The sequence below is a fragment of the Pan paniscus genome, chromosome 19, assembly GCF_029289425.2.
Source record: "Pan paniscus chromosome 19, NHGRI_mPanPan1-v2.0_pri, whole genome shotgun sequence".
NCBI classification, from domain to species: Eukaryota; Metazoa; Chordata; class Mammalia; order Primates; family Hominidae; genus Pan; species Pan paniscus.
The window spans coordinates 6,385,590-6,529,768 of NC_073268.2; positions in this window are offsets into that span (position 1 = coordinate 6,385,590).

The window sequence follows — 144,179 nt, forward strand, 5'->3', positions numbered from 1 at the left end:
ATATCTACACCATTATCTGTCTAAACATGGAAATATCTACACTGCCATCTGTATAAATATGTAAATATCTACACAGCCATCTCTATAAACATGGAAATATCTAGACCGCTATCTGTATAAACATGGAAATAGCCACACAGATATCTGTATAAACATGGAAATATATACACTGCTATCTCTATAAACATGGAAATATCTCCACCGCTATCTGCATAAACATGGAAATATCTCCAACGCTATCTGTATAAACATGGAAATAGCCACACAGCTATCGGTATAAACATGGAAATAACTACACCGCTATCTCTATAAACATGGAAATATCTCCACCGCTATCTGTATAAACATGGAAATAGCCACACCGCTATCTGTATAAACATGGAAATATCTACACAGTCATCTGTATAAACATGGAATTATCTACACCTCCATCTGTATAAACATGGAAATAGCTCCACTGCCATCTGTATACCCATGGAAATACCTACACAGCCATCTGTATAAACATGGAAATATCTGCACCGCTATCTCTATAAACACGGAAATACCTACACCGCAATCTGTATAATCATGGAAATATCTACACCATTATCTGTCTAAACATGGAAATATCTGCACTGCCATCTGTATAAATATGTAAATATCTACACAGCCATCTCTATAAACATGGAAATATCTTCACCGCTATCTGTATAAACATGGAAATAGCCACACAGCTATCTGTATATACATGGAAATATATACATTGCTATCTCTATAAACATGGAAATATCTCCACCGCTATCTGTATAAACATGGAAATATCTCCACCGCTATCTGTATAAACATGGGAATATCTCCAACGCTATCTGTATGAACATGGAAATCGCCACAAAGCTATCTGTATAAACATGGAAATAGTGACACCACTATCTGTATAAATATGGAAATACCTACACCGCTATCTCTATAAACATGGAAATGTCTACACCGCTATCTGTATACACATGGAAATATCTACATGGCTGTCTCTATAAACACGGAAATATCTTCACCGCCATCTGTATAAACATGGAAATAACCACAAAGTCATCTGTATAAACCTGGAAATATCTACACCAATATCTGTATAAACATGAAAATATCTTCACTGCATCTGTATAAACATGTAAATATCTACACAGCCATCTCTATAAACATGGAAATATCTACACCGCTATCTGTATGAACATGCAAATAGCCACACCGCTCTCTGTATAAACATGGAAATATCTACACCGCCATCTGTAAAAACATGGAAATATCTACACAGTCATCTGTATACACATGGAAATATCTACACCTCCATCTGTATAAACATGGAAATATCTACACTGCCATCTGTATACATGTGGAAATATCTACACAGCCATCTGTATAAACATGGAAATGTCTACACCGCTATCTGTATATACATGGAAATACCTACACCGCAATCTGTGTAAACATGGAAATATCTACACCATTATCTGTCTAAAAATGGAAATATCTACGCTGCCATCTGTATAAATATGTAAATATCTACACAGCCATCTCTATAAACATGGAAATATCCACACCGCTATCTGTATAAACATGGAAATAGCCACACAGATATCTCTATAAACATGGATATATACACACTGCTATCTCTATAAACATGGAAATATATCCACCGCAAACTGTATAAACATCTAAATATCTCCGCCGCCATCTGTATAAACATGGAAATATCTCCAACGCTATCTGTATAAACATGGAAATAGCCACACAGCTATCTGTATAAACATGGAAATATCTACACCGCTATCTCTATAAACATGGAAATATCTCCACCGCTATCTGTATAAACATGGAAATAGCCACACCGCTATCTGTATAAACATGGAAATATTTACACCGCCATCTGTAAAAACATGGAAATATCTACACAGTCATCTGTATAAACATGGAAATATCTACACCTCCATCTGTATAAACCTGGAAATATCTATACTGCCATCTGTATACACATGGAAATACCTACACCGCAATCTGTGTAAACATGGAAATATCTACACCTCCATCTGTATAAACATGGAAATATCTACACTGCCATCTGTATACACATGGAAATATCCACACAGCCATCTGTAGAAACATGGAAATGTCTACACCGCTATCTCTATAAACATGGAAATACCTACAGCGCAATCTGTATAAACATGGAAATATCTACACCATTATCTGTTTAAACATGGAAATAACTACACTGCCATCTGTATAAATATGTAAATATCTACACAGCCATCTCTATAAACATGGAAATATCTACACTGCTATCTGTATAAACATGGAAATAGCCTCACCGCTATCTGTATAAACATGGAAATATCTACACCGCTATCTCTATAAACATGGAAATCTCTCCACCGCTATCTGTATAAACATGGAAATATCTCCACCGCTATCTGTATAAACATGGAAATAGTGACACCGCTATCTGTATAAATATGGAAATATCTACACCGCTATCTCTATAAACATGGAAATGTCTACACCGCTATCTGTGTAAACATGGAAATATCTACATGGCTGTCTCTATAAACATGGAAATATCTTCACCGCCATCTGTATAAACATGGAAATAACTACACAGTCATCTGCATAAACCTGGAAATATCTACACCACTATCTGTATAAACATGGAAATAACTACACTGCCATCTGTATAAACATGTAAATATCTATACAGCCATCTCTATAAACCTGGAAATATCTGCACCGCTATCTGTATAAACATGGAAATAGCCACACCGCTATCTGTATAAACATGGAAATGTCTACACCGCCATCTGTATAAACATGGAAATACCTACACAGTCATCTGTGTAAACATGGAAATATCTACACCTCCATCTTTATAAACATGGAAATATCTATACTGCCATCTGTATACACATGGAAATATCTACACAGCCATCTGTATAAACATGGAAATATCTACACCGCTATCTCTATAAACATGGAAATACCTACACCACTATCTGTATTAACATGAAAATATCTACACTGCCTTCTGTATAAACATGTAAATATCTACACAGCCATCTCTATAAACATGGAAATATCTACACCACTATCTGTTTTAACATGAAAATATCTACACTGCCTTCTGTATAAACATGTAAATATCTACACAGCCATCTCTATAAACATGGAAATATCTACACCGCTATCTGTATAAACATGGAAATAGCCACACCCCTATCTGTATAAACATGGAAATAGCTACACCGCCATCTGTAAAAACATGGAAATACCTACACAGTCATCTGTATAAACATGGAAATATCTACACCTCCATCTGTATAAACATGGAAATATCTACACTGCCATCTGTATACACATGGAAATATCTACACAGCCATCTGTATAAACATGGAAATATCTACACCGCTATGTCTATAAACATGGAAATACCTACACCGCAATCTGTATAAACATGTAAATATCTACACCATTATCTGTCTAAACATGGAAATATCTACACTGCCATCTGTATAAATATGTAAATATCCACACAGCCATCTCTATAAACATGGAAATATCTACATGGATGTCTCTATAAACATGGAAATATGTTCACCGCCATCTGTATAAACATGGAAATAACTGCACAGTCATCTGTATAAACCTGGAAATATCTACACCACTATCTGTATAAACATGAAAATATCTACACTGCCGTCTGTATAAACATGTAAATATCTACACAGCCATCTCTATAAACATTGAAATATCTACACCGCTATCTGTGTAAACATGGAAATAGCCACACCGCTATCTTTATAAACATGGAAATATCTACACCGCCATCTGTAAAAACATGGAAATATCTACACAGTCATCTGTATACACAAGGAAATATCTACACCTCCATCTGTATAAACATGGAAATATCTACACTGCCATCTGTATACACATGGAAAAATCTACACAGCCATCTGTATAAACATGGATATATCTACACCGCTATGTCTATAAACATGGAAATACCTACACCGCAATCTGTATAAACATGGAAATATCTACACCATTATCTGTATAAACATGGAAATATCTACCCTGCCATCCATATAAATATGTAAATATCTGCACAACCATCTCTATAAACATGGAAATAACTACACAGTCATCTGTATAAACATGGAAATAGCCACACCGCTATCTGTATAAACATGGAAATATCTACACCGCTAACTCTATAAACATGGAAATATCTCCACCGCTATCTGTAAACATGGAAATATCTCCACCGCTATCTGTATAAACATGGAAATAGGGACACCGCTATTTGTATAAATATGGAAATATCTACACCGCTATCTCTATAAACATGGAAATGTCTACACCGCTATCTGTTTAAACATGGAAATATCTACATGGCTATCTCTATAAACATGGAAACATCTACACGGCCATCTGTATAAACATGGAAATACCTACACAGTCATCTGTATATACCTGGAAATATCTACACCACTATCTGTATAAACATGGAAATATCTACACTGCCATCTGTATAACCATGTAAATATCTGCACAGCCATCTCTATAAACATGGAAATATCTACACCGCTATCTGTATAAACATGGAAATAGCCACACCGCTATCTGTATAAACATGGAAATGTCTACACCGCCATCTGTATAAACATGGAAATACCTACACAGTCATCTGTATAAACATGGAAATATCTACACCACTGTCTGTACAAACATGGAAATATATATACTGCCATCTGTATAAACATGGAAATATCTTCACATCCATCTCTATAAACATGGAAATATCTACACTGCTAGCTGTATAAACATGGAAATAGCCACGCCGCTATCTGTATAAACATGGAAATATCTACACCAACATGTGTAAAAATATGAAAATATGTACGCAGTCATCTTTGTAAACATGGAAATACCTCCACCGCTATCTGTATAAACATGGAAATATCTACACCGCCATCTGTATAAAAATGGAAATAACTACACAGTCATCTCTATAAATATGGAAATATGTACACCGCTATCTGTATACACATGGAAATATCTGCACCGCCATCTGCATAAACATGGAAATATCTACACCTCCATCTGTATAAACATGGAAATATCTCCAACGCTATCTGTATAAACATGGAAATAGCCACACAGCTATCTGTATAAACATGGAAATACCTACACCGCTATCTCCATAAACATGGAAATACCTACACCGCAATCTGTATAAACATGGAAATATCTACACCATTATCTGTCTAAACATGGAAATATCTACACTGCCATCTGTATAAATATGTAAATATCTACACAGCCATCTCTATAAACATGGAAATATCTACACCGCTAACTGTATAAACATGGAAATAGCCACACAGCTATCTGTATAAACATGGAAATATCTACACCGCTATCTCTATGAACATGAAAATATCTACACAGTCATCTGTATAAACATGGAAATATCTCCACCGCTATCTGTATAAACATGGAAATATCTACACCTCCATCTGTATAAAAATAGAATTAACTACACAGTCATCTGTATAAATATGGAAATATGTTCACCGCTATCTGTATAAACATGGAAATCTCTGCACCGCCATCTGCATAAACATGGAAATATCTACACCGCCATCTGTATAAACATGGAAATATCTCCAACGCTATGTGTATAAACATGGAAATAGCCACACAGCTATCTGTATAAACATGGAAATATCTACACCGCTATCTCTATAAACATGGAAATATCTCCACCTCTATCTGTATAAACATGGAAATATCTCCAATGCTATCTGTATAAACATGGGAATAGTGACACCGCTATTTGTATAAGTATGGAAATATCTACACCGCTATCTCTATAAACATGGAAATGTCTACACCGCTATCTGTATAAACATGGAAATATCTTCATGGCTGTCTCTATGAACATGGAAATATCTTCACCGCCATCTGTATAAACATGGAAATAACTACACAGTCATCTGTATAAACCTGGAAATATCTACACAACTATCAGTATAAACATGAAAATATCTACACTACCATCTGTATAAACATGTAAATATCTACACAGCCATCTCTATAAGCATGGAAATATCTACACCGCTATCTGTATAAACAAGGAAATAGCCACACCACTATCTGTATATACATAGAAATACCTACACCGCCATCTGTAAAAACATGGAAATATCTACACAGTCATTTGTGTAAATATGGAAATATCTACACCTCCATCTTTATAAACATGGAAATATCTATACTGCCATCTGTATACACATGGAAATATCTACACAGCCATCTGTATAAACATGGAAATATCTACACCGCTATCTCTATAAACATGGAAATACCAACACCGCAATCTGTATAAACATGGAAATATCTACACCATTATCTGTCTAAACATGGAAATATCTACACTGCCATCTGTATAAATATGTAAATATCTACACAGCCATCTCTATAAACATGGAAATATCTACACTGCTATCTGTATAAACATGGAAATAGCCACACAGCTATCTGTATAAACATGGTAATATATACACTGCTATCTCTATAAACATGGAAATATCTCCACCGCTATCTGTATAAACATGGAAATATCTCCACCGCTATCTGTATAAACATGGAAATATCTCCAACGCTATCTGTATAAACATGGAAATATGTACACCGCCATCTGTAAAAACATGGAAATATCTACACAGTCATCTGTATAAACATGAAAATATCTACACCTCCATCTGTATAAACATGGAAATATCTATATTGCCATCTGTATACACATGGAAATATCTAAAAAGGCATCTGTATAAACATGGAAATATCTACACCGCTATCTCTATAAACATGGAAATACCTACACTGCAATCTGTATAAACATGTAAATATCTACACCATTATCTGTCTAAACATGGAAATAGCCACACTGCTATCTGTATAAACATGGAAATATATACACTGCTATCTCTATAAACATGGAAATATCTCCACCGCTATCTGTATAAACATGGAAATGTCTCCACCGCTATCTGTATAAACATGGAAATATCTCCAACGCTATCTGTATAAACATGGAAATAGCCACACAGCTATCTATATAAACATGGAAATATCTACACCGCTATCTCCATAAACATGGAAATATCTCCACCGCTATCTGAATAAACATGGAAATATCTCCACCGCTATCTGTATAAACATGGAAATAGTGACACCGCTATCTGTATAAATATGGAAATATCTACACCGCTATCTCTATAAACATGGAAATGTCTACACCGCTATCTGTGTAAACATGGAAATATCTACATGGCTGTCTCTATAAACATGGAAATATCTTCACCGCCATCTGTATAAACATGGAAATAACTACACAGTCATCTGCATAAACCTGGAAATATCTACACCACTATCTGTATAAACATGGAAATAACTACACTGCCATCTGTATAAACATGTAAATATCTATACAGCCATCTCTATAAACCTGGAAATATCTGCACCGCTATCTGTATAAACATGGAAATAGCCACACCGCTATCTGTATAAACATGGAAATGTCTACACCGCCATCTGTATAAACATGGAAATACCTACACAGTCATCTGTGTAAACATGGAAATATCTACACCTCCATCTTTATAAACATGGAAATATCTATACTGCCATCTGTATACACATGGAAATATCTACACAGCCATCTGTATAAACATGGAAATATCTACACCGCTATCTCTATAAACATGGAAATACCTACACCACTATCTGTATTAACATGAAAATATCTACACTGCCTTCTGTATAAACATGTAAATATCTACACAGCCATCTCTATAAACATGGAAATATCTACACCGCTATCTGTATAAACATGGAAATAGCCACACCCCTATCTGTATAAACATGGAAATAGCTACACCGCCATCTGTAAAAACATGGAAATACCTACACAGTCATCTGTATAAACATGGAAATATCTACACCTCCATCTGTATAAACTTGGAAATATCTACACTGCCATCTGTATACACATGGAAATATCTACACAGCCATCTGTATAAACATGGAAATATCTACACCGCTATGTCTATAAACATGGAAATACCTACACCGCAATCTGTATAAACATGTAAATATCTACACCATTATCTGTCTAAACATGGAAATATCTACACTGCCATCTGTATAAATATGTAAATATCCACACAGCCATCTCTATAAACATGGAAATATCTACATGGATGTCTCTATAAACATGGAAATATGTTCACCGCCATCTGTATAAACATGGAAATAACTGCACAGTCATCTGTATAAACCTGGAAATATCTACACCACTATCTGTATAAACATGAAAATATCTACACTGCCGTCTGTATAAACATGTAAATATCTACACAGCCATCTCTATAAACATTGAAATATCTACACCGCTATCTGTGTAAACATGGAAATAGCCACACCGCTATCTTTATAAACATGGAAATATCTACACCGCCATCTGTAAAAACATGGAAATATCTACACAGTCATCTGTATACACAAGGAAATATCTACACCTCCATCTGTATAAACATGGAAATATCTACACTGCCATCTGTATACACATGGAAAAATCTACACAGCCATCTGTATAAACATGGATATATCTACACCGCTATGTCTATAAACATGGAAATATCTACACCGCAATCTGTATAAACATGGAAATATCTACACCATTATCTGTATAAACATGGAAATATCTACCCTGCCATCCATATAAATATGTAAATATCTGCACAACCATCTCTATAAACATGGAAATAACTACACAGTCATCTGTATAAACATGGAAATAGCCACACCGCTATCTGTATAAACATGGAAATATCTACACCGCTAACTCTATAAACATGGAAATATCTCCACCGCTATCTGTAAACATGGAAATATCTCCACCGCTATCTGTATAAACATGGAAATAGGGACACCGCTATTTGTATAAATATGGAAATATCTACACCGCTATCTCTATAAACATGGAAATGTCTACACCGCTATCTGTTTAAACATGGAAATATCTACATGGCTATCTCTATAAACATGGAAACATCTACACGGCCATCTGTATAAACATGGAAATACCTACACAGTCATCTGTATATACCTGGAAATATCTACACCACTATCTGTATAAACATGGAAATATCTACACTGCCATCTGTATAACCATGTAAATATCTGCACAGCCATCTCTATAAACATGGAAATATCTACACCGCTATCTGTATAAACATGGAAATAGCCACACCGCTATCTGTATAAACATGGAAATGTCTACACCGCCATCTGTATAAACATGGAAATACCTACACAGTCATCTGTATAAACATGGAAATATCTACACCACTGTCTGTACAAACATGGAAAAATATATACTGCCATCTGTATAAACATGGAAATATCTTCACATCCATCTCTATAAACATGGAAATATCTACACTGCTAGCTGTATAAACATGGAAATAGCCACGCCGCTATCTGTATAAACATGGAAATATCTACACCAACATGTGTAAAAATATGAAAATATGTACGCAGTCATCTTTGTAAACATGGAAATACCTCCACCGCTATCTGTATAAACATGGAAATATCTACACCGCCATCTGTATAAAAATGGAAATAACTACACAGTCATCTCTATAAATATGGAAATATGTACACCGCTATCTGTATACACATGGAAATATCTGCACCGCCATCTGCATAAACATGGAAATATCTACACCTCCATCTGTATAAACATGGAAATATCTCCAACGCTATCTGTATAAACATGGAAATAGCCACACAGCTATCTGTATAAACATGGAAATACCTACACCGCTATCTCCATAAACATGGAAATACCTACACCGCAATCTGTATAAACATGGAAATATCTACACCATTATCTGTCTAAACATGGAAATATCTACACTGCCATCTGTATAAATATGTAAATATCTACACAGCCATCTCTATAAACATGGAAATATCTACACCGCTAACTGTATAAACATGGAAATAGCCACACAGCTATCTGTATAAACATGGAAATATCTACACCGCTATCTCTATGAACATGAAAATATCTACACAGTCATCTGTATAAACATGGAAATATCTCCACCGCTATCTGTATAAACATGGAAATATCTACACCTCCATCTGTATAAAAATAGAATTAACTACACAGTCATCTGTATAAATATGGAAATATGTTCACCGCTATCTGTATAAACATGGAAATCTCTGCACCGCCATCTGCATAAACATGGAAATATCTACACCGCCATCTGTATAAACATGGAAATATCTCCAACGCTATGTGTATAAACATGGAAATAGCCACACAGCTATCTGTATAAACATGGAAATATCTACACCGCTATCTCTATAAACATGGAAATATCTCCACCTCTATCTGTATAAACATGGAAATATCTCCAATGCTATCTGTATAAACATGGGAATAGTGGCACCGCTATTTGTATAAGTATGGAAATATCTACACCGCTATCTCTATAAACATGGAAATGTCTACACCGCTATCTGTATAAACATGGAAATATCTACATGGCTGTCTCTATGAACATGGAAATATCTTCACCGCCATCTGCATAAACATGGAAATAACTACACAGTCATCTGTATAAACCTGGAAATATCTACACAACTATCAGTATAAACATGAAAATATCTACACTACCATCTGTATAAACATGTAAATATCTACACAGCCATCTCTATAAGCATGGAAATATCTACACCGCTATCTGTATAAACAAGGAAATAGCCACACCACTATCTGTATATACATAGAAATACCTACACCGCCATCTGTAAAAACATGGAAATATCTACACAGTCATTTGTGTAAATATGGAAATATCTACACCTCCATCTTTATAAACATGGAAATATCTATACTGCCATCTGTATACACATGGAAATATCTACACAGCCATCTGTATAAACATGGAAATATCTACACCGCTATCTCTATAAACATGGAAATACCAACACCGCAATCTGTATAAACATGGAAATATCTACACCATTATCTGTCTAAACATGGAAATATCTACACTGCCATCTGTATAAATATGTAAATATCTACACAGCCATCTCTATAAACATGGAAATATCTACACTGCTATCTGTATAAACATGGAAATAGCCACACAGCTATCTGTATAAACATGGTAATATATACACTGCTATCTCTATAAACATGGAAATATCTCCACCGCTATCTGTATAAACATGGAAATATCTCCACCGCTATCTGTATAAACATGGAAATATCTCCAACGCTATCTGTATAAACATGGAAATATGTACACCGCCATCTGTAAAAACATGGAAATATCTACACAGTCATCTGTATAAACATGAAAATATCTACACCTCCATCTGTATAAACATGGAAATATCTATATTGCCATCTGTATACACATGGAAATATCTAAAAAGGCATCTGTATAAACATGGAAATATCTACACCGCTATCTCTATAAACATGGAAATACCTACACTGCAATCTGTATAAACATGTAAATATCTACACCATTATCTGTCTAAACATGGAAATAGCCACACTGCTATCTCTATAAACATGGAAATGTCTCCACCGCTATCTGTATAAACATGGAAATGTCTCCAACGCTATCTGTATAAACATGGAAATAGCCACACAGCTATCTGTATAAACATGGAAATATCTACACCGCTATCTCTATAAACATGGAAATATCTCCACCGCTATCTGAATAAACATGGAAATATCTCCACCGCTATCTGTATAAACATGGAAATAGTGACACCGCTATCTGTATAAATATGGAAATATCTACACCGCTATCTCTATAAACATGGAAATGTCTACACCGCTATCTGTGTAAACATGGAAATATCTACATGGCTGTCTCTATAAACATGGAAATATCTTCACCGCCATCTGTATAAACATGGAAATAACTACACAGTCATCTGCATAAACCTGGAAATATCTACACCACTATCTGTATAAACATGGAAATAACTACACTGCCATCTGTATAAACATGTAAATATCTATACAGCCATCTCTATAAACCTGGAAATATCTGCACCGCTATCTGTATAAACATGGAAATAGCCACACCGCTATCTGTATAAACATGGAAATGTCTACACCGCCATCTGTATAAACATGGAAATACCTACACAGTCATCTGTGTAAACATGGAAATATCTACACCTCCATCTTTATAAACATGGAAATATCTATACTGCCATCTGTATACACATGGAAATATCTACACAGCCATCTGTATAAACATGGAAATATCTACACCGCTATCTCTATAAACATGGAAATACCTACACCACTATCTGTATTAACATGAAAATATCTACACTGCCTTCTGTATAAACATGTAAATATCTACACAGCCATCTCTATAAACATGGAAATATCTACACCGCTATCTGTATAAACATGGAAATAGCCACACCCCTATCTGTATAAACATGGAAATAGCTACACCGCCATCTGTAAAAACATGGAAATACCTACACAGTCATCTGTATAAACATGGAAATATCTACACCTCCATCTGTATAAACATGGAAATATCTACACTGCCATCTGTATACACATGGAAATATCTACACAGCCATCTGTATAAACATGGAAATATCTACACCGCTATGTCTATAAACATGGAAATACATACACCGCAATCTGTATAAACATGTAAATATCTACACCATTATCTGTCTAAACATGGAAATATCTACACTGCCATCTGTATAAATATGTAAATATCCACACAGCCATCTCTATAAACATGGAAATATCTACATGGATGTCTCTATAAACATGGAAATATGTTCACCGCCATCTGTATAAACATGGAAATAACTGCACAGTCATCTGTATAAACCTGGAAATATCTACACCACTATCTGTATAAACATGAAAATATCTACACTGCCGTCTGTATAAACATGTAAATATCTACACAGCCATCTCTATAAACATTGAAATATCTACACCGCTATCTGTGTAAACATGGAAATAGCCACACCGCTATCTTTATAAACATGGAAATATCTACACCGCCATCTGTAAAAACATGGAAATATCTACACAGTCATCTGTATAAACAAGGAAATATCTACACCTCCATCTGTATAAACATGGAAATATCTACACTGCCATCTGTATACACATGGAAAAATCTACACAGCCATCTGTATAAACATGGATATATCTACACCGCTATGTCTATAAACATGGAAATACCTACACCGCAATCTGTATAAACCTGGAAATATCTACACCATTATCTGTATAAACATGGACATATCTACCCTGCCATCCATATAAATATGTAAATATCTGCACAACCATCTCTATAAACATGGAAATAACTACACAGTCATCTGTATAAACATGGAAATAGCCACACCGCTATCTGTATAAACATGGAAATATCTACACCGCTAACTCTATAAACATGGAAATATCTCCACCGCTATCTGTAAACATGGAAATATCTCCACCGCTATCTGTATAAACATGGAAATAGGGACACCGCTATTTGTATAAATATGGAAATATCTACACCGCTATCTCTATAAACATGGAAATGTCTACACCGCTATCTGTTTAAACATGGAAATATCTACATGGCTATCTCTATAAACATGGAAACATCTACACGGCCATCTGTATAAACATGGAAATACCTACACAGTCATCTGTATATACCTGGAAATATCTACACCACTATCTGTATAAACATGGAAATATCTACACTGCCATCTGTATAACCATGTAAATATCTGCACAGCCATCTCTATAAACATGGAAATATCTACACCGCTATCTGTATAAACATGGAAATAGCCACACCGCTATCTGTATAAACATGGAAATGTCTACACCGCCATCTGTATAAACATGGAAATACCTACACAGTCATCTGTATAAACATGGAAATATCTACACCACTGTCTGTACAAACATGGAAATATATATACTGCCATCTGTATAAACATGGAAATATCTTCACATCCATCTCTATAAACATGGAAATATCTACACTGCTAGCTGTATAAACATGGAAATAGCCACGCCGCTATCTGTATAAACATGGAAATATCTACACCAACATGTGTAAAAATATGAAAATATGTACGCAGTCATCTTTGTAAACATGGAAATACCTCCACCGCTATCTGTATAAACATGGAAATATCTACACCGCCATCTGTATAAAAATGGAAATAACTACACAGTCATCTCTATAAATATGGAAATATGTACACCGCTATCTGTATACACATGGAAATATCTGCACCGCCATCTGCATAAACATGGAAATATCTACACCTCCATCTGTATAAACATGGAAATATCTCCAACGCTATCTGTATAAACATGGAAATAGCCACACAGCTATCTGTATAAACATGGAAATACCTACACCGCTATCTCCATAAACATGGAAATACCTACACCGCAATCTGTATAAACATGGAAATATCTACACCATTATCTGTCTAAACATGGAAATATCTACACTGCCATCTGTATAAATATGTAAATATCTACACAGCCATCTCTATAAACATGGAAATATCTACACCGCTAACTGTATAAACATGGAAATAGCCACACAGCTATCTGTATAAACATGGAAATATCTACACCGCTATCTCTATGAACATGAAAATATCTACACAGTCATCTGTATAAACATGGAAATATCTCCACCGCTATCTGTATAAACATGGAAATATCTACACCTCCATCTGTATAAAAATAGAATTAACTACACAGTCATCTGTATAAATATGGAAATATGTTCACCGCTATCTGTATAAACATGGAAATCTCTGCACCGCCATCTGCATAAACATGGATATATCTACACCGCCATCTGTATAAACATGGAAATATCTCCAACGCTATGTGTATAAACATGGAAATAGCCACACAGCTATCTGTATAAACATGGAAATATCTACACCGCTATCTCTATAAACATGGAAATATCTCCACCTCTATCTGTATAAACATGGAAATATCTCCAATGCTATCTGTATAATCATGGGAATAGTGACACCGCTATTTGTATAAGTATGGAAATATCTACACCGCTATCTCTATAAACATGGAAATGTCTACACCGCTATCTGTATAAACATGGAAATATCTACATGGCTGTCTCTATGAACATGGAAATATCTTCACCGCCATCTGTATAAACATGGAAATAACTACAGAGTCATCTGTATAAACCTGGAAATATCTACACAACTATCAGTATAAACATGAAAATATCTACACTACCATCTGTATAAACATGTAAATATCTACACAGCCATCTCTATAAGCATGGAAATATCTACACCGCTATCTGTATAAACAAGGAAATAGCCACACCACTATCTGTATATACATAGAAATACCTACACCGCCATCTGTAAAAACATGGAAATATCTACACAGTCATTTGTGTAAATATGGAAATATCTACACCTCCATCTTTATAAACATGGAAATATCTATACTGCCATCTGTATACACATGGAAATATCTACACAGCCATCTGTATAAACATGGAAATATCTACACCGCTATCTCTATAAACATGGAAATACCAACACCGCAATCTGTATAAACATGGAAATATCTACACCATTATCTGTCTAAACATGGAAATATCTACACTGCCATCTGTATAAATATGTAAATATCTACACAGCCATCTCTATAAACATGGAAATATCTACACTGCTATCTGTATAAACATGGAAATAGCCACACAGCTATTTGTATAAACATGGTAATATATACACTGCTATCTCTATAAACATGGAAATATCTCCACCGCTATCTGAATAAACATGGAAATATCTCCACCGCTATCTGTATAAACATGGAAATATCTCCAACGCTATCTGTATAAACATGGAAATAGCCACACAGCTATCTGTATAAACATGGAAATATCTACACCGCTATCTCTATAAACATGGTAATATCTCCACCGCTATCTGTATAAACATGGAAATAGTGACACCGCTATCTGTATAAATATGGAAATATCTACACCGCTATCTCTATAAACATGGAAATGTCTACAACTCTATCTGTACAAACATGGAAATATCTACATGGCTAAGTCAATAAACATGGAAATATCTACACCGCTATCTGTATAAACATGGAAATACCTACACAGTCATCTGTATAAACCTGGAAATATCTACACCACTATCTGTATAAACATGGAAACATCTGCACCGCCATCTGCATAAACATGGAAATATCTGCACCGCCATCTGTATAAACATGGAAATATGTCCAACGCCATCTGTATAAACATGGAAGTAGCCACAAAGTTATCTGTATAAACATGGAAATATCTACACCGCTATCTCTATAAACATGGAAATACCTACACCGCAATCTGTATAAACATGGAAATATTTCCAACGCTATCTGTATACACATGGAAATAGCCACACAGCTATCAGTATAAACATGGAAATATCTACACCGCTATCTCTATAAACATGGAAATACCTACACCGCAATCTGTATAAACATGAAAATATCTACACCATTATCTGTCTAAACATGGAAATATCTACATTGCCATCTGTATAAATATGTAAATATCTACACAGCCATCTCTAAAAACATGGAAATATCTACACCGCTATCTGTGTAAACATGGAGATAGCGACACAGCTATCTGTATAAACATGGAAATATGTCCACCGCTATCTCTATAAACATGGAAATATCTCCACCGCTATCTCTATAAACATGGAAATATCTCCACTGCTATCTGTATAAACATCGAAATATCTCCACCGCTATCTGCATAAACATGGAAACATCTCCACCGCTATCAGTATAAACATGGAAATAGGGACACCGCTATCTGTATAAATATGGAAATATCTACACCGCTATCTCTATAAACATGGAAATGTCTACACCGCTATCTGTATAAACATGGAAATATCTACATGGCTATCTCAATAAACATGGAAATATCTACACCGCTATCTGTATAAACATGGAAATACCTACAAAGTCATCTGTATAAACCTGGAAATATCTACACCACTATCAGTATAAACATGAAAATATCCACACTGACATCTGTATAAACATGTAAATATCTACACAGCCATATCTATAAACATGGAAATATCTACAACGCAATCTGTATAAACATGGAAATAGCCACACCCGCTATCTGTATAAACATGGAAATATCTACACCGCCATCTGTAAAAACATGGAAATATCTACACAGTCATCTGTATAAACATGGAAATATCTACACTGCCATGTGTATACACATGGAAATATCCACGCAGCCATCTGTATAACCATGGAAATATCTACACCGCTATCTCTATAAACATGGAAATACCTACACCGCAATCTGTATAAACATGGAAATATCTACATCGTTATCTGTCTAAACATGAAAATATCTACACTGCCATCTGTATAATTATGTAAATATCTACACAGCCATCTCTATAAACATGGAAATATCTACACCGCTATCTGAACAAACATGGAAATAGCCACACCGCTATCTGTATAAACATGGAAATATCTACACCGCTCTCTCTATAAACATGGAAATATCTCCACCACTATCTGTATAAACATGGAAATATCTCCACCGCTATCTGTATAAACATGGAAATATCTACACCGCTATCAGTATAAACATGGAAATAGTGACACCGCTATCTGTATAAATATGGAAATATCTACACCGCTATCTCTGTAAACATGGAAATGTCAACACCGCTATCTGTATAAACATGGAAATATCTACATGGCTGTCCCTATGAACATGGAAATATCTTCACCGCCATCTGTATAAACATGGAAATAACTACACAGTCATCTGTATAAACCTGGAAATATCTACACCACTATCTGTATAAACATGAATATATCTACACTGCCATCTGTATAAACATGTAAATAGCCACACAGCTATCTGTATAAACATGGAAATATCTACACCGCTATCTGTATAAACATGGAAATAGTCACACCGCTATCTGTATAAACATGGAAATATCTACACCGCCATCTGTAAAAACATGGAAATATCTACACAGTCATCTGTATAAACATGGAAATATCTACACCTCCATCTGCATAAACATGGAAATATCTATACTGCCATCTGTATACACATGGAAATATCTACACAGCCATCTGTACAAACACGGAAATATCTACACCGCTATCTCTATAAACATGGAAATACCTACACCGCAATCTGTATAAACATGGAAATATCTACACCATTATCTGTCTAAACATGGAAATATCTACACTGCCATCTGTATAAATATGTAAATATCTACACAGCCATCTCAATAAACATGGAAATATCTACACCACTATCTGTATAAACATGAAATTAGCCACACAGATATCTGTATAAACATGTAAATATATACACTGCTATCTCTTTAAACATGGAAATATCTCCACCGCTTTCTGTATAAACATGGAAATATCTCCACCGCTATCTGTATAAAAATGGAAATATCTCCACCGCTATCTGTATAAACATAGAAATATCTCCAGCGCTATCTGTATAAACATGGAAATAGCCACACAGCTATCTCTATAAACATGGAAATTTCTCCACCGCTATCAGTATAAACATGGAAATATCTCCAGTGCTATCTGTATAAACATGGAAATAGTGACACCGCTATCTGTATAAATATGGAAATATCTACAGCGCTATCTCTATAAACATGGAAATGTCTACACCGCTATCTGTATAAACATGGAAATATCTACATGGCTGTCTCTATAAACATGGAAATATCTTCACCGCCGTCTGTATAAACATGGAAATAACTACAGAGTCATCTGTATAAACCTGGAAATATCTACACCACTGTCTGTACAAACATGGAAATATCTACACTGCCATCTGTATAAACATGTAAATATCTACACAGCCATCTCTATAAACATGGAAATATCTACACTGCTATCTGTATAAACATGGAAATAGCCACACCGCTATCTGTATAAACATGGAAATATCTACACCGACATGTGTAAAAATATGAAAATATCTACACAGTCATCTGTATAAGCATGGAAATATCTCCACCGCTATTTGTATAAACATGGAAATATCTTCACCACCATCTGTATAAAAATGGAAATAACTACACAGTCATCTGTATAAATATGGAAATATGTACACCACTATCTGTATAAACATGGAAATATCTGCACCGCCATCTGCATAAACATGGAAATATCTTCACCGCCATCTGTATAAACATGGAAATATCTCCAACGCTATCTGTATAAACATGGATATAGCCACACAGCTATCTGTATAAACATGGAAATATCTACACCGCTATCTCTATAAACATGGAAATATCTCCACCGCTATCTGTATAAACCTGGAAATATCTCCACCGCTATCTGTATAAACATGGAAATAGTGACACCGCTATCTGTATAAATAAGGAAATATTTACACCGCTATCTCTATAAACATGGAAATGTCTACACCGCTATCAGTATAAACATGGTAATATCTACACCTCCATCTGTATAAACATGGAAATATCTACACTGCCGTCTGTATAAACATGGAAATAACTACACAGCCATCTGTATAAACATGGAAATATCTCCACCGCTATCTGTATAAACATGGAAATAGTGACACCGCTATCTGTATAAATATGGAAATATCTACACTGCTATCTCTATAATCATGGAAATGTCTACACCGCTATCTGTATAAACATGGAAATATCTACATGGCTGTCTCTATAAACGTGGAAATATCTTCACCGCCATCTGTATAGACATGGAAATAACTACACAGTCTTCTGTATAAACCTGGAAATATCTTCACCACTATCTGTATAAACATGAAAATATCTACACTGCCATCTGTATAAACATGTAAATATCTACACAACCTTCTCTATAAACATGGAAATGTCTACACCGCTATCTGTATTAACATGGAAATAGCCACACCGCTATCTGTATAAACATGGAAATATCTACACCGCCATCTGTAAAAACATGGAAATATCTACACAGTCATCTGTGTAAACATGGAGATATCTACACATCCATCTGTATACACATGGAAATATCTACACTGCCATCTGTATACACATGGAAATATCCACACAGCCATCTGTAGAAACATGGAAATATCTACACCGCTATCTCTATAAACATGGAAATACCTACAGCGCAATCTGTATAAACATGGAAATATCTACACCATTATCTGTCTAAACATGGAAATATCTACACTGCCATCTGTATAAATATGTAAATATCTACACAGCCATCTCTATAAACATGGAAATAACTACACCGCTATCTGTATAAACATGGAAATAGCCACACCGCTATCTGTATAAACATGGAAATATCTACACTGCTATCTCTATAAACATGGAAATATCTCCACAGGTATCTGTATAAACATGGAAATATCTGCACCGCTATCTGTATAAACATGGAAATAATGACACCGCTATCTGTATAAATATGGAAATATCTACACCGCTATCTCTATAAACATGGAAATGTCTACACCGCTATCTGCATAAACATGGAAATATCTACATGGCTGTCTCTATAAACATGGAAATATCTACACCACTATCTGTATAAACATGAAAATATCTACACTGCCATCTGTATAAACATGTAAATATCTACACAACCATCTCTACAACCATGGAAATATCTACAACGCTATCTGTATGAACATGGAAATATACACACCGCTATCTGTATGAACATGGAAATAGCCACACCGCTATCTGTATAAACATGGAAATAACTACACCGCCATCTGTAAAAACATGGAAATATCTACACAGTCATCTGTATACACATGGAAATATCTACACGTCCGTCTGTATAAAGATGGAAATATCTACACTGCCATCTGTATACACATGGAAATATCCACACAGCCATCTGTATAAACATGGAAATATCTACACCGCTATCTCTATAAACATGGAAATACCTACACCGCAATCTGTATAAACATGGAAATATCTACACCATTATCTGTCTAAACATGGAAATATCTACACTGCCATCTGTATAAATATGTAAATATCTACACAGCCATCTCTATAAACATGGAAATATCTAGACCGCTATCTGTATAAACATGGAAATAGCCACACAGATATCTGTATAAACATGGAAATATATACACTGCTATCTCTATAAACATGGAAATATCTCCACCGCTATCTGCATAAACATGGAAATATCTCCAACGCTATCTGTATAAACATGGAAATAGCCACACAGCTATCGGTATAAACATGGAAATAACTACACCGCTATCTCTATAAACATGGAAATATCTCCACCGCTATCTGTATAAACATGGAAATAGCCACACCGCTATCTGTATAAACATGGAAATATCTACACAGTCATCTGTATAAACATGGAATTATCTACACCTCCATCTGTATAAACATGGAAATAGCTCCACTGCCATCTGTATACCCATGGAAATACCTACACAGCCATCTGTATAAACATGGAAATATCTGCACCGCTATCTCTATAAACACGGAAATACCTACACCGCAATCTGTATAATCATGGAAATATCTACACCATTATCTGTCTAAACATGGAAATATCTGCACTGCCATCTGTATAAATATGTAAATATCTACACAGCCATCTCTATAAACATGGAAATATCTTCACCGCTATCTGTATAAACATGGAAATAGCCACACAGCTATCTGTATATACATGGAAATATATACATTGCTATCTCTATAAACATGGAAATATCTCCACCGCTATCTGTATAAACATGGAAATATCTCCACCGCTATCTGTATAAACATGGGAATATCTCCAACGCTATCTGTATGAACATGGAAATCGCCACAAAGCTATCTGTATAAACATGGAAATAGTGACACCACTATCTGTATAAATATGGAAATACCTACACCGCTATCTCTATAAACATGGAAATGTCTACACCGCTATCTGTATACACATGGAAATATCTACATGGCTGTCTCTATAAACACGGAAATATCTTCACCGCCATCTGTATAAACATGGAAATAACCACAAAGTCATCTGTATAAACCTGGAAATATCTACACCAATATCTGTATAAACATGAAAATATCTTCACTGCATCTGTATAAACATGTAAATATCTACACAGCCATCTCTATAAACATGGAAATATCTACACCGCTATCTGTATGAACATGCAAATAGCCACACCGCTCTCTGTATAAACATGGAAATATCTACACCGCCATCTGTAAAAACATGGAAATATCTACACAGTCATCTGTATACACATGGAAATATCTACACCTCCATCTGTATAAACATGGAAATATCTACACTGCCATCTGTATACATGTGGAAATATCTACACAGCCATCTGTATAAACATGGAAATGTCTACACCGCTATCTGTATATACATGGAAATACCTACACCGCAATCTGTGTAAACATGGAAATATCTACACCATTATCTGTCTAAAAATGGAAATATCTACGCTGCCATCTGTATAAATATGTAAATATCTACACAGCCATCTCTATAAACATGGAAATATCCACACCGCTATCTGTATAAACATGGAAATAGCCACACAGATATCTCTATAAACATGGATATATACACACTGCTATCTCTATAAACATGGAAATATATCCACCGCAAACTGTATAAACATCTAAATATCTCCGCCGCCATCTGTATAAACATGGAAATATCTCCAACGCTATCTGTATAAACATGGAAATAGCCACACAGCTATCTGTATAAACATGGAAATATCTACACCGCTATCTCTATAAACATGGAAATATCTCCACCGCTATCTGTATAAACATGGAAATAGCCACACCGCTATCTGTATAAACATGGAAATATTTACACCGCCATCTGTAAAAACATGGAAATATCTACACAGTCATCTGTATAAACATGGAAATATCTACACCTCCATCTGTATAAACCTGGAAATATCTATACTGCCATCTGTATACACATGGAAATACCTACACCGCAATCTGTGTAAACATGGAAATATCTACACCTCCATCTGTATAAACATGGAAATATCTACACTGCCATCTGTATACACATGGAAATATCCACACAGCCATCTGTAGAAACATGGAAATGTCTACACCGCTATCTCTATAAACATGGAAATACCTACAGCGCAATCTGTATAAACATGGAAATATCTACACCATTATCTGTTTAAACATGGAAATAACTACACTGCCATCTGTATAAATATGTAAATATCTACACAGCCATCTCTATAAACATGGAAATATCTACACTGCTATCTGTATAAACATGGAAATAGCCTCACCGCTATCTGTATAAACATGGAAATATCTACACCGCTATCTCTATAAACATGGAAATCTCTCCACCGCTATCTGTATAAACATGGAAATATCTCCACCGCTATCTGTATAAACATGGAAATAGTGACACCGCTATCTGTATAAATATGGAAATATCTACACCGCTATCTGTATAAACATGGAAACATCTACATGGCTGTCTCTACAAACATGGAAATATCTTCACTGCCATCTGTATAAACATGGAAATAACTACACAGTCATCTGTATAAACCTGGAAATTTCTACACCACTATCTGTATAAATATGAAAATATCTACACTGCCATCTGTATAAACATGTAAATATCTACACAGCCATCTCTATAAACATGGAAATATCTACACCGCTATCTGTATGAACATGGAAATAGCCACACCGCTATCTGTATAAACATGGAAATACCTACACCGCAATCTGTATAAACATGGAAATATCTACACCATTATCTGTCTAAACATGGAAATATCTACACTGCCATCTGTATAAATATGTAAATATATACACAGCAATCTCTATAAACATGGAAATATCTTCACCGCTATCTGTATAAACATGGAAATATCTACACCGCTATCTCTATAAACATGGAAATATCTCCACCGCTATCTGTATAAACGTGGAAATATCTACACAGTCATCTGTATAAAATGGAAATAACTACACAGTCATCTATATAAATATGGAAATTTGTACACCACTATCTGTATAAACATGGAAATATCTGCACCGCCATCTGCATAAACATGGAAATATCTACACCGCCATCTGTATAAACATGGAAATATCTCCAAAGCTATCTGTATACACATGGAAATAGCCACACAGCTATCTGAATAAACATGGAAATATCTACATCGCTATCTCTATAAACATGGAAATATCTCCACCGCTATCTGTATAAACATGGAAATATCTCCACCTCTATCTGTATAAACATGGAAATAGTGACACCGCTATCTGTATAAATATGGAAATATCTACACCGCTATCTCTATAAACATGGAAATTTCTACACCGCTATCTGTATAAACATGGAAATGTCTACATGGCTGTCTCTATAAACATGGAATTATCTTCACCGCCATCTGTATACACATGGAAAAAACTGCACAGTCATCTGTATTAACCTGGAAATATCTACACCACTATCTATGTAAACATGAAAATATCTACACTGCCATCTGTAGAAACATGTAAATATCTACACAGAAATCTCTATAAACATGGAAATATCTCCACAGCTATCTGTATAAACATGGAAATAGCCACACCGCTATCTGTATAAACATGGAAATATCTACACCTCCATCTGTAAAAACATGGAAATATCTACACTGCCATCTGTATACACGTGGAAATATCTACACAGCCATCTTTATAAACATGGAAATAACTACACCGCTATCTGTATAAACAAGGAAATACCTACACCGCAATCTGTATAAACATGGAAATATCTACACCATTATCTGTCTAAACATGGAAATATCTAAACTGCCATCTGTAAAAATATGTAAATATCTACACAGCCATCTCTATAAACATGGAAATATCTACACCGCTATCTGTATAAACATGGAAATAGCCACACAGATATCTGTATAAACATGGAAATATAAACACTACTATCTCTATAAACATGGAAATATCTCCACCGCTATCTGTATAAACATGGAAATATCTCCACCGCTATCTGTATAAACATGGAAATATCTCCAACGCTATCTGTATAAACATGGAAATAGCCACACAGCTATCTGTATAAACATGGAAATATCTACACCGGTATCTCTATAAACATGGAAATATCTCCACCGCTATCTGTATAAACATGGAAATAGCCACACCGCTGTCTGTATAATCATGGAAATACCTACACCGCCATCTCTAAAAACATGGAAATATCTACACAGTCATCTGCATAAACATGGAAATATCTACACCTCCATCTGTATAAACATGGAAATATCTATACTGCCATCTGTATACACATGGAAATACCTACACCGCAATCTGTATAAACATGGAAATATCTACACCATTATCTGTCTAAACATGGAAACATCTACACTGCCATCTGTATAAATATGTAAATATCAACAGAGCCATCTCTATAAACATGGAAATACCTACACCGCTATCTGTATAAACATGGAAATAGCCACACAGCTATCTGTATATACATGGAAATATATACACTGCTATCTCTATAAACATGGAAATATCACCACCGCTATCAGTATAAACATGGAAGTATCTCCACCGCTATCTGTATAAACATGGAAATAGTGACACCGCTATCTGTATAAATATGGAAATATCTACACCGCTATCTCTATAAACATGGAAATGTCTACACCGCTATCTGTATAAGCATGGAAATATCTACATGGCTGTCTCTATAAACATGGAAATATCTTCACCGCCATCTGTATAAACATGGAAATAACTACACAATCATCTGTATAAACCTGGAAATATCTACACCACTATCTGTATAAACATGAAAATCTCTACACTGCCATCTGTATAAACATGTAATTATCTACACAGCCATCTCTATAAACATGGAAATATCTACACAGCTATCTGTATGAACATGGAAATAGCCACACCGCTATCTGTATAAACATGGAAATATCTACAGAGCCATCTGTAAAAACATGGAAATATCTACACAGTCATCTGTATAAACATGGAAATATCTACACCTCCAACAGTATAAACATGGAAATATCTGCACTGCCATCTGTATACACATGGAAATATCCACACAGCCACCTCTATAAACTTGGAAATATCTACACCGCTATCTCCATAAACATGGAAATACCTACACCGCAATCTGTATAAACATGGAAATATCGACACCATAATCTGTCTAAACATGGAAATATCTACACTGCCATCTGTATAAATATGTAAATATCTACACAGCCATCTCTATAAACATGGAAATATCTACACCGCTATCTGAATAAACATGGAAATAGCCACACCGCTATCTGTATAAACTTGGAAATATCTACACCGCTATCTCTATAAACATGGAAATATCTAAACCGCTATCTGTATAAACATGGAAATATCTACACAGTCATCTGTATAAACATGGAAATATCTCCACCGCTATCTGTATAAACATGGAAATATCTACACCGCCATCTGTATAAAAATGGAAATAACTACACAGTCATCTGTATAAATATGGAAATATGTACAACGCTATCTGTATAAACATGGAAATATCTGCACCGCCATCTGCATAAACATGGAAATATCTACACCGCCATCTCTATAAACATAGAAATATCTCCAACGCTATCTGTATAAACATGGAAATAGCCACACAGCTATCTTTATAAACATGGAAATACCTACACCGCTATCTCTTTAAACATGGAAATATCTCCACCGCTATCTGTATAAACATGGAAATATCTCCACCGCTATCTGTATAAACATGGAAATAGTGACAACGCTATCTGTATAAATATGGAAAGATCTACACCGCTATCTCTATAAACATGGAAATGACTACACCGCTATCTGTATAAACATGGAAATATCTACATGGCTGTCTCTATAAACATGGAAATATCTTCAGCGCCATCTGTATAAACATGGAAATAAATACACAGTCATCTGTATAAAACTGGAAATATCTACACCACTATCTGTATAAACATGAAAATATCTACACTGCCATCTGTATAAACATGTAAATATCTACAAAGCCATATCTATAAACATGGAAATAACTCCACCGCTATCTGTATAAACACGGAAATATCTCCAACGCTATCTGTATAAACATGGAAATAGCCACTCAGCTATCTGTATAAACATGGAAATATCTACACCGCTATCTCTATAAACATGGAAATATCTCCACAGCTATCAGTATAAAAATGGAAGTAGCCACATCGCTATCTGTATAAGCATGGAAATATCTACACCGCCATCTGTAAAAACATGGAAATATCTACAAAGTCATCTGTATAAACATGGAAATATCTACACCTCCATCTGTATAAACATGGAAATATCTCCAACGCTATCTGTATTAACATGGAAATAGCCACAGATCTATCTGTATAAACATGGAAATATCTACAACGCTATCTCTATGAACATGGAAATAACTCCATCGCTATCTGTATAAACATGGAAGTAGCCACACCGCTATCTGTATAAGCATGGAAATGTGTACACTGCCATCTGTAAAAACATGGAAATATGTACACAGTCATCTGTATAAACATGGAAATATCTACACATCCATCTGTATAAACATGGAAATATCTACACTGCCATCTGTATACTCATGGAAATATATATACAGCCATCTGTATAAACATGGAAATATCTCCACCGCTATCTCTATAAACATGGAAATACCTACATCGCAATCTGTATAAACATGGAAATATCTACACCATTATCTGTCTAAACATGGAAATATCTACACTGCCATCTGTATAAATATGTAAATATCTACACAGCCATCTCTATAAACATGGAAATATCTACACCGCTATCTGTATAAACATGGAAATAGCCACACAGCTATCTGTATAAACATGTTAATATATACACTTCTATCTCTATAAACATGGAAATATCTCCACCGCTATCTGTATAAACATGGAAATATCTCCACCGCTATCTGTATAAACATGGAAATATCGCCAAAGCTATCTGTATGATCATGGAAATCGCCTCACAGCTATCTGTATAAACATGGAAATGTCTACACCGCTATCTCTATAAACATGGAAATATCTCCACCGCAATCTGTATAAACATGGAAATATCTCCACCGCTATCTGTATAAACATGGAAATAGTGACACCGCTATCTGTATAAACATGGAAATATCTACACCGCTATCTCTATAAACTTCGAAATGTCTACACCGCTATCTGTATAAACATGGAAATATCTACACAGCCATCTCTATAAACATGGAAATATCTTCACCACCATCTGTATAAATAGGGAAATAACTACACAGTCATCTGTATAAACCTGGAAATATCTACACCACTATCTGTATAAACATGAAAATATCTACACTGCCATCTGTATAAACATGTAAATATCTACACAGCCATCTCTATAAACATGGAAATATCTACACCGCTATCTGTATGAACATGGAAATAGCGACACCGCTATCTGTATTAACATGGAAATATCTACACCGCCATCTGTAAAACATGGAAATATCTACACAGTCATCTGTATAAACATGGAAATATCTACACCACCATCTGTATAAACATGGAAATATCAACACTGCCATCTGTATACACATGGAAATATCCACACAGCCATCTGTATAAACATGGAAATATCTACACCGCTATCTTCATAAACATGGAAATACCTACACCGCAATCAATATAAACATGGAAATATATACACCATTATCTGTCTAAACATGGAAATATCTACACTGCCATCTGTATAAGTATGTAAACATCTACACTGCCATCTCTATAAACATGGAAATATCTACACCGCTATCTGTATAAACATGGAAATAGCCACACCGCTATCTGTAGAAACATGGAAATATCTACACCGCCATCTGTAAAAACATGGAAATACCTACACAGTCATCTGTATAAACCTGGAAATATCTACACCTCTATCTGTATAAACATGGAAATATCTACAATGCCATCTGTATAAATATGTAAATAACTACACAGCCATCTCTATAAACATGGAAATATGTACACCTCTATCTGTATAAACATGGAAATAGCCACACAGCTATCTGTATAAACATGGAAATATCTACACCGCTATCTCTATAAACATGGAAATATCTGCACCGCTATCTGTATAAACATGGATATATCTCCACCGCTATCTGTATAAACATGGAAATATCTACACCGCTATCTGTATGAACATGGAAATAGTGACACCGCTATCTGTATAAATATGGAAATATCTACACCGCTATCTCTATAATCATGGAAATGTCTACACCGCTATCTGTATAAACATGGAAATATCTACATGGCTATCTCTATAAACATGGAAATATCTACACCACCATCTGTAAAAACATGGAAATACCTACACAGTCATCGGTATAAACCTGGAAATATCTACACCACTATCTGTATAAACATGGAAATGTCTACACTGCCATCTGTATAAACATGTAAATAACTACACATCCATCTCTATAAACATGGAAATATCTACGCCGCTATCTGTATAAACATGGAAATAGCCACACCGCTATCTGTATAAACATGGAAATATCTAAACCGCCATCTGTATAAACATGGAACTACCTACACAGTCATCTGTATAAACATGGAAATATCTACACCACTGTCTGTACAAACATGGAAATATCTACACTGCCATCTGTATAAACATGGAAATATCTACACAGACATCTCTATAAACATGGAAATATCTACACTGCTATCTGTATAAACATGGAAATAGCCACACCGCTATCTGTATAAACACGGAAATATCTACACCGACATGTGTAAAAATATGAAAATATCTACACAGTCATCTGTATAAACATGGAAATACCTCCACCGCTATCTGTATAAACATGGAAATATCTACACCGCCATCTGTAAAAACATGGAAATATCTACATAGTCATCTGTATAAACTTGGAAATATCTACACCTCCATCTTTATAAACATGGAAATATCTATACTGCCATCTGTATACACATGGAAATATCTACACAGCCATCTGTATAAACATGGAAATATCTTCACCATTATCTGTCTAAACATGGAAATATCTAAACTGTCATCTATATAAATATGTAAATATCTACACAGCCATCTCTATAAACATGGAAATATCTACACCGCTATCTGTTTAAACAGGGAAATAGCCACACAGCTATTTGTATAAACATGGAAATATATACAATGCTATCTCTATAAACATGGAAATAACTCCACCGCTATCTGTATAAACATGGAAATATCTCCACCGCCATCTGTATAAACATGTAAATATCTACACATCCATCTCTATAAACATGGAAATATCTACGCCGCTATCTGTATAAACATGGAAATAGCCACAGCGCTATCTGTATAAACATGGAAATATCTACACCGCCATCTGTATAAACATGGAAATACCTACACAGTCATCTGTATAAACATGGAAATATCTACACCACTGTCTGTACAAACATGGAAATATCTACAATGCCATCTGTATAAACATGGAAATGTCTACACTGCCATCTCTATAAACATGGAAATATCTACACTGCTATCTGTATAAACACGGAAATCTCTACACCGACATGTGTAAAAATATGAAAATATCTACACAGTCATCTGTATAAACATGGAAATATCTCCACCGCTATCTGTATAAGCATGGAAATATCTACACCGCCATCTGTATATAAATGGAAATAACTAGACAGTCATCTGTATAAATATGGAAATATGCACACCGCTATCTGTATAAACATGGAAATATCTGCACCGCCATCTGCATAAACATGGAAATATCTACACCACCATCTGTATAAACATGGAAATATCTCCAACGCTATCTGTGTAAACTTGGAAATAGCCACACAGCTATCTGTATAAACATGGAAATATCTACACCGCTATTTCTATAAACATGGGAATATCTCCACCGATATCTGTATAAACATGGAAATATCTCCACCGCTATCTGTATAAACATGGAAATAGTGACACCGCTATCTGTATACATAAGGAAATATCTACACCGCTATCTCTAGAAACATGGAAATACCTACACCGCAATCTGTATAAACATGGAAATATCTACAACATTATCTGTCTAAACATGGAAATATCTACACCGCTATCTGTATAAACATGGAAATATCTACACAGCCATCTCTATAAACATGGAAATATCCTCACCGCCATCTGTATAAACTGGGAAATAACTACAGAGTCATCTGTATAAACCTGGGAATATCTTCACCACTATCTGTATAAACATGAAAATATCTACACTGCCATCTGTATAAACATGTAAATAAATACACAGACATCTCTATAAACATGGAAATATCTACACCGCTATCTGTATGAACATGGAAGTAGCCACACCGCTATCTGTATTAACATTGAAATATCTACACCGCCATCTGTAAAACATGGAAATATCTACACAGTCATCTGTATAAACATGGAAATATCTACACCTCCATCTGTATAAACATGGAAATATCTACACTGCCATCTGTATACACATGGATATATCCACACAGCCATCTGTATAAACATGGAATATCTACACCGCTATCTCTATAAACATGGAAATACCTACAACGCAATCAATATTAACATGGAAATATTTACACCATTATCTGTCTAAACATGGAAATATCTACACTGCCATCTGTATAAGTTTGTAAATATCTACACAGCCATCTCTATAAACATGGAAATATCTACACCGCTCTCTGTATAAACATGGAAATAGCCACACCGCTATCTGTATAAACATGGAAATATCTACACCGCCATCTGTAAAAACATGGAAATACCTACACAGTCATCTGTATAAACATGGAAATATCTACACCTCCATCTGTATAAACATGGAAATATCTACACTGCCATCTGTATCAATATGTAAATACCTACACAGCCATCTCTATAAACATGGAAATATGTACACCGCTATCTGTATAAACATGGAAATAGCCACACAGCTATCTGTATAAACATGGAAATATCTACACCGCTATCTCTATAAACATGGAAATATCTGCACCGCTATCTGTATAAACATGTATATATCTCCACCGCTATCTGTATAAACATGGAAATATCTGCACCGCTATCTGTATGAACATGGAAATAGTGACACCGCTATCTGTATAAATATGGAAATATCTACACCGCTATCTCTATAATCATGGAAATGTCTACACCGCTATCTGTATAAACATGGAAATATCTACATGGCTATCTCTATAAACATGGAAATATCTACACCACCATCTGTAAAAACATGGAAATACGTACACAGTCATCGGTATAAACCTGGAAATATCTACACCACTATCTGTATAAACATGGAAATGTCTACACTGCCATCTGTATAAACATGTAAATAACTACACATCCATCTCTATAAACATGGAAATATCTACGCCGCTATCTGTATAAACATGGAAATAGCCACACCGCTATCTGTATAAACATGGAAATATCTAAACCGCCATCTGTATAAACATGGAACTACCTACACAGTCATCTGTATAAACATGGAAATATCTACACCACTGTCTGTACAAACATGGAAATATCTACACTGCCATCTGTATAAACATGGAAATATCTACACAGACATCTCTATAAACATGGAAATATCTACACTGCTATCTGTATAAACATGGAAATAGCCACACCGCTATCTGTATAAACACGGAAATATCTACACCGACATGTGTAAAAATATGAAAATATCTACACAGTCATCTGTATAAACATGGAAATACCTCCACCGCTATCTGTATAAACATGGAAATATCTACACCGCCATCTGTAAAAACATGGAAATATCTACATAGTCATCTGTATAAACTTGGAAATATCTACACCTCCATCTTTATAAACATGGAAATATCTATACTGCCATCTGTATACACATGGAAATATCTACACAGCCATCTGTATAAACATGGAAATATCTTCACCATTATCTGTCTAAACATGGAAATATCTAAACTGCCATCTATATAAATATGTAAATATCTACACAGCCATCTCTATAAACATGGAAATATCTACACCGCTCTCTGTTTAAACAGGGAAATAGCCACACAGCTATTTGTATAAACATGGAAATATATACAATGCTATCTCTATAAACATGGAAATAACTCCACCGCTATCTGTATAAACATGGAAATATCTCCACCGCCATCTGTATAAACATGTAAATATCTACACATCCATCTCTATAAACATGGAAATATCTACGCCGCTATCTGTATAAACATGGAAATAGCCACAGCGCTATCTGTATAAACATGGAAATATCTACACCGCCATCTGTATAAACATGGAAATACCTACACAGTCATCTGTATAAACATGGAAATATCTACACCACTGTCTGTACAAACATGGAAATATCTACAATGCCATCTGTATAAACATGGAAATGTCTACACTGCCATCTCTATAAACATGGAAATATCTACACTGCTATCTGTATAAACACGGAAATCTCTACACCGACATGTGTAAAAATATGAAAATATCTACACAGTCATCTGTATAAACATGGAAATATCTCCACCGCTATCTGTATAAGCATGGAAATATCTACACCGCCATCTGTATATAAATGGAAATAACTAGACAGTCATCTGTATAAATATGGAAATATGCACACCGCTATCTGTATAAACATGGAAATATCTGCACCGCCATCTGCATAAACATGGAAATATCTACACCACCATCTGTATAAACATGGAAATATCTCCAACGCTATCTGTGTAAACTTGGAAATAGCCACACAGCTATCTGTATAAACATGGAAATATCTACACCGCTATTTCTATAAACATGGGAATATCTCCACCGATATCTGTATAAACATGGAAATATCTACACCGCTATTTCTTTAAACATGGGAATATCTCCACCGATATCTGTATAAACATGGAAATATCTCCACCGCTATCTGTATAAACATGGAAATAGTGACACCGCTATCTGTATACATAAGGAAATATCTACACCGCTATCTCTAGAAACATGGAAATACCTACACCGCAATCTGTATAAACATGGAAATATCTACAACATTATCTGTCTAAACATGGAAATATCTACACCGCTATCTGTATAAACATGGAAATATCTACACAGCCATCTCTATAAACATGGAAATATCCTCACCGCCATCTGTATAAACTGGGAAATAACTACAGAGTCATCTGTATAAACCTGGGAATATCTTCAACACTATCTGTATAAACATGAAAATATCTACACTGCCATCTGTATAAACATGTAAATAAATACACAGACATCTCTATAAACATGGAAATATCTACACCGCTATCTGTATGAACATGGAAGTAGCCACACCGCTATCTGTATTAACATTGAAATATCTACACCGCCATCTGTAAAACATGGAAATATCTACACAGTCATCTGTATAAACATGGAAATATCTACACCTCCATCTGTATAAACATGGAAATATCTACACTGCCATCTGTATACACATGGATATATCCACACAGCCATCTGTATAAACATGGAATATCTACACCGCTATCTCTATAAACATGGAAATACCTACAACGCAATCAATATTAACATGGAAATATTTACACCATTATCTGTCTAAACATGGAAATATCTACACTGCCATCTGTATAAGTTTGTAAATATCTACACAGCCATCTCTATAAACATGGAAATATCTACACCGCTCTCTGTATAAACATGGAAATAGCCACACCGCTATCTGTATAAACATGGAAATATCTACACCGCCATCTGTAAAAACATGGAAATACCTACACAGTCATCTGTATAAACATGGAAATATCTACACCTCCATCTGTATAAACATGGAAATATCTACACTGCCATCTGTATCAATATGTAAATACCTACACAGCCATCTCTATAAACATGGAAATATGTACACCGCTATCTGTATAAACATGGAAATAGCCACACAGCTATCTGTATAAACATGGAAATATCTACACCGCTATCTCTATAAACATGGAAATATCTGCACCGCTATCTGTATAAACATGTATATATCTCCACCGCTATCTGTATAAACATGGAAATATCTGCACCGCTATCTGTATGAACATGGAAATAGTGACACCGCTATCTGTATAAATATGGAAATATCTACACCGCTATCTCTATAATCATGGAAATGTCTACACCGCTATCTGTATAAACATGGAAATATCTACATGGCTATCTCTATAAACATGGAAATATCTACACCACCATCTGTAAAAACATGGAAATACCTACACAGTCATCGGTATAAACCTGGAAATATCTACACCACTATCTGTATAAACATGGAAATGTCTACACTGCCATCTGTATAAACATGTAAATAACTACACATCCATTTCTATAAACATGGAAATATCTACGCCGCTATCTGTATAAACATGGAAATAGCCACACCGCTATCTGTATAAACATGGAAATATCTAAACCGCCATCTGTATAAACATGGAACTACCTACACAGTCATCTGTATAAACATGGAAATATCTACACCACTGTCTGTACAAACATGGAAATATCTACACTGCCATTTGTATAAACATGGAAATATCTACACAGACATCTCTATAAACATGGAAATATCTACACTGCTATCTGTATAAACATGGAAATAGCCACACCGCTATCTGTATAAACACGGAAATATCTACACCGACATGTGTAAAAATATGAAAATATCTACACAGTCATCTGTATAAACATGGAAATACCTCCACCGCTATCTGTATAAACATGGAAATATCTACACCGCCATCTGTAAAAACATGGAAATATCTACATAGTCATCTGTATAAACTTGGAAATATCTACACCTCCATCTTTATAAACATGGAAATATCTATACTGCCATCTGTATACACATGGAAATATCTACACAGCCATCTGTATAAACATGGAAATATCTTCACCATTATCTGTCTAAACATGGAAATATCTAAACTGCCATCTATATAAATATGTAAATATCTACACAGCCATCTCTATAAACATGGAAATATCTACACCGCTATCTGTTTAAACAGGGAAATAGCCACACAGCTATTTGTATAAACATGGAAATATATACAATGCTATCTCTATAAACATGGAAATAACTCCACCGCTATCTGTATAAACATGGAAATATCTCCACCGCCATCTGTATAAACATGTAAATATCTACACATCCATCTCTATAAACATGGAAATATCTACGCCGCTATCTGTATAAACATGGAAATAGCCACAGCGCTATCTGTATAAACATGGAAATATCTACACCGCCATCTGTATAAACATGGAAATACCTACACAGTCATCTGTATAAACATGGAAATATCTACACCACTGTCTGTACAAACATGGAAATATCTACAATGCCATCTGTATAAACATGGAAATGTCTACACTGCCATCTCTATAAACATGGAAATATCTACACTGCTATCTGTATAAACACGGAAATCTCTACACCGACATGTGTAAAAATATGAAAATATCTACACAGTCATCGGTATAAACATGGAAATATCTCCACCGCTATCTGTATAAGCATGGAAATATCTTCACCGCCATCTGTATATAAATGGAAATAACTAGACAGTCATCTGTATAAATATGGAAATATGCACACCGCTATCTGTATAAACATGGAAATATCTGCACCACCATCTGCAAAAACATGGAAATATCTACACCACCATCTGTATAAACATGGAAATATCTCCAACGCTATCTGTGTAAACTTGGAAATAGCCACACAGCTATCTGTATAAACTTGGAAATATCTACACCGCTATTTCTATAAACATGGGAATATCTCCACCGATATCTGTATAAACATGGAAATATCTACACCGCTATTTCTTTAAACATGGGAATATCTCCACCGATATCTGTATAAACATGGAAATATCTCCACCGCTATCTGTATAAACATGGAAATAGTGACACCGCTATCTGTATACATAAGGAAATATCTACACCGCTATCTCTAGAAACATGGAAATACCTACACCGCAATCTGTATAAACATGGAAATATCTACAACATTATCTGTCTAAACATGGAAATATCTACACCGCTATCTGTATAAACATGGAAATATCTACACAGCCATCTCTATAAACATGGAAATATCCTCACCGCCATCTGTATAAACTGGGAAATAACTACAGAGTCATCTGTATAAACCTGGGAATATCTTCAACACTATCTGTATAAACATGAAAATATCTACACTGCCATCTGTATAAACATGTAAATAAATACACAGACATCTCTATAAACATGGAAATATCTACACCGCTATCTGTATGAACATGGAAGTAGCCACACCGCTATCTGTATTAACATTGAAATATCTACACCGCCATCTGTAAAACATGGAAATATCTACACAGTCATCTGTATAAACATGGAAATATCTACACCTCCATCTGTATAAACATGGAAATATCTACACTGCCATCTGTATACACATGGATATATCCACACAGCCATCTGTATAAACATGGAATATCTACACCGCTATCTCTATAAACATGGAAATACCTACAACGCAATCAATATTAACATGGAAATATTTACACCATTATCTGTCTAAACATGGAAATATCTACACTGCCATCTGTATAAGTTTGTAAATATCTACACAGCCATCTCTATAAACATGGAAATATCTACACCGCTCTCTGTATAAACATGGAAATAGCCACACCGCTATCTGTATAAACATGGAAATATCTACACCGCCATCTGTAAAAACATGGAAATACCTACACAGTCATCTGTATAAACATGGAAATATCTACACCTCCATCTGTATAAACATGGAAATATCTACACTGCCATCTGTATCAATATGTAAATACCTACACAGCCATCTCTATAAACATGGAAATATGTACACCGCTATCTGTATAAACATGGAAATAGCCACACAGCTATCTGTATAAACATGGAAATATCTACACCGCTATCTCTATAAACATGGAAATATCTGCACCGCTATCTGTATAAACATGTATATATCTCCACCGCTATCTGTATAAACATGGAAATATCTGCACCGCTATCTGTATGAACATGGAAATAGTGACACCGCTATCTGTATAAATATGGAAATATCTACACCGCTATCTCTATAATCATGGAAATGTCTACACCGCTATCTGTATAAACATGGAAATATCTACATGGCTATCTCTATAAACATGGAAATATCTACACCACCATCTGTAAAAACATGGAAATACCTACACAGTCATCGGTATAAACCTGGAAATATCTACACCACTATCTGTATAAACATGGAAATGTCTACACTGCCATCTGTATAAACATGTAAATAACTACACATCCATTTCTATAAACATGGAAATATCTACGCCGCTATCTGTATAAACATGGAAATAGCCACACCGCTATCTGTATAAACATGGAAATATCTAAACCGCCATCTGTATAAACATGGAACTACCTACACAGTCATCTGTATAAACATGGAAATATCTACACCACTGTCTGTACAAACATGGAAATATCTACACTGCCATTTGTATAAACATGGAAATATCTACACAGACATCTCTATAAACATGGAAATATCTACACTGCTATCTGTATAAACATGGAAATAGCCACACCGCTATCTGTATAAACACGGAAATATCTACACCGACATGTGTAAAAATATGAAAATATCTACACAGTCATCTGTATAAACATGGAAATACCTCCACCGCTATCTGTATAAACATGGAAATATCTACACCGCCATCTGTAAAAACATGGAAATATCTACATAGTCATCTGTATAAACTTGGAAATATCTACACCTCCATCTTTATAAACATGGAAATATCTATACTGCCATCTGTATACACATGGAAATATCTACACAGCCATCTGTATAAACATGGAAATATCTTCACCATTATCTGTCTAAACATGGAAATATCTAAACTGCCATCTATATAAATATGTAAATATCTACACAGCCATCTCTATAAACATGGAAATATCTACACCGCTATCTGTTTAAACAGGGAAATAGCCACACAGCTATTTGTATAAACATGGAAATATATACAATGCTATCTCTATAAACATGGAAATAACTCCACCGCTATCTGTATAAACATGGAAATATCTCCACCGCCATCTGTATAAACATGTAAATATCTACACATCCATCTCTATAAACATGGAAATATCTACGCCGCTATCTGTATAAACATGGAAATAGCCACAGCGCTATCTGTATAAACATGGAAATATCTACACCGCCATCTGTATAAACATGGAAATACCTACACAGTCATCTGTATAAACATGGAAATATCTACACCACTGTCTGTACAAACATGGAAATATCTACAATGCCATCTGTATAAACATGGAAATGTCTACACTGCCATCTCTATAAACATGGAAATATCTACACTGCTATCTGTATAAACACGGAAATCTCTACACCGACATGTGTAAAAATATGAAAATATCTACACAGTCATCTGTATAAACATGGAAATATCTCCACCGCTATCTGTATAAGCATGGAAATATCTACACCGCCATCTGTATATAAATGGAAATAACTAGACAGTCATCTGTATAAATATGGAAATATGCACACCGCTATCTGTATAAACATGGAAATATCTGCACCGCCATCTGCATAAACATGGAAATATCTACACCACCATCTGTATAAACATGGAAATATCTCCAACGCTATCTGTGTAAACTTGGAAATAGCCACACAGCTATCTGTATAAACATAGAAATATCTACACCGCTATTTCTATAAACATGGGAATATCTCCACCGATATCTGTATAAACATGGAAATATCTCCACCGCTATCTGTATAAACATGGAAATAGTGACACCGCTATCTGTATACATAAGGAAATATCTACACCGCTATCTCTAGAAACATGGAAATACCTACACCGCAATCTGTATAAACATGGAAATATCTACAACATTATCTGTCTAAACATGGAAATATCTACACCGCTATCTGTATAAACATGGAAATATCTACACAGCCATCTCTATAAACATGGAAATATCCTCACCGCCATCTGTATAAACTGGGAAATAACTACAGAGTCATCTGTATAAACCTGGGAATATCTTCACCACTATCTGTATAAACATGAAAATATCTACACTGCCATCTGTATAAACATGTAAATAAATACACAGACATCTCTATAAACATGGAAATATCTACACCGCTATCTGTATGAACATGGAAGTAGCCACACCGCTATCTGTATTAACATTGAAATATCTACACCGCCATCTGTAAAACATGGAAATATCTACACAGTCATCTGTATAAACATGGAAATATCTACACCTCCATCTGTATAAACATGGAAATATCTACACTGCCATCTGTATACACATGGATATATCCACACAGCCATCTGTATAAACATGGAATATCTACACCGCTATCTCTATAAACATGGAAATACCTACAACGCAATCAATATTAACATGGAAATATTTACACCATTATCTGTCTAAACATGGAAATATCTACACTGCCATCTGTATAAGTTTGTAAATATCTACACAGCCATCTCTATAAACATGGAAATATCTACACCGCTCTCTGTATAAACATGGAAATAGCCACACCGCTATCTGTATAAACATGGAAATATCTACACCGCCATCTGTAAAAACATGGAAATACCTACACAGTCATCTGTATAAACATGGAAATATCTACACCTCCATCTGTATAAACATGGAAATATCTACACTGCCATCTGTATCAATATGTAAATACCTACACAGCCATCTCTATAAACATGGAAATATGTACACCGCTATCTGTATAAACATGGAAATAGCCACACAGCTATCTGTATAAACATGGAAATATCTACACCGCTATCTCTATAAACATGGAAATATCTGCACCGCTATCTGTATAAACATGTATATATCTCCACCGCTATCTGTATAAACATGGAAATATCTGCACCGCTATCTGTATAAACATGGAAATAGTGACACCGCTATCTGTATAAATATGGAAATATCTACACCGCTATCTCTATAATCATGGAAATGTCTACACCGCTATCTGTATAAACATGGAAATATCTACATGGCTTTCTCTATAAACATGGAAATATCTACACCACCATCTGTATAAACATGGAAATACCTACACAGTCATCTGTATAAACCTGGAAATATCTACACCACTATCTGTATAAACATGGAAATATCTACACTGCCATCTGTATAAACATGTAAATATCTACACATCCATCTCTATAAACATGGAAATATCTACGCCGCTATCTGTATAACCATGGAAATAGCCACACCGCTATCTGTATAAACATGGAAATTTCTACACAGCCATCTGTATAAACATGGAACTACCTACACAGTCATCTGTATAAACATGGAAATATCTACACCACTGTCTGTACAAACATGGAAATATATACACTGCCATCTGTATAAACATGGAAATATCTACACAGCCATCTCTATAAACATGGAAATATCTTCACTGCTATCTGTATAAACATGGAAATAGCCACACCGCTATCTGTATAAACACGGAAATATCTACACCGACTTGTGTAAAAATATGAAAATATCTACACAGTCATCTGTATAAACATGGAAATATCTCCACCGCTATCTGTATAAACATGGAAATATCTACACCGCCATCTGTAAAAACATGGAAATATCTACACAGTCATCTGTATAAACATGGAAATATCTACACCTCCATCTTTATAAACATGGAAATATCTGTACTGCCATCTGTATACACATGGAAATATCTACACAGCCATCTGTATAAACATGGAAATATCTACACCATTATCTGTCTAAACATGGAAATATCTACACTGCCATCTATATAAATATGTAAATAACTACACAGCCATCTCTATAAACATGGAAATATGTACACCTCTATCTGTATAAACATGGAAATAGCCACACAGCTATCTGTATAAACATGGAAATATCTACACCGCTATCTCTATAAACATGGAAATATCTGCACCGCTATCTGTATAAACATGGATATATCTCCACCGCTATCTGTATAAACATGGAAATATCTACACCGCTATCTGTATGAACATGGAAATAGTGACACCGCTATCTGTATAAATATGGAAATATCTACACCGCTATCTCTATAATCATGGAAATGTCTACACCGCTATCTGTATAAACATGGAAATATCTACATGGCTATCTCTATAAACATGGAAATATCTACACCACCATCTGTAAAAACATGGAAATACCTACACAGTCATCGGTATAAACCTGGAAATATCTACACCACTATCTGTATAAACATGGAAATGTCTACACTGCCATCTGTATAAACATGTAAATAACTACACATCCATCTCTATAAACATGGAAATATCTACGCCGCTATCTGTATAAACATGGAAATAGCCACACCGCTATCTGTATAAACATGGAAATATCTAAACCGCCATCTGTATAAACATGGAACTACCTACACAGTCATCTGTATAAACATGGAAATATCTACACCACTGTCTGTACAAACATGGAAATATCTACACTGCCATCTGTATAAACATGGAAATATCTACACAGACATCTCTATAAACATGGAAATATCTACACTGCTATCTGTATAAACATGGAAATAGCCACACCGCTATCTGTATAAACACGGAAATATCTACACCGACATGTGTAAAAATATGAAAATATCTACACAGTCATCTGTATAAACATGGAAATACCTCCACCGCTATCTGTATAAACATGGAAATATCTACACCGCCATCTGTAAAAACATGGAAATATCTACATAGTCATCTGTATAAACTTGGAAATATCTACACCTCCATCTTTATAAACATGGAAATATCTATACTGCCATCTGTATACACATGGAAATATCTACACAGCCATCTGTATAAACATGGAAATATCTTCACCATTATCTGTCTAAACATGGAAATATCTAAACTGTCATCTATATAAATATGTAAATATCTACACAGCCATCTCTATAAACATGGAAATATCTACACCGCTATCTGTTTAAACAGGGAAATAGCCACACAGCTATTTGTATAAACATGGAAATATATACAATGCTATCTCTATAAACATGGAAATAACTCCACCGCTATCTGTATAAACATGGAAATATCTCCACCGCCATCTGTATAAACATGTAAATATCTACACATCCATCTCTATAAACATGGAAATATCTACGCCGCTATCTGTATAAACATGGAAATAGCCACAGCGCTATCTGTATAAACATGGAAATATCTACACCGCCATCTGTATAAACATGGAAATACCTACACAGTCATCTGTATAAACATGGAAATATCTACACCACTGTCTGTACAAACATGGAAATATCTACAATGCCATCTGTATAAACATGGAAATGTCTACACTGCCATCTCTATAAACATGGAAATATCTACACTGCTATCTGTATAAACACGGAAATCTCTACACCGACATGTGTAAAAATATGAAAATATCTACACAGTCATCTGTATAAACATGGAAATATCTCCACCGCTATCTGTATAAGCATGGAAATATCTACACCGCCATCTGTATATAAATGGAAATAACTAGACAGTCATCTGTATAAATATGGAAATATGCACACCGCTATCTGTATAAACATGGAAATATCTGCACCGCCATCTGCATAAACATGGAAATATCTACACCACCATCTGTATAAACATGGAAATATCTCCAACGCTATCTGTGTAAACTTGGAAATAGCCACACAGCTATCTGTATAAACATGGAAATATCTACACCGCTATTTCTATAAACATGGGAATATCTCCACCGATATCTGTATAAACATGGAAATATCTCCACCGCTATCTGTATAAACATGGAAATAGTGACACCGCTATCTGTATACATAAGGAAATATCTACACCGCTATCTCTAGAAACATGGAAATACCTACACCGCAATCTGTATAAACATGGAAATATCTACAACATTATCTGTCTAAACATGGAAATATCTACACCGCTATCTGTATAAACATGGAAATATCTACACAGCCATCTCTATAAACATGGAAATATCCTCACCGCCATCTGTATAAACTGGGAAATAACTACAGAGTCATCTGTATAAACCTGGGAATATCTTCACCACTATCTGTATAAACATGAAAATATCTACACTGCCATCTGTATAAACATGTAAATAAATACACAGACATCTCTATAAACATGGAAATATCTACACCGCTATCTGTATGAACATGGAAGTAGCCACACCGCTATCTGTATTAACATTGAAATATCTACACCGCCATCTGTAAAACATGGAAATATCTACACAGTCATCTGTATAAACATGGAAATATCTACACCTCCATCTGTATAAACATTTAAATATCTACACTGCCATCTGTATACACATGGATATATCCACACAGCCATCTGTATAAACATGGAATATCTACACCGCTATCTCTATAAACATGGAAATACCTATAACGCAATCAATATTAACATGGAAATATTTACACCATTATCTGTCTAAACATGGAAATATCTACACTGCCATCTGTATAAGTTTGTAAATATCTACACAGCCATCTCTATAAACATGGAAATATCTACACCGCTCTCTGTATAAACATGGAAATAGCCACACCGCTATCTGTATAAACATGGAAATATCTACACCGCCATCTGTAAAAACATGGAAATACCTACACAGTCATCTGTATAAACATGGAAATATCTACACCTCCATCTGTATAAACATGGAAATATCTACACTGCCATCTGTATCAATATGTAAATACCTACACAGCCATCTCTATAAACATGGAAATATGTACACCGCTATCTGTATAAACATGGAAATAGCCACACAGCTATCTGTATAAACATGGAAATATCTACACCGCTATCTCTATAAACATGGAAATATCTGCACCGCTATCTGTATAAACATGTATATATCTCCACCGCTATCTGTATAAACATGGAAATATCTGCACCGCTATCTGTATAAACATGGAAATAGTGACACCGCTATCTGTATAAATATGGAAATATCTACACCGCTATCTCTATAATCATGGAAATGTCTACACCGCTATCTGTATAAACATGGAAATATCTACATGGCTTTCTCTATAAACATGGAAATATCTACACCACCATCTGTATAAACATGGAAATACCTACACAGTCATCTGTATAAACCTGGAAATATCTACACCACTATCTGTATAAACATGGAAATATCTACACTGCCATCTGTATAAACATGTAAATATCTACACATCCATCTCTATAAACATGGAAATATCTACGCCGCTATCTGTATAACCATGGAAATAGCCACACCGCTATCTGTATAAACATGGAAATTTCTACAGAGCCATCTGTATAAACATGGAAATACCTACACAGTCATCTGTATAAACATGGAAATATCTACACCACTGTCTGTACAAACATGGAAATATATACACTGCCATCTGTATAAACATGGAAATATCTACACAGCCATCTCTATAAACATGGAAATATCTTCACTGCTATCTGTATAAACATGGAAATAGCCACACCGCTATCTGTATAAACACGGAAATATCTACACCGACTTGTGTAAAAATATGAAAATATCTACACAGTCATCTGTATAAACATGGAAATATCTCCACCGCTATCTGTATAAACATGGAAATATCTACACCGCCATCTGTAAAAACATGGAAATATCTACACAGTCATCTGTATAAACATGGAAATATCTACACCTCCATCTTTATAAACATGGAAATATCTGTACTGCCATCTGTATACACATGGAAATATCTACACAGCCATCTGTATAAACATGGAAATATCTACACCATTATCTGTCTAAACATGGAAATATCTACACTGCCATCTATATAAATATGTAAATATCTACACAGCCATCTCTATAAACATGGAAATATCTACACCGCTATCTGTTTAAACAGGAAAATAGCCACACAGCTATTTGTATAAGCATGGAAATATATACACTTCTATCTCTATAAACATGGAAATATCTCCACCGCTATCTGTATAAACATGGAAATATCTCCACCGCCTTCTGTATAAACATGTAAATATCTAAACATCCATCTCTATAAACATGGAAATATCTACGCCGCTATCTGTATAAACATGGAAATAGCCACACCGCTATCTGTATAAACCTGGAAATATCTACACCATTATCTGTCTAAACATGGAAATATCTACACTGCCATCTATGTAAATATGTAAATATCTACACAGCCATCTCTATAAACATGGAAATATCTACACCGCTATCTGTATAAACATGGAAATATCTTCACAGTCATCTGTATAAACATGGAAATATCTACACCTCCATCTTTATAAACATGGAAATATCTCCAACGCTATCTGTATAAACATTGAAATAGCCACAGAGCTATCTGTATAAACATGGAAATATCTACAACGCTATCTCTATAAACATGGAAATACCTCCATCGCTATCTGTATAAACATGGAAGTAGCCACACCGCTATCTGTATAAGCATGGAAATGTGTACACTGCCATCTGCAAAAACATGGAAATATGTACACAGTCAACTGTATAAACATGGAAATATCTACACATCCATCTGTATAAACATGGAAATATCTACACTGCCATCTGTATACACATGGAAATATCCATACAGCCATCTGTATAAACATGGAAATATCTACACCGCTATCTCTATAAACATGGAAATACCTACATCGCAATCTGTATAAACATGGAAATATCTACACCATTATCTGTCTAAACATGGAAATATCTACACTGCCATCTGTATAAATATGTAAATATCTACACAGCCATCTCTATAAACATGGAAATATCTACACCGCTATCTGTATAAACATGGAAATAGCCACACAGCTATCTGTATAAACATGTTAATATATACACTGCTATCTCTATAAACATGGAAATATCTCCACCGCTATCTGTATAAACATGGAAATATCTCCAACGCTATCTGTATAAACATGGAAATATCGCCAACGCTATCTGTATGAACATGGAAATCGCCACACAGCTATCTGTATAAACATGGAAATGTCTACACCGCTATCTCTATAAACATGGAAATATCTCCACCGCAATCTGTATAAACATGGAAATATCTCCACTGATATCTGTATAAACATGGAAATAGTGACACCGCTATCTGTATAAACATGGAAATATCTACACCGCTATCTCTATAAACTTGGAAATGTCTACACCGCTATCTGTATAAACATGGAAATATCTACACAGCCATCTCTTTAAACTTGGAAATATCTTCACCGCCATCTGTATAAACAGGGAAATAACTACACAGTCATTTGTATAAACCTGGAAATATCTACACCACTATCTGTATAAACATGAAAATATCTACACTGCCATCTGTATAAACATGTAAATATCTACACAGCCATCTCTATAAACATGGAAATACCTACACCGCTATCTGTATAAGCATGGAAATATCTACACCGCCATCTGTATATAAATGGAAATTACTAGACAGTCATCTGTATAAATATGGAAATATGCACACCGCTATCTGTATAAACATGGAAATATCTGCACCGCCATCTGCATAAACATGGAAATATCTACACCACCATCTGTATAAACATGGAAATATCTCCAACGCTATCTGTGTAAACTTGGAAATAGCCACACAGCTATCTGTATAAACATGGAAATATCTACACCGCTATTTCTATAAACATGGGAATATCTCCACCGCTATCTGCATAAACATGGAAATATCTCCACCGCTATCTGTATAAACATGGAAATAGTGACACCGCTAACTGTATAATTATTGAAATATCTACACCGCTATCTCTATAAACATGGAAATGTCTACACCGCTACCTGTGTAAACATGGAAATATCTACATGGCTCTCTCTATAAACATGGAAATACCTTCACCGCCATCTGTATAAACATGGTAATAACTACACAGTCATCTGTATAAACCTGGAAATATCTACAACACTATCTGTATAAACATGAAAATATCTACACTGCCATCTGTATAAACATGTAAATATCTGCACAGCCATCTCTATAAACATGGAAATATCTACACCGCTATCTGTATGAACATGGAAATAGCGACACCGCTATCTGTATAAACATGGAAATATCTACACCGCCATCTGTAAAAACATGGAAATATCTACACAGTCATCTGTATAAACATGGAAATATCTACACCTCCATCTGTATAAACATGGAAATATCTACACTGCCATCTGTATACACATGGAAATATACACACAGCCATCTGTATAAACATGGAAATATCTACACCTCCATCTGTATAAACATGGAAATATCTACACTGCCAACTGTATACACATGGAAATATCCACACAGCGATCTGTATAAACATGGAAATATCTACACCGCTATCTCTTATATATGGAAATACCTACACCGCAATCTGTATAAACATGGAAATATCTACACCATTATCTGTCTAAACATGGAAATATCTACACTGCCATCTGTATAAATATGTAAATATCTACACAGCCATCTCTATAAACATGGAAATATCTACACCGCTATCTGTATAAACATGGAAATAGCCACACAGCTATCTGTATAAACATGGAAATAACTACGCCGCTATCTCTATAAACATGGAAATATCTCCACCGCTATCTGTATAAACATGGAAATATCTCCACCGCTATCTGTATAAACATGGAAATATCTCCACCGCTATCAGTAGAAACATGGAAATAGTGACACCGCCATCTGTATAAATATGGAAATATCTACACCGCTATCTCTATAAACATGGAAATGTCTACACCGCTATCTGTATAAACATGGAAATATCTACATGGCTATCTCAATAAACATGGAAATATCTACACCGCCATCTGTATAAACATGGAATTACCTACACAGTCATCTGTATAGACCTGGAAATATCTACACCACTATCTGCATAAACATGGAAATATATACACTGCCATCAGTATAAACATGTAAATATCTACACAGCCAGCTCTATAAACATGGAAATATCTACACCGCTATCTGTATAAACATGGAAATATCTACACCGCCATCTGTATAAACATGGAAATACCTACACAGTTGTCTGTATAAACATGGAAATATCTACACCACTGTCTGTACAAACATGGAAATATCTACACTGCCATCTGTATAAACATGGAAATATCTACACAGCCATCTCTATAAACATGGAAATATCTACACTGCTATATGTATACACATGGAAATAGCCACACCGCTATCTGTATAAACATGGTAATATCTACACCGACATGTGTAAAAATATGAAAATATCTACACAGTCATCTGTATAAGCATGGAAATATCTCCACCGCTATCTGTATAAACATGGAAATATCTTCACCACAATCTGTATAAAAATGGAAATAACTACACAGTCATCTGTATAAATATGGAAATATGTACACCACTATCTGTATAAACATGGAAATATCCGCACCGCCATCTGCATAAACATGGAAATATCTTCACCGCCATCTGTATAAACATGGAAATATCTCCAACGCTATCTGTATAAACATGGATATAGCCACACAGCTATCTGTATAAACATGGAAATATCTACACCGCTATCTCTATAAACATGGAAATATCTCCACCGCTATCTGTATAAACCTGGAAATATCTCCACCGCAATCTGTATAAACATGGAAATAGTGACACCGCTATCTGTATAAATAAGGAAATATTTACACCGCTATCTCTATAAACATGGAAATGTCTACACCGCTATCTGTATAAACATGGTAATATCTACACCTCCATCTGTATAAACATGGAAATATCTACACTGCCGTCTGTATACACATGGAAATAACTACACAGCCATCTGTATAAACATGGAAATATCTACACTGCTATCTCTGTAAACATGGAAATACCTACACCGCAATCTGTATAAACATGGAAATATCTACACCATTATCTGTCTAAACATGGAAATATCTAAACTGCCATCTGTATAAATATGTAAATATCTACAGAGCCATCTCTATAAACATGGAAATATCTACACCGCTATCTGTATAAACATGGAAATAGCCACACAGCTATCTGTATAAACATGGAAATATATACACTGCTATCTCTATAAACATGGAAATATCTCCACCGATATCTGTATAAAAATGGAAATAACTCCACCGCTATCTGTATAAACATGGAAATATCTCCAACGCTATCTGTATAAACATGGAAATATCTACACCGCCATTGGTAAAAACATGGAAATATCTACACAGTCATCTGTGTTAACATGGAGTTATCTACACATCCATCTGTATACACATGGAAATATCTACACTGACATCTGTATACACATGGAAATATCCACACAGCCATCTGTAGAAACATGGAAATATCTACACCGCTATCTCTATAAACATGGAAATAACTACACCGCAATCTGTATAAACATGGAAATATCTACACCATTATCTGTCTAAACATGGAAATATCTACACTGCCATCTGTATAAATATGTATATATCTACACAGCCATCTCTATAAACATGGAAATAACTACACCGCTATCTGTATAAACATGGAAATAGCCACACCGCTATCTGTATAAACATGGAAATATCTACACTGCTATCTCTATAAACATGGAAATATCTCCACCGGTATCTGTATAAACATGGAAATATCTCCACCGCTATCTGTATAAACATGGAAATAGTGACACCGCTATCTGTATAAATATGGAAATCTCTACTCCGCTATCTCTATAAACATGGAAATGTCTACACCGCTATCTGCATAAACATGGAAATATCTACATGGCTGTCTCTATAAACATGGAAATATCTTCACCGCCATCTGCATAAACATGGAAATATCTACACAGTCATCTGTAAAAACCTGGAAATATCTACACCACTATCTGTATAAACATGAAAATATCTACACTGCCATCTGTATAAACATGTAAATATCTACACAGCCATCTCTACAAACATGGAAATATCTACACCGCTATCTGTATGAACATGGAAATATACACACCGCTATCTGTATGAACATGGAAATAGCCACACCGCTATCTGTATAAACATGGAAATAACTACACTGCCATCTGTAAAAACATGGAAATATCTACACAGTCATCTGTATACACATGGAAATATCTACACCTCCGTCTGTATAAACATGGAAATATCTACACTGCCATCTGTATACACATGGAAATATCCACACAGCCATCTGTATAAACATGGAAATATCTACACCGCTATCTCTATAAACATGGAAATACCTACACCGCAATCTGTATAAACATTGAAATATCTACACCATTATCTGTCTAAACATGGAAATATCTACACTGCCATCTGTATAAATATGTAAATATCTACACAGCCATCTCTATAAACATGGAAATATCTAGACCGCTATCTGTATAAACATGGAAATAGCCACACAGATATCTGTATAAACATGGAAATATATACACTGCTATCTCTATAAACATGGAAATATCTCCACCGCTATCTGCATAAACATGGAAATATCTCCAACGCTATCTGTATAAACAAGGATATAGCCACACAGCTATCGGTATAAACATGGAAATAACTACACCGCTATCTCTATAAACATGGAAATATCTCCACCGCTATCTGTATAAACATGGAAATAGCCACACCGCTATCTGTATAAACATGGAAATATCTACTCAGTCATCTGTATAAACATGGAATTATCTACAACTCCATCTGTATAAACATGGAAATATCTCCACTGCCATCTGTATACACATGGAAATACCTACACAGCCATCTGTATAAACATGGAAATATCTACACCGCTATCTCTATAAACACGGAAATACCTACACCGCAATCTGTATAATCATGGAAATATCTACACCATGATCTGTCTAAACATGGAAATATCTGCACTGCCGTCTGTATAAATATGTAAATATCTACACAGCCATCTCTATAAACATGGAAATATCTACACCGCTATCTGTATAAACATGGAAATAGCCACACAGCTATCTGTATATACATGGAAATATATACACTGCTATCTCTATAAACATGGAAATATCTCCACCGCTATCTGTATAAACATGGAAATATCTCCACCGCTATCTGTATAAACATGGAAATCACCACAAACTTATCTGTATAAACATGGAAATAGTGACACCACTATCTGTATAAATATGGAAATACCTACACCGCTATCTCTATAAACATGGAAATGTCTACACCGCTATCTGTATAAACATGGAATTATCTACATGGCTGTCTCTATAAACACGGAAATATCTTCACCGCCATCTGTATAAACATGGAAATAACCACAAAGTCATCTGTATAAACCTGGAAATATCTACACCACTATCTGTATAATCTTGAAAATATCTACACTGCATCTGTATAAACATGTAAATATGTACACAGCCATCTCTATAAACATGGAAATATCTACACCGCTATCTGTATGAACATGGAAATAGCCACACCGCTCTCTGTATAAACATGGAAATATCTACACCGCCATCTGTAAAAACATGGAAATATCTACACAGTAATCTGTATACACATGGAAATATCTACACCTCCATCTGTATAAACATGGAAATATCTACACTGCCACCTGTATACACGTGGAAATATCTACACAGCCATCTGTATAAACATGGAAATATCTACACCGCTATCTGTATAAACATGGAAATACCTACACCGCAATCTGTATAAACATGGAAATATCTACACCATTATCTGTCTAAAAATGGAAATATCTACACTGCCATCTGTATAAATATGTAAATATCTACCCAGCCATCTCTATAAACATGGAAATATCTACACCGCTATCTGTATAAACATGGAAATAGCCACACAGATATCTGTATAAACATGGAAATATACACACTGCTATCTCTATAAACATGGAAATATCTCCACCAAAAACTGTATAAACATCTAAATATCTCCACCGCTATCTGTATAAACATGGAAATATCTCCAACGCTATCTGTATAAACATGGAAATAGCCACACAGCTATCTGTATAAACATGGAAATATCTACACCGCTATCTCTATAAACATGGAAATATCTCCACCGCTATCTGAATAAAGATGGAAATAGCCACACTGCTATCTGTATAAACATGGAAATATCTACACCGCCATCTGTAAAAACATGGAAATATCTACACAGTCATCTGTATAAACATGGAAATATCTACACCTCCATCTGTATAAACCTGGAAATATCTATACTGCCATCTGTATACACATGGAAATAGCTACACCGCAATCTGTATAAACATGGAAATATCTACATCGCTATCTCTATAAACATGGAAATATCTCCATCGCTAGCTGTATAAACATGGAAATATCTCCACCTCTATCTGTATAAACATGGAAATAGTGACACCGCTATCTGTATAAATATGGAAATATCTACACCGCTGTCTCTATAAACATGGTAATGTCTACACCGCTATCTGTATAAACATGGAAATAGCCACACAGCTATCTGTATACACGTGGAAATATCTACACAGCCATCTGTATAAACATGGAAATATCTACACCTCCATCTGTATAAACATGGAAATATCTACACTGCCATCTGAATACACGTGGAAATATCTACACAGCCATCTGTATAAACATGGAAATATCTACACCGATATCTGTATAAACATGGAAATACCTACACCGCAATCTGTATAAACTTGGAAATATCTACACCATTATCTGTCTAAACATGGAAATATCTACACTGCCATCTGTATAAATACGTAAATATCTACACAGCCATCTCTATAAACATGGAAATATCTACACCGCTATCTGTATAAACATGGAAATAGCCACGCAGATATCTGTATAAACATGGAAATATATACACTGCTATCTCTATAAACATGGGAATATCTCCACCGCTATCTGTATAAACATGGAAATATCTCCACCGCTATCTGTATAAACATGGAAATATCTCCAACGCTATCTGTATAAACATGGAAATAGCCACACAGCTATCTGTATAAACATGGAAATATCTACACCGCTATCTCTATAAACATGGAAATATCTCCACCGCTATCTGTATAAACATGGAAATAGCCACACCGCTATCTGTATAAACATGGAAATATCTACACCGCCATCTGTAAAAACATGGAAATAACTACACTGTCATCTGTATAAACATGGAAATATCTACACCTCCATCTGTAAAGACATGGAAATATCTATACTGCCATCTGTATACACATGGAAATACCTACACAGCAATCTGTATAAACATGGAAATATCTACACCATTATCTGTCTAAACATGGAAATATCTACACTGCCATCTGTATAAATATGTAAATATCTACACAGCCATCTCTATAAACATGGAAATATCTACACCGCTATCTGTATAAACATGGAAATAGCCACACAGCTATCTGTATATACATGGAAATATATACAATGCTATCTCTATAAACATGGAAATATCTCCACCGCTATCTGTATAAATATGGAAATATCTCCACCGCTATCTGTATAAACATGGAAATATCTCCAACGCTATCTGTATGAACATGGAAATCGCCACATTGCTATCTGTATAAACATGGAAATGTCTACACCGCTATCTCTATAAACATGGAAATATCTCCACCGCAATCTGTATAAACATGGAAATATCTCCACCGCTATCTGTATAAACAAGAAATAGTGACACCGCTATCTGTATAAATATGGAAATATCTACACCGCTATCTCTGTAAACATGGAAATGTCTACACCGCTACCTGTATAAACATGGAAATATCTACATGGCTCTCCCTATAAACATGGAAATACCTTCACCGCCATCTGTATATACATGGTAATAACTACACAGTCATCTGTATAAACCTGGAAATATCTACACCACTATCTGTATAAACATGAAAATATCTACACTGCCAACTGTATAAACATGTAAATATCTGCACAGCCATCTCTATAAACATGGAAATATCTACACCGCTATCTGTATGAACATGGAAATAACGACACCGCTATCTGTATAAACATGGAAATATCTACACCGCCTTCTGTAAAAACATGGAAATATCTACACAGTCATCTGTATAAACATGGAAATATCTACACCTCCGTCTGTATAAACATGGAAATATCTACACTGCCATCTGTATACACATGGAAATATACACACAGACATCTGTATAAACATGGAAATATCTACACCTCCATCTGTATAAACATGGAAATATCTACACTGCCATCTGTATACACATGGAAATATCCACACAGCCATCTGTATAAACATGGAAATATCTACACCGCTATCTCTTTAAATATGGAAATACCTACACCGCAATCTGTATAAACATGGAAATATCTACACCATTATCTGTCTAAACATGGAAATATCTACACTGCCATCTGTATAAATATGTAAATATCTACACAGCCATCTCTATAAACATGGAAATATCTACACCGCTGTCTGTACAAACATGGAAATAGCCACACAGCTATCTGTATAAACATGGAAATAACTACGCCGCTATCTCTATAAACATGGAAATATCTCCACCGCTATCTGTATAAACATGGAAATATCTCCACCGCTATCTGTATAAACATGGAAATATCTCCACCGCTATCAGTATAAACATGGAAATAGTGACACAGCCATCTGTATAAATATGGAAATATCTACACCGCTATCTCTATAAACATGGAAATGTCTACACCGCTATCTGTATAAACATGGAAATATCTACATGGCTATCTCAATAAACATGGAAATATCTACACCGCCATCTGTATAAACATGGAAATACCTACACAGTCATCTGTATAGACCTGGAAATATCTACATCACTATCTGTATAAACATGGAAATATCTACACTGCCATCAGTATAAACATGTAAATATCTACACAGCCATCTCTATAAACATGGAAATATCTACACTGCTATCTGTATAAACATGGAAATAGCCACACCGCTATCTGTATAAACATGGAAATATCTACACCGACATGTGTAAAAATATGAAAATATCTACACAGTCATCTGTATAAGCATGGAAATATCTCCACCGCTATCTGTATAAACATGGAAATAACTTCACCACCATCTGTATAAAAATGGACATAACTACACAGTCATCTGTATAAATATGGAAATATGTACACCACTATCTGTATAAACATGGAAATATCTGCACCGCCATCTGCATAAACATGGAAATATCTTCACCGCCATCTGTATAAACATGGAAATATCTCCAACGCTATCTGTATAAACATGGATATAGCCACACAGCTATCTGTATAAACATGGAAATATCTACACCGCTATCTCTATAAACATGGAAATATCTCCACCGCTATCTGTATAAACCTGGAAATATCTCCACCGCTATCTGTATAAACATGGAAATAGTGACACCGCTATCTGTATAAATAAGGAAATATTTACACGGCTATCTCTATAAACATGGAAATGTCTACACCGCTATCTGTATAAACATGGAAATATCTACACCGCCATCTGTAAAAACATGGAAATATGTACACAGCCATCTGTATACACATGGAAATATCTACACCTACATCTGTATAAACATGGAAGTATCTACACTGCCTTCTGTATACACGTGGAAATATCTACACAGCCATCTGTATAAACACGGAAATATCTACACCGCTATCTGTATAAACATGGAAATACCTACACCGCAATCTGTATAAACATGGAAATATCTACACCATTATCTGTCTAAAAATGGAAATATCTACATTGCCATCTGTATAAATATGTAAATATCTACACAGCCATCTCTATAAACATGGAAATATCTACATCGCTATCTGTATAAACATGGAAATAGCCACACAGATATCTGTATAAACATGGAAATATACACACTGCTATCTCTATAAACATGGAAATATCTCCACCGAAAACTGTATAAACATCTAAATATCTCCACCGCTATCTGTATAAACATGGAAATATCTCCAACGCTATCTGTATAAACATGGAAATAGCCACACAGCTATCTGTATAAACATGGAAATATCTACACCGCTATCTCTATAAACATGGAAATATCTCCACCGCTATCTGTATAAAGATGGAAATAGCCACACCGCTATCTGTATAAACATGGAAATATCTACACCGCCATCTGTAAAAACATGGAAATATCTACACAGTCATCTTTATAAACATGGAAATATCTACACCTCCATCTGTATAAACCTGGAAATATCTATACTGCCATCTGTATACACATGGAAATAGCTACACCGCAATCTGTATAAACATGGAAATATCTACATCGCTATCTCTATAAACATGGAAATATCTCCATCGCTAGCTGTATAAACATGGAAATATCTCCACCTCTATCTGTATAAACATGGAAATAGTGACACCGCTATCTGTATAAATATGAAAATATCTACACCGCTATCTCTATAAACATGGAAATGTCTACACCGCTATCTGTATAAACATGGAAATATCTACATGGCTGTCTCTATAAACATCGAAATATCTTCACCGCCATCTGTATAAACATGGAAATAACTACAGAGTCATCTGTATAAACCTGGAAATATGTACACCATTATCTATATAAACATGAAAATATCTACACTGCCATCTGTATAAACATGTAAGTATCTACACAGCCATCTCTATAAACATGAAAATATCTCCACAGCTATCTGTATAAACATGGAAATAGCCACACCGCTATCTCTATAAACATGGAAACATCTACACCGCCATCTGTAAAAACATGGAAATATCTACACAGTCATCTGTATAAACATGGAAATATCTACACCTCCATCTGTATAAACATGGAAATATCTACACTGCCATCTGTATACACGTGGAAATATCTACACAGCCATCTGTATAAACATGGAAATATCTACACCGATATCAGTATAAACATGGAAATACCTACACTGCAATCTGTATAAACTTGGAAATATCTACACCATTATCTGTCTAAACATGGAAATATCTACACTGCCATCTGTATAAATACGTAAATATCTACACAGCCATCTCTATATACATGGAAATATCTACACCGCTATCTGTATAAACATGGAAATAGCCACGCAGATATCTGTATAAACATGGAAATATATACACTGCTATCTCTATAAACATGGGAATATCTCCACCGCTATCTGTATAAACATGGAAATATCTCCACCGCTATCTGTATAAACATGGAAATATCTCCAACGCTATCTTTATAAACATGGAAATAGCCACACAGCTATCTGTATAAACATGGAAATATCTACACCGCTATCTCTATAAACATGGAAATATCTCCACCGCTATCTGTATAAACATGGAAATAGCCACACCGCTATCTGTATAAACACGGAAATATCTACACCGCCATCTGTAAAAACATGGAAATATCTACACTGTCATCTGTATAAACATGGAAATATCTACACCTACATCTGTAAAGACATGGAAATATCTATACTGCCATCTGTATACACATGGAAATACCTACACAGCAATCTGTATATACATGGAAATATCTACACCATTATCTGTCTAAACATGGAAATATCTACACTGCCATCTGCATAAATATGTAAATATCTACACAGCCATCTCTATAAACATGGAAATATCTACACCGCTATCTGTTTAAACAGGGAAATAGCCACACAGCTATTTGTATAAACATGGAAATATATACAATGCTATCTCTATAAACATGGAAATATCTCCACCGCTATCTGTATAAACATGGAAATGTCTCCACCGCCATCTGTATAAATATGTAAATATCTACACATCCATCTCTATAAACATGGAAATATCTACGCCGCTATCTGTATAAACATGGAAATAGCCACACCGCTATCTGTATAAACATGGAAATATCTACACCGCCATCTGTATAAACATGGAAATACCTACACACTCATCTGTATAAACATGGAAATATCTACACCACTGTCTGCACAAACATGGAAATATCTACACTTCCATCTGTATAAACATGGAAATATCTACACAGCCATCTGTATAAACATGGAAATATCTACACTGCTATCTGTATAAACACGGAAATATCTACACAGACATGTGTAAAAATATGAAAATATCTACACAGTCATCTGTATAAACATGGAAATATCTCCACCGCTATCTGCATAAACATGGAAATATCTACACCGCCATCTGTAAAAACATGGAAATATCTACACAGTCATCTGTATAAACATGGAAATATCTACACCTCCATCTTTATAAACATGGAAATATCTATACTGCCATCTGTAAACACATGGAAATATCTACACAGCCATCTGTATAAACATGGAAATATCTACATCATTATCTGTCTAAACATGGAAATATCTACACTGCCATCTATGTAAATATGTAAATATCTACAAAGCCATCTCTATAAACATGGAAATATCTACACCGCTATCCGTATAAACAGGGAAATAGCCACAGAGCTATTTGTATAAACATGGAAATATATACACTGCTATCTCTATCAACATGGAAATATCTGCACTGCTATCTGTATAAACATGGAAATATCCACACAGTCATCTGTATAAACATGGAAATATCTACACCTCCATCTGTATAAACATGGAAATATCTCCAACGCTATCTGTATAAACATGGAAATAGCCACAGAGCTATCTGTATAAACATGGAAGTAGCCACACCGCTGTCTGTATAAGCATGGAAATGTGTACACTGCCATCTGTAAAAACATGGAAATATGTACACAGTCATCTGTATAAACATGGAAATATCTACACATCCATCTGTATAAACATGGAAATATCTACACTGCCATCTGTATACACATGGAAATATCTATACAGCCATCTGTATAAACATGGAAATATCTACACCGCTATCTCTATAAAATGGAAATACCTACATCGCAATCTGTATAAACATGGAAATATCTACACCATTATCTGTCTAAACATGGAAATATCTACACTGCCATCTGTATAAATATGTAAATATCTACACAGCCATCTCTATAAACATGGAAATATCTACACCGCTATCTGTATAAACATGGAAATAGCCACACAGCTATCTGTATAAACATGTTAATATATACACTGCTATCTCTATAAACATGGAAATATCTCCACCGCTATCTGTACAAACATGGAAATATCTCCACCGCTATCTGTATAAACATGGAAATATCGCCAACGCTATCTGTATGAACATGGAAATCGCCACACAGCTATCTGTATAAACATGGAAATGTCTACACCGCTATCTCTATAAACATGGAAATATCTCCAACGCAATCTGTATAAACATGGAAATATCTCCACCGCTATCTGTATAAACATGGAAATAGTGACACCGCTATCTGCATAAACATGGAAATACCTACACCGCTATCTCAATAAACTTGGAAATGTCTAAACCGCTATCTGTATAAACATGGAAATATCTACACAGCCATCTCTTTAAACATGGGAATATCTTCACCGCCATCTGTATAAACAGGGAAATAACTACACAGTCATCTGTATAAACCTGGAAATATCTACACCACTATCTGTATAAACATGAAAATATCTACACTGCCATCTGTATAAACATGTAAATATCTACACAGCCATGTCTATAAACATGGAAATATCTACACCGCTATCTGTATGAACATGGAAATAGCCACACCGCTATCTGTATTAACATGGAAATATCTACACCGCCATCTGTAAAACATGGAAATATCTACACAGTCATCTGTATAAACATGGAAATATCTACACCTCCATCGGTATAAACATGGAAATATCAACACTGCCATCTGTATACACATGGAAATATACACACAGCCATCTGTATAAACATGGAAATATCTACAACGCTATCTTCATAAACATGGAAATACCTACACCGCAATCAATATAAACATGGAAATATTTACACCATTATCTGTCTAAACATGGAAATATCTACACTGCCATCTGTATAAGTATGTAAATATCTACACAGCCATCTCTATAAACATGGAAATAGCCACACCGCTATCTGTATAAACATGGAAATATCTACAACGCCATCTGTAAAAACATGGAAATACCTACACAGTCATCTGTATAAACATGGAAATATCTACACCTCCATCTCTATAAACATGGAAATATCTACACCGCCATCTGTAAAAACATGGAAATACCTACACAGTCATCTGTATAAACCTGGAAATATCTACACCACTATCTGTATAAACATGAAAATATCTACACTGCCATCTGTATAAACATGTAAATATCTACACAGCCATCTCTATAAACATGGAAATATCTACACCGCTATCTGTATGAACATGGAAATAGCCACACCGCTATCTGTATTAACATGGAAATATCTACACCGCCATCTGTAAAACATGGAAATATCTACACAGTCATATGTATAAACATGGAAATATCTACACCTCCATCTGTATAAACATGGAAATATCTACACTGCCATCTGTATACCCATGGAAATATTCACACAGCCATCTGTATAAACATGGAAATATCTACACCGCTATCTTCATAAACATGGAAATACCTACACCGCAATCAATATAAACATGGAAATATTTACACCATTATCTGTCTAAAAATGGAAATATCTACACTGCCATCTGTATAAGCATGTAAATATCTACACAGCCATCTCTATAAACATGGAAATATCTACCCCGCTATCTGTATAAACATGGAAATAGCCACACCGCTATCTGTATAAACATGGAAATATCTACACCGCCATCTGTAAAAACATGGAAATACCTACACAGTCATCTGTATAAACATGGAAATATCTACACCTCCATCTGTATAAACATGGAAATATCTACACTGCCATCTGTATAAATATGTAAATACCTACAGAGCCATCTCTATAAACATGGAAATATGTACACCTCTATCTGTATAAACATGGAAATAGCCACACAGCTATCTGTATAAACATGGAAATATCTACACCGCTATCTCTATAAACATGGAAATATCTGCACCGCTATCTGTATAAACATGGATATATCTCCACCGCTATCTGTATAAACATGGAAATATCTACACCGCTATCTGTATAAACATGGAAATAGTGACACCGCTATCTGTATAAATATGGAAATATCTACACCGCTATCTCTATAATCATGGAAATGTCTACACCGCTATCTGTATAAACATGGAAATATCTACATGGCTTTCTCTATAAACATGGAAATATCTACACCACCATCTGTATAAACATGGAAATACCTACACAGTCATCGGTATAAACCTGGAAATATCTACACCACTATCTGTATAAACATGGAAATATCTACACTGCCATCTGTATAAACATGTAAATATCTACACATCCATCTCTAAAAACATGGAAATATCTACGCCGCTATCTGTATAAACATGGAAATAGCCACACCGCTATCTGTATAAACATGGAAATATCTACACCGCCATCTGTATAAACATGGAAATACCTACACAGTCATCTGTATAAACATGGAAATATCTACACCACTGTCTGTACAAACATGGAAATATCTACACTGCCATCTGTATAAACATGGAAATATCTACACAGCCATCTCTATAAACATGGAAATATCTTCACTGCTATCTGTATAAACATGGAAATAGCCACACCGCTATCTGTATAAACACGGAAATATCTACACCGACATGTGTAAAAATATGAAAATATCTACACAGTCATCTGTATAAACATGGAAATATCTCCACCGCTATCTGTATAAACATGGAAATATCTACACCGCCATCTGTAAAAACATGGAAATATCTACACAGTCATCTGTATAAACCTGGAAATATCTACACCTCCATCTTTAAAAACATGGAAATATCTATACTGCCATCTGTATACACATGGAAAATCTACACAGCCATCTGTATAAACATGGAAATATCTACACCATTATCTGTCTAAACATGGAAATATCTAAACTGCCATCTATATAAATATGTAAATATCTACACAGCCATCTCTATAAACATGTAAATATCTACACCGCTATCTGTTTAAACAGGGAAAGAGCCACACAGCTATTTGTATAAACATGGAAATATATACACTGCTATCTCTATAAACATGGAAATATCTCCACCGCTATCTGTATAAACATGGAAGTATCTCCACCGCCATCTGTATAAACATGTAAATATCTACACATCCATCTCTATAAACATGGAAATATCTACGCCGCTATCTGTATAAACATGGAAATAGCCACACCGCTATCTGTATAAACATGGAAATATCTACACCGCCATCTGTATAAACATGGAAATAGCTACACAGTCATCTGTATAAACATGGAAATACCTACACCACTGTCTGTACAAACATGGAAATATCTACACTGCCATCTGTATAAACATGGAAATATCTACACAGCCATCTCTATAAACATGGAAATATCTACACTGCTATCTGTATAAACACGGAAATATCTACACCGACATGTGTAAAAATATGAAAATATCTACACAGTCATCTGTATAAACATGGAAATATCTCCACCGCTATCTGTATAAACATGGAAATATCTACACCGCCATCTGTATAAAAATGGAAATAACTAGACAGTCATCTGTATAAATATGGAAATATGTATACCGCTATCTGTATAAACATGGAAATATCTCCACCGCTATCTGTATAAACATGGAAATATCTACACAGTCATCTGTATAAACATGGAAATATCTACACCTCCATCTGTATAAACATGGAAATATCTCCAACGCTATCTGTATAAACATGGAAATAGCCACAGAGCTATCAGTATAAACATGGAAATATCTACAACGCTATCTCTATAAACATGGAAATACCTCCATCGCTATCTGTATAAACATGGAAGTAGCCACACCGCTATCTGTATAAGCTTGGAAATGTGTACACTGCCATCTGTAGAAACATGGAAATATGTACACAGTCATCTGTATAAACATGGCAATATCTACACATCCATCTGTATAAACATGGAAATATCTACACTGCCGTCTGTATACACTTGGAAATATCTATACAGCCATCTGTATAAACATGGAAATATCTACACCGCTATCTCTATAAGCATGGAAATATCTACATCGCAATCTGTATAAACATGGAAATATCTACACCATTATCTGTCTAAACATGGAAATATCTACACAGCCATCTGTATAAATATGTAAATATCTACACAGCCATCTCTATAAACATGGAAATATCTACACCGCTATCTGTATAAACATGGAAATAGCCACACAGCTATCTGTATAAACATGTTAATATATACACTGCTATCTCTATAAACATGGAAATATCTCCACCGCAATCTGTATAAACATGGAAATATCTCCACCGCTATCTGTATAAACATGGAAATATCGCCAACGCTATCTGTATGAACATGGAAATCGCCACACAGCTATCTGTATAATCATGGAAATGTCTACACCGCTATCTCTATAAACATGGAAATATCTCCACCACAATCTGTATAAACATGGAAATATCTCCACCGCTATCTGTATAAACATGGAAATAGTGACACCGCTATCTGTATAAACATGGAAATATCTACACCGCTATCTCTCTAAACTTGGAAATGTCTACACCGCTATCTGTACAAACATGGAAATATCTACACAGCCATCTCTTTAAACATGGAAATATCTTCACCGCCATCTGTATAAACAGGGAAATAACTACACAGTCATCTGTATAAACCTGGAAATATCTACACCACTATCTGTATAAACATGAAAATATCTACACTGCCATCTGTATAAACATGTAAATATCTACACAGCCATCTCTATAAATATGGAAATATCTACACCGCTATCTGTATGAACATGGAAATAGCCACACCGCTATCTGTATTAACATGGAAATATCTACACCGCCATCTGTAAAACATGGAAATATCTACACAGTCATCTGTATAAACATGGAAATATCTACACCTCCATCTGTATAAACATGGAAATATCTACAATGCCATCTGTATACACATGGAAATATCCACACAGCCATCTGTATAAACATGGAAATATCTACACCGCTATCTTCATAAACATGGAAATACCTACACCGCAATCAATATAAACATGGAAATATTTACACCATTATCTGCATAAACATGGAAATATCTACACTGCCATCTGTATAAGTATGTAAATATCTACACAGCCATCACTATAAACATGGAAATATCTACCCCGCTATCTGTATAAACATGGAAATAGCCACACCGCTATCTGTATAAACATGGAAATATCTACACCGCCATCTGTAAAAACATGGAAATACCTACACAGTCATCTGTATAAACATGGAAATATCTACACCTCCATCTGTATAAACATGGAAATATCTACACTGCCATCTGTAAAAATATGTAAATACCTACACAGCCATCTCTATAAACATGGAAATATGTACACCGCTATCTGTATAAACATGGAAATAGCCACACAGCTATCTGTATAAACATGGAAATATCTACACCGCTATCTCTATAAACATGGAAATATCGGCACCGCTATGTGTATAAACATGGATATATCTCCACCGCTATCTGTATAAACATGGAAATATTTACACCGCTATCTGTATAAACATGGAAATAGTGACACCGCTATCTGTATAAATATGGAAATATCTACACCGCTATCTCTATAATCATGGAAATGTCTACACCGCTATCTGTATAAACATGGAAATATCTACATGGCTATCTCTATAAACATGGAAATATCTACACCACCATCTGTCTAAACATGGAAATACCTACACAGTCATCGGTATAAACCTGGAAATATCTACACCACTATCTGTATAAACATGGAAATATCTACACTGCCATCTGTATAAACATGAAAATATCTACACATCCATCTCTATAAACATGGAAATATCTACGCCGCTATCTGTATAAACATGGAAATAGCCACACCGCTATCTTTATAAACTTGGAAATATCTACACCGCCATCTCTATAAACATGGAACTACCTAGACAGTCATCTGTATAAACATGGAAATATCTACACCACTGTCTGTACAAACATGGAAATATCTACACTGCCATCTGTATAAACATGGAAATATCTACACAGCCATCTCTATAAACATGGAAATATCTCCACCGCTACCTGTATAAACATGGAAATATCTTCACCGCCATCTGTAAAAATATGGAAATATCTACATAGTCATCTGTATAAACATGGAAATATCTATACCTCCATCTTTATAAACATGGAAATAACTATACTGCCATCTGTATACACATGGAAATATCTACACAGCCATCTGTATAAACATGGAAATATCTACACCATTATCTGTCTAAATATGGAAATATCTAAACTGCCATCTATATAAATATGTAAATATCTACACAGCCATCTCTATAAACATGGAAATATCTACACCGCTATCTGTTTAAACAGGGAAATAGCCACACAGCTATTTGTATAAACATGGAAATATATACAATGCTATCTGTATAAACATGGAAATATCTCCACCGCTATCTGTATAAACATGGAAATAGCCACACCGCTATCTGTATAAACATGGAAATATCTACACCGCCATCTGTATAAACATGGAAATACCTACACAGTCATCTGTATAAACATGGAAATACCTACACCACTGTCTGTACAAACATGGAAATATCTACACAGCCATCTGTATAAACGTGGAAATATCTACACAGCCATCTCTATAAACCTGGAAATATCTACACTGCTATCTGTATAAACACGGAAATATCTACACCGACATGTGTAAAAATATGAAAATATCTACACAGTCATCTTTATAAACATGGAAATATCTCCACCGCTATCTGTATAAACATGGAAATATCTACACCGCCATCTGTATAAAAATGGAAATAACTAGACAGTCATCTGTATAAATATGGAAATATGTACACCGCTATCTGTATAAACATGGAAATATCTGCACCGCCATCTGCATAAACATGGAAATATCTACACCGCCATCTGTATAAACATGGAAATATCTCCAACGCTATCTGTATAAACTTGGAAATAGCCACAAAGCTATCTGTATAAACATGGAAATATCTACACCGCTATTTCTATAAACATGAGAATATCTCCACCGATATCTGTATAAACATGGAAATATCTCCACCGCTATCTGTATAAACATGGAAATAGTGACACCGCTATCTGTATACATAAGGAAATATCTACACCGCTATCTCTATAAACATGGAAATGTCTACACCGCTATCTATGAAAACTTGTAAATATCTACATGGCTGTCTCTATAAACATGGAATTATCTTCACCGCCATCTGTATAAACATGGAAATAACTACACAGTCATCTGCATAAACCTGGAAATATCTACACCACTATCTGTATAAACATGAAAATATCTACACTGCCATCTGTATAAACATGTAAATATCTACACCGCTATCTCTATAAACATGGAAATATCTGCACCGCTATCTGTATAAACATGGATATATCTCCACCGCTATCTGTATAAACATGGAAATATCTACACCGCTATCTGTATAAACATGGAAATAGTGACACCGCTATCTGTATAAATATGGAAATATCTACACCGCTATCTCTATAATCATGGAAATGTCTACACCGCTATCTGTATAAACATGGAAATATCTACATGGCTATCTCTATAAACATGGAAATATCTACACCACCATCTGTATAAACATGGAAATACCTACACAGTCATCGGTATAAACCTGGAAATATCTACACCACTATCTGTATAAACATGGAAATATCTACACTGCCATCTGTATAAACATGAAAATATCTACACATCCATCTCTATAAACATGGAAATATCTACGCCGCTATCTGTATAAACATGGAAATAGCCACACCGCTATCTTTATAAACATGGAAATATCTACACCGCCATCTCTATAAACATGGAACTACCTACACAGTCATCTGTATAAACATGGAAATATCTACACCACTGTCTGTACAAACATGGAAATATCTACACTGCCATCTGTATAAACATGGAAATATCTACACAGCCATCTCTATAAACATGGAAGTATCTACACTGCTATCTGTATAAACATGGAAATAGCCACACCGCTATCTGTATAAACACGGAAATATCTACACCGACATGTGTAAAAATATGAAAATATCTACACAGTCATCTGTATAAACATGGAAATATCTCCACCGCTATCTGTAGAAACATGGAAATATCTTCACCGCCATCTGTAAAAACATGGAAATATCTACATAGTCATCTGTGTAAACATGGAAATATCTACACCTGCATCTTTATAAACATGGAAATATCTATACTGCCATCTGTATACACATGGAAATATCTACACAGCCATCTGTATAAACATGGAAATATCTACACCATTATCTGTCTAAACATGGAAATATCTAAACTGCCATCTATATAAATATGTAAATACCTACACAGCCATCTCTATAAACATGGAAATATCTACACCGCTATCTGTTTAAACAGGGAAATAGCCACACAGCTATTTGTATAAACATGGAAATATATACAATGCTATCTCTATAAACATGGAAATATCTCCAGCGCTATCTGTATAAACTTGGAAATATCTCCACCGCCATCTGTATAAACATGTAAATATCTACACATCCATCTCTATAAACATGGAAATATGTACACCGCTATCTGTATAAACATGGAAATAGCCACAGCGCTATCTGTACAAACATGGAAATATCTACACCTCCATCTGTATAAACATGGAAATACCTACACAGTCATCTGTATAAACATGGAAATATCTACACCACTGTCTGTACAAACATGGAAATATCTGCACTGCCATCTGTATAAACATGGAAATATCTACACAGCCATCTCTATAAACTTGGAAATATCTACACTGCTATCTGTATAAACACGGAAATATCTACACCGACATGTGTAAAAATATGAAAATATCTACAGAGTTATCTGTATAAACATGGAAATATCTCCACCGCTATCTGTATAAGCATGGAAATATCTACACCGCCATCTGTATAAAAATGGAAGTAACTAGACAGTCATCTGTATAAATATGGAAATATGTACACCGCTATCTGTATAAACATGGAAATATCTGCACCGCCATCTGCATAAACATGGAAATATCTACACCACCATTAGTATAAACATGGAAATATCTCCAACGCTATCTCTATAAACTTGGAAATAGCCACACAACTATCTGTATAAACATGGAAATATCTACACCGCTATTTCTATAAACATGGGAATATCTCCACCGATATCTGTATAAACATGGAAATATCTCCACCGCTATCTGTATAAACATGGAAATAGTGACACCGCTATCTGTATACATGAGGAAATATCTACAACGCTATCTCTATAAACATGGAAATGACTACACCGCTATCTGTGAAAACATGGAAATATCTACATGGCTGTCTCTATAAACATGGAAATATCTTCACCGCCATCTGTATAAACATGGAAATAAGTACACAGTCATCTGCATAAACCTGGAAATATCTACACCACTATCTGTATAAACATGAAAATATCTACACTGCCATCTGTATAAACATGTAAATATCTACATAGCCATCTCTATAAACATGGAAATATCTACACCGCTCTCTGTATAAACATGGAAATAGCCACACCGCTATCTGTATAAACATGGAAATATCTCCACCGCCATCTGTAAAAACATGGAAATATCTACACAGTCATCTGTATAAACATGGAAATATCTACACCTCCAACTTTATAAACATGGAAATAACTACGCCGCTATCTGTATAAACATGGAAATAGCCACACCGCTATCTGTATAAACATGGAAATATCTACACCGCCATCTGTATAAACATGGAAATGTCTCCACCGCCATCTGTATAAACATGTAAATATCTACACATCCATCTCTATAAACATGGAAATATCTACGCCGCTATCTGTATAAACATGGAAATAGCCACACCGCTATCTGTATAAACATGGAAATATCTACACGGCCATCTGTATAAACATGGAAATACCTACACAGTCATCTGTATAAACATGGAAATATCTACACCACTGTCTGTACAAACATGGAAATATCTACACTGCCATCTGTATAATCATGGAAATATCTACACAGCCATCTCTATAAACATGGAAATATCTACACTGCTATCTGTATAAACACGGAAATATCTACACCGACATGTGTAAAAGTATGAAAATATCTACACAGTCATCTGTATAAACATGGAAATATCTCCACCGCTATCTGTATAAACATGGAAATATCTACACCGCCATCTGTATAAAAATGGAAATAACTAGACAGTCATCTGTATAAATATGGAAATATGTACACCGCTATCTGTATAAACATGGAAATATCTGCACCGCCATCTGCATAAACATGGAAATATCTACACCACCATCTGTATAAACATGGAAATATCTCCAACGCTATCTGTATAAACTTGGAAATAGGCACACAGCTATCTGTATAAACATAGAAATATCTACACCACTATTTCTATAAACATGAGAATATCTCCACCGATATCTGTATAAACATGGAAATATCTCCACCGCTATCGGTATAAACATGGAAATAGTGACACCGCTATCTGTATACATAAGGAAATATCTACACCGCTATCTCTATAAACATGGAAATGTCTACACCGCTATCTGTGAAAACATGGAAATATCTACATGGCTGTCTCTATAAACATGGAAATATCTTCACCGCCATCTGTATAAACATGGAAATACCTACACAGTCATCTGCATAAACCTGGAAATATCTACACCACTATCTGTATAAACATGAAAATATCTACACTGCCATCTGTATAAACATGTAAATATCTACACAGCCATCTCTATAAACATGGAAATATCTACACCGCTATCTGTATAAACATGGATATAGCCACACCGCTATCTGTATAAACATGGAAATATCTACACCGCCATCTGTAAAAACATGGAAATATCTACACAGTCATCTGTATAAACATGGAAATATCTACACCTCCATCTTTATAAACATGGAAATATCTATACTGCCATCTGTATACACATGGAAATATCTACACAGCCATCTGTGTAAACATGGAAATATCTACACCATTATCTGTCTAAACATGGAAATATCTACACTGCCATCTATGTAAATATGTAAATATCTACACAGCCATCTCTATACACATGGAAATATCTACACCGCTATCTGTATAAACAGGGAAATAGCCACACAGCTATTTGTATAAACATGGAAATATGTACACTGCTATCTCTATAAACATGGAAATATCTCCACCGCTATCTGTATAAACATGGAAATATCTCCAACGCTATCTGCATAAACATGGAAATAGCCACACAACTATCTGTATAAACATGGAAATATCTACACCGCTATCTCTATAAACATGGAAATACCTACACCGCAATCTGTATAAACATGGAAATATCTACACCACTATCTGTATAAACATGGAAATATCTACACTGCCATCAGTATAAACATGTAAATATCTACACAGCCAGCTCTATAAACATGGAAATATCTACATCGCTATCTGTATAAACATTGAAATAGTGACACCTCTATTTGTATAAATAAGGAATTATCTACACCGCTATCTCTATAAACATGGAAATGTCTCCACCACTATCGGTATAAACATGGAAATATCTACATGGCTGTCTCTATGAACATGGAAATATCTTCACCGCCATCTGTGTAAACATGGAAATAACAACACAGTCATCTGCATAAAGCTGGAAATATCTACACCACTATCTGTATAAACATGGAAATAACTAAACTGCCATCTGTATAAACATGTAAATATCTACACAGCCATCTCTATAAACATGGAAATATCTCCACCGCTATCTGCATAAACATGGAAATAGCCACACCGCTATCTGTATAAACATGGAAATATCTACACCGCCATCTTAAAAACATGGAAATATCTACACAGTCATCTGTATAAACAAGGAAATATCTACACCTCCATCTGTATAAACATGGAAATATCTACACTGCCATCTGTATACACGTGGAAATATCTACACAGCCATCTGTATAAACATGGAAATAACTACACCGCTATCTGTATAAACATGGAAATACCTACACCGCAATCTGTATAAACATGGAAATATCTACACCATTATCTGTCTAAACATGGAAATATCTACACCGCCATCTGTATACATATGTAAATATCTACACAGCCATCTCTATAAACATGGAAATATCTACACCGCTATCTTTATAAACATGGAAATAGCCACACATATATCTGTATAAACATGGAAATATACACACTGCTATCTCTATAAACATGGAAATATCTCCACCACTATCTGTATAAACATGGAAATATCTCCACCGCTATCTGTATAAACATGGAAATATCTCCAACGCTATCTGTATATACATGGAAATAGCCACACAGCTATCTGTATAAACATGGAAATATCTACACCGCTATCTCTATAAACATGGAAATATCTCCACCGCTATCTGTATAAACATGGAAATAGCCACACCGCTATCTGTATATACATGGAAATATCTACACCGCCATCTGCAAAAACATGGAAATATCTACACAGACATCTGTATAAACATGGAAATATCTACACCTCCATCTGTATAAACATGGAAATATCTATACTGCCATCTGTATACACATGGAAATACCTACACCGCAATCAGTATAAACATGGAAATATCTACACCTCCATCTGTATAAACATAGAAATATCTACACTGCCATCTGTATACACATGGAAATATCCACACAGCCATCTGAAGAATCATGGAAATGTCTACACCGCTATCTCTATAAACATGGAAATACCTACACCGCAATCTGTATAAACATGGAAATATCTACACCATTATCTGTCTAAACATGGAAATAACTACACTGCCATCTGTATAAATATGTAAATATCTACAAAGCCATCTCTATAAACATGGAAATATCTACACCGCTATCTGTATAAACATGGAAATAGCCACAACGCTATCTGAATAAACATGGAAATATCTACACCGCTATATCTATAAACATGGAAATATCTTCACCGCTATCTGTATAAACATGGAAATATCTCCACCGCTATCTGTATAAACATGGAAATAGTGACACCGCTATGTGTATGAATATGGAAATATCTACACCGCTATCTCTATAAACATGGAAATGTCTACACCGCTATCTGTATAAACATGGAAACATCTACATGGCTGTCTCTATAAACATGGAAATATCTTCACCGCCATCTGTATAAACATGGAAATAACTACACAGTCATCTGTATAAACCTGGAAATATCTACACCACTATCTGTATAAACATGAAAATATCTACACTGCCATCTGTATAAACATGTAAATATCTACACAGCCATCTCTATAAACATGGAAATATCTCCACCGCTATCTGTATAAACATGGAAATAGCCACACCGCTATCTGTATAAACATGGAAATATCTACACCGCCATCTGTAAAAACATGGAAATATCTACACAGTCATCTGTATACACATGGAAATATCTACACCTCCATCTGTATAATCATGGAAATATCTACACTGCCATCTGTATACACATGGAAATATCCACACAGCCATCTGTATAAACATGGAAATATCTACACCGCTATCTCTATAAACATGGAAATACCTACACCGCAATCTGTATAAACATGGAAATATCTACACCATTATCTGTCTAAACATGGAAATATCTACACTGCCATCTGTATAAATATGTAAATATATACTCAGCCATCTCTATAAACATGGAAATATCTACACCGCTATCTGTATAAACATGGAAATATCTAAACCGCTATCTCTATACACATGGAAATATCTCCACCGCTATCTGTATAAACATGGAAATATCTACACAGTCATCTGTACAAACATGGAAATATCTCCACCGCTATGTGTATAAACATGGAAATAACTACACCGCCATCTGTATAAAAATGCAAATAACTACACAGTCATCTGTATAAATATGGAAATATGTACACCGCTATCTGTATAAACATGGAAATATCTGCACCGCCATCTGCATAAACATGGAAATATCTACACCGATATCTGTATAAACATGGAAATATCTCCACCTCTATCTGTATAAACATGGAAATAGTGACACCGCTATCTGTATAAATATGGAAATACCTACACCGCTATCTCTATAAACATGGAAATATCTCCACCGCTATCTTTATAAACATGGAAAAATCTCCACCGCTATCTATATAAACATGGAAATAGTGACACCGCTATCTGTACAAATATGGAAATATCTACACCGCTATCTCTATAAACATGGAAATTTCTACACCGCTATCTGTATAAACATGGAAATATCTACATGGCTGTCTCTATAAACATGGAAATATCTTCACAGCCATCTGTATAAACATGGAAATAACTACACAGTCATCTGTATAAACCTGGAAATATCTACACCACTATCTATATAAACATGAAAATATCTACACTGCCATCTGTATAAACATGTAAATATGTACACAGCCATCTCTATAAACATGGAAATATCTCCACCTCTATCTGTATAAACATGGAAATAGCCACACCGCTGTCTATATAAACATGGAAATATCTACACCGCCATCTGTAAAAACATGGAAATATCTACACAGTCATCTGTATAAACATGGAAATATCTACACCTCCATTTGTATAAACATGGAAATATCTACACTGCCATCTGTATACACGTGGAAATATCTACACAGCCATCTGTATAAACATGGAAATATCTACACCGCTATCTGTATAAACATGGAAATACCTACACCGCAACCTGTATAATCATGGAAATATCTACACCATTATCTGTCTAAACATGGAAATATCTACACTGCCATCTGTAAAAATATGTAAATATCTACACAGCCATCTCTATAAACATGGAAATATCTACACCGCTATCTTTATAAACATGGAAATAGCCACACAGATATCTGTATAAACATGGAAATATATACACTGCTATCTCTATAAACATGGAAATATCTCCACCACTATCTGTGTAAAAATGGAAATATCTCCACTGCTATCTGTATAAACATGCAAATATCTCCAACGCTATCTGTATAAACATGGAAATAGCCACACAGCTATCTTTATAAACATGGAAATACCTACACCGCTATCTCTATAAACATGGAAATATCTCCGCCTCTATCTGTATAAACATGGAAATATCGCCACCGCTATCTGTATAAATATGGAAATAGTGACACCGCTATCTGTATAAATATGGAAATATCTACACCGCTATCTCTATAAACATGGAAATTTCTACACCGCTATCTGTATAAACATGGAAATATCTACATGGCTGTCTCTATAAATATGGAAATACATTCACAGCCATCTGTATAAACATGGAAATAACTACACAGTCATCTGTATAAACATGGAAATATCTCCAACGCGATCTGTATAAACATGGAAATAGCCACACAGCTATCTGTATAAACATGGAAATATCTACACCGCTATCTCTATAAACATGGAAATATCTCCACCGCTATCTGTATAAACATGGAAATCGCCACACCGCTATCTGTATAATCATGGAAATATCTAAACCGCCATCTGTAAAAACATGGAAATATCTACACAGTCATCTGCCTAAACATGGAAATATCTACACCTCCATCTGTATAAACATGGAAATATCTATACTGCCATCTGTATACACATGTAAATACCTACACCGCCATCTGTATAAACATGGAAATAACTACACAATCATCTGTATAAACCTGGAAATATCTACACCAGTATCTGTATAAACATGAATATATCTACACTGCCATCTGAATAAACATGTAAATATCTACACAGCCATCTCTATAAACATGGAAATATCTACACCGCTATCTGTATGAACATGGAAATAGCCACACCGCTATCTGTATAAACATGGAAATATCTACACCACCATCTGTATAAACATGGAAATACCTACACAGTCATCGGTATAAACCTGGAAATATCTACACCACTATCTGTATAAACATGGAAATATCTACACAGCCATCTGTATAAACATGTAAATATCTACACATCCATCTCTATAAACATGGAAATATCTACGCCGCTATCTGTATAAACATGGAAATAGCCACACCGCTATCTGTATAAACATGGAAATATCTACACCGCCATCTGTATAAACATGGAAATGTCTCCAACGCCATCTGTATAAACATGTAAATATCTACACATCCATCTCTATAAACATGGAAATATCTACGCCGCTATCTGTATAAACATGGAAATAGCCACACCGCTATCTGTATAAACATGGAAATATCTACACCGCCATCTGTATAAACATGGAAATACCTACACAGTCATCTGTATAAACATGGAAATATCTACACCACTGTCTGTACAAACATGGAAATATCTACACTGCCATCTGTATAATCATGGAAATATCTACACAGCCATCTCTATAAACATGGAAATATCTACACTGCTATCTGTATAAACACGGAAATATCTACACCGACATGTGTAAAAGTATGAAAATATCTACACAGTCATCTGTATAAACATGGAAATATCTCCACCGCTATCTGTATAAACATGGAAATATCTACACCGCCATCTGTATAAAAATGGAAATAACTAGACAGTCATCTGTATAAATATGGAAATATGTACACCGCTATCTGTATAAACATGGAAATATCTGCACCGCCATCTGCATAAACATGGAAATATCTACACCACCATCTGTATAAACATGGAAATATCTCCAACGCTATCTGTATAAACTTGGAAATAGGCACACAGTTATCTGTATAAACATAGAAATATCTACACCACTATTTCTATAAACATGAGAATATCTCCACCGATATCTGTATAAACATGGAAATATCTCCACCGCTATCGGTATAAACATGGAAATAGTGACACCGCTATCTGTATACATAAGGAAATATCTACACCGCTATCTCTATAAACATGGAAATGTCTACACCGCTATCTGTGAAAACATGGAAATATCTACATGGCTGTCTCTATAAACATGGAAATATCTTCACCGCCATCTGTATAAACATGGAAATAACTACACAGTCATCTGCATAAACCTGGAAATATCTACACCACTATCTGTATAAACATGAAAATATCTACACTGCCATCTGTATAAACATGTAAATATCTACACAGCCATCTCTATAAACATGGAAATATCTACACCGCTATCTGTATAAACATGGATATAGCCACACCGCTATCTGTATAAACATGGAAATATCTACACCGCCATCTGTAAAAACATGGAAATATCTACACAGTCATCTGTATAAACATGGAAATATCTACACCTCCATCTTTATAAACATGGAAATATGTATACTGCCATCTGTATACACATGGAAATATCTACACAGCCATCTGTGTAAACATGGAAATATCTACACCATTATCTGTCTAAACATGGAAATATCTACACTGCCATCTATGTAAATATGTAAATATCTACACAGCCATCTCTATACACATGGAAATATCTACACCGCTATCTGTATAAACAGGGAAATAGCCACACAGCTATTTGTATAAACATGGAAATATGTACACTGCTATCTCTATAAACATGGAAATATCTCCACCGCTATCTGTATAAACATGGAAATATCTCCAACGCTATCTGCATAAACATGGAAATAGCCACACAACTATCTGTATAAACATGGAAATATCTACACCGCTATCTCTATAAACATGGAAATACCTACACCGCAATCTGTATAAACATGGAAATATCTACACCACTATCTGTATAAACATGGAAATATCTACACTGCCATCAGTATAAACATGTAAATATCTACACAGCCAGCTCTATAAACATGGAAATATCTACATCGCTATCTGTATAAACATTGAAATAGTGACACCTCTATTTGTATAAATAAGGAATTATCTACACCGCTATCTCTATAAACATGGAAATGTCTACACCACTATCGGTATAAACATGGAAATATCTACATGGCTGTCTCTATGAACATGGAAATATCTTCACCGCCATCCGTGTAAACATGGAAATAACAACACAGTCATCTGCATAAACCTGGAAATATCTACACCACTATCTGTATAAACATGGAAATAACTAAACTGCCATCTGTATAAACATGTAAATATCTACACAGCCATCTCTATAAACATGGAAATATCTCCACCGCTATCTGCATAAACATGGAAATAGCCACACCGCTATCTGTATAAACATGGAAATATCTACACCGCCATCTTAAAAACATGGAAATATCTACACAGTCATCTGTATAAACAAGGAAATATCTACACCTCCATCTGTATAAACATGGAAATATCTACACTGCCATCTGTATACACGTGGAAATATCTACACAGCCATCTGTATAAACATGGAAATAACTACACCGCTATCTGTATAAACATGGAAATACCTACACCGCAATCTGTATAAACATGGAAATATCTACACCATTATCTGTCTAAACATGGAAATATCTACACCGCCATCTGTATACATATGTAAATATCTACACAGCCATCTCTATAAACATGGAAATATCTACACCGCTATCTTTATAAACATGGAAATAGCCACACATATATCTGTATAAACATGGAAATATACACACTGCTATCTCTATAAACATGGAAATATCTCCACCACTATCTGTATAAACATGGAAATATCTCCACCGCTATCTGTATAAACATGGAAATATCTCCAACGCTATCTGTATATACATGGAAATAGCCACACAGCTATCTGTATAAACATGGAAATATCTACACCGCTATCTCTATAAACATGGAAATATCTCCACCGCTATCTGTATAAACATGGAAATAGCCACACCGCTATCTGTATATACATGGAAATATCTACACCGCCATCTGCAAAAACATGGAAATATCTACACAGACATCTGTATAAACATGGAAATATCTACACCTCCATCTGTATAAACATGGAAATATCTATACTGCCATCTGTATACACATGGAAATACCTACACCGCAATCAGTATAAACATGGAAATATCTACACCTCCATCTGTATAAACATAGAAATATCTACACTGCCATCTGTATACACATGGAAATATCCACACAGCCATCTGAAGAAACATGGAAATGTCTACACCGCTATCTCAATAAACATGGAAATACCTACACCGCAATCTGTATAAACATGGAAATATCTACACCATTATCTGTCTAAACATGGAAATAACTACACTGCCATCTGTATAAATATGTAAATATCTACACAGCCATCTCTATAAACATGGAAATATCTACACCGCTATCTGTATAAACATGGAAATAGCCACAACGCTATCTGAATAAACATGGAAATATCTACACCGCTATATCTATAAACATGGAAATATCTTCACCGCTATCTGTATAAACATGGAAATATCTCCACCGCTATCTGTATAAACATGGAAATAGTGACACCGCTATGTGTATGAATATGGAAATATCTACACCGCTATCTCTATAAACATGGAAATGTCTACACCGCTATCTGTATAAACATGGAAACATCTACATGGCTGTCTCTATAAACATGGAAATATCTTCACCGCCATCTGTATAAACATGGAAATAACTACACAGTCATCTGTATAAACCTGGAAATATCTACACCACTATCTGTATAAACATGAAAATATCTACACTGCCATCTGTATAAACATGTAAATATCTACACAGCCATCTCTATAAACATGGAAATATCTCCACCGCTATCTGTATAAACATGGAAATAGCCACACCGCTATCTGTATAAACATGGAAATATCTACACCGCCATCTGTAAAAACATGGAAATATCTACACAGTCATCTGTATACACATGGAAATATCTACACCTCCATCTGTATAATCATGGAAATATCTACACTGCCATCTGTATACACATGGAAATATCCACACAGCCATCTGTATAAACATGGAAATATCTACACCGCTATCTCTATAAACATGGAAATACCTACACCGCAATCTGTATAAACATGGAAATATCTACAACATTATCTGTCTAAACATGGAAATATCTACACTGCCATCTGTATAAATATGTAAATATATACTCAGCCATCTCTATAAACATGGAAATATCTACACCGCTATCTGTATAAACATGGAAATATCTACACCGCTATCTCTATACACATGGAAATATCTCCACCGCTATCTGTATAAACATGGAAATATCTACACAGTCATCTGTACAAACATGGAAATATCTCCACCGCTATGTGTATAAACATGGAAATAACTACACCGCCATCTGTATAAAAATGCAAATAACTACACAGTCATCTGTATAAATATGGAAATATGTACACCGCTATCTGTATAAACATGGAAATATCTGCACCGATATCTGTATAAACATGGAAATATCTCCACCTCTATCTGTATAAACATGGAAATAGTGACACCGCTATCTGTATAAATATGGAAATACCTACACCGCTATCTCTATAAACATGGAAATATCTCCACCGCTATCTTTATAAACATGGAAAAATCTCCACCGCTATCTATATAAACATGGAAATAGTGACACCGCTATCTGTACAAATATGGAAATATCTACACCGCTATCTCTATAAACATGGAAATTTCTACACCGCTATCTGTATAAACATGGAAATATCTACATGGCTGTCTCTATAAACATGGAAATATCTTCACAGCCATCTGTATAAACATGGAAATAACTACACAGTCATCTGTATAAACCTGGAAATATCTACACCACTATCTATATAAACATGAAAATATCTACACTGCCATCTGTATAAACATGTAAATATGTACACAGCCATCTCTATAAACATGGAAATATCTCCACCTCTATCTGTATAAACATGGAAATAGCCACACCGCTGTCTATATAAACATGGAAATATCTACACCGCCATCTGTAAAAACATGGAAATATCTACACAGTCATCTGTATAAACATGGAAATATCTACACCTCCATTTGTATAAACATGGAAATATCTACACTGCCATCTGTATACACGTGGAAATATCTACACAGCCATCTGTATAAACATGGAAATATCTACACCGCTATCTGTATAAACATGGAAATACCTACACCGCAACCTGTATAATCATGGAAATATCTACACCATTATCTGTCTAAACATGGAAATATCTACACTGCCATCTGTAAAAATATGTAAATATCTACACAGCCATCTCTATAAACATGGAAATATCTACACCGCTATCTTTATAAACATGGAAATAGCCACACAGATATCTGTATAAACATGGAAATATCTACACTGCTATCTCTATAAACATGGAAATATCTCCACCACTATCTGTGTAAAAATGGAAATATCTCCACTGCTATCTGTATAAACATGCAAATATCTCCAACGCTATCTGTATAAACATGGAAATAGCCACACAGCTATCTTTATAAACATGGAAATACCTACACCGCTATCTCTATAAACATGGAAATATCTCCGCCTCTATCTGTATAAACATGGAAATATCGCCACCGCTATCTGTATAAATATGGAAATAGTGACACCGCTATCTGTATAAATATGGAAATATCTACACCGCTATCTCTATAAACATGGAAATTTCTACACCGCTATCTGTATAAACATGGAAATATCTACATGGCTGTCTCTATAAACATGGAAATACATTCACAGCCATCTGTATAAACATGGAAATAACTACACAGTCATCTGTATAAACATGGAAATATCTCCAACGCGATCTGTATAAACATGGAAATAGCCACACAGCTATCTGTATAAACATGGAAATATCTACACCGCTATCTCTATAAACATGGAAATATCTCCACCGCTATCTGTATAAACATGGAAATCGCCACACCGCTATCTGTATAATCATGGAAATATCTAAACCGCCATCTGTAAAAACATGGAAATATCTACACAGTCATCTGCCTAAACATGGAAATATCTACACCTCCATCTGTATAAACATGGAAATATCTATACTGCCATCTGTATACACATGTAAATACCTACACCGCCATCTGTATAAACATGGAAATAACTACACAATCATCTGTATAAACCTGGAAATATCTACACCAGTATCTGTATAAACATGAATATATCTACACTGCCATCTGAATAAACATGTAAATATCTACACAGCCATCTCTATAAACATGGAAATATCTACACCGCTATCTGTATGAACATGGAAATAGCCACACCGCTATCTGTATAAACATGGAAATATCTACACCACCATCTGTATAAACATGGAAATACCTACACAGTCATCGGTATAAACCTGGAAATATCTACACCACTATCTGTATAAACATGGAAATATCTACACAGCCATCTGTATAAACATGTAAATATCTACACATCCATCTCTATAAACATGGAAAAATCTACGCCGCTATCTGTATAAACATGGAAATAGCCACACCGCTATCTGTATAAACATGGAAATATCTACACCGCCATCTGTATAAACATGGAAATGTCTCCAACGCCATCTGTATAAACATGTAAATATCTACACATCCATCTCTATAAACATGGAAATATCTACGCCGCTATCTGTATAAACATGGAAATAGCCACACCGCTATCTGTATAAACATGGAAATATCTACACCGCCATCTGTATAAACATGGAAATACCTACACAGTCATCTGTATAAACATGGAAATATCTACACCACTGTCTGTACAAACATGGAAATATCTACACTGCCATCTGTATAATCATGGAAATATCTACACAGCCATCTCTATAAACATGGAAATATCTACACTGCTATCTGTATAAACACGGAAATATCTACACCGACATGTGTAAAAGTATGAAAATATCTACACAGTCATCTGTATAAACATGGAAATATCTCCACCGCTATCTGTATAAACATGGAAATATCTACACCGCCATCTGTATAAAAATGGAAATAACTAGACAGTCATCTGTATAAATATGGAAATATGTACACCGCTATCTGTATAAACATGGAAATATCTGCACCGCCATCTGCATAAACATGGAAATATCTACACCACCATCTGTATAAACATGGAAATATCTCCAACGCTATCTGTATAAACTTGGAAATAGGCACACAGCTATCTGTATAAACATAGAAATATCTACACCACTATTTCTATAAACATGAGAATATCTCCACCGATATCTGTATAAACATGGAAATATCTCCACCGCTATCGGTATAAACATGGAAATAGTGACACCGCTATCTGTATACATAAGGAAATATCTACACCGCTATCTCTATAAACATGGAAATGTCTACACCGCTATCTGTGAAAACATGGAAATATCTACATGGCTGTCTCTATAAACATGGAAATATCTTCACCGCCATCTGTATAAACATGGAAATAACTACACAGTCATCTGCATAAACCTGGAAATATCTACACAGCCATCTGTATAAACATGTAAATATCTACACAGCCATCTCTATAAACATGGAAATATCTACACCGCTATCTGTATAAACATGGATATAGCCACACCGCTATCTGTATAAACATGGAAATATCTACACCGCCATCTGTAAAAACATGGAAATATCTACACAGTCATCTGTATAAACATGGAAATATCTACACCTCCATCTTTATAAACATGGAAATATCTATACTGCCATCTGTATACACATGGAAATATCTACACAGCCATCTGTGTAAACATGGAAATATCTACACCATTATCTGTCTAAACATGGAAATATCTACACTGCCATCTATGTAAATATGTAAATATCTACACAGCCATCTCTATACACATGGAAATATCTACACCGCTATCTGTATAAACAGGGAAATAGCCACACAGCTATTTGTATAAACATGGAAATATGTACACTGCTATCTCTATAAACATGGAAATATCTCCACCGCTATCTGTATAAACATGGAAATATCTCCAACGCTATCTGCATAAACATGGAAATAGCCACACAACTATCTGTATAAACATGGAAATATCTACACCGCTATCTCTATAAACATGGAAATACCTACACCGCAATCTGTATAAACATGGAAATATCTACACCACTATCTGTATAAACATGGAAATATATACACTGCCATCAGTATAAACATGTAAATATCTACACAGCCAGCTCTATTAACATGGAAATATCTACATTGCTATCTGTATAAAAATTGAAATAGTGACACCTCTATTTGTATAAATAAGGAATTATCTACACCGCTATCTCTATAAACATGGAAATGTCTACACCACTATCGGTATAAACATGGAAATATCTACATGGCTGTCTCTATGAACATGGAAATATCTTCACCGCCATCTGTGTAAACATGGAAATAACAACACAGTCATCTGCATAAACCTGGAAATATCTACACCACTATCTGTATAATCATGGAAATAACTAAACTGCCATCTGTATAAACATGTAAATATCTACACAGCCATCTCTATAAACATGTAAAAACCTCCACCGCTATCTGTATAAACATGGAAATAGCCACACCGCTATCTGTATAAACATGGAAATATCTACACCGCCATCTTAAAAACATGGAAATATCTACACAGTCATCTGTATAAACAAGGAAATATCTACACCTCCATCTGTATAAACATGGAAATATCTACACTGCCATCTGTATACACGTGGAAATATCTACACAGCCATCTGTATAAACATGGAAATAACTACACCGCTATCTGTATAAACATGGAAATACCTACACCGCAATCTGTATAAACATGGAAACATCTACACCATTATCTGTCTAAACATGGAAATATCTACACCGCCATCTGTATACATATGTAAATATCTACACAGCCATCTCTATAAACATGGAAATATCTACACCTCCATCTTTATAAACATGGAAATATGTATACTGCCATCTGTATACACATGGAAATATCTACACAGCCATCTGTGTAAACATGGAAATATCTACACCATTATCTGTCTAAACATGGAAATATCTACACTGCCATCTATGTAAATATGTAAATATCTACACAGCCATCTCTATACACATGGAAATATCTACACCGCTATCTGTATAAACAGGGAAATAGCCACACAGCTATTTGTATAAACATGGAAATATGTACACTGCTATCTCTATAAACATGGAAATATCTCCACCGCTATCTGTATAAACATGGAAATATCTCCAACGCTATCTGCATAAACATGGAAATAGCCACACAACTATCTGTATAAACATGGAAATATCTACACCGCTATCTCTATAAACATGGAAATACCTACACCGCAATCTGTATAAACATGGAAATATCTACACCACTATCTGTATAAACATGGAAATATCTACACTGCCATCAGTATAAACATGTAAATATCTACACAGCCAGCTCTATAAACATGGAAATATCTACATCGCTATCTGTATAAACATTGAAATAGTGACACCTCTATTTGTATAAATAAGGAATTATCTACACCGCTATCTCTATAAACATGGAAATGTCTACACCACTATCGGTATAAACATGGAAATATCTACATGGCTGTCTCTATGAACATGGAAATATCTTCACCGCCATCCGTGTAAACATGGAAATAACAACACAGTCATCTGCATAAACCTGGAAATATCTACACCACTATCTGTATAAACATGGAAATAACTAAACTGCCATCTGTATAAACATGTAAATATCTACACAGCCATCTCTATAAACATGGAAATATCTCCACCGCTATCTGCATAAACATGGAAATAGCCACACCGCTATCTGTATAAACATGGAAATATCTACACCGCCATCTTAAAAACATGGAAATATCTACACAGTCATCTGTATAAACAAGGAAATATCTACACCTCCATCTGTATAAACATGGAAATATCTACACTGCCATCTGTATACACGTGGAAATATCTACACAGCCATCTGTATAAACATGGAAATAACTACACCGCTATCTGTATAAACATGGAAATACCTACACCGCAATCTGTATAAACATGGAAATATCTACACCATTATCTGTCTAAACATGGAAATATCTACACCGCCATCTGTATACATATGTAAATATCTACACAGCCATCTCTATAAACATGGAAATATCTACACCGCTATCTTTATAAACATGGAAATAGCCACACATATATCTGTATAAACATGGAAATATACACACTGCTATCTCTATAAACATGGAAATATCTCCACCACTATCTGTATAAACATGGAAATATCTCCACCGCTATCTGTATAAACATGGAAATATCTCCAACGCTATCTGTATATACATGGAAATAGCCACACAGCTATCTGTATAAACATGGAAATATCTACACCGCTATCTCTATAAACATGGAAATATCTCCACTGCTATCTGTATAAACACGGAAATAGCCACACCGCTATCTGTATATACATGGAAATATCTACACCGCCATCTGCAAAAACATGGAAATATCTACACAGACATCTGTATAAACATGGAAATATCTACACCTCCATCTGTATAAACATGGAAATATCTATACTGCCATCTGTATACACATGGAAATACCTACACCGCAATCAGTATAAACATGGAAATATCTACACCTCCATCTGTATAAACATAGAAATATCTACACTGCCATCTGTATACACATGGAAATATCCACACAGCCATCTGAAGAAACATGGAAATGTCTACACCGCTATCTCAATAAACATGGAAATACCTACACCGCAATCTGTATAAACATGGAAATATCTACACCATTATCTGTCTAAACATGGAAATAACTACACTGCCATCTGTATAAATATGTAAATATCTACACAGCCATCTCTATAAACATGGAAATATCTACACCGCTATCTGTATAAACATGGAAATAGCCACAACGCTATCTGAATAAACATGGAAATATCTACACCGCTATATCTATAAACATGGAAATATCTTCACCGCTATCTGTATAAACATGGAAATATCTCCACCGCTATCTGTATAAACATGGAAATAGTGACACCGCTATGTGTATGAATATGGAAATATCTACACCGCTATCTCTATAAACATGGAAATGTCTACACCGCTATCTGTATAAACATGGAAACATCTACATGGCTGTCTCTATAAACATGGAAATATCTTCACCGCCATCTGTATAAACATGGAAATAACTACACAGTCATCTGTATAAACCTGGAAATATCTACACCACTATCTGTATAAACATGAAAATATCTACACTGCCATCTGTATAAACATGTAAATATCTACACAGCCATCTCTATAAACATGGAAATATCTCCACCGCTATCTGTATAAACATGGAAATAGCCACACCGCTATCTGTATAAACATGGAAATATCTACACCGCCATCTGTAAAAACATGGAAATATCTACACAGTCATCTGTATACACATGGAAATATCTACACCTCCATCTGTATAATCATGGAAATATCTACACTGCCATCTGTATACACATGGAAATATCCACACAGCCATCTGTATAAACATGGAAATATCTACACCGCTATCTCTATAAACATGGAAATACCTACACCGCAATCTGTATAAACATGGAAATATCTACACCATTATCTGTCTAAACATGGAAATATCTACACTGCCATCTGTATAAATATGTAAATATATACTCAGCCATCTCTATAAACATGGAAATATCTACACCGCTATCTGTATAAACATGGAAATATCTACACCGCTATCTCTATACACATGGAAATATCTCCACCGCTATCTGTATAAACATGGAAATATCTACACAGTCATCTGTACAAACATGGAAATATCTCCACCGCTATGTGTATAAACATGGAAATAACTACACCGTCATCTGTATAAAAATGCAAATAACTACACAGTCATCTGTATAAATATGGAAATATGTACACCGCTATCTGTATAAACATGGAAATATCTGCACCGCCATCTGCATAAACATGGAAATATCTACACCGATATCTGTATAAACATGGAAATATCTCCACCTCTATCTGTATAAACATGGAAATAGTGACACCGCTATCTGTATAAATATGGAAATACCTACACCGCTATCTCTATAAACATGGAAATATCTCCACCGCTATCTTTATAAACATGGAAAAATCTCCACCGCTATCTATATAAACATGGAAATAGTGACACCGCTATCTGTACAAATATGGAAATATCTACACCGCTATCTCTATAAACATGGAAATTTCTACACCGCTATCTGTATAAACATGGAAATATCTACATGGCTGTCTCTATAAACATGGAAATATCTTCACAGCCATCTGTATAAACATGGAAATAACTACACAGTCATCTGTATAAACCTGGAAATATCTACACCACTATCTATATAAACATGAAAATATCTACACTGCCATCTGTATAAACATGTAAATATGTACACAGCCATCTCTATAAACATGGAAATATCTCCACCTCTATCTGTATAAACATGGAAATAGCCACACCGCTGTCTATATAAACATGGAAATATCTACACCGCCATCTGTAAAAACATGGAAATATCTACACAGTCATCTGTATAAACATGGAAATATCTACACCTCCATTTGTATAAACATGGAAATATCTACACTGCCATCTGTATACACGTGGAAATATCTACACAGCCATCTGTATAAACATGGAAATATCTACACCGCTATCTGTATAAACATGGAAATACCTACACCGCAACCTGTATAATCATGGAAATATCTACACCATTATCTGTCTAAACATGGAAATATCTACACTGCCATCTGTAAAAATATGTAAATATCTACACAGCCATCTCTATAAACATGGAAATATCTACACCGCTATCTTTATAAACATGGAAATAGCCACACAGATATCTGTATAAACATGGAAATATCTACACTGCTATCTCTATAAACATGGAAATATCTCCACCACTATCTGTGTAAAAATGGAAATATCTCCACTGCTATCTGTATAAACATGCAAATATCTCCAACGCTATCTGTATAAACATGGAAATAGCCACACAGCTATCTTTATAAACATGGAAATACCTACACCGCTATCTCTATAAACATGGAAATATCTCCGCCTCTATCTGTATAAACATGGAAATATCGCCACCGCTATCTGTATAAATATGGAAATAGTGACACCGCTATCTGTATAAATATGGAAATATCTACACCGCTATCTCTATAAACATGGAAATTTCTACACCGCTATCTGTATAAACATGGAAATATCTACATGGCTGTCTCTATAAACATGGAAATACATTCACAGCCATCTGTATAAACATGGAAATAACTACACAGTCATCTGTATAAACATGGAAATATCTCCAACGCGATCTGTATAAACATGGAAATAGCCACACAGCTATCTGTATAAACATGGAAATATCTACACCGCTATCTCTATAAACATGGAAATATCTCCACCGCTATCTGTATAAACATGGAAATCGCCACACCGCTATCTGTATAATCATGGAAATATCTAAACCGCCATCTGTAAAAACATGGAAATATCTACACAGTCATCTGCCTAAACATGGAAATATCTACACCTCCATCTGTATAAACATGGAAATATCTATACTGCCATCTGTATACACATGTAAATACCTACACCGCCATCTGTATAAACATGGAAATAACTACACAATCATCTGTATAAACCTGGAAATATCTACACCAGTATCTGTATAAACATGAATATATCTACACTGCCATCTGAATAAACATGTAAATATCTACACAGCCATCTCTATAAACATGGAAATATCTACACCGCTATCTGTATGAACATGGAAATAGCCACACCGCTATCTGTATAAACATGGAAATATCTACACCACCATCTGTATAAACATGGAAATACCTACACAGTCATCGGTATAAACCTGGAAATATCTACACCACTATCTGTATAAACATGGAAATATCTACACAGCCATCTGTATAAACATGTAAATATCTACACATCCATCTCTATAAACATGGAAAAATCTACGCCGCTATCTGTATAAACATGGAAATAGCCACACCGCTATCTGTATAAACATGGAAATATCTACACCGCCATCTGTATAAACATGGAAATGTCTCCAACGCCATCTGTATAAACATGTAAATATCTACACATCCATCTCTATAAACATGGAAATATCTACGCCGCTATCTGTATAAACATGGAAATAGCCACACCGCTATCTGTATAAACATGGAAATATCTACACCGCCATCTGTATAAACATGGAAATACCTACACAGTCATCTGTATAAACATGGAAATATCTACACCACTGTCTGTACAAACATGGAAATATCTACACTGCCATCTGTATAATCATGGAAATATCTACACAGCCATCTCTATAAACATGGAAATATCTACATTGCTATCTGTATAAACACGGAAATATCTACACCGACATGTGTAAAAGTATGAAAATATCTACACAGTCATCTGTATAAACATGGAAATATCTCCACCGCTATCTGTATAAACATGGAAATATCTACACCGCCATCTGTATAAAAATGGAAATAACTAGACAGTCATCTGTATAAATATGGAAATATGTACACCGCTATCTGTATAAACATGGAAATATCTGCACCGCCATCTGCATAAACATGGAAATATCTACACCACCATCTGTATAGACATGGAAATATCTCCAACGCTATCTGTATAAACTTGGAAATAGGCACACAGCTATCTGTATAAACATAGAAATATCTACACCACTATTTCTATAAACATGAGAATATCTCCACCGATATCTGTATAAACATGGAAATATCTCCACCGCTATCGGTATAAACATGGAAATAGTGACACCGCTATCTGTATACATAAGGAAATATCTACACCGCTATCTCTATAAACATGGAAATGTCTACACCGCTATCTGTGAAAACATGGAAATATCTACATGGCTGTCTCTATAAACATGGAAATATCTTCACCGCCATCTGTATAAACATGGAAATAACTACACAGTCATCTGCATAAACCTGGAAATATCTACACCACTATCTGTATAAACATGAAAATATCTACACTGCCATCTGTATAAACATGTAAATATCTACACAGCCATCTCTATAAACATGGAAATATCTACACCGCTATCTGTATAAACATGGATATAGCCACACCGCTATCTGTATAAACATGGAAATATCTACACCGCCATCTGTAAAAACATGGAAATATCTACACAGTCATCTGTATAAACATGGAAATATCTACACCTCCATCTTTATAAACATGGAAATATCTATACTGCCATCTGTATACACATGGAAATATCTACACAGCCATCTGTGTAAACATGGAAATATCTACACCATTATCTGTCTAAACATGGAAATATCTACACTGCCATCTATGTAAATATGTAAATATCTACACAGCCATCTCTATACACATGGAAATATCTACACCGCTATCTGTATAAACAGGGAAATAGCCACACAGCTATTTGTATAAACATGGAAATATGTACACTGCTATCTCTATAAACATGGAAATATCTCCACCGCTATCTGTATAAACATGGAAATATCTCCAACGCTATCTGCATAAACATGGAAATAGCCACACAACTATCTGTATAAACATGGAAATATCTACACCGCTATCTCTATAAACATGGAAATACCTACACCGCAATCTGTATAAACATGGAAATATCTACACCACTATCTGTATAAACATGGAAATATCTACACTGCCATCAGTATAAACGTGTAAATATCTACACAGCCAGCTCTATTAACATGGAAATATCTACATTGCTATCTGTATAAAAATTGAAATAGTGACACCTCTATTTGTATAAATAAGGAATTATCTACACCGCTATCTCTATAAACATGGAAATGTCTACACCACTATCGGTATAAACATGGAAATATCTACATGGCTGTCTCTATGAACATGGAAATATCTTCACCGCCATCTGTGTAAACATGGAAATAACAACACAGTCATCTGCATAAACCTGGAAATATCTACACCACTATCTGTATAATCATGGAAATAACTAAACTGCCATCTGTATAAACATGTAAATATCTACACAGCCATCTCTATAAACATGTAAAAACCTCCACCGCTATCTGTATAAACATGGAAATAGCCACACCGCTATCTGTATAAACATGGAAATATCTACACCGCCATCTTAAAAACATGGAAATATCTACACAGTCATCTGTATAAACAAGGAAATATCTACACCTCCATCTGTATAAACATGGAAATATCTACACTGCCATCTGTATACACGTGGAAATATCTACACAGCCATCTGTATAAACATGGAAATAACTACACCGCTATCTGTATAAACATGGAAATACCTACACCGCAATCTGTATAAACATGGAAACATCTACACCATTATCTGTCTAAACATGGAAATATCTACACCGCCATCTGTATACATATGTAAATATCTACACAGCCATCTCTATAAACATGGAAATATCTACACCTCCATCTTTATAAACATGGAAATATGTATACTGCCATCTGTATACACATGGAAATATCTACACAGCCATCTGTGTAAACATGGAAATATCTACACCATTATCTGTCTAAACATGGAAATATCTACACTGCCATCTATGTAAATATGTAAATATCTACACAGCCATCTCTATACACATGGAAATATCTACACCGCTATCTGTATAAACAGGGAAATAGCCACACAGCTATTTGTATAAACATGGAAATATGTACACTGCTATCTCTATAAACATGGAAATATCTCCACCGCTATCTGTATAAACATGGAAATATCTCCAACGCTATCTGCATAAACATGGAAATAGCCACACAACTATCTGTATAAACATGGAAATATCTACACCGCTATCTCTATAAACATGGAAATACCTACACCGCAATCTGTATAAACATGGAAATATCTACACCACTATCTGTATAAACATGGAAATATCTACACTGCCATCAGTATAAACATGTAAATATCTACACAGCCAGCTCTATAAACATGGAAATATCTACATCGCTATCTGTATAAACATTGAAATAGTGACACCTCTATTTGTATAAATAAGGAATTATCTACACCGCTATCTCTATAAACATGGAAATGTCTACACCACTATCGGTATAAACATGGAAATATCTACATGGCTGTCTCTATGAACATGGAAATATCTTCACCGCCATCCGTGTAAACATGGAAATAACAACACAGTCATCTGCATAAACCTGGAAATATCTACACCACTATCTGTATAAACATGGAAATAACTAAACTGCCATCTGTATAAACATGTAAATATCTACACAGCCATCTCTATAAACATGGAAATATCTCCACCGCTATCTGCATAAACATGGAAATAGCCACACCGCTATCTGTATAAACATGGAAATATCTACACCGCCATCTTAAAAACATGGAAATATCTACACAGTCATCTGTATAAACAAGGAAATATCTACACCTCCATCTGTATAAACATGGAAATATCTACACTGCCATCTGTATACACGTGGAAATATCTACACAGCCATCTGTATAAACATGGAAATAACTACACCGCTATCTGTATAAACATGGAAATACCTACACCGCAATCTGTATAAACATGGAAATATCTACACCATTATCTGTCTAAACATGGAAATATCTACACCGCCATCTGTATACATATGTAAATATCTACACAGCCATCTCTATAAACATGGAAATATCTACACCGCTATCTTTATAAACATGGAAATAGCCACACATATATCTGTATAAACATGGAAATATACACACTGCTATCTCTATAAACATGGAAATATCTCCACCACTATCTGTATAAACATGGAAATATCTCCACCGCTATCTGTATAAACATGGAAATATCTCCAACGCTATCTGTATATACATGGAAATAGCCACACAGCTATCTGTATAAACATGGAAATATCTACACCGCTATCTCTATAAACATGGAAATATCTCCACTGCTATCTGTATAAACACGGAAATAGCCACACCGCTATCTGTATATACATGGAAATATCTACACCGCCATCTGCAAAAACATGGAAATATCTACACAGACATCTGTATAAACATGGAAATATCTACACCTCCATCTGTATAAACATGGAAATATCTATACTGCCATCTGTATACACATGGAAATACCTACACCGCAATCAGTATAAACATGGAAATATCTACACCTCCATCTGTATAAACATAGAAATATCTACACTGCCATCTGTATACACATGGAAATATCCACACAGCCATCTGAAGAAACATGGAAATGTCTACACCGCTATCTCAATAAACATGGAAATACCTACACCGCAATCTGTATAAACATGGAAATATCTACACCATTATCTGTCTAAACATGGAAATAACTACACTGCCATCTGTATAAATATGTAAATATCTACACAGCCATCTCTATAAACATGGAAATATCTACACCGCTATCTGTATAAACATGGAAATAGCCACAACGCTATCTGAATAAACATGGAAATATCTACACCGCTATATCTATAAACATGGAAATATCTTCACCGCTATCTGTATAAACATGGAAATATCTCCACCGCTATCTGTATAAACATGGAAATAGTGACACCGCTATGTGTATGAATATGGAAATATCTACACCGCTATCTCTATAAACATGGAAATGTCTACACCGCTATCTGTATAAACATGGAAACATCTACATGGCTGTCTCTATAAACATGGAAATATCTTCACCGCCATCTGTATAAACATGGAAATAACTACACAGTCATCTGTATAAACCTGGAAATATCTACACCACTATCTGTATAAACATGAAAATATCTACACTGCCATCTGTATAAACATGTAAATATCTACACAGCCATCTCTATAAACATGGAAATATCTCCACCGCTATCTGTATAAACATGGAAATAGCCACACCGCTATCTGTATAAACATGGAAATATCTACACCGCCATCTGTAAAAACATGGAAATATCTACACAGTCATCTGTATACACATGGAAATATCTACACCTCCATCTGTATAATCATGGAAATATCTACACTGCCATCTGTATACACATGGAAATATCCACACAGCCATCTGTATAAACATGGAAATATCTACACCGCTATCTCTATAAACATGGAAATACCTACACCGCAATCTGTATAAACATGGAAATATCTACACCATTATCTGTCTAAACATGGAAATATCTACACTGCCATCTGTATAAATATGTAAATATATACTCAGCCATCTCTATAAACATGGAAATATCTACACCGCTATCTGTATAAACATGGAAATATCTACACCGCTATCTCTATACACATGGAAATATCTCCACCGCTATCTGTATAAACATGGAAATATCTACACAGTCATCTGTACAAACATGGAAATATCTCCACCGCTATGTGTATAAACATGGAAATAACTACACCGTCATCTGTATAAAAATGCAAATAACTACACAGTCATCTGTATAAATATGGAAATATGTACACCGCTATCTGTATAAACATGGAAATATCTGCACCGCCATCTGCATAAACATGGAAATATCTACACCGATATCTGTATAAACATGGAAATATCTCCACCTCTATCTGTATAAACATGGAAATAGTGACACCGCTATCTGTATAAATATGGAAATACCTACACCGCTATCTCTATAAACATGGAAATATCTCCACCGCTATCTTTATAAACATGGAAAAATCTCCACCGCTATCTATATAAACATGGAAATAGTGACACCGCTATCTGTACAAATATGGAAATATCTACACCGCTATCTCTATAAACATGGAAATTTCTACACCGCTATCTGTATAAACATGGAAATATCTACATGGCTGTCTCTATAAACATGGAAATATCTTCACAGCCATCTGTATAAACATGGAAATAACTACACAGTCATCTGTATAAACCTGGAAATATCTACACCACTATCTATATAAACATGAAAATATCTACACTGCCATCTGTATAAACATGTAAATATGTACACAGCCATCTCTATAAACATGGAAATATCTCCACCTCTATCTGTATAAACATGGAAATAGCCACACCGCTGTCTATATAAACATGGAAATATCTACACCGCCATCTGTAAAAACATGGAAATATCTACACAGTCATCTGTATAAACATGGAAATATCTACACCTCCATTTGTATAAACATGGAAATATCTACACTGCCATCTGTATACACGTGGAAATATCTACACAGCCATCTGTATAAACATGGAAATATCTACACCGCTATCTGTATAAACATGGAAATACCTACACCGCAACCTGTATAATCATGGAAATATCTACACCATTATCTGTCTAAACATGGAAATATCTACACTGCCATCTGTAAAAATATGTAAATATCTACACAGCCATCTCTATAAACATGGAAATATCTACACCGCTATCTTTATAAACATGGAAATAGCCACACAGATATCTGTATAAACATGGAAATATCTACACTGCTATCTCTATAAACATGGAAATATCTCCACCACTATCTGTGTAAAAATGGAAATATCTCCACTGCTATCTGTATAAACATGCAAATATCTCCAACGCTATCTGTATAAACATGGAAATAGCCACACAGCTATCTTTATAAACATGGAAATACCTACACCGCTATCTCTATAAACATGGAAATATCTCCGCCTCTATCTGTATAAACATGGAAATATCGCCACCGCTATCTGTATAAATATGGAAATAGTGACACCGCTATCTGTATAAATATGGAAATATCTACACCGCTATCTCTATAAACATGGAAATTTCTACACCGCTATCTGTATAAACATGGAAATATCTACATGGCTGTCTCTATAAACATGGAAATACATTCACAGCCATCTGTATAAACATGGAAATAACTACACAGTCATCTGTATAAACATGGAAATATCTCCAACGCGATCTGTATAAACATGGAAATAGCCACACAGCTATCTGTATAAACATGGAAATATCTACACCGCTATCTCTATAAACATGGAAATATCTCCACCGCTATCTGTATAAACATGGAAATCGCCACACCGCTATCTGTATAATCATGGAAATATCTAAACCGCCATCTGTAAAAACATGGAAATATCTACACAGTCATCTGCCTAAACATGGAAATATCTACACCTCCATCTGTATAAACATGGAAATATCTATACTGCCATCTGTATACACATGTAAATACCTACACCGCCATCTGTATAAACATGGAAATAACTACACAATCATCTGTATAAACCTGGAAATATCTACACCAGTATCTGTATAAACATGAATATATCTACACTGCCATCTGAATAAACATGTAAATATCTACACAGCCATCTCTATAAACATGGAAATATCTACACCGCTATCTGTATGAACATGGAAATAGCCACACCGCTATCTGTATAAACATGGAAATATCTACACCACCATCTGTATAAACATGGAAATACCTACACAGTCATCGGTATAAACCTGGAAATATCTACACCACTATCTGTATAAACATGGAAATATCTACACAGCCATCTGTATAAACATGTAAATATCTACACATCCATCTCTATAAACATGGAAAAATCTACGCCGCTATCTGTATAAACATGGAAATAGCCACACCGCTATCTGTATAAACATGGAAATATCTACACCGCCATCTGTATAAACATGGAAATGTCTCCAACGCCATCTGTATAAACATGTAAATATCTACACATCCATCTCTATAAACATGGAAATATCTACGCCGCTATCTGTATAAACATGGAAATAGCCACACCGCTATCTGTATAAACATGGAAATATCTACACCGCCATCTGTATAAACATGGAAATACCTACACAGTCATCTGTATAAACATGGAAATATCTACACCACTGTCTGTACAAACATGGAAATATCTACACTGCCATCTGTATAATCATGGAAATATCTACACAGCCATCTCTATAAACATGGAAATATCTACACTGCTATCTGTATAAACACGGAAATATCTACACCGACATGTGTAAAAGTATGAAAATATCTACACAGTCATCTGTATAAACATGGAAATATCTCCACCGCTATCTGTATAAACATGGAAATATCTACACCGCCATCTGTATAAAAATGGAAATAACTAGACAGTCATCTGTATAAATATGGAAATATGTACACCGCTATCTGTATAAACATGGAAATATCTGCACCGCCATCTGCATAAACATGGAAATATCTACACCACCATCTGTATAGACATGGAAATATCTCCAACGCTATCTGTATAAACTTGGAAATAGGCACACAGCTATCTGTATAAACATAGAAATATCTACACCACTATTTCTATAAACATGAGAATATCTCCACCGATATCTGTATAAACATGGAAATATCTCCACCGCTATCGGTATAAACATGGAAATAGTGACACCGCTATCTGTATACATAAGGAAATATCTACACCGCTATCTCTATAAACATGGAAATGTCTACACCGCTATCTGTGAAAACATGGAAATATCTACATGGCTGTCTCTATAAACATGGAAATATCTTCACCGCCATCTGTATAAACATGGAAATAACTACACAGTCATCTGCATAAACCTGGAAATATCTACACCACTATCTGTATAAACATGAAAATATCTACACTGCCATCTGTATAAACATGTAAATATCTACACAGCCATCTCTATAAACATGGAAATATCTACACCGCTATCTGTATAAACATGGATATAGCCACACCGCTATCTGTATAAACATGGAAATATCTACACCGCCATCTGTAAAAACATGGAAATATCTACACAGTCATCTGTATAAACATGGAAATATCTACACCTCCATCTTTATAAACATGGAAATATCTATACTGCCATCTGTATACACATGGAAATATCTACACAGCCATCTGTGTAAACATGGAAATATCTACACCATTATCTGTCTAAACATGGAAATATCTACACTGCCATCTATGTAAATATGTAAATATCTACACAGCCATCTCTATACACATGGAAATATCTACACCGCTATCTGTATAAACAGGGAAATAGCCACACAGCTATTTGTATAAACATGGAAATATGTACACTGCTATCTCTATAAACATGGAAATATCTCCACCGCTATCTGTATAAACATGGAAATATCTCCAACGCTATCTGCATAAACATGGAAATAGCCACACAACTATCTGTATAAACATGGAAATATCTACACCGCTATCTCTATAAACATGGAAATACCTACACCGCAATCTGTATAAACATGGAAATATCTACACCACTATCTGTATAAACATGGAAATATCTACACTGCCATCAGTATAAACGTGTAAATATCTACACAGCCAGCTCTATTAACATGGAAATATCTACATTGCTATCTGTATAAAAATTGAAATAGTGACACCTCTATTTGTATAAATAAGGAATTATCTACACCGCTATCTCTATAAACATGGAAATGTCTACACCACTATCGGTATAAACATGGAAATATCTACATGGCTGTCTCTATGAACATGGAAATATCTTCACCGCCATCTGTGTAAACATGGAAATAACAACACAGTCATCTGCATAAACCTGGAAATATCTACACCACTATCTGTATAAACATGGAAATAACTAAACTGCCATCTGTATATACATGTAAATATCTACACAGCCATCTCTATAAACATGTAAAAACCTCCACCGCTATCTGTATAAACATGGAAATAGCCACACCGCTATCTGTATAAACATGGAAATATCTACACCGCCATCTTAAAAACATGGAAATATCTACACAGTCATCTGTATAAACAAGGAAATATCTACACCTCCATCTGTATAAACATGGAAATATCTACACTGCCATCTGTATACACGTGGAAATATCTACACAGCCATCTGTATAAACATGGAAATAACTACACCGCTATCTGTATAAACATGGAAATACCTACACCGCAATCTGTATAAACATGGAAACATCTACACCATTATCTGTCTAAACATGGAAATATCTACACCGCCATCTGTATACATATGTAAATATCTACACAGCCATCTCTATAAACATGGAAATATCTACACCGCTATCTTTATAAACATGGAAATAGCCACACATATATCTGTATAAACATGGAAATATACACACTGCTATCTCTATAAACATGGAAATATCTCCACCGCTATCTGTATAAACATGGAAATATCTCCACCGCTATCTGTATAAACATGGAAATATCTCCAACGCTATCTGTATATACATGGAAATAGCCACACAGCTATCTGTATAAACATGGAAATATCTACACCGCTATCTCTATAAACATGGAAATATCTCCACCGCTATCTGTATAAACATGGAAATAGCCACACCGCTATCTGTATATACATGGAAATATCTACACCGCCATCTGCAAAAACATGGAAATATCTACACAGACATCTGTATAAACATGGAAATATCTACACCTCCATCTGTATAAACATGGAAATATCTATACTGCCATCTGTATACACATGGAAATACCTACACCGCAATCAGTATAAACATGGAAATATCTACACCTCCATCTGTATAAACATAGAAATATCTACACTGCCTTCTGTATACACATTGAAATATCCACACAGCCATCTGAAGAAACATGGAAATGTCTACACCGCTATCTCTATAAACATGGAAATACCTACACCGCAATCTGTATAAACATGGAAATATCTACACCATTATCTGTCTAAACATGGAAATAACTACACTGCCATCTGTATAAATATGTAAATATCTACACAGCCATCTCTATAAACATGGAAATATCTACACCGATATCTGTATAAACATGGAAATAGCCACAACGCTATCTGAATAAACATGGAAATATCTACACCGCTATATCTATAAACATGGAAATATCTTCACCGCTATCTGTATAAACATGGAAATATCTCCACCGCTATCTGTATAAACATGGAAATAGTGACACCGCTATCTGTATGAATATGGAAATATCTACACCGCTATCTCTATAAACATGGAAATGTCTACACCGCTATCTGTATAAACATGGAAACATCTACATGGCTGTCTCTATAAAAATGGAAATATCTTCACCGCCATCTGTATAAACATGGAAATAACTACACAGTCATCTGTATAAACCTGGAAATATCTACACCACTATCTGTATAAACATGAAAATATCTACACTGCCATCGGTATAAACATGTAAATATCTACACAGCCATCTCTATAAACATTGAAATATCTACACCGCTATCTGTATGAACATGGAAATATCGACACAGTCATCTGTATACACATGGAAATATCTACACCTCCATCTGTATAAACATGGAAATATCTACACTGCCATCTGTATACACATGGAAATATCCACAGAGCCATCTGTATAAACATAGAAATATCTACACCGCTATCTCTATAAACATGGAAATACCTACACCGCAATCTGTATAAACATGGAAATATCTACTCCATTATCTGTCTAAACATGGAAATATCCTCACTGCCATCTGTATAAATATGTAAATATATACACAGCCATCTCTATAAACATGGAAATATCTACACCACTGTCTGTATAAACATGGAAATACCTACACACTCATCTGTATAAACCTGGAAATATCTACACCACTATCTGCATAAACATGAAAATATCTACACTGCCATCTGTATAAACATGTAAATATCTACACAGCCATCTCTATAAACATGGAAATATCTACACCGCTATCTGTATGAACATGGAAATAGCCACACCGCTATCTGTATAAACATGGAAATATCTACACCGCCGTCTGTAAAAACATGGAAATATCTACACAGTCATCTGTATAAACATGGAAATATCTACACCTCCATTTGTATAACCATGGAAATATCTACACTGCCATCTGTATACACGTGAAAATATCTACACAGCCATCTGTATAAACATGGAAATATCTACACCGCTATCTGTATAAACATGGAAATACCTACACCGCAAACTGTATAATCATGGAAATATCTACACCATTATCTGTCTAAACATGGAAATATCTACACCGCCTCTGTATAAATATGTAAATATCTACACAGCCATCACTATAACCATGGAAATATCTACACCGCTATCTGTATAAACATGGAAATAGCCACACAGCTATCTATCTGTATAAAAATGGTAATATATACACTGCTATCTCTATAAACATGGAAATATCTCCACCGCTATCTGTATAAACATGGAAATATATCCACCGCTATCTGTATAAAGATGGAAATAACTCCAACGCTATCTGTATAAACATGTAAATAGCCACACAGCTATCTGTATAAACATGGAAATATCTACACCGCTATCTCTATAAACATGGAAATATCTCCACCGCTATCTGTATAAACATGGAAATATCTCCACCGCTATCTGTAAAAACATGGAAATATCTCCACCGCTATCTGTATAAACATGGAAATATCTCCAACGCTATCAGTATAAACATGGAAATAGCCACACAGCTATCTGTATAAACATGGAAATATCTACACCGCTATCTCTATAAACATGGAAATGTCCACACCGCTTTCTGTATAAACATGGAAATATCTACATGGCTGTCCCTATTAACATGGAAATATCTTCACCGCCATCTGTATAAACATGGAAATAACTACACAATCATCTGTATAAACCTGGAAATATCTACACCACTATCTATATAAACATGGAAATAACTACAGTGCCATCTGCATAAACATGTAAATATCTACACAGCCATCTCTATAAACATGGAAATATCTGCACTGCTATCTGTATAAACACGGAAATAGCCACACCGCTATCTGTATAAACATGGAAATGTCTACACCGCCATCTGTATAAACATGGAAATACCTACACAGTCATCTGTATAAACATGGAAATATCTACACCAATGTCTGTACAAACATGGAAATATCTACACTGCCATCTGTATTAACATGGAAATATCTACACAGCCATCTCTATAAACATGGAAATAACTACACTGCTATCTGTATAAACATGGAAATAGCCACACCGCTATCTGTATAAACATGAAAATATCTACACCGACATGTGTAAAAATATGAAAATATCTACAGAGTCATCTGTATAAACATGGAAATACCTCCACCGCTATCTGCATAAACATGGAAATATCTACACCGCCATCTGTATAAAAATGGAAATAACTACACAGTGATCTGTATATATATGGAAATATGTACACCGCTATCTGTATAAACATAGAAATATCTGCACCGCCATCTGCATAAACATGGATATATCTACACCAACATCTGTATAAACATGGAAATATCTCCAAAGCTATCTGTATAAACATGGAAATAGCCACACAGCTATCATTATAAACATGGAAATATCTACACCGCTATCTCTATAAACATGGAAATATCTCCACCGCTATCTGTATAAACATGGAAATATCTCCACCTCTATATGTATAAACATGGAAATAGTGACACCGGTATCTGTATAAATATGGAAATATCTACACCGCTATCTCTACAAACATGGAAATGTTTACACCGCTATCTGTATAAACATGGAGATATCTACATGGCTGTCTCTATAAACATGGAAATACCTTCACCGCCATCTGTATAAACATGGAAATAACTACACAGTCATCTGTATAAACCTGGAAATATCTACACCACTATCTGTATAAACATGAAAATATCTACACTGCCATCTGTATAAACATGAAAATATCTACACAGCCATCTCTATAAACATAGAAATATCTACACCGCTATCTGTATAAACATGGGAATAGCCACACCGCTATCTGTATAAACATGGAAATACCTACACTGTCATCTGTAAAAACATGGAAATATCTACAAAGTCAGCTGTATAAACATGGAAATATCTACACCTCCATCTGCATAAACATGGAAATATCTACACTGCCATCTGTATGCACATGGAAATATCTACACAGCCATCTGTATAAACATGGAAATATCTACACCGCTATCTCTATAAACCTGGAAATACCTACACCGCAATCTGTAAACACATGGAAATATCTACACCATTATCTGTCTAAACATGGAAATATCTACACTGCCATCTGTATAAATATGTAAATATCTACACAGCCATCTCTATAAACATGGAAATATCTACACCGCTATCTGTATAAACATGGAAATAGACACACAGATATCTGTATAAACATGGAAATATATACACTGCTATCTCTATAAACATGGAAATATCTCCACCGCTATCTGTATAAACATGGAAATATCTCCACCGTTATCTGTAAACATTGAAATATCTCCAACGCTATCTGTATAAACATGGAAAAAGCCACACAGCTATCTGTATAAACATGGAAATATCTACACCACTATCTCTATAAACATGGAAATATCTCCACCGCTATCTGTATAAACATGGAAATAGCCAAACCGCTATCTGTATAAACATGGAAATATCTACACCGCCATCTGTAAAAACATGGAAACATCTACACAGTCATCTGTTTAAACATTGAAATATCTACACCTCCATCTGTATAAACATGGAAATATCTACATGGCTGTCTCTATAAACTTGGAAATATCTTCACCGCCATCTGTATAAACATGGAAATAACTACACAGTCATCTGTATAAACCTGGAAATATTTACACCACTATCTGTATAAACATGAAAATATCTACACTGCCATGTGTATAAACATGTAAATATCTACACAGCCATCTCTATAAACATGGAAATATCTACACTGCTATCAGTATAAACATGGAAATAGCCACACCACTATCTGTATAAACATGGAAATATCTACACCGCCATCTGTAAAAACATGGAAATATCTACACAATCATCTGTATAAACATGGAAATATCTACACCTCCATCTTTATAAACATGGAAATATCTACACTGCCATCTGTAAAAACATGGAAATATCTACAAAGTCAGCTGTATAAACATGGAAATATCTACACCTCCATCTGCATAAACATGGAAATATCTACACTGCCATCTGTATGCACATGGAAATATCTACACAGCCATCTGTATAAACATGGAAATATCTACACCGCTATCTCTATAAACCTGGAAATACCTACACCGCAATCTGTAAACACATGGAAATATCTACACCATTATCTGTCTAAACATGGAAATATCTACACCGCTATCTGTATAAACATGGAAATAGCCACACAGCTATCTATCTGTATAAAAATGGTAATATATACACTGCTATCTCTATAAACATGGAAATATCTCCACCGCTATCTGTATAAACATGGAAATATATCCACCGCTATCTGTATAAACATGGAAATAACTCCAACGCTATCTGTATAAACATGTAAATAGCCACACAGCTATCTGTATAAACATGGAAATATCTACACCGCTATCTCTGTAAACATGGAAATATCTCCACCGCTATCTGTATAAACATGGAAATATCTCCACCGCTATCTGTAAAAACATGGAAATATCTCCACCGCTATCTGTATAAACATGGAAATATCTCCAACGCTATCAGTATAAACATGGAAATAGCCACACAGCTATCTGTATAAACATGGAAATATCTACACCGCTATCTCTATAAACATGGAAATGTCCACACCGCTATCTGTATAAACATGGAAATATCTACATGGCTGTCCCTATTAACATGGAAATATCTTCACCGCCATCTGTATAAACATGGAAATAACTACACAATCATCTGTATAAACCTGGAAATATCTACACCACTATCTATATAAACATGGAAATAACTACAGTGCCATCTGCATAAACATGTAAATATCTACACAGCCATCTCTATAAACATGGAAATATCTGCACTGCTATCTGTATAAACACGGAAATAGCCACACCGCTATCTGTATAAACATGGAAATGTCTACACCGCCATCTGTATAAACATGGAAATACCTACACAGTCATCTGTATAAACATGGAAATATCTACACCAATGTCTGTACAAACATGGAAATATCTACACTGCCATCTGTATTAACATGGAAATATCTACACAGCCATCTCTATAAACATGGAAATAACTACACTGCTATCTGTATAAACATGGAAATAGCCACACCGCTATCTGTATAAACATGAAAATATCTACACCGACATGTGTAAAAATATGAAAATATCTACAGAGTCATCTGTATAAACATGGAAATACCTCCACCGCTATCTGCATAAACATGGAAATATCTACACCGCCATCTGTATAAAAATGGAAATAACTACACAGTGATCTGTATATATATGGAAATATGTACACCGCTATCTGTATAAACATAGAAATATCTGCACCGCCATCTGCATAAACATGGATATATCTACACCAACATCTGTATAAACATGGAAATATCTCCAAAGCTATCTGTATAAACATGGAAATAGCCACACAGCTATCATTATAAACATGGAAATATCTACACCGCTATCTCTATAAACATGGAAATATCTCCACCGCTATCTGTATAAACATGGAAATATCTCCACCTCTATATGTATAAACATGGAAATAGTGACACCGGTATCTGTATAAATATGGAAATATCTACACCGCTATCTCTACAAACATGGAAATGTTTACACCGCTATCTGTATAAACATGGAGATATCTACATGGCTGTCTCTATAAACATGGAAATACCTTCACCGCCATCTGTATAAACATGGAAATAACTACACAGTCATCTGTATAAACCTGGAAATATCTACACCACTATCTGTATAAACATGAAAATATCTACACTGCCATCTGTATAAACATGAAAATATCTACACAGCCATCTCTATAAACATAGAAATATCTACACCGCTATCTGTATAAACATGGGAATAGCCACACCGCTATCTGTATAAACATGGAAATACCTACACTGTCATCTGTAAAAACATGGAAATATCTACAAAGTCAGCTGTATAAACATGGAAATATCTACACCTCCATCTGCATAAACATGGAAATATCTACACTGCCATCTGTATGCACATGGAAATATCTACACAGCCATCTGTATAAACATGGAAATATCTACACCGCTATCTCTATAAACCTGGAAATACCTACACCGCAATCTGTAAACACATGGAAATATCTACACCATTATCTGTCTAAACATGGAAATATCTACACTGCCATCTGTATAAATATGTAAATATCTACACAGCCATCTCTATAAACATGGAAATATCTACACCGCTATCTGTATAAACATGGAAATAGACACACAGATATCTGTATAAACATGGAAATATATACACTGCTATCTCTATAAACATGGAAATATCTCCACCGCTATCTGTATAAACATGGAAATATCTCCACCGTTATCTGTAAACATTGAAATATCTCCAACGCTATCTGTATAAACATGGAAAAAGCCACACAGCTATCTGTATAAACATGGAAATATCTACACCACTATCTCTATAAACATGGAAATATCTCCACCGCTATCTGTATAAACATGGAAATAGCCAAACCGCTATCTGTATAAACATGGAAATATCTACACCGCCATCTGTAAAAACATGGAAACATCTACACAGTCATCTGTTTAAACATTGAAATATCTACACCTCCATCTGTATAAACATGGAAATATCTACATGGCTGTCTCTATAAACTTGGAAATATCTTCACCGCCATCTGTATAAACATGGAAATAACTACACAGTCATCTGTATAAACCTGGAAATATTTACACCACTATCTGTATAAACATGAAAATATCTACACTGCCATGTGTATAAACATGTAAATATCTACACAGCCATCTCTATAAACATGGAAATATCTACACTGCTATCAGTATAAACATGGAAATAGCCACACCACTATCTGTATAAACATGGAAATATCTACACCGCCATCTGTAAAAACATGGAAATATCTACACAATCATCTGTATAAACATGGAAATATCTACACCTCCATCTTTATAAACATGGAAATATCTACACTGCCATCTGTAAAAACATGGAAATATCTACAAAGTCAGCTGTATAAACATGGAAATATCTACACCTCCATCTGCATAAACATGGAAATATCTACACTGCCATCTGTATGCACATGGAAATATCTACACAGCCATCTGTATAAACATGGAAATATCTACACCGCTATCTCTATAAACCTGGAAATACCTACACCGCAATCTGTAAACACATGGAAATATCTACACCATTATCTGTCTAAACATGGAAATATCTACACCGCTATCTGTATAAACATGGAAATAGCCACACAGCTATCTATCTGTATAAAAATGGTAATATATACACTGCTATCTCTATAAACATGGAAATATCTCCACCGCTATCTGTATAAACATGGAAATATATCCACCGCTATCTGTATAAACATGGAAATAACTCCAACGCTATCTGTATAAACATGTAAATAGCCACACAGCTATCTGTATAAACATGGAAATATCTACACCGCTATCTCTGTAAACATGGAAATATCTCCACCGCTATCTGTATAAACATGGAAATATCTCCACCGCTATCTGTAAAAACATGGAAATATCTCCACCGCTATCTGTATAAACATGGAAATATCTCCAACGCTATCAGTATAAACATGGAAATAGCCACACAGCTATCTGTATAAACATGGAAATATCTACACCGCTATCTCTATAAACATGGAAATGTCCACACCGCTATCTGTATAAACATGGAAATATCTACATGGCTGTCCCTATTAACATGGAAATATCTTCACCGCCATCTGTATAAACATGGAAATAACTACACAGTCATCTGTATAAACCTGGAAATATCTACACCACTATCTATATAAACATGGAAATAACTACAGTGCCATCTGTATAAACATGTAAATATCTACACAGCCATCTCTATAAACATGGAAATATCTGCACTGCTATCTGTATAAACACGGAAATAGCCACACCGCTATCTGTATAAACATGGAAATGTCTACACCGCCATCTGTATAAACATGGAAATACCTACACAGTCATCTGTATAAACATGGAAATATCTACACCACTGTCTGTACAAACATGGAAATATCTACACTGCCATCTGTATTAACATGGAAATATCTACACAGCCATCTCTATAAACATGGAAATAACTACACTGCTATCTGTATAAACATGGAAATAGCCACACCGCTATCTGTATAAACATGAAAGTATCTACACCGACATGTGTAAAAATATGAAAATAACTACAGAGTCATCTGTATAAACATGGAAATACCTCCACCGCTATCTGCATAAACATGGAAATATCTACACTGCCATCTGTATAAAAATGGAAATAACTACACAGTCATCTGTATAAATATGGAAATATGTACACAGCTATCTGTATAAACATGGAAATATCTGCACCACTTTCTGCATAAACATGGAAGTATCTACACCGCCATCTGTATAAACTTGGAAATATCTCCAACACTATCTGTATAAACATGGACATAGCCACACAGCTATCTGTATAAACAGGGAAATATCTACACCGCTATCTCTATAAACATGGAAATACCTATACCTCAATCTGTATAAACATGGAAATATCTACACCATTATCTGTCTAAACATGGAAATATCTACACTGCCATCTGTATAAATATGTAAATTTCTACTCAGCCATCTCTATAAACATGGAAATATCTACACCGCTATCTGTATAAAGATGGAAATAGCCACACAGCTATCTGTATAAACATGGAAATATCTACACCGCTATCTCTATAAACATGGAAATATCTCCATCGCTGTCTGTATAAACATGGAAATATCTCCACCGCTATCTTTATAAACATGGAAATATCTCCACCGCTATCAGTATAAACATGGAAATAGTGACACCGCTATCTGTATACATATGGAAATATCTACACCGCTTTGTCTATAAACATGGAAATGTCTACACCGCTATCAGTATTAACATGGAAATATCTACATCGCAATCTCAATAAACATGGAAATATCTACCCCGGCATCTGTATAAACATGGAAATACCTACACATTCATCTGTATAAACCTGGAAATAACTACACCTCTATCTGTATAAACATGGAAATATCTACACTGCCATCAGTATAAACATGTAAATATCTACACAGCCATCTCTATAAACATGGAAATATCTACACCACTGTCTGTACAAACATGGAAATATCTACACTGCCATCTGTATAAACATGGAAATATCTACACAGCCATCTCTATAAACATGGAAATATCTACACTGCTATATGTTTAAACATGGAAATAGCCACACCTCTATCTGTATAAACATGGAAATATCTACACCGACATGTGTAAAAATATGAAAATATCTACACAGTCATCTGTATGAACATGGAAATATCTTCACCGCTATCTGTATAAACATGGAAATATCTTCGCCGCCATCTGTATAAAAATGGAAATAACTACACAGTCATCTGTATAAATATGGAAATATGTACACCGCTATCTCTATAAACATGGAAATATCTGCACCGCCATCTGCATAAACATGGAAATATCTACACCGCCATCTGTATAAACATGGAAATATCTCCAAAGCTATCTGTAAAAACTTGGAAATAGCCACACAGCTATCTGTATAAACATGGAAATATCTACACCGCTACCTCTATTAACATGGAAATATCTCTACCGCTATCTGTATAAACATGGAAATATCTCCACCGCTATCTGTATAAACATGGAAATAATCACACCGCTATCTGTATAAATATGGAAGTATCTACACCGCTATCTCTATAAACATGGAAGTGTCTACACCGCTATCTGTATAAACATGGAAATATCTACATGAATGTCTCTATAAACATGGAAATACCTTCACCGCCATCTGTATAAACATGGAAATAACTACACAGTCATCTGTATAAACCTGGAAATATCTACACCACTATCTGAATAAACATGAAAATATCTACACTGCCATCTGTATAAACATGAAAATATCTACACAGCCATCTCTATAAACATGGAAATATCTACACCGCTATCTGTATAAACATAGGAATAGCCACACCGCTATCTGTATAAACATGGAAATACCTACACCGCCATCTGTAAAAACATGGAAATATCTACACAGTCATCTGTATAAACATGGAAATATCTAAACCTCCATCTGTATAAGCATGGAAATATCTACACTGCCATCTGTATGCACATGGAAATATCTACACAGCCATCTGTATAAACATGGAAATATCTACACCGCTATCTCTATAAACATGGAAATACCTACACCACAGTCTGTATACACATGGAAATATCTACACCATTATCTGTCTAAACATGGAAATACCTACACTGCCATCTGTATAAATATGTAAATATCTACGCAGCCATCTCTATAAACATGGAAATATCTACACCGCTATATGTAAAAACATGGAAATAGCCACACAGATATCTGTATAAACATGGAAATATATACACTGCTATCTCTATAAACATGGAAATATCTCCACCGCTATCTGTATAAACATGGAAATATCTCCACCGTTATCTGTATAAACATGGAAATATCTCCAACGCTATCTGTGTAAACATGGAAAAAGCCACAGAGCTATCTGTATAAACATGGAAATATCTACACCACTATCTCTATAACCATGGAAATATCTCCACCGCTATCTCTATAAACATGGAAATGTCCACACCGCTATTTGTATAAACATGGAAATATCTACATGGCTGTCCCTATTAACATGGAAATATCTTCACCGCCATCTGTATAAACATGGAAATAACTACACAGTCATCTGTATAAACCTGGAAATATCTACACCACTATCTATATAAACATGGAAATAACTACAGTGCCATCTGTATAAACATGTAAATATCTACACAGCCATCTCTATAAACATGGAAATATCTGCACTGCTATCTGTATAAACACGGAAATAGCCACACCGCTATCTGTATAAACATGGAAATGTCTACACCGCCATCTGTATAAACATGGAAATACCTACACAGTCATCTGTATAAACATGGAAATATCTACACCACTGTCTGTACAAACATGGAAATATCTACACTGCCATCTGTATTAACATGGAAATATCTACACAGCCATCTCTATAAACATGGAAATAACTACACTGCTATCTGTATAAACATGGAAATAGCCACACCGCTATCTGTATAAACATGAAAATATCTACACCGACATGTGTAAAAATATGAAAATAACTACAGAGTCATCTGTATAAACATGGAAATACCTCCACCGCTATCTGCATAAACATGGAAATATCTACACTGCCATCTGTATAAAAATGGAAATAACTACACAGTCATCTGTATAAATATGGAAATATGTACACAGCTATCTGTATAAACATGGAAATATCTGCACCACTTTCTGCATAAACATGGAAGTATCTACACCGCCATCTGTATAAACTTGGAAATATCTCCAACGCTATCTGTATAAACATGGACATAGCCACACAGCTATCTGTATAAACAGGGAAATATCTACACCGCAATCTCTATAAACATGGAAATACCTATACCTCAATCTGTATAAACATGGAAATATCTACACCATTATCTGTCTAAACATGGAAATATCTACACTGCCATCTGTATAAATACGTAAATTTCTACTCAGCCATCTCTATAAACATGGAAATATCTACACCGCTATCTGTATAAACATGGAAATAGCCACACAGCTATCTGTATAAACATGGAAATATCTACACCGCTATCTCTATAAACATGGAAATATCTCCATCGCTGTCTGTATAAACATGGAAATATCTCCACCGCTATCTGTATAAACATGGAAATATCTCCACCGCTATCAGTATAAACATGGAAATAGTGACACCGCTATCTGTATACATATGGAAATATCTACACCGCTATGTCTATAAACATGGAAATGTCTACACCGCTATCAGTATTAACATGGAAATATCTGCACCGCCATCTGCATAAACATGGAAATATCTACACCGCCATCTGTATAAACATGGAAATATCTCCAAAGCTATCTGTAAAAACTTGGAAATAGCCACACAGCTATCTGTATAAACATGGAAATATCTACACCGCTACCTCTATTAACATGGAAATATCTCTACCGCTATCTGTATAAACATGGAAATATCTCCACCGCTATCTCTATAATCATGGAAATAATCACACCGCTATCTGTATAAATATGGAAGTATCTACACCGCTATCTCTATAAACATGGAAGTGTCTACACCGCTATCTGTATAAACATGGAAATATCTACATGGCTGTCTCTATAAACATGGAAATACCTTCACCGCCATCTGTATAAACATGGAAATAACTACACAGTCATCTGTATAAACCTGGAAATATCTACACCACTATCTGAATAAACATGAAAATATCTACACTGCCATCTGTATAAACATGAAAATATCTACACAGCCATCTCTATAAACATGGAAATATCTACACCGCTATCTGTATAAACATAGGAATAGCCACACCGCTATCTGTATAAACATGGAAATACCTACACCGCCATCTGTAAAAACATGGAAATATCTACACAGTCATCTGTATAAACATGGAAATATCTAAACCTCCATCTGTATAAGCATGGAAATATCTACACTGCCATCTGTATGCACATGGAAATATCTACACAGCCATCTGTATAAACATGGAAATATCTACACCGCTATCTCTATAAACATGGAAATACCTACACCACAGTCTGTATACACATGGAAATATCTACACCATTATCTGTCTAAACATGGAAATACCTACACTGCCATCTGTATAAATATGTAAATATCTACGCAGCCATCTCTATAAACATGGAAATATCTACACCGCTATCTGTAAAAACATGGAAATAGCCACACAGATATCTGTATAAACATGGAAATATATACACTGCTATCTCTATAAACATGGAAATATCTCCACCGCTATCTGTATAAACATGGAAATATCTCCACCGTTATCTGTATAAACATGGAAATATCTCCAACGCTATCTGTGTAAACATGGAAAAAGCCACAGAGCTATCTGTATAAACATGGAAATATCTACACCACTATCTCTATAACCATCGAAATATCTCCACCGCTATCTCTATAAACATGGAAATGTCCACACCGCTATCTGTATAAACATGGAAATATCTACATGGCTGTCCCTATTAACATGGAAATATCTTCACCGCCATCTGTATAAACATGGAAATAACTACACAGTCATCTGTATAAACCTGGAAATATCTACACCACTATCTATATAAACATGGAAATAACTACAGTGCCATCTGTATAAACATGTAAATATCTACACAGCCATCTCTATAAACATGGAAATATCTGCACTGCTATCTGTATAAACACGGAAATAGCCACACCGCTATCTGTATAAACATGGAAATGTCTACACCGCCATCTGTATAAACATGGAAATACCTACACAGTCATCTGTATAAACATGGAAATATCTACACCACTGTCTGTACAAACATGGAAATATCTACACTGCCATCTGTATTAACATGGAAATATCTACACAGCCATCTCTATAAACATGGAAATAACTACACTGCTATCTGTATAAACATGGAAATAGCCACACCGCTATCTGTATAAACATGAAAATATCTACACCGACATGTGTAAAAATATGAAAATAACTACAGAGTCATCTGTATAAACATGGAAATACCTCCACCGCTATCTGCATAAACATGGAAATATCTACACTGCCATCTGTATAAAAATGGAAATAACTACACAGTCATCTGTATAAATATGGAAATATGTACACAGCTATCTGTATAAACATGGAAATATCTGCACCACTTTCTGCATAAACATGGAAGTATCTACACCGCCATCTGTATAAACTTGGAAATATCTCCAACGCTATCTGTATAAACATGGACATAGCCACACAGCTATCTGTATAAACAGGGAAATATCTACACCGCTATCTCTATAAACATGGAAATACCTATACCTCAATCTGTATAAACATGGAAATATCTACACCATTATCTGTCTAAACATGGAAATATCTACACTGCCATCTGTATAAATATGTAAATTTCTACTCAGCCATCTCTATAAACATGGAAATATCTACACCGCTATCTGTATAAACATGGAAATAGCCACACAGCTATCTGTATAAACATGGAAATATCTACACCGCTATCTCTATAAACATGGAAATATCTCCATCGCTGTCTGTATAAACATGGAAATATCTCCACCGCTATCTGTATAAACATGGAAATATCTCCACCGCTATCAGTATAAACATGGAAATAGTGACACCGCTATCTGTATACATATGGAAATATCTACACCGCTATGTCTATAAACATGGAAATGTCTACACCGCTATCAGTATTAACATGGAAATATCTACATCGCAATCTCAATAAACATGGAAATATCTACCCCGGCATCTGTATAAACATGGAAATACCTACACATTCATCTGTATAAACCTGGAAATAATTACACCACTATCTGTATAAACATGGAAATATCTACACTGCCATCAGTATAAACATGTAAATATCTACACAGCCATCTCTATAAACATGGAAATATCTACACCACTGTCTGTACAAACATGGAAATATCTACACTGCCATCTGTATAAACATGGAAATATCTACACAGCCATCTCTATAAACATGGAAATATCTACACTGCTATATGTTTAAACATGGAAATAGCCACACCGCTATCTGTATAAACATGGAAATATCTACACCGACATGTGTAAAAATATGAAAATATCTACACAGTCATCTGTATGAACATGGAAATATCTTCACCGCTATCTGTATAAACATGGAAATATCTTTGCCGCCATCTGTATAAAAATGGAAATAACTACACAGTCATCTGTATAAATATGGAAACATGTACACCGCTATCTCTATAAACATGGAAATATCTGCACCGCCATCTGCATAAACATGGTAATATCTACACCGCCATCTGTATAAACATGGAAATATCTCCAAAGCTATCTGTAAAAACTTGGAAATAGCCACACAGCTATCTGTATAAACATGGAAATATCTACACCGCTACCTCTATTAACATGGAAATATCTCTACCGCTATCTGTATAAACATGGAAATATCTCCACCGCTATCTGTATAAACATGGAAATAATCACACCGCTATCTGTATAAATATGGAAGTATCTACACCGCTATCTCTATAAACATGGAAATGTCTACACCGCTATCTGTATAAACATGGAAATATCTACATGGCTGTCTCTATAAACATGGAAATACCTTCACCGCCATCTGTATAAACATGGAAATAACTACACAGTCATCTGTATAAACCTGGAAATATCTACACCACTATCTGTATAAACATGAAAATATCTACACTGCCATCTGTATAAACATGAAAATATCTACACAGCCATCTCTATAAACATGGAAATATCTACACCGCTATCTGTATAAACATAGGAATAGCCACACCGCTATCTGTATAAACATGGAAATACCTACACCGCCATCTGTTAAAAACATGGAAATATCTACACAGTCATCTGTATAAACATGGAAATATCTAAACCTCCATCTGTATAAACATGGAAATATCTACACTGCCATCTGTATGCACATGGAAATATCTACACACCCATCTGTATAAACATGGAAATATCTACACCGCTATCTCTATAAACATGGAAATACCTACACCGCAGTCTGTATACACATGGAAATATCTACACCATTATCTGTCTAAACATGGAAATATCTACACTGCCATCTGTATAAATATGTAAATATCTACGCAGCCATCTCTATAAACATGGAAATATCTACACCGCTATCTGTAAAAACATGGAAATAGCCACACAGATATCTGTATAAACATGGAAATATATACACTGCTATCTCTATAAACATGGAAATATCTCCACCGCTATCTGTATAAACATGGAAATATCTCCACCGTTATCTGTATAAACATGGAAATATCTCCAACGCTATCTGTATAAACATGGAAAAAGCCACAGAGCTATCTGTATAAACATGGAAATATCTACACCACTATCTCTATAACCATGGAAATATCTCCACCGCTATCTGTATAAACATGGAAATAGCCAAACCGCTATCTGTATAAACATGGAAATATCTCCAACGCTATCGGTATAAACATGGAAATAGCCACACAGCTATCTGTATAAACATGGAAATATCTACACCGCTATCTCTATAAACATGGAAATATATCCACCGCTATCTGTATAAACCTGGAAATATCTCCACCGCTATCTGTATAAACATGGAAATAGTGACACCGCTATCTGTATAAACATGGAAATAGTGACACCGCTATCTGTATAAATATGGAAATATCTACACTGCTATCTCTATAAATATGGAAATGTCTACACCGCTATCTGTATAAACATGGAAATATCTACATGGCTGTCTCTATAAACATGGAAATACCTTCACTGCCATCTGTATAAACATGGAAATAACTACACTGTCATCTGTATAAACCTGGAAATATCTACACCACTATCTGTATAAACATGAAAATATCTACACTGCCATCTGTATAAACATGTAAATATCTACACAGCCATCTCTATAAACATGGAAATATCTACACCGCTATCTGTATGAACATGGAAATAGCCACACCGCTATCTGTATAAACATGGAAATATATACACCGCCATCTGTAAAAACATGGAAATATCTACACAGTCATCTGTATACACATGGAAATATCTACACCTCCATTTGTATAAACATGGAAATATCTACACGGCCATCTGTATACACATGGAAATATCCACACAGCCATCTGTATAAACATGGACATATCTACATCGCTATCTCTATAAACATGGAAATACCTACACCGCAATCTGTATAAACATGGAAATATCTACAACATTATCTGTCTAAACATGGAAATATCTACACTGCCATCTGTATAAATTTGTAAATATATACACAGACATGTCTATAAACATGGAAATATCTAAACCGATATCTGTATAAACATGGAAATATCTACACCGCTATCTCTATAAACATGGAAATATCTCCACCACTATCTGTATAAACGTGGAAATAACTACACAGTCATCTGTATAAACATGGAAATATCTCCACCGTTATCTGTATAAACATGGAAATAACTACACCGCCATCTGTATAAAATGGAAATAACTACACAGTCATCTGTATAAATATGGAAATATGTACACCGCTATCTGTATAAACATGGAAATATCTGCACCGTCATCTGCATAAACATGGAAATATCTACACCGCCATCTCTATAAACATGGAAATATCTCCAACGCTATCTGTATAAACATGGAAATAGCCCCACAGCTATCTTTATAAACATGGAAATACCTACACCGCTATCTGTATAAACATGGAAATATCTCCACCGCTATCTGTATAAACATGGAAATATCTCCACCGCTATCTGTATAATCATGGAAATAGTGACAACGCTATCTGTATAAATATGGAAAGACCTACACCGCTACCTGTATAAACATGGAAATGTCTACACCGCTATCTGTATAAACATGGAAATATCTACATGGCTGTCTCTATAAACATGGAAATATCTTCACCGCCATCTGTATAAACATGGAAATAATTACACAGTCATCGGTATAAACCTGGAAATATCTACACCACTATCTGTATAAACATGAAAATATCTACACTGCCATCTGTATAAACATGTAAATATGTACAAAGCCATCTCTATAAACATGGAAATAACTCCACCGCTATGTGTATAAACACGGAAATATCTCCAACGCTATCTGTATAAACATGGAAATAGCCACACAGCTATCTGTATAAACATGGAAATATCTACACCGCTATCTCTATAAACATGGAAATATCTCCACAGCTATCAGTATAAACATGGAAGTAGCCACACCGCTATCTGTATAAGCATGGAAATATCTACACCGCCATCTGTAAAAACATGGAAATATCTACACAGTCATCTGTATAAACATGGAAATATCTACACCTCCATCTGAATAAACATGGAAATATCTCCAACGCCATCTGTATAAACATGGAAATAGCCACACAGCTATCTGTATAAACATGGAAATATCTACAACGCTATCGCTATAAACATGGAAATAACTCCATCGCAATCTGTATAAACATGGAAGTAGCCACACCGCTATCTGTATAAGCATGGAAATATGTACACTGCCATCTGTAAAAACATGGAAATATGTACACAGTCATCTGTATAAACATGGAAATATCTACACATCCATCTGTATAAACATGGAAATATCTACACTGCCATCTGTATACACATGGAAATATCAATACAGCCATCTGTATAAACATGGAAATATCTACACCGCTATCTCTATAAACATGGAAATACCTACACCGCAATCTCCATAAACATGGAAATATCTACACCATTATCTGTCTAAACATGGAAATATCTTCACTGCCATCTGTATAAATATGTAAATATCTACACAGCCATCTCTATAAACATGGAAATATCTACACCGCGATCTGTATAAACATGGAAATAGCCACACAGCTATCTGTATAAACATGTTAATATATACACTGCTATCTCTTTAAACATGGAAATATCTCCACCGCTATCTGTATAAGCATGGAAATATCTCCACCGCTATCTGTATAAACATGGAAATATCTCCAACGCTATCTGTATGAACATGGAAATCGCCACACAGCTATCTGTATAAACATGGAAATGTCTACACCGCTATCTCTATAAACATGGAAATATCTCCACCGCTATCTGTATAAACATGGAAATAGTGACACCGTTATCTGTATAAATATGGAAATATCTACACCGCTATCTCTATAAACTTGGAAATGTCTACACCGCTATCTGTATAAACATGGAAATATCTACACAACCATCTCCATAAACATGGAAATATCTTCACCGCCATCTGTATAAACATGGAAATAACTACACAGTCATCTGTATAAACCTGGGAATATCTACACCACTATCTGTATAAACATGAAAATATCTACACTGCCATCTGTATAAACATGTAAATATCTACACAGCCATCTCTATAAACATGGAAATGTCTACACCGCTATCTGTATGAACATGGAAATAGCCACACCGCCATCTGTATAAACATGGAAATATCTACACGGCCATCTGTAAAAACATGGAAATATCTAAAAAGTCATCTGTATAAACATGGAAATATCTACACCTCCATCTGTATAAACATGGAAATATCTACACTGCAATCTGTATAAACATGGAAATACCACACAGCCATCTGTATAAACATGGAAATATCTACACCGCTATCTCTATAAACATGAAAATACCTACACCGCAATCAATATAAACATGGAAATATTTACACCATTATCTGTCTAAACATGGAAATATCTTCACTGCCATCTGTATAACTATGTAAATATCTACACAGCCATCTCTATAAACATGGAAATATCTTCACTGCTATCTGTATAAACATGGAAATAGCCACACCGCTATCTGTATAAACACGGAAATATCTACACCGACATGTGTAAAAATATGAAAATATCTACACAGTCATCTGTATAAACATGGAAATATCTCCACCGCTATCTGTATAAACATGGAAATATCTACACCGCCATCTGTATAAAAATGGAAATAACCAGACAGTCATCTGTATAAATATGGAAATATGTACACCGCTATCTGTATAATCATGGAAATATCTTCAACGCCTTCTGCATAAACATGGAAATATCTACACCGCCATCTGTATAAACATGGAAATAACTCCAACGCTATCTGTATAAACATGGAAATAGCCACACATCTATCTGTATAAACATGGAAATATCTACACCGCTATTTCTATAAACATGGGAATATCTCCACCGATATCTGTATAAACATGGAAATATCTCCACCGCTATCTGTATAAACATGGAAATAGTGACACCGCTATCTGTATACATAAGGAAATATCTACACCGCTATCTCTATAAACATGGAAATGTCTACACCGCTATCTGTATAAACATGGAAATATCTACATGGCTGTCTCTATAAACATGGAAATATCTTCACCGCCATCTGTATAAACATGGAAATAACTACACAGTCATCTACATAAACCTGGAAATATCTACACCACTATCTGTATAAACATGAAAATATCTACACTGCCATCTGTATAAACATGTAAATATCTACACAGCCATCTCTATAAACATGGAAATATCTACACCGCTATCTGTATAAACATGGAAATAGCCACACCGCTATCTGTATACACATGGAAATATCTACACCGCCATCTGTAAAAACATGGAAATATCTACACAGTCATCTGTATAAACATGGAAATATCTACACCTCCATCTTTATAAACATGGAAATATCTATACTGCCATCTGTATACACATGGAAATATCTACACAGCCATCTGTATAAACATGGAAATATCTACACCATTATCTGTCTAAACATGGAAATATCTACACCATTATCTGTCTAAACATGGAAATATCTACACTGCCATCTATATAAATATGTAAATATCTACACAGCCATCTCTATAAACATGGAAATATCTACACCACTGTCTGTATAAAAATGGAAATAGCCACACAGCTATCTGTATAAACATGGAAATATATACACTGCTATCACTATAAACATGGAAATATCTGAACCGCTATCTGTATAAACATGGAAATATCTCCACCGCTATCTGTATAAACATGGAAATAGCCACACAGCTATCTGTATAAACATGGAAATATCTACACTGCTATCTCTATAAACATGGAAACATCTCCACCGCTATCTGTATAAACATGGAAATATCTCCACCGTTATCTGTATAAACATGGAAATAGTGACACCGCTATCTGTATAAATATGGAAATATCTACACCGCTATCTCTATAAACATGGAAATGTCTACACCGCTATCGGTGTAAACATGGAAATATCTACATGGCTGTCTCTATAAACATGGAAATATCTTCACCGCCATCTGTATAAACATGGAAATATCGACACCGCTATCTGTATAAACATGGAAATGTCTACACAGTCATCTGTATAAACATGGAAATATCTACACCACTGTCTGTACAAACATGGAAATATCTACACTGCCATCTGTATAAACATGGAAATAACTATACAGCCATCTCTATAAACATGGAAATATCTACACAGCTATCTGTATAAACATGGAAATAGCCACACCGCTATCTGTATAAACATGGAAATATCTACACCGACCTGTGTAAAAATATGAAAATATCTACACAGACATCTGTATAAACATGGAAATACCTCCACCGCTATCTCTATAAACATGGAAATACCTACACCGCCATCTGTATAAAAATGGAAATAACTACACAGTCATCTGTATAAATATGGAAATATGTACACAACTATCTGTATAAACATGGAAATATCTGCACCGCCATCTGCATAAACATGGAAATATCTACACTGCCATCTGTATAAACCTGTAAATATCTACACAGCCATCTCTATAAACATGGAAATATCTCCACCGCTATCTGTATAAACATGGAAATAGCCACACCGCTATCTGTATAAACATGGAAATATCTACAATGCCATCTGTATACACATGGAAATATCCACACAGCCATCTGTATAAACATGGAAATATCTACACCGCTATCTCTATAAACATGGAAATACCTACACTGCAATCTATATAAACATTGAAATATACACAACCATTATCTGTCTAAACATGGAAATATCTACACTGCCATCTGTATAAATATGTAAATATCTACACAGCCATCTCTATAAACATGGAAATATCTACACCGCTATCTGTATAAACATGGAAATAGCCACACCGCTATCTGTATAAACGTGGAAATATCTACACCGCCATCTGTAAAAACATGGAAATATCTACACAGTCATCTGTATAAACATGGAAATATCTACACCTCCATCTGTATAAACATGGAAATATCTACACTGCCATCTGTATAAACATGGATATATCTCCACCGCTATCTGTATAAACATTGAAATATCTACACCGCTATCTGTATAAACATGGAAATAGTGACACCGCTATCTGTATAAATATGGAAATATCTACACCGATATCTCTATAAACATGGTAATGTCTACACAGCTATCTGTGTAAACATGGAAATATCTACATGGCTATCTCTATAAACATGGAAATATCTTCACCGCCATTTGTATAAACATGGAAATACCTTCACAGTCATCTGTATAAACCTGGAAATATCTACACCACTATCTGTATAAACATGGAAATATCTACACTGCCATCTGTATAAACATGTATATATCTACACATCCATCTGTAAAAACATGGAAATATCTACGCCGATATCTGTATAAACATGGAAATAGCCACACCGCTATCTGTATAAACTTAGAAATATCTTCACCGCCATCTGTATAAACATGGAAATACCTAAACACTCATCTGTATAAACATGGAAATATCTACACCACTGTCTGTACAAACATGGAAATATCTACACTGCTATCTGTATAAACATGGAAATATCTACAGAGCCATCTCTATAAACATGGAAATATCTACACTGCTATCTGTATAAACATGGAAATAACTACACAGTCATCTGTATAAACCTGGAAATATCTACACCTCTATCTGTATAAACATGAAAATATCTACACTGCCATCTGTATAAACATGTAAATATCGACACAGCCATCTCTATAAACATGGAAATATCTACACCGCTATCTGTATGAACATGGAAATATCTACACAGTCATCTGTATAAACATAGAAATATCTACACCTCCATCTGTATAAACATGGAAATATCTACACTGCCATCTGTATAAATATGTAAATATCTACACAGCCATCTCTATAAACATGGAAATATGTACACCGCTATCTTTATAAACATGGAAATAGCCACACAGCTATCTGTATAAACATGGAAATATCTACACCGCTATCTCTATAAACATGCAAATATCTGCACCGCTATCTGTATAAACATGGATATATCTCCACCGCTATCTGTATAAACATGGAAATATCTACACCGCTATCTGTATAAACATGGAAATAGTGACACCGCTATCTGTATAAATATGGAAATATCTACACCGCTATCTCTATAAACATGGAAATGTCTACAACGCTATCTGTATAAACATGGAAATATCTACATGGCTATCTCTATAAACATGGAAATATCTACACCGCCATCTGTATGAACATGGAAATACCCACACAGTCATCTGTATAAACTTGGAAATATCTACACCACTATCTGTATAAACATGGAAATATCTACACTGCCATCTGTATAAACATGTAAATGTCTACATATCCATCTCTATAAACATGGAAATATCTACGCCGATATCTGTATAAACATGGAAATACCCACAACGCTATCTTTATAAACATGGAAGTATCTACACCGCCATCAGTATAAACATGGAAATACCTAAACAGTCATCTGTATAAACATGGAAATATCTACACCACTGTCTGTACAAACATGGAAATATCTACACTGCCATCTGTATAAACATGGAAATATCTACACAGCCATCACTATAAACATGGAAATATCTACACTGCTCTCTGTATAAACATGGAAATAGCCACACCGCGATCTGTATAAACATGGAAATATCTACACCGCCATCTGTATAAAAATGGAAATAACTACACAGTCATCTGTATAAATATGGAAATATGTACACCGCTATCTGTATAAACATGGAAATATCTGCACCGCCATCTGCATAAAGATGGAAATATCTACACCGCCATATGTATAAACATGGAAATATCTCCAACGCTAACTGTATAAACATGGAAATAGCCACACAGCTATCTGTAAAAACATGGAAATATCTACACCGCTATCTCTATATACATGGAAATATCTCCACCGCTATCTGCATAAACATGGAAATAGTGACACCGCTATCTGTATACATAAGGAAATATCTACACCGCTATCTCTATAAACATGGAAATGTCTACAACGCTATCTGTATAAACACGGAAATATCTACATGGCTGTCTCTATAAACATGGAAATATCTTCACAACCATCTGAATAAACATGGAAATAACTACACAGTCATCTGCATAAACCTGGAAATATCTACATCACTATATGTTTAAATATGAAAATATCTAGACTGCCATCTGTAAACATGTAAATATCTACACAGCCATCTCTATAAACATGGAAATATCTACACGGCTATCTGTATAAACATGGAAATAGCCACACCGCTATCTGTATAAACATGGAAATATCTACACCGCCATCTGTAAAAACATGGAAATATCTACACAGTCATCTGTATAAACATAGAAATATCTACACCTTCATCTTTATAAACATGGAAATATCTATACTGCCATCTGTATACACATGGAAATATCTACACAGCCATCTGTATAAACATGGAAATATCTACACCGCTATCTCTACAAACATGGAAATACCTACACGGCAATCTGAATAAACATGGAAATATCTACACCATTATCTGTCTAAACATGGAAATATCTACACTGCCATCTATATAAATATGTAAATATCTACACAGCCATCTCTATAAACATGGAAATATCTACACCGCTATCTGTATAAACATGGAAATAGCCACACAGCTATCTGTATAAACATGGAAATATATACACTGCTATCACTATAAACATGGAAATATCTCCACCGCTATCTGTATAAACATGGAAATATCTCCACCGCTATCTGTATAAACATGGAAATATCTCCAACGCTATCTGTATAAACATGGAAACATCTCCACCGCTATCTGTATAAACATGGAAATATCTACACTGGTATCTCTATAAACATGGAAACATCTCCACCGCTATCTGTATAAACATGGAAATATCTCCACCGTTATCTGTATAAACATGGAAATAGTGACACCGCTATCTGTATAAATATGGAAATATCTACACCGCTATCTCTATAAACATGGAAATGTCTACACCGCTATCGGTGTAAACATGGAAATATCTACATGGCTGTCTCTATAAACATGGAAATATCTGCACCGCTATCTGTTTAAACATGGATATATCTCCACCGCTATCTGTATAAACATGGAAATATCTACACCGCTATCTGTATAAACATGGAAATAGTGACACCGCTATCTGTATAAATATGGAAATATCTACACCGCTATCTCTATAAACATGGAAATATCTACACCGCTATCTGTATAAACATTGAAATATCTACATGGCTGTCTCTATAAACATGGAAATATCTACACCGCCATCTGTATAAACATGGAAATACCTACACAGTCATCTGTATAAACTTGGAAATATCTACACCACTATCTGTATAAACATGGAAATTTCTACACTGCCATCTGTATAAACATGTAAATATCTACACATCCATCTCTATAAACATGGAAATATCTACACCGATATCTGTATAAACATGGAAATAGCCACACCGCTATCTGTATAGACATGGAAATATCTACACCGCCATCAGTATAAACATGGAAATAACTAAACCGTCATCTGTATAAACATGGAAATATCTACACCACTGTCTGTACAAACATGGAAATATCTACACTGCCATCTGTATAAACATGGAAATATCTACACAGCCATCACTATAAACATGGAAATATCTACACTGCTGTCTGTATAAACATGGAAATAGCCACACTGCTATCTGTATAAACATGGAAATATCTACACCGCCATCTGTATAAAAATGGAAATAACTACACAGTCATCTGTATAAATATGGAAATATGTACACCGCTATCTGTATAAACATGGAAATATCTGCACCGCCATCTGCATAAACATGGAAATATCTACACCGCCATATGTATAAACATGGAAATATCTCCAACGCTATCTATATAAACATGGAAATAGCCACACAGCTATCTGTATAAACATGGAAATATCTACACCACTATCTCTATAAAAATGGAAATATCTCCACCGCTATCTGTATAAACATGGAAATATCTCCACCGCTATCTGCATAAACATGGAAATAGTGACACCGCTATCTGTATACATAAGGAAATAACTACACCGCTATCTCTATAAACATGGAAATGTCTACACCGCTATCTGTATAAACATGGAAATATCTACATGGCTGTCTCTATAAACATGGAAATATCTTCACCGCCATCTGTATAAACATGGAAATAACTACACAGTCATCTGCATAGACCTGGATATATCTACATCACTATATGTATAAACATGAAAATATCTACACTGCCATCTGTATAAACCAGTAAATATCTACACTGCCATCTCTATAAACATGGAAATATCTACACGGCTATCTGTATAATCATGGAAATAGCCACACAGCTATCTGTAAACATGGAAATATATACACTGCTATCACTATAAACATGGAAAGATCTCCACCGCTATCTGTATAAACATGGAAATATCTCCAACGCTATCTGTATAAACATGGAAATAGCCACACAGATATCTGTATAAACATGGAAATATCTACACTGCTATCTCTATAAACATGGAAACATCTCCACCGCTATCTGTATAAACATGGAAATATCTCCACCGTTATCTGTACAAACATGGAAATAGTGACACCGCTATCTGTATAAATATGGAAATATCTACACCGCTATCTCTATAAACTTGGAAATGTCTACACCGCTGTCGGTGTAAACATGGAAATATCTACATGGCTGTCTCTATAAACATGGAAATATCTTCACCGCCATCTGTATAAACATGGAAATAACTACACAGTCATCTGTATAAACCTGGAAATATCTACACGAGTATCTGTATAAACATGGAAATAACTACACTGCCATCTGTAAAAACATGTAAATATCTACACAGCCATCTCTATTAACATGGAAATATCTGCACCGCTATCTGTATAAACATGGAAATATCCACACCGCTATCTGTATAAACATGGAAATGTCTACACCGCCATCTGTATAAACATGGAAATATCTACACGGTCATCTGTATAAACATGGAAATATCTACACCACTGTCTGTACAAACATGGAAATATCTACACTGCCATCTGTATAAACATGGAAATAACTACACAGCCATCTCTATAAACATGGAAATATCTACACTGCTATCTGTATAAACATGGAAATAGCCACACCGCTATCTGTATAAACATGGAAATATCTACACCGACCTGTGTAAAAATATGAAAATATCTACACAGACATCTGTATAAACATGGAAATACCTCCACCGCTATCTGTATAAACATGGAAATATCTTCACCGCCATCTGTATAAAAATGGAAATAACTACACAGTCATCTGTATAAATATGGAAATATGTACACCGCTATCTGTATAATCATGGAAATATCTGCACCGCCATCTGCATAAACATGGAAATATCTACACCGCCATCTGTATAAACACGGAAATATCTCCAACGCTATCTGCATAAACATGGAAATACCCACACAGCTATCTGTATAAACAAGGAAATATCTACACCGCTATCTCTATAAACATGGAAATATCTCCACCGCTATCTGTATAAACATGGAAATATCTCCTCCGCTATCTGTATCAACATGCAAATAGTGACACCGCTATCTGTATAAATAAGGAAATATCTACACCGCTATCTCTATAAACATGGAAATGTCTACACCGCTATCTGTATAAACATGGAAATATCTACAAGGCTGTCTCTATAAACATGGAAATAACTACAAAGTCATCTGTATAAACCTGGTAATATCTACACCGCTATCTGTATAAACATGAAAATATCTACACTGCCATCTGTATAAACATGTAAATATCTACACAGCCATCTCTATAAACATGGAAATATCTCCACCGCTATCTGTCTAAACATGGAAATAGCCACACCGCTATCTGTATAAACATGGAAATATCTACACCGCCATCTGTAAAAACATGGAAATATCTACACAGTCATCTGTATAAATATGGAAATATCCACAACTCCATCTGTATAAACATGGAAATATCTACACTGCCATCTGTATACGCATGGAAATATCTACACAGCCATCTGTATAAACATGGAAATATCTACACCGCTATCTCTATAAACATGGAAATACCTACACCGAAATCTGTATAAACATGGAAATATCTACACCATTATCTGTCTAAACATGGAAATATCTACACTGCCATCTGTATATATATGTAAATATCTACACAGCCATCTCTATAGACATGGAAATATCTACACCGCTATCTGTATAAACATGGAAATAGCCACAAAGCTATCTGTATAAACATGGAAATATATACACTGCTATCTCTATAAACATGGAAATATCTCCACCGCTATCTGTATAAACATGGAAATATCTCCAACGCTATCTGTATAAACATGGAAATATCTCCAACGCTATCTGCATAAACATGGAAATAGCCACATAGCTATCTGTATAAACATGGAAATGTCTACACCGCTATCTCTATATACATGGAAATATCTCCATCGCTATCTGTATAAACATCGTAATATCTCCACCGCTATCTGTATAAACATGGAAATAGTGACACCGTTATCTGTATAAATATGGAAATATCTACACCGCTATGTCTATAACCATGGAAATGTCTACACCGCTATCTGTATAAACATGGAAATATCTACATGGCTGTCTCTATAAACATGGAAATATCTTCACCGCCATCTGTATAATCCTGGAAATATCTACACCACTATCTGTATAAACATGAAAATATCTACACTGCCATCTGTATAAACATGTAAATATCTACACAGCCATCTCTATAAACATGGAAATATCTACACCGCTATCTGTATAAACATGGAAATAGCCACACCGCTATCTGAATAAACATGGAAATATCTACACCGCCATCTGTAAAAACATGGAAATATCTACACAGACATCTCTATAAACATGGAAATATCTACATCTCCATCTGTATAAACATGGAAATATCTACACTGCCATCTGTATACACATGGAATTATCCACACTGCCATCTGTATAAACATGGAAATATCTACACTGCCATCTGTATAAATATGTAAATGTCTACACAGCCATCTCTATAAACATGGAATTATCTTTACCGCTATCTGTATAAACATGGAAATAGCCACACAGCTATCTGTATAAACATGGAAATATCTACACCGCTATCTCTATAAACATGGAAATATCTCCACCGCTATATGTATAAACATGGAAATATCTCCACCGCTATCTGTATAAACATGGAAATCTCTACACCGCTATCTGTATAAACACGGAAATAGGGAACACCGCTATCTGTATAAATATGGAAATATCTACACCGCTATCTCTATAAACATGGAAATGTCTACACCACTATCTGTATAAACATGGAAATATCTACATGGCTATCTCTATAAACATGGAAATATCTACACCGCCATGTGGATAAACATGGAAATACCTACACAGTCATCTGTATAAACCTGGAAATATCTACACCACTATCTGTATAAACATGGAAATATCTACACTGCTATCTGAATAAACATGTAAATATCAACACAGCCATCTCTATAAAAATGGTAATATCTACAACGCTATCTGTATAAAGATGGAAATAGCCACACCGCTATCTGTATAAACATGGAAATGTCTACACCGCCATCTGTATATACATGGAAATAACTACAAAGTCATCTGTAAAATCATGGAAATATCTACACTACTGTCTGTACAAACATGGAAATATCTACACTGCCATCTGTATAAACCTGGTAATATCTACACAGCCATCTCTATAAACATGGAAATATCTACACTGCTATCTGTATAAATATGGAAATAGCCACACCGCTATCTGTATAAACCTGGAAATATCTGCACCGCCATCTGCATAAACATGGACAAATCAACACCGCCATCTGTATAAACATGGAAATATCTCCAAAGCTATGTGTATAAACATGGAAATTGCCACACAGCTATCTGTATACACTTGGAAATATCTACACCGGTATCTCTATAAACATGGAAATATCTCCACCGGTATCTGTATAAACATGGAAATATCTCCACCTCTATCTCTATAAACATGAAAATAGTGACACCGCTATCTGTGTAAATATGGAAATATCTACACCGCTATCTCTATAAATATGGAAATGTCTACACCGCTATCTGTATAAACATGGAAATATCTACATGGCTGTCTCTATAAACATGGAAATATCTTCACCACCATCTGTATAATCCTGGGAATATCTACACCACTATCTGTATAAACATGAAAATATCTACACTGCCATCTGTATAAACATGTAAATATCGACACAGCCATCTCTATAAACATGGAAATATCTACATCTCCATCTGTTTAAACATGGAAATATCTACACTGCCATCTGTATACACATGGAAATATCCACACAGCCATCTGTATAAACATGGAAATATCTTTACCGCTCTCTGTATAAACATGGAAATAGCCACACCACTATCTGTATAAACATGGAAATATCTACACCGCTATCTCTATAAACATGGAAATATCTCCACCGCTATCTGTATAAACATGGAAATATCTCAACCGCTATCTGTATAAACATGGAAATATCTGCACCGCTATCTGTATAAACATGGAAATAGTGAACACCGCTATCTGTATAAGTATGGAAATATCTACACTGCTATCTCTATAAACATGGAAATGTCTACACCACTATATGTATAAACATGGAAATATCTACATGGCTATCTCTATAAACATGGAAATATCTACACCGCCATCTGTATAAACATGGAATTACCTACACAGTCGTCTGTATAAACCTGGAAATATCTACACCACTATCTGTATAAACATGGAAATATCTACACTTCCATCTGTATAAACATGAAAATATCTACACAGCCATCTCTATAAAAATGGTAATATCTACAACGCTATCTGTATAAACATGGAAATAGCCACACCGCTATCTGTATGGACATGGAAATGTCTACACCGCCATCTGTATATATATGGAAATAACTACACAGTCATCTGTATAAACATGGAAATATCTACACCACTGTCTGTACAAACATGGAGATATCTACACAGCCATCTGTATAAACATGGGAATATCTACACAGCCATCTCTATAAACATGGAAATATCTACACAGTCATCTGTATAAACCTGGAAATATCAACTCCAGTATCTGTATAAACATGGAAATATCTACACTGCCATCTGTATAAACATGTAAATATCTACTCATCCATCTCTATAAAAATGGAAATATCTACACCGCTGTCTGTATAAACATGGAAATACCTACACCGCCATCTGTAAAAAAATGGAAATAACTACACAGTCATCTGTATAAATATGGAAATATGTACACCGCTATCTGTATAAACATAGAAATATCTGCACCGCCATCTGCATAAACATGGACATACCTACACCAACATCTGTATAAACATGGAAATATCTCCAAAGCTATCTGTATAAACAAGGAAATAGCCACACAGCTATCAGTATAAACATGGAAATATCTACACCGCTATCTCTATAAACATGGAAATATCTCCACCGCTATCTGTATAAACATGGAAATAACTCCACCTCTATATGTATAAACATGGAAATAGTGACACCGCTATCTGTATAAATTTGGAAATATCTACACCGCTATCTCTATAAACATGGAAATGTTTACACCGCTATCTGTATAAACATGGAGATATCTACATGGCTGTCTCTATAAACATGGAAATACCTTCACCGCCATCTGTATAAACATGGAAATAACTACACAGTCATCTGTATAAACCTGGAAATATCTACACCACTATGTGTATAAACATGAAAATATCTACACTGCCATCTGTATAAACATGAAAATATCTACACAGCCATGTCTATAAACATAGAAATATCTACACCGCTATCTGTATAAACATGGGAATAGCCACACCGCTATCTGTATAAACATGGAAATACCTACACTGTCATCTGTAAAAACATGGAAATATCTACAAAGTCAGCTGTATAAACGTGGAAATATCTACACCTCCATCTGCATAAACATGGAAATATCTACACTGCCATCTGTATGCACATGGAAATATCTACACAGCCATCTGTATAAACATGGAAATATCTACACCGCTATCTCTATAAACCTGGAAATACCTACACCGCAATCTGTAAACACATGGAAATATCTACACCATTATGTGTCTAAACATGGAAATATCTACACTGCCATCTGTATAAATATGTAAATATCTACACAGCCATCTCTATAAACATGGAAATATCTACACCGCTATCTGTATAAACATGGAAACAGACACACAGATATCTGTATAAACATGGAAATATATACACTGCTAAATCTATAAACATGGAAATATCTCCACCGCTATCTGTATAAACATGGAAATATCTCCACCGTTATCTGTAAACATTGAAATATCTCCAACGCTATCTGTATAAACATGGAAAAAGCCACACAGCTATCTGTATAAACATGGAAATATCTACACCACTATCTCTATAAACATGGAAATATCTCCACCGCTATCTGTATAAACATGGAAATAGCCAGACCGCTATCTGTATAAACATGGAAATATCTACAACGCCATCTGTAAAAACATGGAAACATCTACACAGTCATCTGTATAAACCTGGAAATATTTACACCACTATCTGTATAAACATGAAAATATCTACACTGCCATGTGTATAAACATGTAAATATCTACACAGCCATCTCTATAAACATGGAAATATCTCCACCGCTATCTGTCTAAACATGGAAATAGCCACACCGCTATCTGTATAAACATGGAAATATCTACACCGCCATCTGTAAAAACATGGAAATATCTACACAGTCATCTGTATAAATATGGAAATATCCACAACTCCATCTGTATAAACATGGAAATATCTACACTGCCATCTGTATACGCATGGAAATATCTACACAGCCATCTGTATAAACATGGAAATATCTACACCGCTATCTCTATAAACATGGAAATACCTACACCGAAATCTGTATAAACATGGAAATATCTACACCATTATCTGTCTAAACATGGAAATATCTACACTGCCATCTGTATATATATGTAAATATCTACACAGCCATCTCTATAGACATGGAAATATCTACACCGCTATCTGTATAAACATGGAAATAGCCACAAAGCTATCTGTATAAACATGGAAATATATACACTGCTATCTCTATAAACATGGAAATATCTCCACCGCTATCTGTATAAACATGGAAATATCTCCAACGCTATCTGTATAAACATGGAAATATCTCCAACGCTATCTGTATAAACATGGAAATAGCCACATAGCTATCTGTATAAACATGGAAATGTCTACACCGCTATCTCTATATACATGGAAATATCTCCATCGCTATCTGTATAAACATCGTAATATCTCCACCGCTATCTGTATAAACATGGAAATAGTGACACCGTTATCTGTATAAATATGGAAATATCTACACCGCTATGTCTATAACCATGGAAATGTCTACACCGCTATCTGTATAAACATGGAAATATCTACATGGCTGTCTCTATAAACATGGAAATATCTTCACCGCCATCTGTATAATCCTGGAAATATCTACACCACTATCTGTATAAACATGAAAATATCTACACTGCCATCTGTATAAACATGTAAATATCTACACAGCCATCTCTATAAACATGGAAATATCTACACCGCTATCTGTATAAACATGGAAATAGCCACACCGCTATCTGAATAAACATGGAAATATCTACACCGCCATCTGTAAAAACATGGAAATATCTACACAGACATCTCTATAAACATGGAAATATCTACATCTCCATCTGTATAAACATGGAAATATCTACACTGCCATCTGTATACACATGGAATTATCCACACTGCCATCTGTATAAACATGGAAATATCTACACTGCCATCTGTATAAATATGTAAATGTCTACACAGCCATCTCTATAAACATGGAATTATCTTTACCGCTATCTGTATAAACATGGAAATAGCCACACAGCTATCTGTATAAACATGGAAATATCTACACCGCTATCTCTATAAACATGGAAATATCTCCACCGCTATATGTATAAACATGGAAATATCTCCACCGCTATCTGTATAAACATGGAAATCTCTACACCGCTATCTGTATAAACACGGAAATAGGGAACACCGCTATCTGTATAAATATGGAAATATCTACACCGCTATCTCTATAAACATGGAAATGTCTACACCACTATCTGTATAAACATGGAAATATCTACATGGCTATCTCTATAAACATGGAAATATCTACACCGCCATGTGGATAAACATGGAAATACCTACACAGTCATCTGTATAAACCTGGAAATATCTACACCACTATCTGTATAAACATGGAAATATCTACACTGCTATCTGAATAAACATGTAAATATCAACACAGCCATCTCTATAAAAATGGTAATATCTACAACGCTATCTGTATAAAGATGGAAATAGCCACACCGCTATCTGTATAAACATGGAAATGTCTACACCGCCATCTGTATATACATGGAAATAACTACAAAGTCATCTGTAAAATCATGGAAATATCTACACTACTGTCTGTACAAACATGGAAATATCTACACTGCCATCTGTATAAACCTGGTAATATCTACACAGCCATCTCTATAAACATGGAAATATCTACACTGCTATCTGTATAAATATGGAAATAGCCACACCGCTATCTGTATAAACCTGGAAATATCTGCACCGCCATCTGCATAAACATGGACAAATCAACACCGCCATCTGTATAAACATGGAAATATCTCCAAAGCTATGTGTATAAACATGGAAATTGCCACACAGCTATCTGTATACACTTGGAAATATCTACACCGGTATCTCTATAAACATGGAAATATCTCCACCGGTATCTGTATAAACATGGAAATATCTCCACCTCTATCTCTATAAACATGAAAATAGTGACACCGCTATCTGTGTAAATATGGAAATATCTACACCGCTATCTCTATAAATATGGAAATGTCTACACCGCTATCTGTATAAACATGGAAATATCTACATGGCTGTCTCTATAAACATGGAAATATCTTCACCACCATCTGTATAATCCTGGGAATATCTACACCACTATCTGTATAAACATGAAAATATCTACACTGCCATCTGTATAAACATGTAAATATCGACACAGCCATCTCTATAAACATGGAAATATCTACATCTCCATCTGTTTAAACATGGAAATATCTACACTGCCATCTGTATACACATGGAAATATCCACACAGCCATCTGTATAAACATGGAAATATCTTTACCGCTCTCTGTATAAACATGGAAATAGCCACACCACTATCTGTATAAACATGGAAATATCTACACCGCTATCTCTATAAACATGGAAATATCTCCACCGCTATCTGTATAAACATGGAAATATCTCAACCGCTATCTGTATAAACATGGAAATATCTGCACCGCTATCTGTATAAACATGGAAATAGTGAACACCGCTATCTGTATAAGTATGGAAATATCTACACTGCTATCTCTATAAACATGGAAATGTCTACACCACTATATGTATAAACATGGAAATATCTACATGGCTATCTCTATAAACATGGAAATATCTACACCGCCATCTGTATAAACATGGAATTACCTACACAGTCGTCTGTATAAACCTGGAAATATCTACACCACTATCTGTATAAACATGGAAATATCTACACTTCCATCTGTATAAACATGAAAATATCTACACAGCCATCTCTATAAAAATGGTAATATCTACAACGCTATCTGTATAAACATGGAAATAGCCACACCGCTATCTGTATGGACATGGAAATGTCTACACCGCCATCTGTATATATATGGAAATAACTACACAGTCATCTGTATAAACATGGAAATATCTACACCACTGTCTGTACAAACATGGAGATATCTACACAGCCATCTGTATAAACATGGGAATATCTACACAGCCATCTCTATAAACATGGAAATATCTACACAGTCATCTGTATAAACCTGGAAATATCAACTCCAGTATCTGTATAAACATGGAAATATCTACACTGCCATCTGTATAAACATGTAAATATCTACTCATCCATCTCTATAAAAATGGAAATATCTACACCGCTGTCTGTATAAACATGGAAATACCTACACCGCCATCTGTAAAAAAATGGAAATAACTACACAGTCATCTGTATAAATATGGAAATATGTACACCGCTATCTGTATAAACATAGAAATATCTGCACCGCCATCTGCATAAACATGGACATACCTACACCAACATCTGTATAAACATGGAAATATCTCCAAAGCTATCTGTATAAACATGGAAATAGCCACACAGCTATCAGTATAAACATGGAAATATCTACACCGCTATCTCTATAAACATGGAAATATCTCCACCGCTATCTGTATAAACATGGAAATAACTCCACCTCTATATGTATAAACATGGAAATAGTGACACCGCTATCTGTATAAATTTGGAAATATCTACACCGCTATCTCTATAAACATGGAAATGTTTACACCGCTATCTGTATAAACATGGAGATATCTACATGGCTGTCTCTATAAACATGGAAATACCTTCACCGCCATCTGTATAAACATGGAAATAACTACACAGTCATCTGTATAAACCTGGAAATATCTACACCACTATGTGTATAAACATGAAAATATCTACACTGCCATCTGTATAAACATGAAAATATCTACACAGCCATGTCTATAAACATAGAAATATCTACACCGCTATCTGTATAAACATGGGAATAGCCACACCGCTATCTGTATAAACACGGAAATACCTACACTGTCATCTGTAAAAACATGGAAATATCTACAAAGTCAGCTGTATAAACGTGGAAATATCTACACCTCCATCTGCATAAACATGGAAATATCTACACTGCCATCTGTATGCACATGGAAATATCTACACAGCCATCTGTATAAACATGGAAATATCTACACCGCTATCTCTATAAACCTGGAAAAACCTACACCGCAATCTGTAAACACATGGAAATATCTACACCATTATGTGTCTAAACATGGAAATATCTACACTGCCATCTGTATAAATATGTAAATATCTACACAGCCATCTCTATAAACATGGAAATATCTACACCGCTATCTGTATAAACATGGAAACAGACACACAGATATCTGTTTAAACATGGAAATATATACACTGCTAAATCTATAAACATGGAAATATCTCCACCGCTATCTGTATAAACATGGAAATATCTCCACCGTTATCTGTAAACATTGAAATATCTCCAACGCTATCTGTATAAACATGGAAAAAGCCACACAGCTATCTGTATAAACATGGAAATATCTACACCACTATCTCTATAAACATGGAAATATCTCCACCGCTATCTGTATAAACATGGAAATAGCCAGACCGCTATCTGTATAAACATGGAAATATCTACAACGCCATCTGTAAAAACATGGAAACATCTACACAGTCATCTGTATAAACCTGGAAATATTTACACCACTATCTGTATAAACATGAAAATATCTACACTGCCATGTGTATAAACATGTAAATATCTACACAGCCATCTCTATAAACATGGAAATATCTACACTGCTATCAGTATAAACATGGAAATAGCCACACCACTATCTGTATAAACATGGAAATATCTACACCGCCATCTGTAAAAACATGGAAATATCTACACAATCATCTGTATAAACATGGAAATATCTACATCTCCATCTTTATAAACATGGAAATATCTACACTGCCATCTGTATACACTTGGAAATATCTACGCAGCCATCTGTATAAACATGGAAATATCTACACCGCTATCTCTATAAACATGGAAATACCTACACCACAATCTGTATAAACATGGAAATATCTACACCATTATCTGTCTAAACATGGAAATATCTACACCGCCTCTGTATAAATATGTAAACATCTACACAGCCATCACTATAACCATGGAAATATCTACACCGCTATCTGTATAAACATGGAAATAGACACACAGCTATCTATCTGTATAAAAATGGTAATATATACACTGCTATCTCTATAAACATGGAAATATCTCCACCGCTATCTGTATAAACATGGAAATATATCCACCGCTATCTGTATAAACATGGAAATAACTCCAACGCTATCTGTATAAACATGTAAATAGCCACACAGCTATCTGTATAAACATGGAAATATCTACACCGCTATCTCTATAAACATGGAAATATCTCCACCGCTATCTGTATAAACATGGAAATATCTCCACCGCTATCTGTAAAAACATGGAAATATCTCCACCGCTATCTGTATAAACATGGAAATATCTCCAACGCTATCAGTATAAACATGGAAGTAGCCACACAGCTATCTGTATAAACATGGAAATATCTACACCGCTATCTCTATAAACATGGAAATGTCTACACCGCTATCTGTATAAACATGGACATATCTACATGGCTGTCTCTATTAACATGGAAATATCTTCACCGCCATCTGTATAAACATGGAAATAACTACACAGTCATCTGTATAAACCTGGAAATACCTACACCACTATCTATATAAACATGGAAGTAACTACAGTGCCATCTGTATACACATATAAATATCTACACAGCCATCTCTATAATCATGGAAATATCTGCACTGCTATCTGTATAAACACGGAAATAGCCAAACCGCTATCTGTATAAACATGGAAATGTCTACACCGCCATCTGTATAAACATGGAAATACCTACACAGTCATCTGTATAAACATGGAAATATCTACACCACTGTCTGTACAAACATGGAAATATCTACACTGCCATCTGTATAAACATGGAAATATCTACACAGCCATCTCTATAAACATGGAAATAACTACACTGCTATCTGTATAAACATGGAAATAGCCACACCGCTATCTGTATAAACATGGAAATATCTACACCGACATGTGTAAAAATATGAAAATATCTACACAGTCATCTGTATAAACATGGAAATACCTCCACCGCTATCTGCATAAACATGGAAATATCTACACCGCCATCTGTATAAAAATGGAAATAACTACACAGTCATCTGTATAAATATGGAAATAAGTACACCGCTATCTGTATAAACATGGAAATATCTGCACCGCCTTCTGCATAAACATGGAAGAATCTACACCGCCATCTCTATAAACTTGGAAATAACTCCAACGCTATCTGTATAAACATGGACATAGCCACACAGCTATCTGTATAAACATGGAAATATCTACACCGCTATCTCTATAAACATGAAAATACCTATACCTCAATCTGTATAAACATGGAAATATCTACACCATTATCTGTCTAAACATGGAAATATCTTCACTGCCCTCTGTATAAATATGTAAATATCTACACAGCCATCTCTATAAACATGGAAATATCTACACCGCTATCTGTATAAACATGGAAATAGCCACACAGCTATCTGTATAAACATGGAAATATCAACACCGCTATCTCTATAAACATGTAAATATCTCCATCGCTATCTGTATAAACATGGAAATATCTCCACCGCTATCTGTATAAACATGGAAATATCTCCACCGCTATCAGTACAAACATGGAAATAGTGACACCGCTATCTGTATACATATGGAAATATCTACACCGCTATCTCTATAAACATGGAAATGTCTACACCGATATCTGTATAAACATGGAAATATCTACATCGCTATCTCAATAAACATGGAATTATCTACCCCGCCATCTGTATAAACATGGAAATACCTACACTTTCATCTGTATAAACCTGGAAATAGCTACACCACTATCTGAATAAACATGGAAATATCTACACTGCCATCAGTATAAACATGTAAATATCTACACAGCCATCTCTATAAACATGGAAATATCTACACCGCTATCTGTATAAACATGGAAATACCCACACCGCTATCTGTATAAACATGGAAATATCTACACCGACATGTGTAAAAATATGAAAATATCTACACAGTAATCTGTATAAACATGGAAATATCTTCACCGCTATCTGTAAAAACATGGAAATATCTTCACCGCCATCTGTATAAAAATGGAAATAACTACACAGTCATCTGTATAAATATGGAAATATGTACACCGCAATCTGTATAAACATGGAAATATCTGCACCCTCATCTGCATAAACATGGAAATATCTACACCGCCATCTGTATAAACATGGAAATACCTCCAAAGCTGTCTGTAAAAACTTGGAAATAGCCACACAGCTATCTCTATAAACATGGAAATATCCACACCGCTATTTCTATTAACATGGAAATATCTCCACCGCTATCTGTATAAACATGGAAATATCTCCACCGCTATCTGTATAAACATGGAAATAATCACACCGCTATCTGTATAAATATGGAAGTATCTACACCGCTATCTCTATAAACATGGAAGTGTCTACACCGCTATCTGTATAAACATGGAAATATCTACATGGCTGTCTCTATAAACATGGAAATACCTTCACCGCCATCTGTATAAACATGGAAATAACTACACAGTCATCTGTATAAACCTGGAAATATCTACACCACTATCTGTATAAACATGAATATATATACACTGCCATCTGTATAAACATGAAAATATCTACACAGCCATTTCTATAAACATGGAAATATCTACACCGCTATCTGTATAAACATAGGAATAGCCACACCGCTATCTGTATAAACATGGAAATACCTACACCGCCATCTGTAAAAACATGGAAATATCTACACAGTCATCTGTATAAACATGGAAATATCTACACCTCCATCTTTATAAACATGGAAATATCTACACGGCCATCTGTATGCACATGGAAATATCTACACAGCCATCTGTATAAACATGGAAATATCTACACCGCTATCTCTGTAAACATGGAAATACCTACACCGGAATCTGTATACACATGGAAATATCTACACCATTATCTGTCTAAACATGGAAATATCTACACTGGCATCTGTATAAATATGTAGATATCTACACAGCCATCTCTATAAACATGGAAATATCTACACCGCTATCTGTATAAACATGGAAATAGCCACACAGATATCTGTATAAACATGGAAATATATACACTGCTATCTCTATAAACATGGAAATATCTCCACAGCTATCTGTATAAACATGGAAATATCTCCACCGTTATCTGTATAAACATGGAAATATCTCCACCGCTATCTGTATAAACATGGAAATAGCCAAACCGCTATCTGTATAAACATGGAAATATCTCCAACGCTATCTGTATAAACATGGAAATAGCCACACAACTATCTGTATAAACATGGAAATATCTACACCGCTATCTCTATAAACACGGAAATATCTCCACCGTTATCTGTATAAACATGGAAATCTCTACACCGCTATCTCTATAAACAGGGAAATACCTACACCGCAATCTGTATAAACATGGAACTATCTACACCATTATCTGTCTAAACATGGAAATATCTACACCGCCATCTGTATAAATATGTAAATATCTACACAGCCATCTCTATAAACATGGAAATATCTACACCACTATCTGTATAAACAGGGAAATAGCCACACAGCTATCTGTATAAAAATGGAAATATATACACTGCTATCTCTATAAACATGGAAATATCTCCACCGCTATCTGTATAAACATGGAAATATCTCCACCGCTATCTGTATAAACATGGAAATATCTCCAACGCTATCTGTATAAACATGGAAATAGCCACACAGCTATCTGTATAAACATGGAAATATCTACACCGCTATCTCTATAAACATGGAAATATCTCCACCGCTATCTGTATAAACATGGAAATATCTCCACCGCTATCTGTAAAAACATGGAAATATCTCCACCGCTATCTGTATAAACATGGAAATATCTCCAACGCTATCTGTATAAACATGGAAATAGCCACACAGCTA